The 144179-nt window shown below is 41.1% G+C and overlaps 1 protein-coding gene, 1 long non-coding RNA gene and 1 pseudogene across 2 annotated transcripts in view; 1 reads left to right on the forward strand and 2 right to left on the reverse strand.

The window, feature by feature from the left end:
• Window positions 1-22122: 22122 nt before the first annotated feature.
• LOC130020109 (complement factor H-like) lies at window positions 22123-114080 on the reverse strand. Its single transcript, XM_056110759.1, has 18 exons — window positions 113941-114080; window positions 105968-106162; window positions 103115-103291; window positions 95750-95944; window positions 95104-95280; window positions 85018-85194; window positions 47533-47709; window positions 44508-44684; window positions 43333-43515; window positions 43051-43230; window positions 40797-40973; window positions 34926-35108; window positions 34289-34483; window positions 29372-29548; window positions 28182-28358; window positions 26245-26421; window positions 23242-23424; window positions 22123-22801 (listed from the first exon to the last, which is right to left on the reverse strand). The coding sequence occupies exons 1-18, from the start codon at window positions 114065-114067 to the stop codon at window positions 22608-22610; spliced, it is 3228 nt and encodes a 1075-aa protein (XP_055966734.1). The 5' UTR covers window positions 114068-114080; the 3' UTR covers window positions 22123-22607.
• LOC130019907 (guanine nucleotide exchange factor VAV2-like) lies at window positions 96603-100802 on the forward strand (annotated as a pseudogene).
• A 24641-nt stretch (window positions 114081-138721) lies between the features above and the next one.
• Window positions 138722-144179, reverse strand: part of LOC130020000 (uncharacterized) — a 13018-nt gene continuing 7560 nt past the window's right edge. The window contains exon 4 of the long non-coding RNA XR_008791948.1: window positions 138722-138816. This is a non-coding gene — a long non-coding RNA (uncharacterized LOC130020000). The remainder of the gene's footprint in view (window positions 138817-144179) is intronic.

Here is a 144179-nt window from a genome sequence, read left to right on the forward strand (position 1 = left end):
GGCTGCTATCTTCCAGAGACCATTGGACAGTTATGTTTGGGCCCGCAGTGACGAGACACGTGGGGTCTTATGGGATGAGGGTAGAACTGGCCCTTTCCTCCCTGTCTCAAAGAGACCCTGGGTTACTGCCCATGAACGGCCTCTCTGGCTCCTGATCAAGCTGCTTAACAGCCATGAATCCAGAAACTCAGGAACAATTCTCAGAACCCAGCAGGTTTTGGTATAAATCCCTCCAGATTTAATTGTTAAAATTTCGAAATTCTAAAATCATGTGGCCACTACTGCGGCCACGCAACATCATATGTTGTGCATAACCGGCAACCGAAACAAATTTTCTATGATTACCTTCTCGGCTCAGCCTTCTTGGATCGGGGCTGAGCATCCTCCACCCAGATCCTCCAAATTCCAGTAGGCGGGGATCACACCCACCAACTGGCCCCTGGGCACCATGTAATCCCATCAACAGCCAAGACTCAGAGACTATAAAACCCAGATCCCAGAAGAGAACAGCATAGAGTCTCCTGCCCCCACGCCTGGCTGTCCTCGCCGAGGCCCCTTGGAGGAGAGCAGGTTGAGTTTTCCTCCCCACCCTGATAAGGGCTCCGGCAGCCAAAGGCCTCCAGAACCAGCCACCACCATGCTGAGACCACTCTCCACACACATGAAGGTACCAGCAGAGGAACAAAGGCAAGCAGGTCCCGGGGCTGAGATCTCCAAGCCTACTCAGATCGGGGCTGAGCATCCTCCACCCAAATCCTCCGAATTCCAGTAGGTAGGGGTCACACCCATCTACTGACTCCATGGCGCCGTGTAATTCCATCAACTGCCAAGACTCAGAGACTATAAAACCCAGTTCCCGGAAGCATCTTATCATCTCATTCCTACTTTGGACAAACTGGCAAGCTACCGAATGTAACCTGCCCACATGCCAAATACCAGTAACACTGAAGGTCTCATTCTCCTAACTCTGAAAGAGCCTTGAATATGGCACTGTCTTAAAAATCTCAGGGCTAGGATGAAGGAGACGTTATTGGGGCCTGCTCGAGGCAATCGACCTTCTCGGCAGATCTGAGTGTTGGGGTAAAATTCCAAATAATAATGGTGGGACTGGTGTCAAAATATTGAATGTAATCAAAGTAGAGAGAGAGTAATGTGGAAATTATCTGCCCCACAGGTAGGGGGAGGGTGTGGAATGGGGTATACTGGGGTTTTTGGTGGTGCAACATGGGCACTGGTGAAGGGATGGGTATTTCATCATTGTATGACCTAGACTTAAACCCGAAAGCTTTGTAACTGCTCTCACGGTGATTCAATAAATAAATTTTAAAAAAAATAAAAGTAAGGTGGAGTTCAAGCCCAATTCAATCAGCCTAATCAATGGCTCAATAGCAATTCTCCTACATTAAAATAATAAAAAAGCATGATATACCATATAAGGAAAAGGAAAGATAAAACCACATGATTATATCAATCGAGGCAGAGTAGTCATATAACAAGATACAACACACATTTATATAAAAAATAACTCTCAACAAAATAGGAATTGAAGGAGCTTTCCTTCAAAGCCATCTACCCCAAGTCCACAGCAAGCATTATTCTCAATGCATAGAAACTAAAAGCCATCCCTCTAAGATCGGGCACAAGACAAAGTTGTCCACTCTCGCCACTTCTATCAAAATACTACTGGAAGTACGTGAAAGTTCTAGTCATGGAGGCAAGGAAAAGTTATCAAGGGCATCCAGATAAGAACGGAAGAGATCAAACCATTGCCATCGCTATTTGCAGATGACATGACTAAGAAAATTCTATACACTCTGCCAAGAAGCTCCTAGAAATAATAGGTCTATTTAGTAAATTTCAGGCAACAAAATCAATGCCCAAAAGTTCATGGCTTTGCTATATACAAACAATGAAAGAGAAGAAGAGATATTTAAAATCAATTTCTCTCACAATAGTGCCTGAGAAAATCAAGTACCTCAGAATTAGTTTAACTAAAGTGTTGAAGGACCTATACAATGAGTATTACAAAACAATACTTCAAGAAATAAAAGAGGACCCTAGGAAATGGAGACACATACCCTGATCATGGATCAGGAGGATAAACATTGTTAAATATTAACATTCTCCAAAGCATTATACAGATTTAATGCAGTCCCTACAAGGATACCCGTGACTTTCTTCAAATAAATAGACTAAGCACTCCTGAAATTCATATAGAAAAATAAATACCCATGAATACCTAAAGAAATTCTTGGGAAAAAGAAGATGGGTGGCATTACCTTTCCCAACTTCAAACTGTACTACAAATCAGTAGTAATTAAAATAGCATGGTATTGGAATAGAAACAGACCCGCAGACCAGTGGACTAAAGTTGAATATTCTGATACAGACTCTCAAATATATCATCACTGAATCTTTGATAAAGAGCAAGAGATGTGAAGTGGAGCAAGAAAAGCCTCTTCACCAGGTGGTTCTGGGGAAACTGGACAGCTATATGCAGAAAAATCAACTCAGATCTCTGTCTAATGCCAGACGCAAAAGTCAGATCAAATTGGATTGAAGAGCTTAATATCACACCTGACTCTATAAGGTACATTGAAAAAATGTAGGCAGAACCCTCAATGATATTGAAGCTAAAGGCATCTTCAAGGATGAAAGACCACTGACCAAGAAAGTGCAAACAATTATAAACAAGTAGGACTACATGAAACTAAGAAGCATCTTCACCTCAAGAGAAACAGTCACCAAAATACAGAAAGAGCCTAAGGAATGGAAAAAATTATTTATCCAATATCCGTGAGATAGGGGCACAATACCCAGGATATATAGGATATACAAGAATCTAGTAGAACTTTGCAAGAAAAAAAATCCACCCCATCAAAAAATACAAAGAAAAAAATAAACAGAAACTTCCTCAAAAAAAAGAAATACAAATAGCCAAAAGCACATGAAAAAAATGTTCTACATTGCCAATCATCAGGGAGATGCAAATCATAACAACAATGAGATAGAATCTTAAACCACAGAAACTTGCACACATGAAACAAAAAAGAACAACCAGTGCAGACATGGATATGGAGAGAACAGGAGTCTCTTTCATTGTTGGTGTGAATTCCAACTAGTCCAGCCTTTTTGGAAAAAATATGTACATTCATCAAAAAGTAGAAATTGAGCTTCCATGTACCCCGCAATACAACTTCTGAACATATATCCGGGTACACAAAAAAGTGCAACAGAAATGGCATCTTGCTTGTTTATTGCACTTGTTTGTTTATTGCAGCACTGTTCACAATAGTCAGAATCTGGAAACAACCCTAGTGCCCGAGAACAAATGACTGATTAAAGAAACTGGTACATCTACACAGTGGAATACTATGAAGCTGTTAGAAAAGATGAAGTCAAGAAATTTGCTTATAAGTGGGCATAGAGAGTAACATGCTAACTGAAATGTGTCAGAAAGAGAGGAATAGATATAAATTGACTGTACCCATTTGTGGATTATAAAATAACATAATATGAGACTAACACCTAAGCACAGTAGAGTCAGGGCCAGGAGCATCGCTCTGGAGTTTAGAAGCCTGACTCATGTGCTGGTTGAGAAGGCAGTTTAGATGAAGAAGTACCATTAAGTAGGTCATGGTTGGAGGGATCGCTCAGGATCAGAGATGTGTGCTGTAAATAGATTGAGATCCCAACATGATGGCATCTCAGCATCTGTATTAGAAAGCATAATGCCCAATGTAGAGAAAAAGTAAGAAGGAAGGTGGCTGCCACAGATGCAGGAGGTAGGATGGGGTAGGGTGGTAGGAGGGATACTGGGAACATTGGGGATGGAAAACGTGCATTGGTGGAGGGGTAGGTGTTCGATCGTTGTATGACTGAAATTCAATCATGAAAAGTTTGTAACTTTATCTCATGGTGATCCAATAAAAAATTAATGTTAGTACTCTCTTATACAAGCAATTAATGACTCCAGGGTGAGATACAAAAATCTTCAAATAATTTTCTGTAAGGAAAGTTTTGAAATCATTTTCAGTTGATTAGTCATAACAACCAATACAAAATAAATCATTTAGGGCCTGCTTTTGGGTCAGGTTTGGGTGCCAGTGGGAAAATTTGATATGGTGATCACTTAACTACTTAATCACTTAACTTCCCGTTAGTCGTCGATTTCCTTGAGCGGGCGCCAGTAACGTCTCCATTTGTCCCTGTTGCGTGCTAGTGTAGCCGAATGGCGTCTGTTCACTCTAGGAACATGAAGAACCTCACACCGATCGTTCATGATCTTGGTGAAGAAGTCTGACCATCTGGTAGGTGGGCTGCCACATGGTCTTTTGACATCCCGTGGAATCCAGTCGGTAACAGCTCTAGTCCAGCGGTCGTCTTTAAATCTCATTACGTGACCAGCCCATCTGATTTTTGACACCATGGCAAACGAGACAGAGTCCCTGATTCTTGATCGTCGACGGATGTTGGAACTCCGGATTCTTCCTCTCATTTGAGTGAAACGTGATATTCCAAGCATAGCTCTTTCAATTTTTCTTTGGGAGACCTGAATAGCGTTCTCATCCTGTTTGCGTAGGGCCCAGGTTTCTGAGGCATATGTTAATGCAGGAAGAACAGTGGAATCAAAGAGATGTACCTGGAACCGGAGGTTCTTTGTCCTCTTAGCAATTTCTTTGACGCTTTTGAAGACGTTCCAAGCCACTCTTCCTCCTGCGCAGCTTGGGTGCCAGGTCATTCATCATGTTGACTTCTCTACCTAGGTACACATAGCTGTTGCATTCAGAGATGGTTGTTCCGTTGAGAGCGAATGGGGCGTCAGGAACAAGGCTGTTTCTCATAAACATTGTCTTCGTAAGATTCAGCTGTAGTCTGACCTTTCCACACTCACGGTCAAAGTCAGCCAGCATTTGTGCCACTTGGCTGATGTTTGGTGTTATTAAAACAAAGTCATCAGCAAAGTGGAGGTGGTGTAGTTGCCGACCATCTATCTTCACTCCCATTCCTTCCCATTCCAGTCGTCGCATGATGTTCTCAATGGTTACACTTGCTGGAGTACGAGGAGCTTAAGTTTATCGGGTCGCACCCATCACAGTGCTCCCGAGTCACTCCCATTACTTTGTCTGTCTGTAACCACTTCTATGCTCTCTTCCCCAACTACTTTGTAAGGTCTCATCCTTCTAGGACACTGAACTTGTACTGTAAGTTAATATTGCCTTTCTCTTCTCCTTATGTCTTTTGAGCAGTTTACTTTAACGCAATGTTCTTTTGTATAGATTCAGGAAGACAATTAATTAATATGCCTTTTAACTTAGGAATTGATTGGCTTTGAATATTATTCACTCCTGAGCATCTACTTTCTCAACTTAAGCCTCAGTTGCCCTCACTTCCTAGCACCCCAAAAGCAGGGTCCCGACGTGGGACTGGATTGAACCAGGGTAAGCCGGTAAGTTATGTGCTACCCTGGCATCGAGATGGGCCAGGCCAAGGTGCCACGATCCTTAACTCTAGGTTAAGAGTTTGATCATAGGCAAATACTGTCATGATCCAAAAGTATCGATGAGACTAGGACCCTGCTGCTAGGAAAGGAAAGCTACCTGGCCTGAGCACTACAGTCTGAGATTGAGATGGCACTGGGAGAGCATTCTATAAGCTCAAAGTATTTCTTACTGTGTCCATACAAAATGACTTATATCATGTATGCTTATATGTTGGTCGGACAAGGAGAGGAGAAACACATCCAGTGAAATCTGTTCTAGTGTGACTTGATCTGCTAAATGAGAATCTGCCCTAGAAGCAGTTTTCCTTTGTGTCCTGAGTAGCTTGGATGAGACTGAACTTTCTCCCCTTCAAACTGCCTTCAGTAAATGATTTCAGTATATTGAGGCAGTTTCTCTTATCAAACAGGAACCTAGCTGGCCTTAGGTATGCAGATCCCAGGTGCTAAGTCAGGCCTGATCTTTGGGATGTAGATGCCTGGCTCCAAGCTGGCTGATTTTGGAGATGTAGATTCCAAGCTCTATCAGACTGGTCTTTGTTGTGCTAATCCAAGTGCTTGTAGCTGGTAAATGGATTACTGGCCTGCGGATGTAAAGAAACAATGTATGTTTTGCCTCAATGTTCTTTCTGTATCTCCTTTTGATGACATCATTATATTGCACCCTTTAGAGGTACTATGATCTATATAAGGAAGATTTCAGGACTCTCTGGGGGAACACGTGCATCAGAGAACCTGGGAAGATGGGGATGAGGACAGAAGCTGAGAGAACAAAGGAGCACGTGCTTGAGAGATCCTGGGGCCTCCATGACATACATCTCTTGCATGTAATAAACTGCTGCTAAGACCAACCATCCTGGACCTCATTTCCTTCCGTCGCCTGACAATCGCCATCGACCTCCTTGGAGTGGGAAAATGGCCTTACCGCCAGCCTTTTTATTTTTTGTGTGTTTACACAATACTGAAGAGTTTCGGTGAAATGGTATCACCTTGCCGAACCCCTCTCTTGACATCAATGATTGCTTCTTTGTAGAATGGTGAGATCCTGGTAGTGAATCCGCAATACAGCTCACGGAGAATCTTGATGTATTGGGCTTGAATGTCCTGATTGGCTAGGGCTTCATTGACCACTTCCGTCTCAACAGAATCAAAGGCCTTCTTTAAATCAATGAACATTAGACAGAGCGGCATCTTGAACTCCCGAGAAACCTCAGTGAGCTTGGTTATTGTGTGGATATTGTCGACGGTGCTGAATCCTTTGCGGAACCCGGCTTGCGCGCATGGTTGTCCTAAATCTAGTGTTCTGCCAATCCTATTTAGGATGACTCAAGTGAACAACTTGTAGATGACAGACAATAGGCAGATCAGGCAATAGTTGCCAATGTCATGGATGTCTCCCTTTTTGAACAGCAGTACGGTCCTGCTGGTTTTCCATTGGGATGGAACCTTGCATTCAGACAGGTAGCATGTGAAGAGCCAAGCCAGTGTATTGATGAGTACTGATGGCAAGTTCTTCACGTGTTCAGGTCTGACTTTGTCTGGGCCGGGTGCTGTTCGTTTCTTTACAGACAAAATGGCGTGTCGGATTTCAGAAGGGAGACTATTGGGAACGACATATCCATCCTGTGGAATTTGGTATGTCAGCAAGTGGACATGGCTATCGAAGAGATTTGAGTAGAAGTCATGGATAATCTTCTCCATTGCCGTACTGGAGGATGTGATAGATCCATCAGGACGTCGGAGGGCTGTCATCTTGGTCTTGTAGTTGGCGAAGGACAGGAGCGCGCTACAAATAGTTTTCCTGGCTTCTGCCGCATCTACCAGAACTTTTGCTCTTCTCAATTTGAGGTCTTCCTTGAACGCATCTTTGCACTGCTTTGCGAACTCGGACATTAGCTTGCAATTGCCTGAGGCATGCGCCAAACCATGCTGGTGAATAAGGTCAAGAGTTTTTGAAGACAGGCTTTTTTTGTGGCTATCTCTCTCTTGGCGTACCTCCCACAATCATGGAGGAGCTGAACTAGTCCATTGTATTCCTCGTCAATGTTGTCAACAATGGCATCTTCCCATGTTGCTGCAATAGTGCCAAAGAGCTCCCAGTTGGTGGTCGTTCTGGGAGTTCTCGTTCTAAACTTTGCAGCTCTTTGTCCCCGCTCTGTGAAGTAGAATTTTGCACGAAGGTGACAGCGGTCCGATCCCATTTGGAATTTTGGGACAACAGCGACATCAGTCAGGCAAAACTGTCGATTGAATATGATGTGTTTTATTTTGTTGTGGAATCATTCACCGGGAGAGTCCCATGTCCAACGTTTAGATTTTGCCTTCTAGAACTGTGAGTTACCATGGATGGTCTTGGTCAACATGATGAACTCAGACAGTCTCTCACCCTGTTCGTTCCATTCTAGGCCATGGGTCCCGATGTGAAGTTCTTCAGCTGATCTTCTCGGTCCGATCTGGGCATTAAAATCACCCACAATGATCTTGTAGAAGGTGTGTTCTTCTTTATAGTACTTCTCCAGCTCCATGTAGAACTTCTCGATTTCTCTTTCATCATAATAAGATGTTGGTGCATAGACAACGGAGACAGAAACTGCCGGCAGTGAGGCACATCTATTCAAATGTAAGCGTCCGATTCGGGTTGTTAGGCGTTCGAATGAATCAATGCTCATGGCCAAGTTTGTGTTGACAAGGACACCGATGCCTCTGACAGCTCTTTTATCGCATGTTCCGAGGAACAATTCTTCTCCAGTGTCAAAAACGGCATGGTGAGATTCGTGCCTTCTTGTCTCCCTCAGACCAATGATGTCCTACTTGATCTTTTGTGCTTGTACCATCAGGTCCTCAATGGATGCATCTGATGCTAGCGTAAGTGCATTGAAAGTACAGACGATCATTTTTGTCTTCCTTCGTTGTGGCAGCCTTGTTCGGCCTTGAAATTTTATCGGTCTCTCCTCATCCTTCTCAGTGCTGCCATGTTGGTGAAGTCTTCAGGGTCATGTGAATGAGACCCATTGTAGTTACTGGTTTTGGCATAACGAATACACAACGGATAGCTTGCCAGGCTCTGCAAGCTATGGTGATGGGAAAGTGAAATGGTGGTGGAATTGGTGTTGGACTATTGAATGCAATAAATTATTGGAGAAAATGTAAAAAAATTAAATAGAGTAAACTGGACCTTGGTGACTATTTCCCCTTCACCTGAGTCCTGTCTTCCCCTTGACTCCGTGCCACCCATCCTCCCTGAGTGCCAGCCAATTCACCCCTGTGCCACTCTCCAGGGCCATGCCTGGTTTGCTCCTTCCTGCAGATAGGTCAGTGAACTGAACCTGGGTGGCCATTTCCCCCGCATCCATGTCCCCATCTTCCCCTAGAACCCCAAGCACCCACCCTCCCCAAGCACCTCCCCATTCACCCCTGCGACACCCTACAGCACCTGGCCCGGATTGTTCCTTCTGCCAGGTCAGTGAACCAGAGTAGCTGTCACTTTCCACCGCCCTCCCCGCCTGGCACTCCTCCCACACCGTGGTAGAGGGCAGGGCCTTTGCAGAAGTGGGAGTTGTTTGTTTGGGGGGCTCAGTTATTTTCCCCTTTCCTGGCTCTTTGAACTCACATCTTCATTTCCATCACCTGGTTCTGTAGAGAATATCCTGGCCATTTCAAACACATTAGGCCAATAGTCCAGTAGTCTATTTCTATTGCACCATAATACTGGCATCATAAGAAGCTGTAACAAGTCCAATATAAAAGAACACATCCTCCAAAGCTTCCCTAGAGACCTCACATAAAACACTGAGGAGCACCTGGGAAGAAGGTGAAACTCTAAAAGTGGGGAAAGGCGACAACTATTGACCAAGTTCATCCAGAATCCTTTCTTACAATTAGAAGGGAATACTGGTAGTGAACTGGAAGATCCCACCAACATACTACTATAAAAACATGAAGAAACAGTGAAAATCCACACCACTAGGAGAAGATAAGGAAAAGGGCCCATACGCTTCAACAAACAATAACCAAATATATGATCTCTCCGATAAAGAATTCAGAGATGGTACTTATCTCAGTTATTCTTGGGTGTTAGTCTCCTATTTCATTATTTTATAATCTCCAAATGGATGCAATCTTTCTATGCAGCTGCTAGAAAAGATGAAGTCATGAAAATTGCATATAAGTGGATCAACATGAAAAGTATCATGCTAAGCGAAATGAGTCAGAAAGAGAGGGACAGACATAGAAAGATTGCATTCATCTGGGGAACATAAAGTAACAAAATAGGAGACTAACACCTAAGAATAGCTGAGATAAGTACCAGGAGGTTCACTCCATGGCTTAGAGGCCAGCCGCACATGCTAGAGGAAAATGCAGCTCAGAGAAGGGAGCACCAAATAAAGGGTGTTGGGAGGTTCCTCCCAGGATGGGAGAAGCATGCTGAAAGTAGACTATAGACCGAACTTGACTGCCACTCAATGCCTCTTTTGCAAACCACAGCACCCAAAAGAAGAGAGAAAACAAAAGGGAATGCCTTGCAAAAGGGGTGGGGTGGGATGGGGGTGGGGTGGGGGAAAGGGATACTGGGAGCATTGGAGGTGGAGAATGGGCAGTGGTGGAGGGATGTGTATTCAATCATTGTATAACTGAAACCCAAGTACAAAAAATTACAATTTTAAGTACAGTCTACAACTGTACCTCATGGTGTTTCACTAATAAAACTTAGGAAAAAAAATTAAAAAATAAAAAATAAATAAACGTTTATGTCAAAAAAAAAGATTTCATACATGAAATGTTTAAAATGTTCAATGAACTCAAAGAAACTTTTCAACAGACATCCAGTAAATTAGAGGACATGAAAGAAACAATGAACCAGACAGCCGAGAAAATACAGGAAGAAATGTGAGCAGAAATAAAAAAAGCTACAAAAACAAATGTCACATATAAATGATTCTGTAGATGAAATTAAAAACTCAGTTGGTGTCTATTCGGATTTCTTCTTTGAGAAAGTTTCTGTTCATTTTGTTGCCGCATTTTTTGATGGGGTTGGATGTTTTATTTTTGTGTTTTATTGTGGAGTTTGGGCTGGAGCGATAGCACAACGGGTAGGGCGTTCGCCTTACAAGCGGCCAACATGGCCGACCCGAGTTCGATTCCTCCGCCCCTCTCGGAGAGCCTGGCAAGCTACCGAGAGTCTTCGATATGCCAGACACAGTATCAGCAAAGTCTCCAATGGAGACGTTACTGGGCCCGCTCGAGCAAATCGACGATCAACGGGAGGGCCTTTACCTTTACCTATTGTGGAGTTCAATCAATGCTTTGTATATTCCTGATATCAACCCCTTGTGGGATATGTATTCAGTGAATAACCTTTTCCATTCTGTAGACTGTCTTTGTATTTTGGTCACTGTTTTTTGGAAAGGCCCTCCCGTTGTTCATCGATTTGCTCGAGCGGGCCCAGTAACGTCTCCTTTGGAGACTTTGTTGTTACTGTGTTTGGCATATCGAATACATCACGGGTGGCTTGCCAGGCTCTGCTGTGCGGGCGAGATACTCTCGGTAGCTTGCCAGGCTCTCTGAGAGGGGCGGAGGAATCGAACTCGGGTTGGCCATGTTGGCTGCGTGCAAGGCAAACGCCCTACTACTGTGCTATAATTTAAGATAGTCTCATTTGTCTATCTCTGTTTTCACTTGCTTGGCCAGTGTTGTTTCATCTTTGAAGATACCATTCACTACAATGTCATGGAGGGTTTTGCCAGCTTTGTCTACAATGTACCTAATGGATTCCGGTTTGATGTTGAGGTCTTTAATCCATTTTGATCTTGTTTTTGTGTGGGAAACTGGCCCTTTAACTGACCAAGGGCCTACGTGCCTGTGCTAGGTATGGTCATTTTGACCTACGTGACACCACGGCAGGCAAAGCCAGTGCTTTGTATGGTTATCTTGATGTATGGTTATCCTGAGAGAACATTTGTCAAGGCTGTTATTAATAACAAGAAGTAACTATCTCGTGTCTGGTACGTGATACGTATAAGCTTGGTAAATCATATGGACATGGCCCTTTGTGTATCTACCTCATGTCTGGTAAATCATATGGACATGGCCCTTTGTGTAATCACCTCGTGTCTGGTACGAGATACACACAAACCTTGTAATGCATGATATGTGAAAACAAACCTTCCTAACCACATATGGGCACGACCTTTTGTGTAGCTGCCTTACTAATGGATATATACCCTGATTGCCCCCAATAAACTCTGTCCCTTTTTCTCTCTGTTTCTGAACTGCATTCTGTCTCTTGTGTCTTGTGTTCATTCGATTGGTCCCTCCTTGCGCCTACGGATCCTAGGGCCACCTCCGCAGGTCGGAGAGTGGTCTGGAGGGGCTCCCTGCAACTGGCGCCCACGCGGGGCTGAGTCTGGGAGAAGACCTCCAAACTCCCCTCCAGAAGTGGCGGCCATCAGGACGCACAGAAAGGTAAGTGCATGCGTAATTAAAATCCCCGTCTCGTTCAAGGCCAAGTGGGCAGATCCCCGTCTTTTTCGAGGCCCAGTGGGTACAAGCCCCTGCCTCCTTATAGAGGTCGATGGGGCGGCATCAGGGGAGAATTGAGTGTTCAGTCTCATATGATGTATATGAGACGGTCACTGGGTTGGATAAGGTCCCCCCTTTGTCATGTCCTTTGTGGAATGTGTGTGTGAGTGAATGAGCGGTCAGAGGCGTCCTCGCCTCTGATTCAAGTCTGTGGTTCCATGGCAGGGCACCCTTAAAGTCCCCGAAAAGGCTACAGAATCCGGTTGGGCTGTCTGTGGTTCCACAGGAAACATATGGTCTATGGTGGTGCTGACTTAGACGTCGGCTGCAAGTCACCTCTGGCTGATCCACTACAGCTGTTTCCCACTGGCCAGGCAAGCACCTGAGTGGGACCCTTTGTCAGGACCTCCCCCATGTCTGGTGTCTGTTTTTCTTAGGTATCCACGTGGGGCTTCAGCCTTCCAGTGACCCATCTCCTGTCTCGTCTCTCTTTATGTCTTGTCTGCCTTCTATTCCTTTCGTCTGTCATACTCCCTCTCTCCTTCCTATATTTCTCATTTTCTATATTCGTGTGTATCTGTATCTTTGAACTAAGCAAGAAGGAATTGTTTGTTCGTGGTTTAAAGACCTCCCTTAAGCACCGAGGAATCTAGTTAAAGAAAAAGACTGTCAATTTCTTTCTTCTTCTTGAAAATGTGTGTATAAGAAACATGGGGGCCATGTGGGGGACTGTCTTAAATCCCCATCCCTGCCGTTTCCTACTGGCAATGAAACTTAGAGACCTTATTAAAGGGCTATCGTCCTTCTGCTCCACAGTCCCCGGCCCTTTTCGGCCTCCCTCTATCCCCTCCCCCTCTATCAGCCCAAATTTGTTTTGGGTGGCCCGGTGAGTGGGCCCATCTCTTTTCCCCTCTCTTCTCCCTTCTCAACTCAATCTTGTTTCGGGTGGCCCGGTTAGTGGGCCGATCTCTTTCCCTCTCACTCTCTCAGTCACTTTCTCTGCTCCTTAACCCCATCTCCCTTTCCAAGCGTTTCCTCCCTGTGGGCACGGGTCCAGCACTTAAAGGCTGCTGGGTGCTCACTGCTAGAAGTCTCCCTTGACAGGATGAGGGGGTCACAGCTGCGATTCCCAGAATAAAATCGCATCCCCTGCAGGAGAAAAAACTGTGCATCTTTAGGTACTCATCAGTTAAGCACATCCACGTCCCCACATTTGAAAATGCTGCCTTTCTTTTTCCCTCTCCCTTCGCCCTCCTTTGACAATGGGAAATTCACTTAGCAACAGGGAACTCTCTGTTGTGGGTCTTAAGGACCCCCTCTGGGCTCCAGTTACTAGCACTGCAGAGTAGCTTTGTCATGTTAAATGAGATGATTGAGGGGGGGGGGGAACTTGGGGGAGTGCCTGAATGATTTCTATAGGACCCTCAGCCCAGGAGAGGTCCTCAGAGCCTTGTAAATGATGTCCTGCACATAAGGCATTTTAAATTGGATATAGAGGATATTGTGAAAGATTCAGAGGCCTTCTTACAAGAGAAAGGCCTCCTGGGCCTCCTCTCCCATGAAGGAGAAGCCCATGTCCCAGTGCCCCTCAGTTACTATCCCCGTGCAGGTTTCTGAGGCAAATATTCCTTAATGTTCCTCACTTATACCCAGTTCTTAAGGACAATCCCACAGATCCACCCTCTGCTCCCCACGACTCCCCTTCTGTCCTATCCCCAGAGGATGAGGCAGACCTCCAGCAGGAGTCTGCCTGATATCAAGAGCCCAAATGACCCCCACACTTCCCTACCTTTTCTTCCTGACCTCCCCCTTACAAACTTAAAATGTATTTATAAGAGACAATTGACCACTGTTTGGCTGCAAAATTCCAGAGCTATGCGCTGTGCTGTTAATTAGTAACTTGATCTGGAAAATCTGGCACCAGGAGAAGACTTGTAAGAACTGAACCCCCCCCCCTCCCCCTGCACCAGGTGAAAAGCATGTGCATGCCCTTTGGGCAAATTCAAAAATCTTAGTGTGACTGGTGAGTGTAGTGCGCACCCATGTGAATGGAGGACCAGTCCAAGCGAGTGTAGGAGTGTGATCTGTGCGTGTGTACTTAGTGTATGTATTGTCCTATTATCTTTCTCCCAGTTCTGTTTATTAAGATTGATTAATACGGGTCAAAATCAATACACCCCCAAAGCTTTAATTCTTGATCACTTCTCCGAGATCCACAGGAAAGCTCAGGATCTGGGCTTGAGGATCAAAAAAGGTAAGTTCATCAGAATGGCCTTCCTTTGGTGTGGATTGGCCCCCACAAGGTTCTTTCTCACCAAACCTTGTGGCTCCAGTAAAAGAGGCAATCTGTGGAAAATCTGCTGTGAAAGTATGCTCCCTTGGAAATCTCTAGGGGGCATGGGAAAGGAATTTGATAACCTCTGTGTGAATGGTCTCTGCAAAGAGGCTCCCCTCCTTTGTCTGTTTTGTGTCACCATCACCTGTCCACTGTGGGAGGGGTGGGAGGAAAATCCACTAGTGAGAGACTCTCAGAAACTAAGGCTGATCAATTTCCTGGAATAAGATCCTTTTCCCCACCCAGTCTCAGTCTAACCAGAAGATCAACCAGAGGTCAATTGAAATGCTAATGAAGGCAATTCAGATGTTAAAAAAATGGGGTAAAAGGCAGGTAAGAGGCCAACTTACAGGGGGTTAGAGTCCCATGGGAAAGGCCAACTTAAAGGCCAATTTATAGGGGGTTAGAATCCCCTTAGGAGAGGCCAAAGTGATAGACTTGGAGAAAAGTTTTGCCAAGGAACCATCCTTTTTTTTATAGATTATTGCTTGCAATTAGAAAAAAATCCTAGGAGCTTCCAACTAGATACTTTAGATAAAGAGTATCTTGTTGACCTCTGTAACACCTTGTGGCCTGAGTATAGTGGGGAAAGATAGCCAGTAAATGGCAGTTTACATTACCAGATTATTTTGGAGTCAGATCTTTGCAGGTAAACAAAAGAAATAGGAGTATCAAAGCAGAGGAGGCAGGAAAATGAAAGATCTTATGATTAACTGTTTGACATCAGAAACAAAGAAGTGTGTCACTAGGGATCCTGTCCCCATGTCTGATAAGAATCTTCCTGCCTCAGAATTAGCCTTGGCTAAAAAATGGTAACATCTTTGTCATAGTTTATTTTGCCAGTTTATACCAACAGAAGTGCTTTCCTGACCTATTTTTAACAGCTGGAGACTGGCTGCTCAGGCTGGGAAATGGGGAGCAGTGGTCCCAATCGGCAGAGAAGGTTTCTTCGCCCTGGGGACTGTCCCTTCTTTCTCAGTTCATCAGTTTCTCCCTGTCATTTTTTGAAGGGTCAGATTGATCGATCAACTGCAGTTGTGTGCACATGTACGTGTGGTATTTAGTCAGCTCATTATCTGTCTATCGGTCTGTCTGTCTGTCTGTCTGTTTGTCTATGTGGAACACTTGAGTGTTGGAACCAGGCTGAAATCAGAAATAGACATTCCAAAGTAGTCAGTGATATGCAACCCAGTGATTTAAGAAATGCAGTTGTTTTGGGAACCTGTTAGACAAGGGTTAATATCAGAAAGTTGAGCCTACAGAGAAAGCAGAATTCTCAATCTAAATTTCTTGTTAGAAGAACATTGATTATATTATTAACAGTTGAAATCCTTCTTGAACTTAAGAGTCTGTGCTATCTAGAAGAGCTATGAAACTAGAGCCTGAAACTAAAGTGAAATAAGAGTTCAGAGAAAGAAAGACCTTATTTTACAAACCTCAGCTAAATTTAATGAAAAATCAGACCGCTTTTACAAACTACAGAGGTACAGAAGCCATTAAAATAAAGTTTCCTTATTTTCCTAAACACTGGCAATTTATAGGATAACAATTGATTTGTCCATTCTCCCTTGACACAAGGAGCTAAGGTTTATCAGGTTACACCCATCACAGTGATCCTGAGTCACTTCCATTCCTTTATCTGTAACCAATTCTCTATGCTCTTCTCCCCACCCAGTTAATTAGCTTTCCCCCTAGTCAGAATCTGTTAATTTGTAAGATAAAATCCTTCTAGGACACTGAACTTGTATTGTAAATGGTGAGTCCATCTGCTGAGTGAGAATCTGTCCTAGAAGAATGTCCTGACTAGTTTGGATGAGGCTGAACATTTTTTCTTTTCAAACTGCCTTCAGTAAATAATTTCAGCATGCTTAAAGAGGCAGCTTCCCTTATCTTGCAGAGCAGATCTCAGGTGCCAGCCAGGCCTGATCTTTGGGATGGAGATTCCAAGCTCTAGCAGACTGGTCTTTGATGTGCTAATCCAAGTGCTTGTAGCTTGTAAAAGGTGAGGCCAAAATTACTGGCCTGCAGATGTCAAGAAGCAATGTATGTTTTGCTGCCTCAATGTTCTTTCTGTAATTCCTTTCCATGACATCACTGTATTGCCACTTTAGAGGTACCATGATTTATATGAGGAGATTTCAGGGCTCTCTACCAGGAGGTCTGAGAAAACAGGGGAAAACATGCTTAAGAGAACTTGAGTTTCTTTTATGGGATATAATGAGACTATAAGAATGGGCTGGGAGAGGCAGAGGAGAGACAAGAGTGAATGGAGAGAGGATTGGAATAAACTGCAACTAAGATCAAACAGCCTGGCCATAAGGTTTCCTTCCTTCTCCTTCCCATTGCCATCCACCTCCCTGGAGTGGGGGAAGCTACTGAATGTGGGCAGTGGGAAAGATAGATTGCTGCCATCCTTTTTGTGCTCACACAGCAATTCAAATATTTTCTTATGCTAATATCAAAGTTTGGTAAAAAATCCAAAGGGCTTTTTCTGTGTCTGAAAGCATGTTTGTATTTTCGTGGAATTGTTAAAAATATCTGGTATAGAAAGCTCATGATTTTAAATAACTAAGGTGCAAGAACTATTGAAATTAAGCCAAGGAAGATTTTATCATGTTTTATAAAAATTGGTGGTTCAAAGATTTTATGCTGTTATATCAATGAACATATTTGTATCTGCATTGGATTATTAGAATATTTGACCTAGAAAATCTTGTGAGTTAAAATAACTATGGCACATGAAAACAGGTTCAAAAATTAATGGTTTAGTTTAAATATGAGTTTCTAGAGTTATAAAATTGATTGCAAAATTTGTCCTACCAGTGCTCTATCTGATCTCTGAGACTCTTGGTAACTAAAATTTCTAGAACTACTAAGAGTTGGATAATCTCGGATATCAGCCTTCTATAATGGTTTCTGAGAATGGAGAATTTCATGGAAAATGTGAGAAATTTTACTAAGTATATTGTTAATCAACCTGTCCAGTGCTTGAAAGTACATGCTACTATTTTTCATGCAAAGCCTTGTCACCAGGTATTAACCTGACCCTGTTCTTCAGAAAGCTTTGTACACAAGTGTGAAATACTCAATGTTTCATAGTAATCTACGAGTGCTTTAATCTTTTGTATTTGTGTTTTCCTGGAAATCAGTATTTTAAGATGTCTTCTGCTTAATTTCTAATGTAAAGTGATCTTTTGCCCAGTGAATATAACTTGTAAGAGCTTTAATTGTGAGCATTTTTAAGGCTTTTTGAATATATGGAAGCACTGCAGAGTACAGTTTTTTTTTAAGTGAGATTAAGATAAGGTCTGCACTTCCCTCAACATCTCACCCTTCCTTCCCCTCCTCCCCACCTTTTCTGCCACCTCTCCCCTTCTCCCATTTGGTTCTGGGGACTCACACAGGGCCCTAGTGGCCTCCTCCTTTGCATCCTTGAATGTGACCTCCCCAACACTTATGGTATCCTGCTGGCTTTGCCTTCAGCCACCCGCCCCCCCATTTTTTGATGCTATTGGCCACAATGCTTCCTATGGTATCTCTCTTTCACCTCCCTCGTCTTGGGGACCCCTTTTGGGGCCTCGATATCCTCACCTTGCTCTATCCTCGACCACTGGCTCCGGCCATTGCATTGGCTCCATCCGTTTGGCCTACGTAAGCCGTTGCACCCGGATCACTCCTGACCCACATTTTCTCCCCCACCTCCTGCGTAACCCCAACCAAGGATGCCTGGTGGCTCTGTTCAGTGACGGGCCTGACTCCTCATCTCGCTGCCTGTTTTTGACTCCTCTTCAGAATTCTGTATGACTGTTCTGGTGGTCCCCCGTATTTTGTGCCACCCAACTTCCACCCTTTATGATTACTGGTCGCCGCGCGATGTTGCCTCACCCCACCGATTCCGCCATGAGCCTGTCTGCGCCATTACCATCGCCATCCTGTTCACCCTTGGCCTTGCGGGTGCCGGTACAGGCATTGCCACCCTGACTTCTCAGCAGTCCGGTCTAGCTACACTTCGTGCTGCCGTGGATGCCGATTTAGAGTGCTTGAACAATCCGTCTCTCACCTCAAGGATTCGCTGACGTCTATTTTGGAGGTTGCTCTTCAAACCTCTGAGGACTGGACTTGCTCTTTATGAAAGAGGGGGGTTGTGTGCTGCCTTGGGGGAGGAGTGTTGCTTCTATGTTGACCATAGTGGAGTGATTAAAAACTCCATGTGAGAACTAAGGGAAGGTTTGGAGCAGAGACCTCGGGAACGTGAGTCTTCTAGCTCTGGGTGGGCCCTGCACACTCTACTTCCTTACTTGTTGCCACTCTTGGGTCCCCTGACTGCCCTTTTATTGATTGCTACTGTGGGCCCCTGCATTTTTAACCGAATTACCGCTTTTGTTAGACAGCAGATAGCTTCTCTATCTGCCAACCTCATACAAGTACATTACCACCACCTGGCAATGGAAGATGATTCCCTGGACTGTGCGGCAGCAAAATCTGCTGCAGAGGACAATTCGTGGGTCATGGTTGATTGGACCCATCCTTGAGTTGTTCATGGCCAGCTCCCCCACGCCTCTCTGATCTGACACTCTGGGTATGAAAGAGTCGGACTTTACCCTATTCCATTTTTTTCAGCCTCTAGGTGTCTGGCAAAGCAGTGGAAGGAAGGCCTCCTGGCTGCTTCCGACTCCCTGTGGAGTACACTGGGCCTGCATGGAGGTTTCCTCTGCCTAGCGCTGGCCCTTTTCCGCAGCTCCTCTCCACTAGTAGGGTGAGCAGGGGAAAACGGGCTTTGTCTACTCTACTCCCCTCCGCAAAACAGAGGTATTCTGGATATTTTGGAGTGGTCCAGTCAATGCTCCCCCTAGCTGGCGTCTTTTATAATAAAGGAAGGGGGACATGTGGGAAGCTGGCCCTTTAACTGACCAAGGGCCTACGTGCCTGTGCTAGGTATGGTCATTTTGACCTACATGACACCACGGCAGGCAAAGCCAGTGCTTTGTATGGTTATCTTGATGTATGGTTATCCTGAGAGAACATTTGTCATGGCTGTTATTAATAACAAGAAGTAACTATCTAGTGTCTGGTACGTGACACGTATAAGCTTGGTAAATCATATGGACATGGCCCTTTGTGTATCTACCTCATGTCTGGTAAATCATATGGACATGGCCCTTTGTGTAATCACCTCGTGTCTGGTACGAGATACACACAAACCTTGTAATGCATGATATGTGAAAACAAACCTTCCTAACCACATATGGGCACGACCTTTTGTGTAGCTGCCTTACTAATGGATATATACCCTGATTGCCCCCAATAAACTCTGTCCCTTTTTCTCTCTGTTTCTGAACTGCATTCTGTCTCTTGTGTCTTGTGTTAATTCGGTTGGTCCCTCCTTGCGCCTACGGATCCTAGGGCCACCTCCGCGGGCCGGAGAGTGGTCTGGGGGACTCCCCGCACTTTTGTACATGGTGTTACGTAGGCTTCTGAGCCCAGTTTTTTGCATGTAGCAGTCCAGTTTTGCCAGGGCAATTTGTGAAAGAGGATTTCCTTTCTCCACTTCACATTTCTTGCTCCCTTATCAAAGATTAGATGATCATATTTTTCGGTGGACATGTCGTTATATTCAACCCTGTTCCATTAGTCTGCAGCTCTGCCTTTGTTCTAGTACCATGCTGTTTTAATTAATATTGCTTTGCTTGGGAAAAAGAAAATAGGAGGAATCAACCTCCCCCACCTCAAACTCTACTTCAAAGCAGTATTTTGTACTGTTCTTGATGCTGTTAGTCTATTTGTCTTTTTCTATGCTATGTTTCAAATTGTAGGGCAGGAGAGAATACAATAGGTAGAGTGCTTGACTTGCATGCAGCCAATCTAAATCGAATTCCTGAAATGAGATATTATCTGGCTCCAACAGGAATAATCCCTGAGCCAAAAAGAGTAAACCCTGAGCACTCCCAGTATGGCAAAAAAACTGAAAATGAATAAACAATTTCAAAGAAAATAAACACACACAAAAAAAACAGTTCTAAAAAAACTTTTAAACTGATGAATGCACAAAATAGATGTTTTCATTAAATTATTTAAATTTATTTTTTAACTGTGGCCGAAGTTGGACACATTGTAGGGTGTTTGCCTTGCATTCCTCTGAGCTTGATTTGATCCTAACCACTCCATACAGTCTTTGAAGCCTGGATCATGATGAGCACTGAGAATAGCACTGTAGCACTGTCCTCCCATTGTTCATCAATTTTTCTCGAGTGTACACCAGTAACATCTCCATTATGATACTTGTTGTTACTGGGATTTTTTTGCATATTGAATACGCTACGAGAGCTTGCCAGGCTCTGTCGTGTGGACGGGATACTCTAGGTAGCTTCCCAGTGTCTGTGAGAGGGATGGAGGAATGGAACCCAGGTTAGCCACGTGCAAGGTAAACACCACCAGGGATGGTCCAACATCTTCCCCAAATTACTGGGGCTAGAAAGGTATTTCAGAGCATTCTGTGCTTGCCTTTCATGCAGCCAACTCTCGTTTGATTCCCAGGACAGCATTTGCTCCCTAGGTTCCACCATGGTGATCCATGAATGGAGCCAGGAATAAGTACCTAAACACAGTCATTGGCATATAACTTGCCCCCCCATCCCCATACACACCCTGGGTTCCCAATTTTTCACAAATGGTAGTAGTACTGCATTAATTCTGTAGGAGTTTCAGATGTGTCATTATAACTCAATCTCTGTTTATACTACAGACGTTCACCATGGAGTGCATTTCTAGCTTTCTCTAAATAATTGACATACTAGTTATATTATTCTATACATACCCAATGTAACTCCCTCCTTTGCCTTCCACTTTCTTTTGGGGGCAGAAACATTGATGCTACCAAGAGTTGCTCAGTGTCTCCAAAGCCATTTCTGGACTTACTCTGCCAAGATTGGTAGCAGTTCACTTGAGCTGAAATTCACCTGAGCTTTCCTGGCAGTACGCCTGGGCCACAGAGTAAAATTCTGCAGTTATCCTGGTACCTGGGTCCAAATCTAAATGTGCTTAGTAGTCACACTGTGATGAAGATTGGACCAGATCAGGCAATGCCTTGAAACTCCTGAAATATCCCCACAGTCCCATTTCCCATTCTCTCATCCATAAACGCTGGAAGATTTTATACTTTCTGAGTTCTTTCTGTTTATATTACCTATAAGTTTTAGTCAATTAATAAGCTTATAGTCAATAAATCCTTTTGTACCTAATTTAGTTAATTCATTCCATTGATGAATCACATCTGAATGAAATCATGTATTATTTGTCCTTCTCCATCTGATTTGTCTCATAAGTCACAATCATCCATGTGCTGAAAAATGGCATGATCTCGTTTTGTTACCTATAACTCTCAGTATTTCGTTGTACACAAGCAGTATCTTCGTTATCCAATTGCATGTCAATAGAAACTGCTGTTTTCCCCAGTCCACCATTGTACATAATGCTGCTTTGAACATGGCGATGTTTTTATTCTTTGACTTAGTGTTTTGTACCCTTTTAGTAAGTACCCAAGTGAGAATACTACATGAGAGTTTTCATTTTAATGAATTTAAATATGACTTTTTATGACGACTACACCAATCCCATTCTATGAAAGTTCAAGTGTTACATATGATACCTAACTCCTGTATATCGACATGGTCTATTTCCCATTCTTCCAATTATCAGCATTATTTTAGAATTGTAATTTAGTCATATGTAAACAAAGGTGTGAGATTATTGCATGATTTTGGAATTGTAATCTAGTTATAAATAAACAAAAGTGAGCTATTTATATTTTATTCTTAACATAGACATTTAATTTAGCCTGAGTTTTAAGTGTTTGTTATTGATATCATTTTGAAAACATGAATATTCCTACAGTTTCTTTGAAATAGAGTTTCAGAAATCCCTGGAACTTAGAGACAGAGGTGGGATAATATTAGAAGAATGACAGATGAAAGCAGGCAGAAAAGATTCTACATCAAATTTAAAAAAAATAGACGTTTTAAAAATAGGATACATGCATTATTTTTTACAAACTTTTAATGTACTACATTTAAAATGTAATTTACTGGTCGCTCAGATTAAAATTGCATGATCCACATAATGTGTAACATAACTTGCGAATTTATGAATAAAATTTAAACTTTAAGAATGAGTTGATAAGAATGGATTACTGTTGAAATTTTATAATAAATGTAGATATTTTAAATTTCTAGATAATAATGCACTAGAAACATTATTTTACACACAAGTGGGATATATTATCTTTCCATTGTAACAGGTTTTTCTAAATGATTCATATGACTTTCTACGATATCCCCTTTTACAATCAAATTCAACAGTGTCCCCTGACTCGGAATACAGTTTCCTTTCTTCTGCCCATCGGAATATTATATTATGTTCATTCAAAAGGTCTTCTGATATTACACAGGGAGCTGAAATGAAAATAATATACACTTTAAATAGTATACAAATGCCTACTCACAAAATGTCAGACTTTCAAGCAGAGTCTCCTACACTCAGCCAAGAATTTAATACCCAAACTTTTTACAAAACAGAATATGGAAACCCAATCATGTGAATTTAAATCATATTTAAAAATTACTGTTTAAAGTATGAAAATGTTTGAAGTGTGAAAATTAACAGTTACAATGAAAGATTGCTAATGTCATTTATCATATTAAGATCCTATATTAAAGGATGTTTTATTGTTGTGCTTCAAACAAGGAATTTTCGAACTTTATTGTCTCTTATATTCATGTTTTGTAGTCAAGTTCAGTAAGGTTTGTGAATCAATGAACATTTTTTTCTAAACATCAGTCATTTTCCTTGACTCCTTTGGAATATTAAAATATGCCAAAGATAAAATACTTACTTAGGCATCTAGGTGGTTCTGACCACTGCCCATTGCGGCATACTATAGTCCTGTCTCCCTGGAGTACATAATGGGCTTGGCATTGGTAGTCAACTTTTGATTCCGGAGCATATTCACCGACTTGGTATGAAGTAGTATCTCCATTTTCTATAGATGGGGGGGGACCACATTTTCCTACAGAGTCTGAGAAAAAATATTTGGTTTCTTGAAGCTTTATTGATTTCATGGTAATATTCATTATATTTACTAGGATAGAGAGAGCAAATGTTTAGGATAAAAATTAAATGGGTGAAACTATAATGTATGTAATATGAAGAGTCATAATTTTACATGATGGAAGAGATTCAATGAAGAATTTTTGATTTTATAAATGGTCATGCTTATAAGAATTTCCTTTCAGCCTGCATAAGAGCAGATAGAGCATTAGTGAATAGGTTTGCTTTAGTCTCTCTCACAGCAGTAGGGTGTTTGCCTTACAAACGGCCAACATGGCCGACCCGAGTTAGATTCCTCCGCCCCTCTCGGAGAGCCCGGCAAGCTACCGAGAGTATTCGATATGCCAAACACAGTAACAACAAAGTCTCCAATGGAGACGTTACTGGACCCGCTCGAACAAATATTAAAAATATATTTTCACAGGACTGGAGTCATAGTATAGAGGGCAAGGTGTTTGTTTTACACACAGCTGACCCAGGTTCCATCCCCAGCACGCTATATGATCCCCCCAAGTCTGCCACGTATGGCCTAAAAACAAGGGGAAAAATGGTTTTCATAATCAGATTGTGCTGGACAAAAGACATCTGTTACAGTGGAAGTGGAGGAAAGATGAAGGACAACACATAATCTAGTGATTTAATTGGTCTTTTAAGTTTTACCTACTAAAGAGGGAGCCAGTGAAAGAGATAATGGAAATGGTCGAGGGAGTGGAAAACAATGCGACATCAGAGGGGTTATGGCTGGTACCAGCTTCTTTGACCCCTCATCTGTGCCTGGGTGGATGGCAGGAAATTAGAACATGGCCAAGAACAAAGAAAACTCATGGGTCAAAAAGCTGAGGAGATTCAAGACGCCAGTAAACAAAACCAGAGCTGCTGGCACCAGCAAGACACAGGTGCCAGGCTCCAGTCACCCCTCAAATCCAGAAGCCAGGCCATAGATCAAGTATGGTGCAGGACCGAACCTGATCTTTGGACACTGGGAGGCATGGGATGAACAGGTTGAGTCATGCCACAGGTAGGTAAAAGAGTGAGACCAACACATGGGGGAAGGACCTAAACCATCCTACTTAAACTGTCACATAAACTGGGATCATCAATATCTAAGCTTTTGAAGGCACATATTTCATACTCTACTCAAGGATTGACATATTTAAGAGATAATCCAGTTTCACAGAATAAAATGAAGTATTTTGATTTCATAAAAAATACACTGCAGTTTGCATGGGATCTCTAAGATTTAACTGCTATTGATTTTTTCCAATTTATTTTTATTCGAGACACACTGATTTACAAAGTAATTCAGAGTATACTATCAGAAATACAGTGTTCTAACATCAGTGCCACCGCCAGGGACACCTTCCTTCTCCAGTTTTCCCACACTCCCTCCCACCCACCAGCTTTTAGACAGAAACATTTTAAAATTTGGTTATTGCAGCCCGGATCCCCTGCTGACAATGTGGCTGGCTCTGTGTTTTAGATATGTGCCTTTAACATACTTCTGTACCACAGATGTGCCTGAGGCCCCTGCCTTGACCAAGTAGCCAGAAAGAAGTGTTTCAGGAACCCAGAGGTAAGATAATAAGAAGAAAAGAGAAACAAAAGAAATAACAAGAAACTAACCTGATAATGAGGAACCCAGCCTCTAATAGCCATAATTACTGATAAAAAAAAAAGTCTAATGTGATAGGAAATAGGCTAACACTGGGAAGGAGGACACAAAGACAAGATCTATTTATGTTCTATCTGCAAGAAATTCTTCACACATAAAAACATAAGTGTTGGGGCTGGAGAAATAGCACAGTGGGTAGGGCATCAGCCTTGCACGCAGCAGACCTAGGTTCAATTGCCAGCATCCCATATGGTTCCCCGAGCACCGCCAGGAGCAATTCCTGAGTGCATGAATCAGGAGTAACTCCTGTGCATCGCCGGGTGTGACCCAAAAAGGCAAAAAGAATAAAATTTAAAAAATAAAATAAAAACATAAAAAACATAAGTGGATTCAAGGAAAAGACTTGGGAACATACATGTACCAGGAAAAGTTATCTTGAAAAGCTAGAAGTAGCCCATGTCCTAATTTCTTTGTTGGCTCTCCTGATTTCCTGGACTCTCAATTCAGAAAAGCCCCAATATCTAGACCTCAGACTTTTTATATGTATCTAATCATTTCCTTCATGAGCTCAGCAAGACATCATGTCTTTAAATGTAATCCATGTGCTGAAGAAGTCCAACTTAATTATACTTTCTAGAATAACTCTCTGCCTAGTCTATGCCTCCAGGTGAAGTGTTTAGACTCCAAGTATACCTAAACCCTTTCACCTTACTTATTTGTTTATTTTTGTTGGGGAGCCACACCCATTGTGCTCAGGACTTACTGCTGGCTCTGTGCTCAGGGATCACCTGAGCAGGCAAGCTCTGGTGACCATAGAGGGTTCCAGGGTTCAAATCGGAGTCAGCCATGTGCAAGACAAGTGCCCTACCACTATCTGTCTCCCTTAAACCCAAACTTAAGCATTTTTTATACCTTTTTTTTTTGGTATGTCAGGAAATAAGAGCCTGAGAGCTTAAGTCCGGGACTTATTTTCCATTACTCAGATCAAATATTTCATAAAAATAAACTATATTAAGTACACAAAACATTTATTTTCAGCATAGTCATTTAGTGAAAATATGTCATAGGATTTCCCATATATGCATGTATGTATATGTCTTAATATATTGCCTGAGCATATTTTATTTGGGACAAAATATGTTGGGATAACAGCTAAGGGCAATTCAGATACACTACCTTTACACTGAGGAGGTTTTGTCCAGAAACCATTTAAACACTGCACTTCTCCTGATTCTCCATAGAGTTTAAAAGGTTTTTCACATTCATAATATACTCGTGTACCAGGTGGGTAGCTCCCCATATCATTTCGTGTGACAGCATGTTCAACCATGGGCGGACGACCACAAGAAACATCTATAGGGAAAGCAAAAAGAGCCGTCAGTACAATAACTAAGTAGAAAATCAACAAATGGAATTTGAATAATAGTTTAGGGAGATTTAACATCCATACTTCAGGGGGCTTGAGTAACATAGCCAATCAAATAAATTCTGTGGTTCAAATCTCTTTCTTTTTCTTATTATATTGCATTTGGTGTCACACCCAGGGACTACTCCTAGTTTGGTGTCCAAGTCGCAGTCCTGGCGACAGATGTGTGCCTCCTGCATGCAAGCTTCTGTGTGTTCAAGCCTAAGAGCTGTCTCCCTGGCCACAGTCCCTATTTTAAACTTTTCTTCTATCCTTCACAGAGTTAATAGACACTTTAAGAGGGGTTGGAGCAATAGCACAGTTGGTGGGGCATTTGACTTGCACGCAGCCAACCTGGGTTCGATTCTCAGCATCCCATATGGTCCCCTGAGCTCCACCAGGTGTGATTCCTGAGTGCAGAGCCAGAATTAACCTCTGTGCATCACCGGGTGTGACCCAAAATTTTTTTTAAAAAGTGAATAATAAGAATTTCTACTTTTTCCTCTCTGGTCTAAACAAATTCATGTTATTAACTATATAAATTTTAAATGAATAGATTGTAGGAAATATTACAATGAATTCATTGACTTCAGAATTTGGTTCTCAATCAGTCTCTTAATGAGTAGCAATTTTTTTTGTTTCTAATCTTTTTTTTCTTTTTTTTTATTAGTGAAGCACCATGAGGTACAGTTGTAGATTTACAAATTTTTGTGCTTGGGTTTCGTTTATACAATGATCCAATACCCTTCCCTCCACCACTGCCCATTTTACACCTCCATGGATCCCAGTATCCCTCCCACACCCATCCCCCCATCCCACCCTGCCTCTGTTACAGGGCATTTCCTTTTGTTCTTTCTTTCCTTTTGGGTGTTGTGGTCTGCAAAGAGGCATTGAGTGGCAATCATGTTCAGTCCATAGTCTACTTTTAACATGCATCTCCCCTCCTGGGAAGATCCTCCAAACACCCTTTATTTGGTGCTCCCTTCTCTATCTGAGCTGCCCTTTCTCCTAGAATGGTCGGCTGGCCTCTAAGCTATGGAGTAATCCTCCTGGTACTGATCTCGGCTATTCTTGGGTATTAATCTCCTGTTTTGTTACTTCATATCCCCCTGATGAATGCAATCTTTCTATGTCTACCCCTCTCTTTCTGACAATGAGCAGCAATTTTAAGTACATTCCTTAGGGACTACAGCAATGAACACACTTTAAAAGATGAACTCGAAGAAAAAGAATGATTAGAAGATCCAAACAGTGTACTTGTAGAAGTAACAGAATGGATGCATTTCCTATGAAAACACCCTTTAACAACTTTTTCATTACAAATGGTTCAGACTACTCCCATGAGTAATGAGTAATTCCTCAGGAAGTACTAGTGGCTATATAAAATAGAAGAAACTACAGCTAAAGTGCACAAGATTTCTTTGGAACTTAATTTGTTCTGAGGGTCACATTTCCAGAGCTTTTGATTGAATGGGTCTTAGTGAACTTTAAATTAACCTTTGCTTGTAACTTGCCTGAGAGACTTATATTACTATTTCAAAGACTACAGTGAGTACTACCGAACTATCTATTAACCGTTGAGGACACAATTCCATCCACAATTATATCAAGGCATAATCTGGATCTGCTAAAAAAGGAGTCTTTAAATAGTATATTATGATAATATCAAATAAGTGTAATAAATTAATTAAAATTATCACTGAATTACCTCGGCATGTTGGTCCTCCTATCCATTTGCTGTTAACACATTGTGCAAAATTGGGTCCATCTAGTTGGTAATTATATGAACATTTATAAGTCACCTTTTCTCCTGACTTATAGGAGCTTTTCTTTGAACCTATGAGCATGGTGTTAGGGAATTCGGGTAAGTTTGAGCAATCTGTTTCTGAAAAAAAAAAAAAAACAAAGAATACATGCTTATTCAGGAAATCTGTCAAGAAAATACCCATAATATCCTTTAGTTAAGTTCTAGAATAATAGGAACATATCAAAGTATGTATGTCTAATATAATTTTTATTATAATTTGAAAAATACCAACATACTGACTTAACTGCATCAAATGACTGGTTTTATATTTATCCAAAGTAGAATATGGATATGATGATATTGAAAACCTAAATATGTATGAAAACATGTGTTGCTTGAGGTCATACTTCTTATATTCAAATTCTTTTCTGCCCACAAAGATCAGCAACAGTGTGTGTGTATGTGTGTGTATGTGTGTATTGTCTGTGAAAATCTGCTAGCTTTAATGTTAAATATCTTGTAAAATATTTCTTGATAAATAAATCATTGGAAGCTGGAAATTAAATCATAGAAAGTTGCATACTAATGAAATTGATGAGCCACTTAAGAAATAGGAAACACGGAGTGTCAAATGTATATTAGAAGTACAAATATATTAGACAGAGAAATGGAGAGAGTGAGAAAGAAAGAAAGAAAGAAAGAAAGAAAGAAAGAAAGAAAGAAAGAGAGTGAGTGAGAATGAGAGAGAAGAAAATTGCTTGCGATAGACGCCATGGGGGTGGAGGAATGGGAGAGGAAAACTGGGAACATTGGTGGTGGGAAATGTACACTGATAGAGGGATGAGTGTTGGACCAGTGTATGACTGAAAACCAATTGTGAACAACTTTGTAACAACTTTGTACCTCACTGTAAAATAAAGTGAATGTTGGAGAGGGAGGATATTGAAACAGTAGCCAAGGTGGTGGGAAAATGTTATTATTTAGCTCATGTTGTCAATTTTTATTACTGGGGAAACTACTTCTACCAATTTCAAGACCTTCCCAGAGATAGCTTTATAAATTTTGGAATTACTACTTAGATTAATATTTATAGTATCTATATTCTGAATTAGAGATATTTGTCAGCCTTAGAAGAATATAATACACTGTACTTATGCATTCTGGTGGACTGGACCATTTTTCGCCTAAACATTTTGCTGTTGCAGGTCCATCAATTCCATAACCTTCAGAACAGCTGTATGTAAATTCTTCTCCGTATTGGTAACCATCTCCCTTGTGGAATGGAAGTAGAGCATGAGAAATAGGAGGTGGAGGTCCACAAGGAAGTCCTAAAAAACATAAAAGAATGACTCAATGTTTCACTAACTTTGAAATCTGATTTTATTAACTGCTTAGGAAATTTAATATGTAGTGTTAACATAACAATTTTATTTTATTTTTATTTAATTAATTTTTGGTTTGGGGACCATAAGTGGTCCCCAAAAGAAAGTTCAGGCTTTCTTTAGGCTCTGCACTCAGGCATCACCCCCAGTGAACTGGGGGCACTAGATGTGGTACTGAGGATTGAATCTGGCTGGGCAGCCTGCAAAGCAAATGCCTTACCCTCTGTGCTATTGCTCCTTCGTAGAATTTTATTTGACACTAAATCAAAACTCAGAAGCTAAGATGACATCACAGAGAAGATTTGCAAATAGGTCCTAAAATCAGTCTTCTAGCATAATCCCAGCTGTTAATATGAGCAAGAATATGTAGCCAAGAGTATAAATACATATATCTATATCTACATAGATATATATGAGAATGTATATATAAAAATGTATATATGAGAAGCCATAATTTATTTACTAATCAATAAATAACAGTAAAAGGAAATACAACAGGAATTAACCATCTTAAGAAATGTACCTTTTACATTTACACAATGGAGTACTATGTAGCTGTTAGAAAAGATGAAGTTATGAAATTTACATACAAGTGGTACTACATGGAAAGTATCATGTTAAGCGAAATGAGTCAGAAAGAGCGGGATAGACACAGAAAGATTGCATTCATCTGGGGAACATAAAGCAACAAAACGGGAGACTAACACCCAGGAAGGGCTCAGATTAGTACCAGGAATTTTGCTCCATGACTTGAAGGCCAGCCACATGTGCTAGGTGAGAAGGAAGCTCAGATAGAGAAGAGAGCACCAAATAAAGGGTGTTGTGAAGACCCTCCCAGGGTGGGAGAGACATGCTAAAAGTGGTCTATAGACCAAATATGACTGCCACTCAATGCCTCTCTGGCAAAACACAGTACCCAAAAGAAGAGAGAGAGAACAGGGAGGAATGCCCTGCCACAGCGGCAGGGTGGGACGGGGGGGGGGGGGGGAGGATGGGGGGTCGGAGGGATGCTAGGACCCGTGGTGGGGGAGGATGGGCACTGGTGGAGGGATGGGTACTTGATCATTGTATAACTGAAACCTAAGCACAAAAATTTGTGAGTCTATAAGTGTACTTCATGGTGTTTCACTAATAAAACAAATTAAAAAAAAAAACATATATTTTGTACTGGGTACTAGCCTGAGTACTGAAGCAGAGTGAACAGGACAGAAATACCACCCTCAAGCATGTTACGGCGCTAGAGTCTTTTGAACCAAATGAAAAATTATCATTTACCTATTCCGCAATTTTGCAATAACATGTAACAAAAGAGTTCTCCCTTCAATACAGCTGTGTCTCCTAACATCAAGAAGACATGGCATATACCAACACATTTTACAGTAGACTCAGCAACCAACTGAGGGGCCACTCTGAGCCCACCCAACCAAATATTGAAAATTGAATGATCAAAACCTTATTAAAATCAATGAATTCAATTAAAATGAAATTCAATTAAAACAAAGGTAATATTGACTTAGCACATATCACTTCTTAACTACACCTTATTCTGATTTTGATGGCTACTTATAGTTATTGATACAACTGTATGTTATTGCTTCAGTATGATGGAAACATTAAAAATGTGCTAATTTAAAAAAAAAAAAAAGAAATGTACCTTTGCCCCATTGGCTCCAACAGTCAAGCTCAAACACCAAATGTCTGAAACTGAGTTCCTCTCATACAATGCACCACGGCAACAACACATCATCAGTAGGGTAAAACTGAACTATCTCACGATGGTCTATCTAGCTCACGTTCAATCTCTGACGACCCAGGGATCTCACCCAGAAGACCCACCCTGCCAGAGCCACATAAATACCTCATGGGCTGACCTCCAATACTTCCACTACCCATCCAACGTCAAGCTCCAGGCCACTTTCCAGACCGCAAGACACATGAGAAGACACTTAATACCCATCTTCCATTATTACTGCACCATATTTGATGGGGTTCAAATATGGTTTGAACCATGGGAACACCTGCAAGGGTGATTAGAGGCCACGATAAAAGCCTCTATCCTTCTCAGAGAGTCCGGCAAGCTACCAAGAGTATCCCACCCGCAAGGCAGAGCCTGGCAAGTGATCCGTGCTGTATTCGATATGGAAAAACCAGTAAATAAAATCAGTCTCATTCCCCTGACTCGAAATATAATTTCTTTTTTAATTGAGAAGTTCTACATGGAGCTGGAGAAGTTCTATAAAGAAGACCACACCTCCTACAGGATCATTGTCCATGATTTTAATGCCAAGATAGGACCGAGAAGATAGGCCAAAGAACTCCACATTGGGACCCATGACCTAGAATGGAATGAACAGGGTGAGAGAATCTCTGAGTTCTCATGTCACTCAAGACCATCCATGGTACCTCACAGTTCCAGAGGCTGAATCTAAACACTGGATATGGGAGTCTCCCGATGGACAGTTCCAAAATGAAATTGACCACATCATATTCAATTGATGGTTTTGTCTGACTGATGTCGCTGTTGTCCCAAAATTCCAAATGGGATCGGACCATAGTCTCCTTCTTGCAAAATTCTTTTTCACGGAGCGGGGAAAAGGGGCTGCAAAGTTTAAGAATCGAATCCCAGAACAACCACCAACTGGGAGCTCTTTGACACTATTGAGGCAACATGGGAAGATGTGTGGTTGATAATATTGACGAAGAATATAATCAACTGTGCGAAGAACAGGTAAAGAGAGTAAGCCACAAAAAGATGCCTATCTTCAGAAACTCTTGAGCTCTTTCGTCAACATGCCTTTGTGTGAGCTAACATCAGAGATCGTAAAGCAGTGCAGAGAAGGGATAAAAGACTTCAAAAAGAAAAGCAGTAGTGCTGGCCAATGCAGCAGAAGCTGGGAAAAGCATTTGCAATGCACACCTGTCCTTCACCAACTACAAGACCAAGATGACTGACCTCCGACATCCTTATGGATCTATCTCATCTTTCAGAAGGACAATGGAAAAGATTATCCATGATTTCTACTCAAATCTCTTTGATAGCCATGTCTACCTGTCCAAATACCAAATTCCACAGGATTGATATGTCATTCCCAACATTCTCCCTTCCAAAATCTGACAAACCATTTCATTGGTAAAGAAAGTGAACAGCACCTGGCCCAGACAAGGTCAGAACTGAACATCTGAAGAATCTGTTGTCAGTGCTCATCAATGCACTGGCTCAGCTCTTCACAGGCTACCTGTCTGAATGCAAGTTTCCATCCCAGTGGAAAACCAGCAGGACTGTACTCCTGTACAAGAAGGGATACATCCATGACATTGGCAACTATCTCCTGATCTGCCTGTTGTCTGTCATCTACAAGCTGTTCATTCAAGTCATCCTGAATAGGATTGGCAGAGCACTAGATGACGGATAACTATGCAAGCAAGCTGGTCCACAACTACACCACCTCTGCTTTGCTGATGACATCGTTCTAATAACACCAAACATTAGCCAAGCAGAACAAGTGCTGGCCAACTTTGACCATGAGTATTGGAAAGGTCGGACTGCAGCTGAATCTCACGAAGACAATGTTCATGAGAAACAGACTCGTTTCCGACATTCCATTCACTCTCAATGGAACGAATATCTCTGAATGCAGCAGTTATGTGTACCTAGGTCGAGAACTCAACATGACAAACAACCTGGCACCTGAGTTGTGCAGGAGGAAGAGAGTGGCATGGAACACTTTCAAGAGCGTCGAAGAAATAGCTAAGAGGATGAAGAACCTCCAGCTCTGGGCACATCTCTTCAACTCCACCATTCTTTCTGCATTAACATATGCCCAAGAGACCTGGGCCTTATGAAAACAGGATGAGAATGCTATTCGGGTATCCCAAAGAGGAATCTAAAGAGCTATGCTTGGAGTATCACGCTTCACTCAAGTGAGAGAAGGAATCCAGAGTTCCGACCTCCGTCGGCGATCCAGAATCAGGGATGCTGTCTCACTTGCCAAGGAGTCGAAAATCAGATGGGCTGGACACATAATATGATTTGGAGAGGACGGCTGGTCTATAGCCATTACTGACTGGATTCTACGTGGCCTCTAATCACCCTTGCGTCAAAAGATCGCGTAGCCGCCCATCTATGAGATTGTTCGACTTCTTTGTCAAGAATGTGAGTGAAAGTTTTGAGGCTCTTGGGTTCCTGGAGCAAGCAGATGCCATTGGGCTACACTAGTACGAGTGAAGACGTTGCTGGCACCCGCTCGATCAAATTCATGAGTAATTGGATATCAAGTGATCAAGTGAAGAAATGTACCTTATATTGTAAAAAATTTGGGCAACGTAAGGACAAAAAACCTGGCTGAAAAGTAAACACCGCATTATAGTAAACACTGCATAGTTCCCATTCAGCACTTATATGGATGCAGAATCACAGTATATGAATAGGTAAACTTAATTTCACTCTACACTGAATTTCAGCACAAAAATGGCCAAATTATAAGTGATATCTATAATGAGCCTATATTATTTCCAATAGTAGATTGATTTGATCATACCAAAAATTGTTTGCTAGAGTGCATAAATCATGTCTAACATACCAAAAACTATTAGTTTATAAATCTGAATAGTTCTCCCAGTTGAAGGTAACTGGTTCTTTTTACAAATTTTACTGAAAAAATATTGTAATTCTTGTATTATGCTCACCTACACACTGAGGTGGAGAACTCCATTGTCCCATGGAGCACGTTATCTTGTTGTCTTCTTCATATATCCTAAAGCCAGCTTGACAAGTGTAATTCAGTATGGTGCCATGTGGGTAAACTTTAGGCCCTAGTGAAGATCTAGCTGATGTAATGTTCCCATGTGCAATCTGAGGTGGTTCAGAACATGGACGTTTTTCTAGAGGAACAACAGAGATAAAAAAATATTTTGTATTAAATTTATTATCAATTAAAATGTTACAATGAAAAAAATCAATCCAACACTGGCATTTAATCTGAGGGAAATGAGAATAAATTAAATTTTAAGGTAAAAAATGAAGCTTGCATGGTTAGATATCTTTAGTTGATCTCACATATATATGTTCAATATACCTCAAAACACTTGTTCAATTTTTGTGAGCAGGAAAATGGGCATAAATAGAACTTGTAGCTTGTTTAACATAGCAACTTCCATTTTTTCCCCACTTGTTTCTCAGGACAACCTAAAAGAATTTAATTGATTTGTTTGTACTGGTAATTTGCTATTTTAAGAGAAAGTAAATGAACATATAGGTTTCACTGCTTTAATTTAAACAGAACAATGGTTTTGGAATAATTGTTACAAACTATACAATACTGACCTACACAGCGTGGTACTGACACCCAGGTTCCATTTTTGCACTCCATTTCTTCTGATTCCTGGATTAGATAATTTTCTTGGCAGAGAATTGATATTTTTTCTCCATCCTGGTAATTGACTGTGGTGGTCATAATTTGACTATTGGGAATCTGAGGTGGAGGTGGGCATACTTGTATTGGTTTATCTAAAAATATTAAAATTAAATTTTTGATAAAAAACATGTTGAAAGATTACAAAGATAATACAAGAAATGCAAAACTCAATAAGGAAGTATCACAATGATTACACAATATATGCTTTATGTATAATATGTCATGATTTTGGAATTTTTTACTTTTATACCCTCTGTGATCATATTTAGTAATCTTGAAACTTTTTAAATTTTATACCTATTGCAGATTTATTTATACACAGTATATATTGATCTACGATTTTTAAACAAATCTATATACATAGGTAAGTACAACAATGCTTAAGGATTGGATTAAAACCATCTTAAAGGTGTGGAAGGATAAGTCAAAGGGCTGAAGTTCATGCTGGGAATGCCCAGGTCAGGGATAAGGACCAGGTTCACTTTGTGGCACCACATCGTGCCCTGAGCACATTCAGGAACAACTGCTAGTGCACAGGACCTGGGAATCTTCCTGGAGACCCTCTGGTCGTGGTCTAAAAATAACTTTTAAAAGAACAAAACCTTTTCAATATAGTCGATTAATGGATGCTGATTTATCAGAGGAAGATATCAACTTAGAAGATAACAAAAAGACAGAAACAGGTCTTTGGCCCCTATAAGAATGAAATATGTTCTCTAGTTACAAGATTAAGAATTTAAAACTCCCTAGAGGTACAATAACTATTCTGTTTGCAGTGCCTAGAAAGAAATATATAAATTGATAAAATGCAACTGGTTAACAGATCATCAACCTGATATTATTTTGAAGAATAGTAGAATTTAAATGATTCCTCTATAATCACGTGTCTGAGCTCCTGTAAACCATATCTCAGCTATATCTTAGGAGCTCATATTCTGAAGACCTCTTCAAATGAGAAGATCTTTGACTCCACTATTGCTCTTTGATTTTTGCTTTCTTCTCTCATAGCAAATCTTTATTTCATTCAAAGCTATATTGAAATATATGGAGTGAAAATTGAAAACCTAAATTTTCCAAAATTGTATATTCAATTCAGAAAAATATTTGACTTAAAATACTTTATTCATAGTTATTAACATCATCAAATTTTCCAAGTTAAGAAGACAACTTTGAAGTTAATCAAAATATTTTTCTTGGGGCTGGAGAAAGTATAACAGACGGGCACTTGTCTTGTATGTGCTGACCCAGATTCAATCCTCATGACACCAAATGAACCCCCGATCCTTCCAGGAGTGATCTCTAGTTCAGAAACAGGACTATATCTGCGAGTGGCCCAATCCCCCAAAAATATTTTGTTATTTCTGTTTTCAATATCTTGGAGGAGTTTATTTTCAACGTGTTCACAAGGAATACCTTCCCCTTTACTCTTAATCAGCACTGTGACTTGGTAGCTTTGCCATTTGTTGGACTAACCAAGAAACTTCTCTCATCGTTTCAACTTAAACTTAGTAACTGTTTAAGTTTTTTAAATATTTTTGTCAATTTACACTCCAGCTACTCTTTCATTCAATGTTCTTTTGATTTTCTAGGCACTAGATTGCAATATTGATTTAACTTTGTTCCTTGTTATTTAATGCCTGTTTTAAAGCTATAAATATCTTTCCTTGGCACTATACTCATGACGCTATACTCATAGATTGCAGTGTGTTCTCCCATTATGACAATTTTATTTATTTAAAGTATTTTCCACTAGTAAATTCTTAAGAATTTGCTTAAGAACTTGCTATCCTTCCAGATTTGTGAGATGACAAAATAATAAATGTCCTTATATTTTTCTTGTTTCTTAATTTAGAGAGTGGTATGAAGATATATATAGTTATTTCCACAAATACTAAATACTAAGCACTTAGTATTTTTGGAAATCTATGTATAACAGGAAATAATATTTAAAAAAATAATTAACTATATTAAATTAGAACAGAATAGATTTGAAGAAAAATAGTATTAAATTATTTAAATATGGGCCCACATTCTCTGGGCCAAAGGAGCTGAAGACGCTCCAGCTCAGTGTGGTCTGCCCCATTTCATAAAGAAACTGTGCGGCTGCTTATGCATCCAAGCAACATCTATTGTCCCCATTCTCACACCCGATACACCTGCTGGAAAAAAACAGGGACACATGGTAGAATCAGTTTACCCTGAGACTGCTTCCATTTACATTGTGGGACCCACCTCCCCTTGCCTCTTTTTTTGCACCACCTCATTTTTTTGCACCACCACATTTTCTTACCTCACATTTTCCAGTCTCATTCCTAACTTGCACCCACCCTTTAAGTCTTGGTGGTCATCACCAAAGACTTGTATCTTTGACAGCAGCTCCATAGTTGCCAACCACAAAACAGAACAAGAAAATTAGTTTAAAAATCACATGGGGACAGATGTCCAGAGGTTGCCTCAAGCCCATTACAATTTCTGACATACACACACAAATTTTGACACTATTTGAGGATGAACAATCTTCATGACTATAGAGTAAATGAAAGAAGCTCTGAAAAAATAAACTCAATAATCTCAAAGAAAAACTAATGCAAAATATTGGAGAATACCTTGAAATGGAATTGAAAAGAGATCAAGGAGACAGTAACCACTAATAGCAGCAGAATTCAGATAGCAGAGTGTCAGTGAAGACATAGCACAAGCTAGCATCATAGAAGAAGAGCCAAAAGAAAAGCAACATAAACATGGAATCAAATGTGAAATACTTTATGGATAACAGCAGAGGAAGAATCTTTGAGTCCTAGGAATTTTGGAAAGAGAAGCTAAGTTAGTGAGAGAGATAGAAGCTAAATACTTCCCCAATCAGGAGGCGATCTATGCATAGATTCAAGAGGCCCAAAGAAAATCAAACGGAACATCTCTAAGTAGAAGAACACCAACACATATTGTAATAAAATTGACAAGATCAAAAACATATTACTTTAAGTGTCAAGAGAGAAGAAAAATCTAAAATACAAAAGAAAGAGCTTTCATATGAAACCATACAAGCAAGGAGAAAATAGGATGATCTATTCAAAACACTGTAGGCAAAAAAACTTCAACCTCAGGCTCTCTACCCTGCAAAATTGTCACAAAAACCAGATGATAAAAACATTCTCAGACAAACAAGAGTGCAAGACATTTGCTACATCTAATCCAGCTCTGTAACAAATATTAAAGGGTCTCCTGCCAAAAACACCAATACCTAAAGACAAATATAGCCAAAATCATAAAAGAAGAATGATTCTTAAAAATCCATAATTTGTATCAATAATTTCTTTGAATGATAATGTATGAAACTCTCCCTTGAACATCACAGAGTGAGTCTCGCCAACGAACCATCTCTGACCCTTGTAAGCTCATCATTATTCAGAGTCACAAAAAAACCTTGAAAGAAATCAACTAGTTGTGCAAACTTCTCTATACCTGTGTCTGGCTGAGACAGTGGGGCGTTCTGTGAGTGGGGACACTCTTGACGTAGGGTGCCCATCCAAACAAAGTCACAGCTGCTGCTAGTTTCCATCCCCAAAGCTGCCCAGCATGCCCTGGACATGCCCATCACCTTAGGACTACTGAACACCAGAGTGAATTTATCTGGGCTGAAACCACAGGTATGTGGGGGCCCTGTGGATGAAGTCTCCTTGCCTGAACAGAATCAGAATGGGCAACCTCCATCCACCTCCCTGTACTTTCAGAAGCCCCAGCATTCAAGCCCATGAACCACCTCCACTGCCATGCAAACTCATCAGTAAAAAGTTTAACTGCAGTTGGACTGACCAGTTCAACACTGTGAATTTTGAGATGTGGACATCACCAGACTCTATAACACTGGCAATCCAGTAGTAGCACATCATATTGGATAAGATGTAATGTAGAAGCCAAACAATCTCAATTTACAAAACCATTCACACAGAGGATTAAATTGTAACAGCATTTTAGTAATCTCTCTGACAAGGACTTAATATCCACATGGTGAGATACAACAATTTTCATCTAAAGAAATACTTTTTGATCATTCTGTCAGCCATTTATGTGTAACAAGCAGTATAAAATAAGTTTCTGTGGGCCTGCCACAGGGGCAGACTTAAGGGATGGTTGAAAAAAATAGAGACAATGGTGGAGGGAAGGTGACACTGGTGGAGGGATTGGTGTTGGAGTGTTGGAATACTACATGCCTGTAAGAAATCATCGTGAACAACTTTGTATAAAACAGTATTTAAATAAAGTGTGAGGGGAAGGAAGTAAATAGGCTGAATGGGTAGATCAGGAACTACTCAGACAGAAACAAAGCAGGAGTGATAGCTTTCAACACTCCATTTTTGCCATTAGACACATCAACTAGACAGAATGTCAGTAAAGATAGATGAGCATTAAATGAGAATTTGAAAGTATTTGAATTAATGGACATACATAGGGTCCAATGCCCTCAAAATGTTGAATTCCCATTTTTTCTTTATCACACATGGAACTGGAGATAGTAAATATCTAACTCCAGGATATATCATGTAACATAACATACACATATTTAGGAACATAAAAATCAAGCACTTGTTCTGACTATAAGTCAAAGGTAGAAATTAATCATATGAAGATGGTGAAACCCTGGCATATTTCTAGTGAAAATGTAAATTAATGCAGTAATTTTGAAAACAAGTACCAAGCAACCTCCAAATACCAAAATAGAATTACTAAATGATCAAACAATCTTACACCTTTCCAAAGAAGATGAAATTATTAACTTGAAGAGTCCTAGGTATTGAAATGTTTACTGCACCATTATTATTATTATTATTATTATTATTATTATTTGCATTTTGGGTCACACATGGTGATGCTCTGGAGTTACGGCTGGTTCATGTACTCAGAATTATTCCTGGTGGTGTGCAGGGTACCATATGGCATGCTGGGAATCAAACCCAGTGGGCCATGTGCAAGGCAAACACCCTACCTGTTGTGCTATCTTCCCAGCCCTTGCACCATTATTTTTAAATACGTGAACAACTAATTTCCAATCAAAGGAGTTAGAAGTTTGTCACCTTCAGGAAAATGGAAGATACTTGAAAGAATTTTTCAATGCAAAAAAGTCTAAATTAGAAAGGAAAATATTCTATGATTTCATATACATGTGTATATGCAATAAGAAAGCAAGCATAAAAGGGAAAGTAAAGTAAAGGGCCCTCCCATTGATCATCGATTTGCTCGAGCGGGCCCAGTAACGTCTCCATTGGAGATTTTGTTGTTACTGTGTTTGGCATATCGAATACGTCACGGGGAGCTTGCCAGGCTCTGCCGTGCGGGCGAGATACTCTCGGTAGCTTGCCAGGCTCTCCGATAGGGGTGGAGGAATCAAACTCGGGTCTGCCATGTTGGCTGCGTGCAAGGCAAACACCCTGCAAAAACAAGCAATATAATAGAACTGAAATACCTGGAGGGATGAAAGGGGAAGGATTTGAGCAAGATTTGAAGATAACTAGTGGATGGTTGTGTGTGTTTCTTATAAAATACAATAGCAATAAAAGAACAATAATAAATCTGCTGACTTTCTGGTTTTGTTATGAAATTTACATGCTTTATGCATATTAAACATATAAATATAGGTATAACTATAAACTGCTTTTGCTTAAATTTATATTCAAATTGAAATTATCTTTAATAATTAGCAGGTATTTTTAGAAGAAACAAAAATTATTTTTATAATTTAGGGAGAAAAGAATAAATATTAAAACTGGACAAGAAGAGCTCACCTTTGCAGCTTATTTCAGGATCCCATTCTCCATTTATGCACGTTGAGAATTTCATTTCTGATTTATTATCACACGTGTAATTTACATTGTCATTATGATCAAAGAAATTCTTAGAACGTAAACTTGAATTAGATGAAATTAGTCTTGTTTTTTTACACTTCTTAAGTTTATTTGTTGCTATAAAATGAAAATATAATATTCAAAAGACTATAAGTACTAATGAAATGATTAAAATGATTAGAATATGGTGTCAATAGTACAATGAAATGATAACTTATGCCCATAAATCCCACCAATCAAATCACTCCTGAACATATTGCATGAGATGAACTATTATATGTGAACGAATCTTGTGTCCAATCTCAGATATTTCAGAGAAAGTAGCATCCCAGATATACTTTGCACTTTGGGATTAGGAGAAGAGAAGAGGCCTTGAGGGGTGTTCTTTATAGTCAGCAATCTAACAGTCATCATATGGTTCAATTTGTTCACATATCTGGAATCTGTGTAAATGTTCATATTCATTTCATTCTTGATTTCAAGCATTTCAAAATCACATCATTTTAAATCCCTAACCTTTAAGCATTTAATTGAAAACAATCATCCCTGGAAAACAATGAGCTCTGCAAGTAGGAAAAGGGAAGTTTTCCTTGCCTAAACATATATTTTTTTTCCAGATAAGCAGAAGAAATTTTAGGTTCAATATGTGATGCACTTCTAGCCTAAATATTTATTTTTCAAAACAGTAAGGTGACATAATAAAAGAATTATATGCTAAAGGTAGTGTGTAGAATGTAAATATTCAAGGAGATCTTTTGCACAGTAACCAAAATTCAAAGAAAAATGCCTCTAGCTTTAAAAAAAATGGGAGCAGAGTATCTGATGTCAAAACCTGCTTGACATATATAGTTTATAGTCATTAACAAGCTATTTTATAATCAAATAACTTCATTATCCAATAATATCAGGACATAATAATACATTTTTTCTAGGTTCAACATGAGTTAAAAATGGGTCTTTTAGGCCACCGGAAGTTACAATCTTCAAAGCTTCAATGCAAGTGAGAATTCTTTTTGAATTTGTTAAAACAGCAATACAGATTCTTGGATATTTGCTTGACTAGTAGTTAATAAATTTCAATAAGGAAAAATGAAATGTTTGAGACAGATTACCTGTTAAAAAGAAATAATAATTTTGCAATGTAACCTTGAAAATAAATTGGAAATATGAGGCTAATTCGAACTACACAAGCAGTCTGAGAATATAGTCCTATATTAAGGACTGATTCAGAGTATTGATCAACAGGGAATTTTTCAAGAATATTAACCAAAGGAGTATATATGTTAATATTATATATAATATAAAATATGGTTAATATTGACTATATATAGTCAAAATAAGTGATGCTGTCCCTATGTACTTTATTGTCTGAAAGGATTACTTTGTGAACAAACTTCTATTGAATGTCTCCTATAGGTCATCAGTGGTAATATTTGCTGGTAAAACATTAGCAAACAATAAATTGCAAATCCTTACTCTAATGGTCAAAATTACACACATTTCTTGGAATAATAAATGGGCTGGAAAACTGGTAAGTAAACAAGATTGGAGATCCAACTCTTTCTTTGATAGGACCCCATCGAAGTCTTGGGGACAAGGTATTTAAGGGAAGTGAAAGAGGGTCCTCAAGCTTCTTCTAGTTGATCACCCAAGATTTGGACATCCAATGGTTAGAAACATTCACTTACAGAGTGGAAGGCATAGCCATATTGGTTTCCTGGCACAATTGGCCTGTCTCCTATGGTTAAGTTGTCTCACTAGCTGAAAAGGTCTTCTGCCCACCCACCCTCCGGCATATTAACTTCTGTTCTGTTGTAGCTGAAAGAGAATTGATCACTATCATTTTGAGATAGGTTAGACTCCTAGGAGAAGTAGAATGAGTAAGTGTTTTCTCTTGTTTCATGGCCTAAAAGAAAAGATACCATATAAGAAGCCATAATATTTTCCTGTTTATTACAACTAATAGTTTAATTCATTAGTAAGATATAGCTCAACACTTGTAAATAATTTTATATCAGGGATGGAAGGATTCATGAGATAGTATCCTCGATTTCTATTTTTCCTCCATGAAAGATGTTGTGCAATTACTGTTGTAATTTAAGATTGTACATACTAGAGAATAAATATTTAAATTTAAAAACTGGGTTTTCATGTGAAAACAATACATTTTATTAGTGAAATTTGAGAGATATACCAATGCATTTAGGAAGTTGGGTCCATCTTCCACGGAAACATGTAGTTGATTTCTCTCCAATCATTGTAAATCCAACTGTGCAACTGAACTCGACTGAATCTCCATGATAATAAAGAGGAGCAGAAGGTTCAGCAAAGCCATTCTCAAGTTCAGGTTTATCTTTGCATGTACGCTTCTCCGCTGCAAAAATTGTCATAAAATTATGTTTCTCCTTAGGAAGCAAGTTATAGTAATACATATAACAACAAAAAAATATTCATTTCAATAGTGCTTAGACAGTACCAATGCACATAGGCAGAGGTGTCCAATCTCCATCAACACACTGAATCTTCTTGGAACCCTTCATCAGAAACTGAGGATCACAAACATATTCCAACACGGCATTGTGTTTATAGACGTCTCTCTCCATTTCTGTCAATTTTCCATTCAAAAGTGAAGGCGGGGAACCACAATTTTTGGCATAATCTGTAGTAGAAATGTGTGACAAATGATAATTTATATAATTTCCAACATAGATATTAAGTTCATGGCAATTTTTCTTTAATATATTTAATAATTTTTATAGCATTCTTAAGCTGTGCAAAAAATATGACATTATACAAGATTGATGTTTCTCAGACCTCTTACACCGAACTTAATTATTATAACTATGTTTAAGTTTAGAAAAAGCATTCATGAATCTAAATATTATTATAAACTTGATTTAAATTCCACTTATATATTTTTCAAAGTAAATTATAAAATCCAATGCTCATATTCAATTTAGACATTTGCTCGAGGCCCTCCCGTTGTTCATCAATTTGCTCAAGCGGGCCCAGTAACGTCTCCATCATGAGACTTGTTGTTACTGTGTTTGGCATATTGAGTACGTCACGGGGAACTTGCCAGGCTCTGCTGTGCGGGCGAGATATTCTCAGTAGCTTGCCGGGCTCTCCGAGAGGGGCAGAGGAATTGAATTCAGGTAGGCCATGTTGGCTGCGTGCAAGGCAAATGCCTACCTCTGTGCTATGGCTCCAAATATTTAAAATGCCATCATTAATGCTTCCGTATTATTACTATATTTGAATATATTTTAAGCCATACAGGTTAATGAATTGAATATGACCTAGAATATTATTTAGATATACTCAAATGCTCAATGAAATTTGGAATGAAGCCAATGACATTAATTAGAGTCAATGTTGTTGGTGCAGTGGTTGGCAAAAATGAAATGTTAGCAATCACATAGTATATAAATATACTCACACTACATATTTCATGAAACAATTGTAAATCACATTCTTTGATAAAGAAATATGAGATGTTTGCTATCAAACATATATCCTTCATGAAAATGAATCTGTCTAATTGCATTAGATCACAGGAACACTAGAAGCCAACATAAAACTGAGAGGAAAAATTGTTGATACAAAAAAAATCTGAATTCTTCGTTCAGCAATTGCAAGACAAATATTTACCTCTACATGTTGTATTATTAGGAGACCATCCAAAGTGATAACATTGAACTGAGTCTGGTCCAACTCTCACAGGTTTAATTCTACAAAAGAATTTCAACACCTCTCCGATTTTATATTTTTGTTTTGAAGGCATAGCAAATATGTGTTCATCTAACATCGGGACAGTGCATTCTTTTTCTATACAATGATAAAACAGTTGAATGAAAATATGGAATCAATCATTGGCAAAGTAAACTTTATATGTCATGTGAATATGAAGTCTACAATGTCAAATAAGTTATCTTCCTGGAAATAATAAGTAGTCATTATTTTAAATATTGTGTACTTTGATTTTGGCATCTGAGCTATGCTAATTTACTGAGCAGCAATAACTCCCAGCAATATTTTGGAAATCAACTTGCTTGACTGAATATATATTTATCAACATATAAATATTTTAATGTAAACTTTTGTATTATTAAACCATAAAAGTAACTTATCATATCAATAAAATTCTACAATCTTTAAACTGCAAAGAAACAAAAACACTATGTCTATTTAAAGTAATTATAAAACTTGAAGCATAAAGGCATTTCAACATACTCTAGATTACAAATAAAATCATTAGGAAAAGAGAAATTAGATTTAAAAATCATCTCATTAAAATATGAAATGAAAAGCATTGTGCTCAGGGCTGATGATTGGATGTAGATTAGGAGTTCTGAATATATACATAATATACTATTGTGTTCTTGCTGTCTTGTTTGTATTTTTGTCATATTGGGGATGTTCTAAAAAGTGGGTCTCAAGAGTACAAAGATGCATCTGCTATTGTTGGTCCACCAGGGGTTGCTTCAGCATAAGGACTCAAGGACCTGATGCTGCTCTTGCTTTCTTGTTCCAACATCCCTGGGTCATTGTTGGGAAAACACGCCCTCAATAACAACTAAAGGAGCTTTATTAGAGGGGCCAGAGAGGTAGTACAGAAGGTAAATCTCTCGCCTTAATGTTTCTGACTCAGGTTTAGTCCTAAGGGCATCTGGTTCCCTGAGAACCCCCAGGAGTGATCCCCGAATGCTGCAGAGCCAGGAATAAATAAGTCCTGAGCACAGCCAGCCAAATGTCTAAAGGCATGAGCCAAAAAAGTAAAGAGAACCTGGGTATTGGGCTACTCATAAAATATGAAATTGACTCTACTCCCCCTATCATCTGTCACTGTGCTCCCGTTGTTCATCGATTTGCTCGAGTGGGCCCAGTAACATCTCCATTGGAGATTTTTTTGTTTTGTTTTGTTTTGTCTTTTTTTGTTACTGTGTTTGGCATATCGGATACACCATGGGTAGCTTGCCAGGCTCTGCCGTGCGGGTGAGATACTCTCAGCAGCTTGCCGGGCTCTCCGAGAGGGGCGGAGGAATTGAACTCCGGTCGGCCACATTGGCAGCGTGCAAGGCAAACGCCCTACCACTGTGCTATCGCTAACCTCACCATTTAGTGAGAGTATAATTTAGCTATTTATGATACAGTTCTTTCCATGTTATCTCTAGCTTCACTGTCAATCCACACTCAGGCTTTATAATGCCTGAGATTTTTGTTTTGTTTTTTTAGGTCGCAATTAGAGAAGTGCAGCACTTACTCCTGGCTCTGGGATCAGGGATCACCCCAAGAGGGGAACAAGCAAACATAGGGGGTTTGGGGGTGGGGGAGGCAGGAATGCAATAGGGGGTTGGGGGGTGGGGGGGTAGGGAGGCAGGGTTGGCAGCATGCAATGCAAATGCCCTACCTGCTATGCTCCAGTCTAAATGAATATTTTAAAACTAGGTTCACTCTTTGCTCCTTCACCTGTTGCACATAACTGCATTTCTACCCAGAAAACTTTTATTTAGGAGTGCTTCTTTGCAAAGCTGCATTGCTAAATTGAGTAAAATACCCACATCTCTATTTTCTAAATTCTTGAATTCTTTTGCTTCGTTAAATAAAAGATAGTTGGATATAATCGCTCTGGATAAGCACTGCGTCCTAAAATAGGTAAAGGAACAAAAATGATAACCTCTCAGCATCTGTAGTGCAAACCATAATGCCCAAAAGGATACAGAGAGAGACAGAGAGAGAGAGAGAGAGAGAGAGAGAGAGAAAGAGAGAGAGAAAGAGAGAAAATTCATGCAATAATGTCAGCTGTGTGTGTGGGGAGGTTGTTGTTGGCAGAAAGGAAAATAGTGATATTGCTACTGAAAAGTGTTCACTAGTGGAGGGATGGATATTGGAGCATTGTATGACTGAAACTTAGCCATGAACAGCTCTGTAACTGTTTCTCATGGTGACTCAATTAAACAAAATTTATAGAAAAAGATCATTGTAAATACCTTCAAACTTTGAGTTTTCTGCACCTACAAATAATATTAGGCTCATCTCTTATTTGTTTCCTGTCCAGGCTTTTATCACAAATTCCTCCCAATCTTGACAAGAATCTAATTGCCACAATACTTCTTAAAAGTTTTTAGTTTTTAGATTCACAAAAATATGGTTCGTGGATGTGGATCACTTGGCTATAATTTCTTCCACAGAATCAAGTCCTATTTTTAACCCTTTTAAATATTTACTAATTAGCTAACGCAAAAGACATTTGTGTAATAGTCCACGGATATTATCTAGGTCTGTGCATAAGGGACTTCTTTCAAAAGATTTTAGATATTAATACACAAGCATAGAAGAATAAAGACAAAAGTCAAGTGCAGAATTGCCTAAGAAGTTATGAGAAACAATAGTTTTGCACATGCATGCTATGTTTTATATAGCACAAGAAAATAATCCTTCACTCACAAAGCCTAACATATAGGATCCAAAGGCAATGCTCTATACCTTGCACAATTATCTATATGTTCAACATAGACCACCCTCTTTGTGCTTCTAAACACCCATTCTTCCTAGTTTACATTAAGTAGCAAGATAACACCTGAATTTATATTATAATTCCTTAAAAATAGCTGTAGATAACCATTCATCTGATGATTCTGAAAAAGAATACTTGAAAAACAAAAATAGAACTTACCAAGGCATACAGGTTGTTCAGACCAACCATTGTGCTGACAGATTATGGAACCACTGCTCCGTCCTGCTCTGTTTTCATAGCCAGGTTTGCATTCATACTCCAGCTGGTCATGGAGCATAAACCATGTGCCATTTCTTTTACTTAATGCATTCTCAAATCTCGGCCTCTCACAAGATTCTAAAGCATATCAGAATTTGATGTTGTCATTCTTATATTAGGAAGCAATCTAATTGTGTAACTCCCATCCCAAAGGGCTTTAAAAAGTATTATTTCGTGTGTTTTTTAAGGTATCATAAAATAATCCAGAAACATCAATGACAGACCACTCATTGGAATTACTCAAGAGGAAACAAAAGTTTCTGTATTTACCTTCTTGAAAAATGTAAACACATTATTTTCATTTATATTTAGAGATTCATAGCATACTGATAATAAATTGTGTCAAAACAGATTTGTGAATTTTAAACTGTATTTGTTGTGGTTTTTGCCCACACTCAGTGAAGGTCAGGGGTCACTCTGAGTTTAGGAATCACTCCTGGTGGTGCTAAAGGGACCATAACGAATGTTGGGGATTGAACTCAGGTTGGCCACTTGTAAGAAAAACACACTACGACCCCAGCGCGCGTCCAGCTCCGGGACTAGCGCGCCCAGCAGTCCACCGGCCCCCCATCCAGGTGGGTTGGAGGAGCCCAGCGGAGGTCCGCCCCTGACCCCAGACGCGCCGCCCACCCACCGATCCCCGCCGAAGGACAGCGCCGACACCAGCGTGCGTCCAGCTCCTGGACCGGCCCGTCCAGCAGTCCATCGCCCCCCCCCCCCCCATTCCAGGATCCTGGGAGGGAGTGGCCTGGGACTGGCTAGGGGCGTAGCCTCTAAGAAGAGGGTGTGGCCTCCTAAAAGTGGGCGTGGCCTGCTTCCTGGCGGGTATATCACTCACTCCAAGCAATTTGGACCTTCATCCTTTCATCCTTTTCATCAACTTGTTACCTAATACCAACCAAAAATTTCTCACCTCTTCTACTACAATTCAACAAAATCCCACTCGCCTAGTCCATTTCCAACAAAAGTCCTGTTTGAAAATAGCTGTACAAGCTCAGTAGTAAATAGCACCTCCTCCAAAAGTTTCACTCAATGTCAGTTATAAAACAAAGAATAACGCCAGATTGAGAAGGTCAGACTCAGAAAGGTAGAAGAGGCCCATCTAGCAACAACAAAGCTGAACGGCTCCTGGCAGTGTCTCCTCACTCAACCATAACAGTAACAGTGAGTGTGAAGGACCAAACCACACTGGTCACAATGGTAAAGTAACGCAAAAGCCCACCAAACTTTCTTATTCATGAGGCTAGCCCAGAAGACACCAACAATACTATAGAGTTAGACAACCTCTCTGACAAGGAATTCAGAATGGAGCTACTTAGGATGCTTAGGGAACTAAAAGATACAATGGAAACCAATGCCAATTAAAGACAAGAGGATTTGAAGGCAGAAATGAGGAAAATGCAATCAGAAATGTCAGACCTGAAAAACCTGGTAGCCGAATTGAAAACCTCAGTGGAAGGCCTCAGCAGCAGAGTAACAGCGGCTGAGAACAGAATCAGTGAGCTCGAAGATCAAGTTCAGAGATTTGTCAGAAAAGAGCAGAAAATGGAAAAGAGACTCCCAGTTCGAGAACAGATGGCAAGAGAAGATTGTGATGAAGCCAAGAGGGGTAACATAAGAATTATTGGAGTCCCAGAGGTACAGGAAGAAAACCTAGATGAAGAAAAAACTGTCAAAGAAATCATTGCTACAACGTTTACAGAGCTGAAGAAAACTTGTGACCACATTCAGGAGGCCCGAAGGGTACCGGCTAGAAGAAATCCGAATAAAAATACCCCAAGACACATCCTGATCAAAATGACCAAAACCTTAGACAGAGACAAAATTCTGAAAGCAGCAAGATCGAAGAAAGAAATCTCTTACAAAGGAGCATCCTTAAAATTCACAGCTGATTTTTCTGATGAAACCCTCAAGGCCCGAAAACAGTGGTGGGACATAGTGAAAAAACTCAATGAAATAAATGCTTCTCCAAAAATACTTTACCCAGCGAGACTCTCATTCATAATAGAAGGAACAACACACAGTTTCACAGACAAACAACAGCTCAGGAACTTCATAGACTCAAAACCATGGTTCCAAGTACAACTAAATGGGCTACTTTAAGGCAAGACAGGCCTCTCAAATACACCAAATTTCAACAGAACAATGGGTCAAAATCCCATAGCAATAATCTCTCTCAATGTCAATGGGCTAAACGCACCAATTAAAAGACATAGAGTGGCAGGATGGATTAGGAAATTGAACCCAACATTCTGCTGCCTGCAAGAAACACATCTCAATAGTCAAAGCAAACACAGACTCAGAGTCAAAGGCTGGAAAACAATCCTACAGGCAAACAGCTCCCAGAAAAAAGCTGGGGTAGCCATCCTAATATCAGACCACATCGATTTCAGAGTGAAGAAGGTAATAAGAGAGAGTGAAGGCCATTTCCTATTGATCAAAGGATCTGTACAACAGGAAGAACTTTCAATAATAAATGTATATGCACCTAATGAGAGACCAGCAAAGTACTTAAAACAACTACTCATAGATTTGGAAAAAGACATCGATAGCAACACAATACTAGTGTGAGACTTCAACACCGCTTTGTCACCTCTTGATAGATCAACCAGATTCAAGCTTAGCAAGGACATACTTCATCTGAGGGAAACAATGGAAGGAAGGGATTTAGTAGATATATACAGGACATTTCATCCACAAAAAGCTGAATACACATTCTTCTCAAGTGTACATGGAACGTTCTCCAAGATAGAGCACATGCTGAGCCACAAAACATGCCTCCATAAAATTAAGAAGGTAGAGATTATATCAACAATCCTCTCAGACCATAATGCGCTGAAATTAGAAGTAAATCACACACAAAAACAGAAAACTAAATCAAACACCTGGAAATTAAACAGTGCGCTATTAAACAACGAGTGGCTTAGACAGGAAATTAAAGAGGAAATCAAAAGATTCCTAGAAACGAATGAAAATGAGGACATGAGTTACCAAAACTTATGGGGCACAGCAAAAGCTGTGTTAAGAGGAAAGTTTATAGCTCTACAAGCATTCCTCAGGAAGGAGGATGGAGCCCCTTTAAGTAACCTAACCTCACAGCTTAAGAGCTTGGAGAAGGACCAACAAAATGACCACAATCCAAACAGGAGGAAGGAAATAATAAAACTCAGAGCAGATATTAATGAGATGGAAACCCAAAAAGCAATCTGAAAGATCTATGAAACCAAGAGCTGGTTCTTTGAGAACATAAACAAGATCAATAAGCCTCTGGCAAAACTCAAAAAGGGAAGGAGAAAACCCTAATAAACCAAATCAGAAATGAAAAGGGCGACATTACAACAGAAACTACAGATATTCAAAGGATCCTCAGTGAATACTTTGAGAAGCTTTATGCCACGGAACATCAAACCTCGAGGAAATGGATAAATTCCTAGACTCCTACAGACTCCCAAGGCTGAACCAAGAAGACCTGGAATACCTGAACAGACCTATCACCATCAAGGAAATTGAAATGGTAATAAAAAGTCTCCCCAAGCACAGAAGCCCTGGCCCGGATGGATTCACCAGTGAATTCTTCCAAATCTTTAAAGAAGACTTACTCCCAATCCTCTTTAAGCTTTTCCATGAAATTGAAATATCAAATACACTTCCGAATAGTTTCTATGAAGCAAATATAACACTGATACCAAAAGCAGACAGAGATAACACAAAGAAAGAGAACTACAGGCCGATATCCCTGATGAACACAGATGCAAAGATCCTCAGCAAACTACTAGCAAATAGAATCCAACGACTCATCAAAAAGATCATACACCATGACCAAGTAGGATTCATCCCAGTGATGCAAGGATGGTTTAACATTCGGAAATCAATCAACATAATCCACCATATCAACAAAAGAAAAGATAAAAAGCATATGATCATATCAATAGATGCAGAGAAAGCATTTGACAAGATCCAGCACCCCTTTATGATGAAAACCCTAGCCAAAATGGGTATAGAGGGGACCTTCCTCAACCTAATTAAAGCCATCTACCACAAGCCTACAGCAAGCATCATCTTCAATGGGGAAAAACTGAGAGCCTTCCCTCTAAGATCAGGGACGAGACAGGGATGCCCACTCTCTCCACTGCTGTTCAATATAGTACTGGAAGTACTTGCAATAGCGATTAGGTAGGAAAAAGGTATTAAGGGCATTTAGGTAGGAAAGGAAGAAATCAAGCTCTCACTATTCACAGATGATATGATACTCTACTTAGAGAACCCAATAACTTCCACCAAAAAACTCCTAGAAACAATAGACTTGTATAGTAAAGTTGCAGGCTATAAAATCAATACCCAAAAGTCCATAGCTTTCCTATACGCAAACAGTGAGAGAGAGGAAAGCTATATGAAAAAATCATTCCCGTTCACAATTGTGCCCCAGAAAATCAAGTACCTAGGAATCAGCTTAACTAAGGAAGTAAAGGACCTGTACAAAGAAAACTACAAAACGCTACTTCAGGAAATAAAAGAGGAAATGAGGAAATGGAAAGACATCCCCTACTCATGGGTCGGGAGACTTAACATTGTAAAAATGGCAATACTACCGAAAGCACTGTATTAATTCAATGCAATTCCTATAAGGATACCCATGACATTCTTCAAAGAAATGGAGGAAACACTCCTGAAATTTATATGGAACAATAAGCCCCCACGAATAGCTAAAGCAACTCTTGGGAAAAAGAAAATGGGAGGAATCAACCTCCCTAACTTCAAGCTGTACTACAAAGCGGTAATAATCAAAACAGCATGGTACTGGAACAAAGGCAGAACTGCAGACCAATGAACAGGGTTAAATTCACTGACATCTCCCCTCAAACATATGATCATCTAATCTTTGATAAAGTGCAAGAAATGTGAAGTGGAGTAAGGAACGCCTCTTTAACAAATTGTGCTAGCATCACTGGACGGCTACATGCAAAAAAAATGGGCTCAGAACTCTGCCTAACACCATGTACAAAGGTAAGATCAAAATGGATTAAAGACCTCAACATCAGACCAGAAACCATAAGGTACATTGAAGACAAAGTTGGCAAAACCCTCCATGACATTGAGGCTAATGGTATTTTCAAAGATAACACGCCACTGGCTGAGCAAGTGAAAACAGAGATAGACAAATGGGACTATCTTAAACTAAGAAGCTTCTGTACCTCCAAAGAAACAGTGACCAAAATATAAAGACAGTCTACAGAATGGGAAAGAATATTCGCCGAATACACATCTGACAAGGGGTTGATATCAAGGATATACAAAATACTGGTTGAACTCCACAAGAAGAAAACATCCAACCCCATCCAAAAATGGGGCAATGAAATGAACAGAAACTTTCTCAAAGAAGAAATCCGAATGGCAAAAAAGCACATGAGAAAATGCTCTACATCATAAATCATCAGGGAGATGCAGATCAAAACCACAATGAGATACCATCTCACACCTCAGAGACTGGCCCACATTCAAAAGAACAAAAGCAACCCTTGCTGGCGTGGATGTGGCGAGAAAGGGACACTCCTTCACTGTTAGTGGGAATGCCGACTGGTTCAACCCTTTTGGAAAACAGTATGGACGTTCCACAAAAAATTAGAAATTGAGCTCCCATTTGACCCAGCGATACCACTCCTGGGAATATATCCCAGCGAGGCAAAAATGTGTAGCCGAAGTGACATCTGCACTTGTTTGTTCATTGCAGCACTCTTTACAGTAGCCAGAAACTGGAAGAGACCTGAGTGCCCAAGAACAGATGACTGGTTAAAGAAACTTTGGTACATCTACACAATGGAGTACTATGTAGCTGTTAGAAAAGATGAAGTCATGAACTTTACATACAAGTGGTACAATATGGAAAGTATCATGCTAAGCGAAATGAGTCAGAAAGATAGGGATAGACATAGAAATATTGCATTCATCTGGAGGATATAAAATAAGTCAGAAAGAGAGGGATAGACATAGAAAGATTGCATTCATCTGGAGGATATAAAATAACAAAATATGGGATTAATACCCAAGAATAGCTGAGATCAACACCAGGAGGATTACTCCATAGCTTAGAGGCCAGCCGGGTATTCTAGGGGAAAGGACAGTTCAGATAGATAAGGGAACACCAAATGGAGGGTGTTTGGAGATCCTCCCAGGAGGGGAGATGCAGGTTGAAAGTAGACTGGACTGAATATGTTTGCCACTCAATGCCTCTTTTGCTGATCACAACACCCAAAAGGAGAGAGAGAACAAAAGGGAATGCCCTGCCACAGTGGCAGCGGGGGATGGGAGGGATGGGGGAGATATGGGGGGAGGGATATTATCCTGGTGGTGGAAAATGGGCACTGGTGGAGGGATGGGTATTTGATCATGGTATGACCGAAATCCAAGCACAAAAATTTGTAAATCTACAACTGTACCTCATGGTGCTTCACTAATAAAAAAAAAAGAAAAACACACTACTCATTACACTATCTCTCTAGCTGAGATTTGTGCATTTATTCTCTAATTAAAATTCATTTTTGTAGTACTATAACAACAATATTAGAAGTTCTATTATATAACAGTTGAAAACTATTTATCAAGTAACAGGATTAATTTTAATGATGCAATTAAATTTTAAAATATTTCACAAATCTCTCATTTTTTAATATATGCCATTTTAAAAGCACATACGATTTTGTTTAGTTAACTATTTTACTAGTGGTTTTCTCCTATTAATTTGAATGCATACATAGTTCTATTGTCTAGAATTAGTGTGAAAAAAGTAAAATGACAAGAAAATTTTATTTTCAAGAAAGTTATACTACAGTGATGTTGATAAAGTTTATAAAGATTTAACAATTTATGTCAAATATGATAATTTGTTAAGTACCTAGGTAGGTAGAAATTTACAAAAGTAGAGTCACGGTTAAAAAATAATTATTAGAGATATTTGTCCTCCATAACAAGTGTGTTATAATATTTAATCAATATAATTTAGTGTAAAATGTCCTTGCCTTAGGGCAATTTTTCCCTTTTTTTTCCTTTGGCTAATGTACATAGATTAAAAATGAAAAATAAGAAACAAATCATACTGGTTAAATAACTGAAAAGTTATTCACTATGTAATCATATATTGCTTTTGGGTCAGACCCAGCGATGCACAGGAGTTACTCCTGACTCTGAACTTAGGAATTATTCTTGGCAGTGCTCAGGGGAACATATGGGATACTGGGGATTGAACTGTGGGCGCGTGCAAGCCCTACCTGCTGTAGTACAGCTTCAGCCCCTTTATTTTCATTTCAAAAATAATTTCCTATTTAGGAGTAGAGATTCTGACACTGAGTAAGGCACATGGAACTCAAATAAAAATACACAGAAGAGGTGGGACTGGCACAGAGGCCCAGCTCTGGGCAACAAAGCTGAGCGGCTCCAATTCCAACAGGAACAGCCCGCCCCAAAGGGCCTGGGTCCCCCTTTGGGCATGTGCAGCTAGAACCAGCCCCTAGAAAGCCGGTTTTCAACCCCTGATCTGCGTGGGACGGGCACAGAGGCCCAGCTCTGGGCAACAAAGCTGAGCGGCTCCAATTCCAACAGGTACAGCCCACCCGCAAGGGACTGGGTCCCTCTCTGGGCATGTGCAGCTAGAACCAGCCCCTAGAAAGCCGGTTTTCAACCCCTGATCTGCGTGGGATGGGCACAGAGGCCCAGCTCTGGGCAACAAAGCTGAGCGGCTTCAATTCCAACAGGTACAGCCCGCCCCCAAAGGCCTGGGTCCCTCTCTGGGCATGTGCAGCTAGAACCAGCCCCTAGAAAGCCGGTTTTCAACCCCTGATCTGCGTGGGATGGGCAAAGAGGCCCAGCTCTGGGCAACAAAGCTGAGTGGCTCCAATTCCAACAGGTACAGCCCGCCCCCAAGGGCCTGGGTCCCTCTCTGCGCATGCGCAGCTAGAACCAGCCCCTAGAAAGCCAGTTTTCAACCCCTGATCTGAGTGGGATGGGCACAGAGGCCCAGCTCTGGGCAACAAAGCTGAGCGGCTCCAATTCCAACAGGTACAGCCCGCCCCCAAGGGCCTGGGTCCCTCTCTGGGCATGCGCAGCTAGAACGAGCCCCTAGAAAGCCGCTTTTCAAACCCTGATCTGCGTGGGACGGGCACAGAGGCCCAGCTCTGGGCAACAAAGCTGAGCGGCTCCAATTCCAACAGGTACAGCCCACCCGCAAGGGCCTGGTTCCCTCTCTGGGCATGCTCAGCTAGAACCAGCCCCTAGAAAGCCGGTTTTCAACCCCTGATCTGCGTGGGATGGGCACAGAGGCCCAGCTCTGGGCAACAAAGCTGAGCGGCTCCAATTCCAACAGGTACAGCCCGCCCCCAAAGGCCTGGGTCCCTCTCTGGGAATGTGCAGCTAGAACCAGCCCCTAGAAAGCTGATTTTCAACCCCTGATCTGCGTGGGATGGGCAAAGAGGCCCAGCTCTGGGCAACAAAGCTGAGTGGCTCCAATTCCAACAGGTACAGCCCGCCACCAAGGGCCTGGGTCCCTCTCTGGGCATGCGCAGCTAGAACCAGCCCTTGGAAAGCCGGTTTTCAACCCCTGATCTGCGTGGGATGGGCACAGAGGCCCAGCTCTGGGCAACAAAGCTGAGCGGCTCCAATTCCAACAGGAACAGCCCGCCCCCAAGGGCCTGGGTCCCTCTTTGGGCATGTGCAGCTAGAACCAGCCCCTAGAAAGCCGGTTTTCAACCCCTGATCTGCGTGGGATGGGCACAGAGGCCCAGCTCTGGGCAACAAAGCTGAGCGGCTCCAATTCCAACAGGTACAGCCCGCCCCCAAGGGCCTGGGTCCCTCTCTGCGCAAGCACAGCTAGAACCAGCCCCTAGAAAGCCAGTTTTCAACCCCTGATCTTCGTGGGACGGGCACAGAGGCCCAGCTCTGGGCAACAAGGCTGAGTGGCTCCAATTCCAACAGGAACAGCCCACCCCCAAGGGCCTGGGTCCCTCTCTGGGCATGTGCCGCTAGAACCAGCCCCTTGAAAGCCGGTTTTCAACCCCTGATCTGCGTGGGACGGGCACAGAGGCCCCGCTCTGGGCAACAAAGCTGAGCGGCTCCAATTCCAACAGGTACAGCCCGCCCCCAAAGGCCTGGGTCCCTCTCTGGGCATGTGCAGCTAGAACCAGCCCCTCGAAAGCCGGTTTTCAACCCCTGATCTGCGTGGGATGGGCAAAGAGGCCCAGCTCTGGGCAACAAAGCTGAGTGGCTCCAATTCCAACAGGTACAGCCCACCCCCAAGGGCCTGGGTCCCTCTCTGCGCATGCGCAGCTAGAACCAGCCCCTAGAAAGCCGATTTTCAACCCCTGATCTGCGTGGGATGGGCACAGAGGCCCAGCTCTGGGCAACAAAGCTGAGCGGCTCCAATTCCAACAGGAACAGCCCGCCCCCAAGGGCCTGGGTCCCTCTCTGGGCATGCGCAGCTAGAACCAGCCCCTAGAAAGCCTGTTTTCAACCCCTGATCTGCGTGGGACGGGCACAGAGGCCCAGCTCTGGGCAACAAAGCTGAACTGCTCCAATTCCAAACAGGAAACGTTCCCAACTCCTCGCCCAGTGCCAGGGACTCTTTCCGGAGCCGGGGCCGCTAATGCGGCTGCGAAATATTTTGCCACTACGTATGACATAGGAACCATAAGCTACCTTCTTAGACGGAAACTTCTCTATTTTAGCTCAGCCACTAGAAACACAGTAGCCAATAACTCATAAGCCTATCTTAACTCACACTGCATATCAAGCAGAATAGTAACAGTGAACGTGAAGGACTAAACCATACCTCTCACAATGGTAAAGCAACACAAAAGCCCACCAAACTTTCATATTGAATAGTCTAGCCCAGATGACACCAATAGTACTGTAGTGTTAGACAACCTCTCTGACAAGGAATTCAGAAGGAGCTACTTAGGATGCTTAGGGAATTAAAAGAAACAATGGAAACCAATGCCAATAGAAGACAAGAGGATCTGAAGGCAGAAATGAGGAAAATGCAATCAGAAATGTCAGACCTGAAAAATTTCGTAGGCGAATTGAAAAGCTCAGTGGAAGGCCTCAGCAGCAGAGTAAGAGCGGCTGAGAACAGAATCAGTGAGCTCGAAGATGAAGTTCAGAGACTCTCCAGAAAAGAGCAGAAAATGGAAAAGAGACTCACAATTCGGGAACATATGGCAAGAGAAGATCGTGATGAAGCCAAGAGGGGTAACATAAGAATTATTGGAGTCCCAGAGGTACAGGAAGAAAACCTCGATGAAGAAGAAACTGTCAAAGAAATCATTGCTACAACATTTCCAGAGCTGAAGAAAACTTGTGACCACATTCAGGAGGCCCGAAGGGTACCAGCTAGAAGAAATCCGAATAAAAATACCCCAAGACACATCCTGATCAAAATGACCAAAACCTTAGACAGAGACAAAATTCTGAAAGCAGCAAGATCGAAGAAAGAAATCTCTTACAAAGGAGCATCCTTAAAATTCACAGCTGATTTTTCTGATGAAACCCTCATGGCCCGAAAACAGTGGTGGGACATAGTAAAAAAACTCAATGAAATAAATGTCTCCCCCAAAATACTTTTCCCAGCAAGACTCTCATTCATAATAGAAGGAACAACACACAGTTCCACAGACAAACAACAGCTCAGGAACTTCATAGACTCAAAACCATGGTTCCAAGAACAACTAAATGGGATACTTTAAGGCAAGAAAGGCCCCTCAAATACACCAAATTTTAACAGAACAATGGGACAAAATCCCATAACAATAATCTCTCTCAATGTCAATCGGCTAAACGCACCAATTAAAAGACATAGAGTGGCAGGATGGATTAGAAAATTGAACCCAACATTCTGCTGCCTGCAAGAAACGCATCTCAATAGTCAAAGCAAACACAGACTCAGAGTCAAAGGCTGGAAAATAATCCTACAGGCAAACAGCTCCCATAATAAAGCTGGGGTAGCCTTCCTTATATCAGACCACATCGATTTCAGAGTGAGGAAGGTCATAAGGACAGTGAAGGCCATTTCTTATTGATTAAAGGATCTGTACAACAGGAAGAACTTACAATAATAAATGTATATGCACCTAATGAGAGACCAGCAAAGTACTTAAATCAACTACTCATAGATTTGGAAAAAGACATCAATAGCAACACAATACTAGTGGGAGACTTCAACACTGCTTTGTCACCTCTTGATAGATCAACCAGACTCAAGTTTAGCAAGGACATACTTCATTTGAGGGAAACAATGGAAGAAAGGGACTTAGTAGATATATATAGGACACTTCATCCACAAAAAGCTGAATACACATTCTTCTCAAGCGTACATGGAACATTCTCCAAGATAGAGCACATGCTGAGCCACAAAACATGCCTCCATAAAATTAAGAAGGTATAGATTGTATCAACAATCTTCTCAGACCATAATGCGCTGAAATTAGAAGTAAATCACACACAAAAACAGAAAACTAAATCAAACACCTGGAAATTAAACAGTGCACTATTGAACAACGAGTGGATTAGACAGGAAATCAAAGAGGAAATCAAAAGATTCCTAGAAACGAATGAAAATGAGAACACGAGTTACCAAAACTTATGGGACACAGCAAAGGCTGTGTTAAGAGGAAAGTTTATAGCTCTACAAGCATTCCTCAGGAAGGAGGAGCGAGCACACATAAGTAACCTAACCTCACAGCTTAAGAGCTTGGAGAAGGAACAAAAAAAGGAGCACAACCCGAACAGAAGAAAGGAAATAATAAAACTCAGAGCAGAGATTAACGAGATGGAAACCCAAAAAACAATCTGAAAGATCAATGAAACCAAAAGCTGGTTCTTTGAGAAAATTAACAAGATCGATAACCCTCTAGCAAAACTCACAAAGAAAGGGAGAGAGAAAGGGAGAGGGAAAAACTGAGAGCCTTCCCTCTAAGATCAGGGACGAGACAGGGATGCCCACTCTCTCCACTGCTGTTTAATACAGTACTGGAAGTACTTGCAATAGCGATTAGGTAGGAAAAAGATATTAAGGGCATTCAGGTAGGAAAGGAAGAAATCAAGCTCTCACTATTCGCAGATGATATGATACTCTACTTAGAGAACCCAATAACCTCCACCAAAAAACTCCTAGAAACAATAGACTCGTATAGTAAAGTTGCAGGTTATAAAATCATTACCCAAAAGTCCATGGCTTTCCTATACGCAAACAGTGAGAGAGAAGAAAGCAACATGAAAAAAACAATCCCGTTCACAATTGTGCCCCAGAAAATCAAGTACCTAGGAATCAGCTTAACTAAGGAAGTAAAGGACCTGTACAAAGAAAACTACAAAACGCTACTTCAGGAAATAAAAGAGGACATGTGGAAATGGAAAGATATCCCCTGCTCATGGGTCGGGAGACTTAACATTGTCAAAATGGCAATACTACCGAAAGCATTGTATAAATTCAATGCAATGCCTATAAGGATACCCATGACATTCTTCAAAGAAATGGAGAAAACACTCCTGAAATTTATATGGAACAATAAGCCCCCACGAATAGCTAAAGCAACTCTTGGGAAAAAGAAAATGGGAGGAATCAACCTACCTTACTTCAAACTGTACTACAAAGCAATAATAATTAAAACAGCATGGTACTGGAACAAAGGCAGAACTGCAGACCAATGGAACAGGGTTGAATACACTGACATCTCTCCTCAATCATATGCTCATCTAATCTTTGATAAAGGTGCAAGTAATGTGAAGTGTAGTAAGGAAAGCCTCTTTAATAAATTCTGTTCGCATCACTGGACGGCTACATGCAAAAAAATGGGCTCAGAACTCTGCCTAACACCATGTACAAAAGTAAGATCAAAATTGATTAAAGACCTCAAAATCAGACCAGAAACCATAAGGTACATTGAAGATAAAGTTGGCAAAACCCTCCATGATATTGAAGCTAATGGTATCTTCAAAGATGCCATGCCATTGGCCGAGCAAGTGAAAACAGAGATAGATAAATGGGACTATCTTAAACTAAGAAGCTTCTGCACCTCCAAAGAAACAATGACCAAAATACAAAGACAGTCTACAGAATGGGAAAGGATATTCACCGAATACACATCTGACAAGGGGTTGATATCAAGGATATACAAAATACTGGTTGAACTCCACAAGAAGAAAACATCCAACCCCATCCAAAAATGGGGCAATGAAATGAACAGAAACTTTCTCAAAGAAGAAATCCGAATGGCAAAAAAGCACATGAGAAAATGCTCTACATCATAAATCATCAGGGAGATGCAGATCAAAACCACAATGAGATACCATCTCACACCTCAGAGACTGGCCCACATTCAAAAGAACAAAAGCAACCCTTGCTGGCGTGGATGTGGCGAGAAAGGGACACTCCTTCACTGTTAGTGGGAATGCCGACTGGTTCAACCCTTTTGGAAAACAGTATGGACGTTCCACAAAAAATTAGAAATTGAGCTCCCATTTGACCCAGCGATACCACTCCTGGGAATATATCCCAGCGAGGCAAAAATGTGTAGCCGAAGTGACATCTGCACTTGTTTGTTCATTGCAGCACTCTTTACAGTAGCCAGAAACTGGAAGAGACCTGAGTGCCCAAGAACAGATGACTGGTTAAAGAAACTTTGGTACATCTACACAATGGAGTACTATGTAGCTGTTAGAAAAGATGAAGTCATGAACTTTACATACAAGTGGTACAATATGGAAAGTATCATGCTAAGCGAAATGAGTCAGAAAGATAGGGATAGACATAGAAATATTGCATTCATCTGGAGGATATAAAATAAGTCAGAAAGAGAGGGATAGACATAGAAAGATTGCATTCATCTGGAGGATATAAAATAACAAAATATGGGATTAATACCCAAGAATAGCTGAGATCAACACCAGGAGGATTACTCCATAGCTTAGAGGCCAGCCGGGTATTCTAGGGGAAAGGACAGTTCAGATAGATAAGGGAACACCAAATGGAGGGTGTTTGGAGATCCTCCCAGGAGGGGAGATGCAGGTTGAAAGTAGACTGGACTGAATATGTTTGCCACTCAATGCCTCTTTTGCTGATCACAACACCCAAAAGGAGAGAGAGAACAAAAGGGAATGCCCTGCCACAGTGGCAGCGGGGGATGGGAGGGATGGGGGAGATATGGGGGGAGGGATATTATCCTGGTGGTGGAAAATGGGCACTGGTGGAGGGATGGGTATTTGATCATGGTATGACCGAAATCCAAGCACAAAAATTTGTAAATCTACAACTGTACCTCATGGTGCTTCACTAATAAAAAAAAAAAAGAAAAACACACTACTCATTACACTATCTCTCTAGCTGAGATTTGTGCATTTATTCTCTAATTAAAAATCATTTTTGTAGTACTATAACAACAATATTAGAAGTTCTATTATATAACAGTTGAAAACTATTTATCAAGTAACAGGATTAATTTTAATGATGCAATTAAATTTTAAAATATTTCACAAATCTCTCATTTTTTAATATATGCCATTTTAAAAGCACATACGATTTTGTTTAGTTAACTATTTTACTAGTGGTTTTCTCCTATTAATTTGAATGCATACATAGTTCTATTGTCTAGAATTAGTGTGAAAAAAGTAAAATGACAAGAAAATTTTATTTTCAAGAAAGTTATACTACAGTGATGTTGATAAAGTTTATAAAGATTTAACAATTTATGTCAAATATGATAATTTGTTAAGTACCTAGGTAGGTAGAAATTTACAAAAGTAGAGTCACGGTTAAAAAATAATTATTAGAGATATTTGTCCTCCATAACAAATGTGTTATAATATTTAATCAATATAATTTAGTGTAAAATGTCCTTGCCTTAGGGCAATTTTTCCCTTTTTTTTCCTTTGGCTAATGTACATAGATTAAAAATGAAAAATAAGAAACAAATCATACTGGTTAAATGACTGAAAAGTTATTCACTATGTAATCATATATTGCATTTGGGTCAGACCCAGCGATGCACAGGAGTTACTCCTGACTCTGAACTTAGGAATTATTTTTGGCAGTGCTCAGGGGAACATATGGGATACTGGGGATTGAACTGTGGGCGCGTGCAAGCCCTACCTGCTGTAGTACAGCTTCAGCCCCTTTATTTTCATTTCAAAAATAATTTCCTATTTAGGAGTAGAGATTCTGAATCTGAGTAAGGCACATGGAACTCAAATAAAAATACACAGAAGCGGTGGGACTGGCACAGAGGCCCAGCTCTGGGCAACAAATCTGAGCGGCTCCAATTCCAACAGGTACAGCCCACCCGCAAGGGCCTGGGTCCCTCTCTGGGCATGCGCAGCTAGAACCAGCCCCTAGAAAGCCGGTTTTCAACCCCTGATCTGCGTGGGACGGGCACAGAGGCCCAGCTCTGGGCAACAAAGCTGAGCGGCTCCAATTCCAACAGGTACAGCCTGCCCCCAAGGGCCTGGGTCCCTCTCTGCGCATGCGCAGCTAGAACCAGCCCCTAGAAAGCCGGTTTTCAACCCCTGATCTGAGTGGGATGGGCACAGAGGCCCAGCTCTGGGCAACAAAGCTGAGCGGCTCCAATTCCAACAGGTACAGCCCGCCCCCAAGGGCCTGGGTCCCTCTCTGCGCATGCGCAGCTAGAACCAGCCCCTAGAAAGCCGGTTTTCAACCCCTGATCTGAGTGGGATGGGCACAGAGGCCCAGCTCTGGGCAACAAAGCTGAGCGGCTCCAATTCCAACAGGTACAGCCCGCCCCCAAGGGCCTGGGTCCCTCTCTGGGCATGCGCAGCTAGAACGAGCCCCTAGAAAGCCGCTTTTCAACCCCTGATCTGCGTGGGATGGGCACAGAGGCCCAGCTCTGGGCAACAAGGCTGAGTGGCTCCAATTCCAACAGGAACAGCCCACCCCCAAGGGCCTGGGTCCCTCTCTGGGCATGTGCCGCTAGAACCAGCCCCTTGAAAGCCGGTTTTCAACCCCTGATCTGCGTGGGACGGGCACAGAGGCCCAGCTCTGGGCAACAAAGCTGAGCGGCTCCAATTCCAACAGGTACAGCCCGCCCCCAAAGGCCTGGGTCCCTCTTTGGGAATGTGCAGCTAGACCCAGCCCCTAGAAAGCTGGTTTTCAACCCCTGATCTGCGTGGGATGGGCAAAGAGGCCCAGCTCTGGGCAACAAAGCTGAGTGGCTCCAATTGCAACAGGTACAGCCCGCCCCCAAGGGCCTGGGTCCCTCTCTGGGCATGCGCAGCTAGAACCAGCCCTTGGAAAGCCGGTTTTCAACCCCTGATCTGCGTGGGATGGGCACAGAGGCCCAGCTCTGGGCAACAAAGCTGAGCGGCTCCAATTCCAACAGGAACAGCCAACCCCCAAGGGCCTGGGTCCCTCTCTGGGCATGTGCCGCTAGAACCAGCCCCTTGAAAGCCGGTTTTCAACCCCTGATCTGCGTGGGACGGGCACAGAGGCCCAGCTCTGGGCAACAAAGCTGAGCGGCTCCAATTCCAACAGGTACAGCCCGCCCCCAAAGGCCTGGGTCCCTCTTTGGGAATGTGCAGCTAGACCCAGCCCCTAGAAAGCTGGTTTTCAACCCCTGATCTGCGTGGGATGGGCAAAGAGGCCCAGCTCTGGGCAACAAAGCTGAGTGGCTCCAATTGCAACAGGTACAGCCCGCCCCCAAGGGCCTGGGTCCCTCTCTGGGCATGCGCAGCTAGAACCAGCCCTTGGAAAGCCGGTTTTCAACCCCTGATCTGCGTGGGATGGGCACAGAGGCCCAGCTCTGGGCAACAAAGCTGAGCGGCTCCAATTCCAACAGGTACAGCCCGGCCCCAAGGGCCTGGGTCCCTTTCTGGGCATGCGCAGCTAGAACCAGCCCCTAGAAAACCGGTTTTCAACCCCTGATCTGCGTGGGATGGGCACAGAGGCCCAGCTCTGGGCAACAAAGCTGAGCGGCTCCAATTCCAACAGGAATAGCCCGCCCCCAAGGGCCTGGGTCCCTCTCTGGGCATGCGCAGCTAGAACTAGCCCCTAGAAAGCCAGTTTTCAACCCCTGATCTGCGTGGGACGGGCACAGAGGCCCAGCTCTGGGCAACAAAGCTGAGCGGCTCCAATTCCAACAGGTACAGCCCGCCCCCAAGGGCCTGGGTCCCTCTCTGGGCATGCGCAGCTAGAACCAGCCCCTAGAAAGCCGGTTTTCAACCCCTGATCTGCGTGGGACGGGCACAGAGGCCCAGCTCTGGGCAACAAAGCTGAACTGCTCCAATTCCAAACAGGAAACGTTCCCAACTCCTCGCCCAGTGCCAGGGACTCTTTCCGGAGCCGGGGCCGCTAATGCGGCTGCGAAATATTTTGCCACTACGTATGACATAGGAACCATAAGCTACCTTCTTAGACGGAAACTTCTCTATTTTAGCTCAGCCACTAGAAACACAGTAGCCAATAACTCATAAGCCTATCTTAACTCACACTGCATATCAAGCAGAATAGTAACAGTGAACGTGAAGGACTAAACCATACCTCTCACAATGGTAAAGCAACACAAAAGCCCACCAAACTTTCATATTGAATAGTCTAGCCCAGATGACACCAATAGTACTGTAGTGTTAGACAACCTCTCTGACAAGGAATTCAGAAGGAGCTACTTAGGATGCTTAGGGAATTAAAAGAAACAATGGAAACCAATGCCAATAGAAGACAAGAGGATCTGAAGGCAGAAATGAGGAAAATGCAATCAGAAATGTCAGACCTGAAAAATTTCGTAGGCGAATTGAAAAGCTCAGTGGAAGGCCTCAGCAGCAGAGTAAGAGCGGCTGAGAACAGAATCAGTGAGCTCGAAGATGAAGTTCAGAGACTCTCCAGAAAAGAGCAGAAAATGGAAAAGAGACTCACAATTCGGGAACATATGGCAAGAGAAGATCGTGATGAAGCCAAGAGGGGTAACATAAGAATTATTGGAGTCCCAGAGGTACAGGAAGAAAACCTCGATGAAGAAGAAACTGTCAAAGAAATCATTGCTACAACATTTCCAGAGCTGAAGAAAACTTGTGACCACATTCAGGAGGCCCGAAGGGTACCAGCTAGAAGAAATCCGAATAAAAATACCCCAAGACACATCCTGATCAAAATGACCAAAACCTTAGACAGAGACAAAATTCTGAAAGCAGCAAGATCGAAGAAAGAAATCTCTTACAAAGGAGCATCCTTAAAATTCACAGCTGATTTTTCTGATGAAACCCTCATGGCCCGAAAACAGTGGTGGGACATAGTAAAAAAACTCAATGAAATAAATGTCTCCCCCAAAATACTTTTCCCAGCAAGACTCTCATTCATAATAGAAGGAACAACACACAGTTCCACAGACAAACAACAGCTCAGGAACTTCATAGACTCAAAACCATGGTTCCAAGAACAACTAAATGGGATACTTTAAGGCAAGAAAGGCCCCTCAAATACACCAAATTTTAACAGAACAATGGGACAAAATCCCATAACAATAATCTCTCTCAATGTCAATCGGCTAAACGCACCAATTAAAAGACATAGAGTGGCAGGATGGATTAGAAAATTGAACCCAACATTCTGCTGCCTGCAAGAAACGCATCTCAATAGTCAAAGCAAACACAGACTCAGAGTCAAAGGCTGGAAAATAATCCTACAGGCAAACAGCTCCCATAATAAAGCTGGGGTAGCCTTCCTTATATCAGACCACATCGATTTCAGAGTGAGGAAGGTCATAAGAGACAGTGAAGGCCATTTCTTATTGATCAAAGGATCTGTACAACAGGAAGAACTTACAATAATAAATGTATATGCACCTAATGAGAGACCAGCAAAGTACTTAAATCAACTACTCATAGATTTGGAAAAAGACATCAATAGCAACACAATACTAGTGGGAGACTTCAACACTGCTTTGTCACCTCTTGATAGATCAACCAGACTCAAGTTTAGCAAGGACATACTTCATTTGAGGGAAACAATGGAAGAAAGGGACTTAGTAGATATATATAGGACACTTCATCCACAAAAAGCTGAATACACATTCTTCTCAAGCGTACATGGAACATTCTCCAAGATAGAGCACATGCTGAGCCACAAAACATGCCTCCATAAAATTAAGAAGGTATAGATTGTATCAACAATCTTCTCAGACCATAATGCGCTGAAATTAGAAGTAAATCACACACAAAAACAGAAAACTAAATCAAACACCTGGAAATTAAACAGTGCACTATTGAACAACGAGTGGATTAGACAGGAAATCAAAGAGGAAATCAAAAGATTCCTAGAAACGAATGAAAATGAGAACACGAGTTACCAAAACTTATGGGACACAGCAAAGGCTGTGTTAAGAGGAAAGTTTATAGCTCTACAAGCATTCCTCAGGAAGGAGGAGCGAGCACACATAAGTAACCTAACCTCACAGCTTAAGAGCTTGGAGAAGGAACAAAAAAAGGAGCACAACCCGAACAGAAGAAAGGAAATAATAAAACTCAGAGCAGAGATTAACGAGATGGAAACCCAAAAAACAATCTGAAAGATCAATGAAACCAAAAGCTGGTTCTTTGAGAAAATTAACAAGATCGATAACCCTCTAGCAAAACTCACAAAGAAAGGGAGAGAGAAAGGGAGAGGGAAAAACTGAGAGCCTTCCCTCTAAGATCAGGGACGAGACAGGGATGCCCACTCTCTCCACTGCTGTTTAATACAGTACTGGAAGTACTTGCAATAGCGATTAGGTAGGAAAAAGATATTAAGGGCATTCAGGTAGGAAAGGAAGAAATCAAGCTCTCACTATTCGCAGATGATATGATACTCTACTTAGAGAACCCAATAACCTCCACCAAAAAACTCCTAGAAACAATAGACTCGTATAGTAAAGTTGCAGGTTATAAAATCATTACCCAAAAGTCCATGGCTTTCCTATACGCAAACAGTGAGAGAGAAGAAAGCAACATGAAAAAAACAATCCCGTTCACAATTGTGCCCCAGAAAATCAAGTACCTAGGAATCAGCTTAACTAAGGAAGTAAAGGACCTGTACAAAGAAAACTACAAAACGCTACTTCAGGAAATAAAAGAGGACATGTGGAAATGGAAAGATATCCCCTGCTCATGGGTCGGGAGACTTAACATTGTCAAAATGGCAATACTACCGAAAGCATTGTATAAATTCAATGCAATGCCTATAAGGATACCCATGACATTCTTCAAAGAAATGGAGAAAACACTCCTGAAATTTATATGGAACAATAAGCCCCCACGAATAGCTAAAGCAACTCTTGGGAAAAAGAAAATGGGAGGAATCAACCTACCTTACTTCAAACTGTACTACAAAGCAATAATAATTAAAACAGCATGGTACTGGAACAAAGGCAGAACTGCAGACCAATGGAACAGGGTTGAATACACTGACATCTCTCCTCAATCATATGCTCATCTAATCTTTGATAAAGGTGCAAGTAATGTGAAGTGTAGTAAGGAAAGCCTCTTTAATAAATTCTGTTCGCATCACTGGACGGCTACATGCAAAAAAATGGGCTCAGAACTCTGCCTAACACCATGTACAAAAGTAAGATCAAAATTGATTAAAGACCTCAAAATCAGACCAGAAACCATAAGGTACATTGAAGATAAAGTTGGCAAAACCCTCCATGATATTGAAGCTAATGGTATCTTCAAAGATGCCATGCCATTGGCCGAGCAAGTGAAAACAGAGATAGATAAATGGGACTATCTTAAACTAAGAAGCTTCTGCACCTCCAAAGAAACAATGACCAAAATACAAAGACAGTCTACAGAATGGGAAAGGATATTCACCGAATACACATCTGACAAGGGGTTGATATCAAGGATATACAAAATACTGGTTGAACTCCACAAGAAGAAAACATCCAACCCCATCCAAAAATGGGGCAATGAAATGAACAGAAACTTTCTCAAAGAAGAAATCCGAATGGCAAAAAAGCACATGAGAAAATGCTCTACATCATAAATCATCAGGGAGATGCAGATCAAAACCACAATGAGATACCATCTCACACCTCAGAGACTGGCCCACATTCAAAAGAACAAAAGCAACCCTTGCTGGCGTGGATGTGGCGAGAAAGGGACACTCCTTCACTGTTAGTGGGAATGCCGACTGGTTCAACCCTTTTGGAAAACAGTATGGACGTTCCACAAAAAATTAGAAATTGAGCTCCCATTTGACCCAGCGATACCACTCCTGGGAATATATCCCAGCGAGGCAAAAATGTGTAGCCGAAGTGACATCTGCACTTGTTTGTTCATTGCAGCACTCTTTACAGTAGCCAGAAACTGGAAGAGACCTGAGTGCCCAAGAACAGATGACTGGTTAAAGAAACTTTGGTACATCTACACAATGGAGTACTATGTAGCTGTTAGAAAAGATGAAGTCATGAACTTTACATACAAGTGGTACAATATGGAAAGTATCATGCTAAGCGAAATGAGTCAGAAAGATAGGGATAGACATAGAAATATTGCATTCATCTGGAGGATATAAAATAAGTCAGAAAGAGAGGGATAGACATAGAAAGATTGCATTCATCTGGAGGATATAAAATAACAAAATATGGGATTAATACCCAAGAATAGCTGAGATCAACACCAGGAGGATTACTCCATAGCTTAGAGGCCAGCCGGGTATTCTAGGGGAAAGGACAGTTCAGATAGATAAGGGAACACCAAATGGAGGGTGTTTGGAGATCCTCCCAGGAGGGGAGATGCAGGTTGAAAGTAGACTGGACTGAATATGTTTGCCACTCAATGCCTCTTTTGCTGATCACAACACCCAAAAGGAGAGAGAGAACAAAAGGGAATGCCCTGCCACAGTGGCAGCGGGGGATGGGAGGGATGGGGGAGATATGGGGGGAGGGATATTATCCTGGTGGTGGAAAATGGGCACTGGTGGAGGGATGGGTATTTGATCATGGTATGACCGAAATCCAAGCACAAAAATTTGTAAATCTACAACTGTACCTCATGGTGCTTCACTAATAAAAAAAAAAAAGAAAAACACACTACTCATTACACTATCTCTCTAGCTGAGATTTGTGCATTTATTCTCTAATTAAAAATCATTTTTGTAGTACTATAACAACAATATTAGAAGTTCTATTATATAACAGTTGAAAACTATTTATCAAGTAACAGGATTAATTTTAATGATGCAATTAAATTTTAAAATATTTCACAAATCTCTCATTTTTTAATATATGCCATTTTAAAAGCACATACGATTTTGTTTAGTTAACTATTTTACTAGTGGTTTTCTCCTATTAATTTGAATGCATACATAGTTCTATTGTCTAGAATTAGTGTGAAAAAAGTAAAATGACAAGAAAATTTTATTTTCAAGAAAGTTATACTACAGTGATGTTGATAAAGTTTATAAAGATTTAACAATTTATGTCAAATATGATAATTTGTTAAGTACCTAGGTAGGTAGAAATTTACAAAAGTAGAGTCACGGTTAAAAAATAATTATTAGAGATATTTGTCCTCCATAACAAATGTGTTATAATATTTAATCAATATAATTTAGTGTAAAATGTCCTTGCCTTAGGGCAATTTTTCCCTTTTTTTTCCTTTGGCTAATGTACATAGATTAAAAATGAAAAATAAGAAACAAATCATACTGGTTAAATGACTGAAAAGTTATTCACTATGTAATCATATATTGCATTTGGGTCAGACCCAGCGATGCACAGGAGTTACTCCTGACTCTGAACTTAGGAATTATTTTTGGCAGTGCTCAGGGGAACATATGGGATACTGGGGATTGAACTGTGGGCGCGTGCAAGCCCTACCTGCTGTAGTACAGCTTCAGCCCCTTTATTTTCATTTCAAAAATAATTTCCTATTTAGGAGTAGAGATTCTGAATCTGAGTAAGGCACATGGAACTCAAATAAAAATACACAGAAGCGGTGGGACTGGCACAGAGGCCCAGCTCTGGGCAACAAATCTGAGCGGCTCCAATTCCAACAGGTACAGCCCACCCGCAAGGGCCTGGGTCCCTCTCTGGGCATGCGCAGCTAGAACCAGCCCCTAGAAAGCCGGTTTTCAACCCCTGATCTGCGTGGGACGGGCACAGAGGCCCAGCTCTGGGCAACAAAGCTGAGCGGCTCCAATTCCAACAGGTACAGCCTGCCCCCAAGGGCCTGGGTCCCTCTCTGCGCATGCGCAGCTAGAACCAGCCCCTAGAAAGCCGGTTTTCAACCCCTGATCTGAGTGGGATGGGCACAGAGGCCCAGCTCTGGGCAACAAAGCTGAGCGGCTCCAATTCCAACAGGTACAGCCCGCCCCCAAGGGCCTGGGTCCCTCTCTGCGCATGCGCAGCTAGAACCAGCCCCTAGAAAGCCGGTTTTCAACCCCTGATCTGAGTGGGATGGGCACAGAGGCCCAGCTCTGGGCAACAAAGCTGAGCGGCTCCAATTCCAACAGGTACAGCCCGCCCCCAAGGGCCTGGGTCCCTCTCTGGGCATGCGCAGCTAGAACGAGCCCCTAGAAAGCCGCTTTTCAACCCCTGATCTGCGTGGGATGGGCACAGAGGCCCAGCTCTGGGCAACAAGGCTGAGTGGCTCCAATTCCAACAGGAACAGCCCACCCCCAAGGGCCTGGGTCCCTCTCTGGGCATGTGCCGCTAGAACCAGCCCCTTGAAAGCCGGTTTTCAACCCCTGATCTGCGTGGGACGGGCACAGAGGCCCAGCTCTGGGCAACAAAGCTGAGCGGCTCCAATTCCAACAGGTACAGCCCGCCCCCAAAGGCCTGGGTCCCTCTTTGGGAATGTGCAGCTAGACCCAGCCCCTAGAAAGCTGGTTTTCAACCCCTGATCTGCGTGGGATGGGCAAAGAGGCCCAGCTCTGGGCAACAAAGCTGAGTGGCTCCAATTGCAACAGGTACAGCCCGCCCCCAAGGGCCTGGGTCCCTCTCTGGGCATGCGCAGCTAGAACCAGCCCTTGGAAAGCCGGTTTTCAACCCCTGATCTGCGTGGGATGGGCACAGAGGCCCAGCTCTGGGCAACAAAGCTGAGCGGCTCCAATTCCAACAGGAACAGCCCACCCCCAAGGGCCTGGGTCCCTCTCTGGGCATGTGCCGCTAGAACCAGCCCCTTGAAAGCCGGTTTTCAACCCCTGATCTGCGTGGGACGGGCACAGAGGCCCAGCTCTGGGCAACAAAGCTGAGCGGCTCCAATTCCAACAGGTACAGCCCGCCCCCAAAGGCCTGGGTCCCTCTTTGGGAATGTGCAGCTAGACCCAGCCCCTAGAAAGCTGGTTTTCAACCCCTGATCTGCGTGGGATGGGCAAAGAGGCCCAGCTCTGGGCAACAAAGCTGAGTGGCTCCAATTGCAACAGGTACAGCCCGCCCCCAAGGGCCTGGGTCCCTCTCTGGGCATGCGCAGCTAGAACCAGCCCTTGGAAAGCCGGTTTTCAACCCCTGATCTGCGTGGGATGGGCACAGAGGCCCAGCTCTGGGCAACAAAGCTGAGCGGCTCCAATTCCAACAGGTACAGCCCGGCCCCAAGGGCCTGGGTCCCTTTCTGGGCATGCGCAGCTAGAACCAGCCCCTAGAAAACCGGTTTTCAACCCCTGATCTGCGTGGGATGGGCACAGAGGCCCAGCTCTGGGCAACAAAGCTGAGCGGCTCCAATTCCAACAGGAATAGCCCGCCCCCAAGGGCCTGGGTCCCTCTCTGGGCATGCGCAGCTAGAACTAGCCCCTAGAAAGCCAGTTTTCAACCCCTGATCTGCGTGGGACGGGCACAGAGGCCCAGCTCTGGGCAACAAAGCTGAGCGGCTCCAATTCCAACAGGTACAGCCCGCCCCCAAGGGCCTGGGTCCCTCTCTGGGCATGCGCAGCTAGAACCAGCCCCTAGAAAGCCGGTTTTCAACCCCTGATCTGCGTGGGACGGGCACAGAGGCCCAGCTCTGGGCAACAAAGCTGAACTGCTCCAATTCCAAACAGGAAACGTTCCCAACTCCTCGCCCAGTGCCAGGGACTCTTTCCGGAGCCGGGGCCGCTAATGCGGCTGCGAAATATTTTGCCACTACGTATGACATAGGAACCATAAGCTACCTTCTTAGACGGAAACTTCTCTATTTTAGCTCAGCCACTAGAAACACAGTAGCCAATAACTCATAAGCCTATCTTAACTCACACTGCATATCAAGCAGAATAGTAACAGTGAACGTGAAGGACTAAACCATACCTCTCACAATGGTAAAGCAACACAAAAGCCCACCAAACTTTCATATTGAATAGTCTAGCCCAGATGACACCAATAGTACTGTAGTGTTAGACAACCTCTCTGACAAGGAATTCAGAAGGAGCTACTTAGGATGCTTAGGGAATTAAAAGAAACAATGGAAACCAATGCCAATAGAAGACAAGAGGATCTGAAGGCAGAAATGAGGAAAATGCAATCAGAAATGTCAGACCTGAAAAATTTCGTAGGCGAATTGAAAAGCTCAGTGGAAGGCCTCAGCAGCAGAGTAAGAGCGGCTGAGAACAGAATCAGTGAGCTCGAAGATGAAGTTCAGAGACTCTCCAGAAAAGAGCAGAAAATGGAAAAGAGACTCACAATTCGGGAACATATGGCAAGAGAAGATCGTGATGAAGCCAAGAGGGGTAACATAAGAATTATTGGAGTCCCAGAGGTACAGGAAGAAAACCTCGATGAAGAAGAAACTGTCAAAGAAATCATTGCTACAACATTTCCAGAGCTGAAGAAAACTTGTGACCACATTCAGGAGGCCCGAAGGGTACCAGCTAGAAGAAATCCGAATAAAAATACCCCAAGACACATCCTGATCAAAATGACCAAAACCTTAGACAGAGACAAAATTCTGAAAGCAGCAAGATCGAAGAAAGAAATCTCTTACAAAGGAGCATCCTTAAAATTCACAGCTGATTTTTCTGATGAAACCCTCATGGCCCGAAAACAGTGGTGGGACATAGTAAAAAAACTCAATGAAATAAATGTCTCCCCCAAAATACTTTTCCCAGCAAGACTCTCATTCATAATAGAAGGAACAACACACAGTTCCACAGACAAACAACAGCTCAGGAACTTCATAGACTCAAAACCATGGTTCCAAGAACAACTAAATGGGATACTTTAAGGCAAGAAAGGCCCCTCAAATACACCAAATTTTAACAGAACAATGGGACAAAATCCCATAACAATAATCTCTCTCAATGTCAATCGGCTAAACGCACCAATTAAAAGACATAGAGTGGCAGGATGGATTAGAAAATTGAACCCAACATTCTGCTGCCTGCAAGAAACGCATCTCAATAGTCAAAGCAAACACAGACTCAGAGTCAAAGGCTGGAAAATAATCCTACAGGCAAACAGCTCCCATAATAAAGCTGGGGTAGCCTTCCTTATATCAGACCACATCGATTTCAGAGTGAGGAAGGTCATAAGAGACAGTGAAGGCCATTTCTTATTGATCAAAGGATCTGTACAACAGGAAGAACTTACAATAATAAATGTATATGCACCTAATGAGAGACCAGCAAAGTACTTAAATCAACTACTCATAGATTTGGAAAAAGACATCAATAGCAACACAATACTAGTGGGAGACTTCAACACTGCTTTGTCACCTCTTGATAGATCAACCAGACTCAAGTTTAGCAAGGACATACTTCATTTGAGGGAAACAATGGAAGAAAGGGACTTAGTAGATATATATAGGACACTTCATCCACAAAAAGCTGAATACACATTCTTCTCAAGCGTACATGGAACATTCTCCAAGATAGAGCACATGCTGAGCCACAAAACATGCCTCCATAAAATTAAGAAGGTATAGATTGTATCAACAATCTTCTCAGACCATAATGCGCTGAAATTAGAAGTAAATCACACACAAAAACAGAAAACTAAATCAAACACCTGGAAATTAAACAGTGCACTATTGAACAACGAGTGGATTAGACAGGAAATCAAAGAGGAAATCAAAAGATTCCTAGAAACGAATGAAAATGAGAACACGAGTTACCAAAACTTATGGGACACAGCAAAGGCTGTGTTAAGAGGAAAGTTTATAGCTCTACAAGCATTCCTCAGGAAGGAGGAGCGAGCACACATAAGTAACCTAACCTCACAGCTTAAGAGCTTGGAGAAGGAACAAAAAAAGGAGCACAACCCGAACAGAAGAAAGGAAATAATAAAACTCAGAGCAGAGATTAACGAGATGGAAACCCAAAAAACAATCTGAAAGATCAATGAAACCAAAAGCTGGTTCTTTGAGAAAATTAACAAGATCGATAACCCTCTAGCAAAACTCACAAAGAAAGGGAGAGAGAAAGGGAGAGGGAAAAACTGAGAGCCTTCCCTCTAAGATCAGGGACGAGACAGGGATGCCCACTCTCTCCACTGCTGTTTAATACAGTACTGGAAGTACTTGCAATAGCGATTAGGTAGGAAAAAGATATTAAGGGCATTCAGGTAGGAAAGGAAGAAATCAAGCTCTCACTATTCGCAGATGATATGATACTCTACTTAGAGAACCCAATAACCTCCACCAAAAAACTCCTAGAAACAATAGACTCGTATAGTAAAGTTGCAGGTTATAAAATCATTACCCAAAAGTCCATGGCTTTCCTATACGCAAACAGTGAGAGAGAAGAAAGCAACATGAAAAAAACAATCCCGTTCACAATTGTGCCCCAGAAAATCAAGTACCTAGGAATCAGCTTAACTAAGGAAGTAAAGGACCTGTACAAAGAAAACTACAAAACGCTACTTCAGGAAATAAAAGAGGACATGTGGAAATGGAAAGATATCCCCTGCTCATGGGTCGGGAGACTTAACATTGTCAAAATGGCAATACTACCGAAAGCATTGTATAAATTCAATGCAATGCCTATAAGGATACCCATGACATTCTTCAAAGAAATGGAGAAAACACTCCTGAAATTTATATGGAACAATAAGCCCCCACGAATAGCTAAAGCAACTCTTGGGAAAAAGAAAATGGGAGGAATCAACCTACCTTACTTCAAACTGTACTACAAAGCAATAATAATTAAAACAGCATGGTACTGGAACAAAGGCAGAACTGCAGACCAATGGAACAGGGTTGAATACACTGACATCTCTCCTCAATCATATGCTCATCTAATCTTTGATAAAGGTGCAAGTAATGTGAAGTGTAGTAAGGAAAGCCTCTTTAATAAATTCTGTTCGCATCACTGGACGGCTACATGCAAAAAAATGGGCTCAGAACTCTGCCTAACACCATGTACAAAAGTAAGATCAAAATTGATTAAAGACCTCAAAATCAGACCAGAAACCATAAGGTACATTGAAGATAAAGTTGGCAAAACCCTCCATGATATTGAAGCTAATGGTATCTTCAAAGATGCCATGCCATTGGCCGAGCAAGTGAAAACAGAGATAGATAAATGGGACTATCTTAAACTAAGAAGCTTCTGCACCTCCAAAGAAACAATGACCAAAATACAAAGACAGTCTACAGAATGGGAAAGGATATTCACCGAATACACATCTGACAAGGGGTTGATATCAAGGATATACAAAATACTGGTTGAACTCCACAAGAAGAAAACATCCAACCCCATCCAAAAATGGGGCAATGAAATGAACAGAAACTTTCTCAAAGAAGAAATCCGAATGGCAAAAAAGCACATGAGAAAATGCTCTACATCATAAATCATCAGGGAGATGCAGATCAAAACCACAATGAGATACCATCTCACACCTCAGAGACTGGCCCACATTCAAAAGAACAAAAGCAACCCTTGCTGGCGTGGATGTGGCGAGAAAGGGACACTCCTTCACTGTTAGTGGGAATGCCGACTGGTTCAACCCTTTTGGAAAACAGTATGGACGTTCCACAAAAAATTAGAAATTGAGCTCCCATTTGACCCAGCGATACCACTCCTGGGAATATATCCCAGCGAGGCAAAAATGTGTAGCCGAAGTGACATCTGCACTTGTTTGTTCATTGCAGCACTCTTTACAGTAGCCAGAAACTGGAAGAGACCTGAGTGCCCAAGAACAGATGACTGGTTAAAGAAACTTTGGTACATCTACACAATGGAGTACTATGTAGCTGTTAGAAAAGATGAAGTCATGAACTTTACATACAAGTGGTACAATATGGAAAGTATCATGCTAAGCGAAATGAGTCAGAAAGATAGGGATAGACATAGAAATATTGCATTCATCTGGAGGATATAAAATAAGTCAGAAAGAGAGGGATAGACATAGAAAGATTGCATTCATCTGGAGGATATAAAATAACAAAATATGGGATTAATACCCAAGAATAGCTGAGATCAACACCAGGAGGATTACTCCATAGCTTAGAGGCCAGCCGGGTATTCTAGGGGAAAGGACAGTTCAGATAGATAAGGGAACACCAAATGGAGGGTGTTTGGAGATCCTCCCAGGAGGGGAGATGCAGGTTGAAAGTAGACTGGACTGAATATGTTTGCCACTCAATGCCTCTTTTGCTGATCACAACACCCAAAAGGAGAGAGAGAACAAAAGGGAATGCCCTGCCACAGTGGCAGCGGGGGATGGGAGGGATGGGGGAGATATGGGGGGAGGGATATTATCCTGGTGGTGGAAAATGGGCACTGGTGGAGGGATGGGTATTTGATCATGGTATGACCGAAATCCAAGCACAAAAATTTGTAAATCTACAACTGTACCTCATGGTGCTTCACTAATAAAAAAAAAAAAGAAAAACACACTACTCATTACACTATCTCTCTAGCTGAGATTTGTGCATTTATTCTCTAATTAAAAATCATTTTTGTAGTACTATAACAACAATATTAGAAGTTCTATTATATAACAGTTGAAAACTATTTATCAAGTAACAGGATTAATTTTAATGATGCAATTAAATTTTAAAATATTTCACAAATCTCTCATTTTTTAATATATGCCATTTTAAAAGCACATACGATTTTGTTTAGTTAACTATTTTACTAGTGGTTTTCTCCTATTAATTTGAATGCATACATAGTTCTATTGTCTAGAATTAGTGTGAAAAAAGTAAAATGACAAGAAAATTTTATTTTCAAGAAAGTTATACTACAGTGATGTTGATAAAGTTTATAAAGATTTAACAATTTATGTCAAATATGATAATTTGTTAAGTACCTAGGTAGGTAGAAATTTACAAAAGTAGAGTCACGGTTAAAAAATAATTATTAGAGATATTTGTCCTCCATAACAAATGTGTTATAATATTTAATCAATATAATTTAGTGTAAAATGTCCTTGCCTTAGGGCAATTTTTCCCTTTTTTTTCCTTTGGCTAATGTACATAGATTAAAAATGAAAAATAAGAAACAAATCATACTGGTTAAATGACTGAAAAGTTATTCACTATGTAATCATATATTGCATTTGGGTCAGACCCAGCGATGCACAGGAGTTACTCCTGACTCTGAACTTAGGAATTATTTTTGGCAGTGCTCAGGGGAACATATGGGATACTGGGGATTGAACTGTGGGCGCGTGCAAGCCCTACCTGCTGTAGTACAGCTTCAGCCCCTTTATTTTCATTTCAAAAATAATTTCCTATTTAGGAGTAGAGATTCTGAATCTGAGTAAGGCACATGGAACTCAAATAAAAATACACAGAAGCGGTGGGACTGGCACAGAGGCCCAGCTCTGGGCAACAAATCTGAGCGGCTCCAATTCCAACAGGTACAGCCCACCCGCAAGGGCCTGGGTCCCTCTCTGGGCATGCGCAGCTAGAACCAGCCCCTAGAAAGCCGGTTTTCAACCCCTGATCTGCGTGGGACGGGCACAGAGGCCCAGCTCTGGGCAACAAAGCTGAGCGGCTCCAATTCCAACAGGTACAGCCTGCCCCCAAGGGCCTGGGTCCCTCTCTGCGCATGCGCAGCTAGAACCAGCCCCTAGAAAGCCGGTTTTCAACCCCTGATCTGAGTGGGATGGGCACAGAGGCCCAGCTCTGGGCAACAAAGCTGAGCGGCTCCAATTCCAACAGGTACAGCCCGCCCCCAAGGGCCTGGGTCCCTCTCTGCGCATGCGCAGCTAGAACCAGCCCCTAGAAAGCCGGTTTTCAACCCCTGATCTGAGTGGGATGGGCACAGAGGCCCAGCTCTGGGCAACAAAGCTGAGCGGCTCCAATTCCAACAGGTACAGCCCGCCCCCAAGGGCCTGGGTCCCTCTCTGGGCATGCGCAGCTAGAACGAGCCCCTAGAAAGCCGCTTTTCAACCCCTGATCTGCGTGGGATGGGCACAGAGGCCCAGCTCTGGGCAACAAGGCTGAGTGGCTCCAATTCCAACAGGAACAGCCCACCCCCAAGGGCCTGGGTCCCTCTCTGGGCATGTGCCGCTAGAACCAGCCCCTTGAAAGCCGGTTTTCAACCCCTGATCTGCGTGGGACGGGCACAGAGGCCCAGCTCTGGGCAACAAAGCTGAGCGGCTCCAATTCCAACAGGTACAGCCCGCCCCCAAAGGCCTGGGTCCCTCTTTGGGAATGTGCAGCTAGACCCAGCCCCTAGAAAGCTGGTTTTCAACCCCTGATCTGCGTGGGATGGGCAAAGAGGCCCAGCTCTGGGCAACAAAGCTGAGTGGCTCCAATTGCAACAGGTACAGCCCGCCCCCAAGGGCCTGGGTCCCTCTCTGGGCATGCGCAGCTAGAACCAGCCCTTGGAAAGCCGGTTTTCAACCCCTGATCTGCGTGGGATGGGCACAGAGGCCCAGCTCTGGGCAACAAAGCTGAGCGGCTCCAATTCCAACAGGTACAGCCCGGCCCCAAGGGCCTGGGTCCCTTTCTGGGCATGCGCAGCTAGAACCAGCCCCTAGAAAACCGGTTTTCAACCCCTGATCTGCGTGGGATGGGCACAGAGGCCCAGCTCTGGGCAACAAAGCTGAGCGGCTCCAATTCCAACAGGAATAGCCCGCCCCCAAGGGCCTGGGTCCCTCTCTGGGCATGCGCAGCTAGAACTAGCCCCTAGAAAGCCAGTTTTCAACCCCTGATCTGCGTGGGACGGGCACAGAGGCCCAGCTCTGGGCAACAAAGCTGAGCGGCTCCAATTCCAACAGGTACAGCCCGCCCCCAAGGGCCTGGGTCCCTCTCTGGGCATGCGCAGCTAGAACCAGCCCCTAGAAAGCCGGTTTTCAACCCCTGATCTGCGTGGGACGGGCACAGAGGCCCAGCTCTGGGCAACAAAGCTGAACTGCTCCAATTCCAAACAGGAAACGTTCCCAACTCCTCGCCCAGTGCCAGGGACTCTTTCCGGAGCCGGGGCCGCTAATGCGGCTGCGAAATATTTTGCCACTACGTATGACATAGGAACCATAAGCTACCTTCTTAGACGGAAACTTCTCTATTTTAGCTCAGCCACTAGAAACACAGTAGCCAATAACTCATAAGCCTATCTTAACTCACACTGCATATCAAGCAGAATAGTAACAGTGAACGTGAAGGACTAAACCATACCTCTCACAATGGTAAAGCAACACAAAAGCCCACCAAACTTTCATATTGAATAGTCTAGCCCAGATGACACCAATAGTACTGTAGTGTTAGACAACCTCTCTGACAAGGAATTCAGAAGGAGCTACTTAGGATGCTTAGGGAATTAAAAGAAACAATGGAAACCAATGCCAATAGAAGACAAGAGGATCTGAAGGCAGAAATGAGGAAAATGCAATCAGAAGTGTCAGACCTGAAAAATTTCGTAGGCGAATTGAAAAGCTCAGTGGAAGGCCTCAGCAGCAGAGTAAGAGCGGCTGAGAACAGAATCAGTGAGCTCGAAGATGAAGTTCAGAGACTCTCCAGAAAAGAGCAGAAAATGGAAAAGAGACTCACAATTCGGGAACATATGGCAAGAGAAGATCGTGATGAAGCCAAGAGGGGTAACATAAGAATTATTGGAGTCCCAGAGGTACAGGAAGAAAACCTCGATGAAGAAGAAACTGTCAAAGAAATCATTGCTACAACATTTCCAGAGCTGAAGAAAACTTGTGACCACATTCAGGAGGCCCGAAGGGTACCAGCTAGAAGAAATCCGAATAAAAATACCCCAAGACACATCCTGATCAAAATGACCAAAACCTTAGACAGAGACAAAATTCTGAAAGCAGCAAGATCGAAGAAAGAAATCTCTTACAAAGGAGCATCCTTAAAATTCACAGCTGATTTTTCTGATGAAACCCTCATGGCCCGAAAACAGTGGTGGGACATAGTAAAAAAACTCAATGAAATAAATGTCTCCCCCAAAATACTTTTCCCAGCAAGACTCTCATTCATAATAGAAGGAACAACACACAGTTCCACAGACAAACAACAGCTCAGGAACTTCATAGACTCAAAACCATGGTTCCAAGAACAACTAAATGGGATACTTTAAGGCAAGAAAGGCCCCTCAAATACACCAAATTTTAACAGAACAATGGGACAAAATCCCATAACAATAATCTCTCTCAATGTCAATCGGCTAAACGCACCAATTAAAAGACATAGAGTGGCAGGATGGATTAGAAAATTGAACCCAACATTCTGCTGCCTGCAAGAAACGCATCTCAATAGTCAAAGCAAACACAGACTCAGAGTCAAAGGCTGGAAAATAATCCTACAGGCAAACAGCTCCCATAATAAAGCTGGGGTAGCCTTCCTTATATCAGACCACATCGATTTCAGAGTGAGGAAGGTCATAAGAGACAGTGAAGGCCATTTCTTATTGATCAAAGGATCTGTACAACAGGAAGAACTTACAATAATAAATGTATATGCACCTAATGAGAGACCAGCAAAGTACTTAAATCAACTACTCATAGATTTGGAAAAAGACATCAATAGCAACACAATACTAGTGGGAGACTTCAACACTGCTTTGTCACCTCTTGATAGATCAACCAGACTCAAGTTTAGCAAGGACATACTTCATTTGAGGGAAACAATGGAAGAAAGGGACTTAGTAGATATATATAGGACACTTCATCCACAAAAAGCTGAATACACATTCTTCTCAAGCGTACATGGAACATTCTCCAAGATAGAGCACATGCTGAGCCACAAAACATGCCTCCATAAAATTAAGAAGGTATAGATTGTATCAACAATCTTCTCAGACCATAATGCGCTGAAATTAGAAGTAAATCACACACAAAAACAGAAAACTAAATCAAACACCTGGAAATTAAACAGTGCACTATTGAACAACGAGTGGATTAGACAGGAAATCAAAGAGGAAATCAAAAGATTCCTAGAAACGAATGAAAATGAGAACACGAGTTACCAAAACTTATGGGACACAGCAAAGGCTGTGTTAAGAGGAAAGTTTATAGCTCTACAAGCATTCCTCAGGAAGGAGGAGCGAGCACACATAAGTAACCTAACCTCACAGCTTAAGAGCTTGGAGAAGGAACAAAAAAAGGAGCACAACCCGAACAGAAGAAAGGAAATAATAAAACTCAGAGCAGAGATTAACGAGATGGAAACCCAAAAAACAATCTGAAAGATCAATGAAACCAAAAGCTGGTTCTTTGAGAAAATTAACAAGATCGATAACCCTCTAGCAAAACTCACAAAGAAAGGGAGAGAGAAAGGGAGAGGGAAAAACTGAGAGCCTTCCCTCTAAGATCAGGGACGAGACAGGGATGCCCACTCTCTCCACTGCTGTTTAATACAGTACTGGAAGTACTTGCAATAGCGATTAGGTAGGAAAAAGATATTAAGGGCATTCAGGTAGGAAAGGAAGAAATCAAGCTCTCACTATTCGCAGATGATATGATACTCTACTTAGAGAACCCAATAACCTCCACCAAAAAACTCCTAGAAACAATAGACTCGTATAGTAAAGTTGCAGGTTATAAAATCATTACCCAAAAGTCCATGGCTTTCCTATACGCAAACAGTGAGAGAGAAGAAAGCAACATGAAAAAAACAATCCCGTTCACAATTGTGCCCCAGAAAATCAAGTACCTAGGAATCAGCTTAACTAAGGAAGTAAAGGACCTGTACAAAGAAAACTACAAAACGCTACTTCAGGAAATAAAAGAGGACATGTGGAAATGGAAAGATATCCCCTGCTCATGGGTCGGGAGACTTAACATTGTCAAAATGGCAATACTACCGAAAGCATTGTATAAATTCAATGCAATGCCTATAAGGATACCCATGACATTCTTCAAAGAAATGGAGAAAACACTCCTGAAATTTATATGGAACAATAAGCCCCCACGAATAGCTAAAGCAACTCTTGGGAAAAAGAAAATGGGAGGAATCAACCTACCTTACTTCAAACTGTACTACAAAGCAATAATAATTAAAACAGCATGGTACTGGAACAAAGGCAGAACTGCAGACCAATGGAACAGGGTTGAATACACTGACATCTCTCCTCAATCATATGCTCATCTAATCTTTGATAAAGGTGCAAGTAATGTGAAGTGTAGTAAGGAAAGCCTCTTTAATAAATTCTGTTCGCATCACTGGACGGCTACATGCAAAAAAATGGGCTCAGAACTCTGCCTAACACCATGTACAAAAGTAAGATCAAAATTGATTAAAGACCTCAAAATCAGACCAGAAACCATAAGGTACATTGAAGATAAAGTTGGCAAAACCCTCCATGATATTGAAGCTAATGGTATCTTCAAAGATGCCATGCCATTGGCCGAGCAAGTGAAAACAGAGATAGATAAATGGGACTATCTTAAACTAAGAAGCTTCTGCACCTCCAAAGAAACAATGACCAAAATACAAAGACAGTCTACAGAATGGGAAAGGATATTCACCGAATACACATCTGACAAGGGGTTGATATCAAGGATATACAAAATACTGGTTGAACTCCACAAGAAGAAAACATCCAACCCCATCCAAAAATGGGGCAATGAAATGAACAGAAACTTTCTCAAAGAAAAAATCTGAATGGCAAAAAAGCACATGAGAAAATGCTCTACATCATTAATCATCAGGGAGATGCAGATCAAAACCACAATGAGATACCATCTCACACCTCAGAGACTGGCCCACATTCAAAAGAACAAAAGCAACCGATGCTGGCGTGGATGTGGCGAGAAAGGGACACTCCTTCACTGTTGGTGGGAATGTCAACTGGTTCAGCCCTTCTGGAAAACAGTACGGACGATTCTCAAAAAATTAGAAATTGAGCTCCCATTTGACCCAGCAATACCACTCCTGGGAATATATCCCAGAGAGGCAAAAATGTATAGTCGAAGTGACATCTGCACTTGTTTGTTCATTGCAGCACTCTTTACAATAGCCTGAAACTGGAAGAAACCTGAATGCCCAAGAACAGATGACTAGTTAAAGAAACTTTGGTACATCTACACAATGGAGTACTATGTAGCTGTTAGAAAAGATGAAGTCATGAAATTTACATACAAGTGGTACAATATGGAAAGTATCATGCTAAGCGAAATGAGTCAGAAAGAGAGGGATAGACATAGAAAGATTGCATTCATCTGGGGGATATAAATTAACAAAGTATGAGATTAATACCCAAGAATAGCTGAGATCAGCACCAGGAGGATTACTCCATAACTTAGAGGCCAGCCGGGTATCCTAGAGGAAAGGGCAGTTCAGATAGAGAAGGGAGCACCAAATAAAGGATGTTTAGAGGATCCTCCCAGGAGGGGAGATGCATGTCGAAAGTAGACTATGGACTAAACATGTTTGCCACTCAATGCCTCTTTTGCAGACCACAACACCCAAAAGGAGAGAGAGAACACAGGGGATTGCCCTGCCACAGAGACAGGGGGGATGGGGGTGGGGGTGGGAGGGATATTATCCATGGTGGTGGAAAATGGGCACTGGTGGAGGGATGGGTATCTGATCGTTGTATAATTGAAACCAAAGCATAAAAAATTGTAAATCTACAACTGTAAAAAAAATAAAATAAAATAAAATAAAGGGAAAAAATACACAGAAGCCTTTTTTAATTATAGCTCAATTTCATTGGACTTTATTCTACTGGTCTTTGGCTCACACATGGAGATGCTCAGGGGTTACTTGAAAATTACTTGAACTGAAAGGTGTGCTGATATTTTCCCTTAGAGAATGTTTATCTCACATGCCCCAAATCAATGTATGTTTAAAAAGAAATTTATTTATTTTCAATGCTTTAATTTCTTTATTTTCTTTGGTTTTTGGATGACCCCCAATATAGCTCAGAGATCAATATTGGCTCTATGTTCAAATTACTCTGGAGGGCTCAGAGAACCAGTATTTATTTTTATATTTATATTTTATGAAATATGAAAGTACATAAGCACTTCACCCCAACTTTTGAAACATTATTTAAAGTAATCCTTTGTGTAAAAATTATTAAGATCATGAATGGTAACAATTACTTACTAATACATTCAGGTTGAGCTGACCATCCTTTTTCCTGACATATAATTGTTCCTGAAGTTTTACCATTTGCTGTTGCATATCCTGGTTTGCACTTGTATTGTGCTTCCTTATTTAAGGAATATTCAGTAGTAGTTTCAGAAAAAAAACCATTCTGAATTTCTATTTCTGAACATGTTTCTAAAAAGGAGAAAGCATAAAGAAAAGACAAGTATTCATTTAATAATCATTTTCATAGGAAGTTAAATAATACATAATCTTATCAAACAGAACATTTAAAAGAAAAGATTTTAATATGTCAGTTCTTTTGTCAGAGAAAATAGATTTAGTTTCTCAAGAGACTTTATCAACAAATATTATAAAAAATTTATTGAGACCTGGAAGGACAGTACAGATGCTAGTGTACATGTTTTGTCTATGTTTGGTCCCAGCTCCATGCCACATGATCCTCAGGGCATTTTGGGTGCAGAGTTGAAGGTCTCTGAACCCTGTTGTGGTGGTCAGATATCCTGTGCACTTCAGGGCCATAGAACTAATGAACACTCTAATCTTTGTGTTGAACTGCTGCTGCTTGGGAGTCCCTGTTTGGGAAGCCTAAACAAACAACGTTGAAGCAAAGCAATATCAAACACTCCAATTTCTTCTCTGGAATCATGAGAGATTTGTCTAAGAAGCATGGAGCCTACTGTATCCCAGAGCTTTTCCTATGTTGAGTTCTGTACTGTCTTTTTTTAAATATTGCCTAGTTTGGTTCTCTCTCTCTCTTTCTTTCTCTCTTTTTTTAAAGTAGGAGTACTGCTATTTATTCAATTGTTGATTAAGCTGACTGAATTGGATATGAACTCTACATTAGTTTTCAGAAAAAAAATTATTGGATATCTGTGAGATAGATGATTACAAAGCTGCTCATAATTGGGTTTTAGTCATACAATGATCCAGCACCCATTCCTCCATCAGTGTACCTTTCCCACCAGCAACTTCGCCCATTTCTCCACCACCATTTTCCAAACCCTCACCCCTACCCCCAAGCCTCCCTCTATGTGAGGCACTTTCCTTCTTGTTCTCTCTTTTCTTTTCTTTTAATGCATTATGGTTTTCAATACAGGTACAAAGATGTTTTGGTGTTTGTTCAGGGCGTTTGGTACATTTTTCAGATTGGTAAGGCTGGAGTAGTTTTTCAATTGGGTGGAAGCTTGGTGTATGCATTTGGTTGTCGAGGCTTCTGAAAGTGTAGAGAGGTGGGGGAGGTAGCCCATCCCAACCCTGAGAAAGTTTGGAGATTTCAATGTCAAAACCCACATACCAAAATTTTCAGCAGATTATACCTTGGTGAGGTGCGTCCTGAGATGGTAGAGCCAGGCCGGAGCTATGGAGGTGATTTTGGATTGTGGAAACAGGCGGCTGCCGGTACCTCTGTTTGGGTAGCACTGATCAAAACACATCCTTCCAATTTACCCTGGTCTGTTCAGACATACATGAGTCTGAGCTTAACTGAGACTTTTGATCTCTTTCAAGATTTATTTATGGGTCTCTGAAGCAAGGTCAGTGGTAGAGCTTACAGGGTGTTGCTGGCGTTGGTTTGGAAGGTGACTGCCAGTGCTTCCATAAGTATAGGGAGGTGGGGGTGGTAGCCTATTCCAGCTTCAAGAGAGCCTGGAGATTTCAGTCACAAGACCTGCATACCAGGATTTCCAGCAGATTACATCTTGATGAGATCTGTCCTGAGACGGTGGAGTTAGGCCAGGGATATGGTGGCAATTTTGGATTGTGGAAGCAAGTAGCTGCTGGGGGCTCTTCTAGGGCTGGCCACCAGGCCAACCTTCCCCCTTATAATTTACCCCAGTCTGTTCAGCCATGTGCAGGTCTGAGATTAACTGTGGCTTTTGATCTCTTTCGAGATTTATCTATGAGTCTCCAAAATAAGGCCAATAAATGAGCTGCTATAGTAGAGCTGGAGGTGGTTTGGGGTGTGGCTCCCACATACCTAACTTTTGGCCCTTTAATTTCTTAGTAAAGTTGGTCCCAAGTTTCTGGGGGTCTGGCCAAAGATACAATGATAATTTTGGAGTATTAGGAAGTCCAAAGACACCGTCAGACTGCTGATCCAATCGCCCCACAGGTACAGGTTGACCTGTTCTTGGCACCATATCCCCCTAGTTTGATTCTCTTAATAAACCCAATTGCAACTTCTCAACTTAGACCCTGATAATCTCAGTTTAGGCCCTTCTACAACAGCTATTACAGTTTTTGACGTTGAGAATGTGAAATGTTTGTCTTGGAAATTGTTGCTTAATGCCATATGAATTTATGCTGTTCAAACAATTTGGTGAATTTCAGCACATTCATTCAACTATCTTCTAAAGTCAAATTTACAGAATGCTATTTGACAAGACAGTAAGAGCAGATTCATGTCAGTTACTATTTGTCTTTCCAGAACTCAACATCATTTATTCAAAATTTTGGATCAAAATATTTTGAAATGATTAAAAGAAAGACATCATAAATAAAATTTCATAAGATGGGATAATGTAGTTATGACAGAGAAATTTGATCATTATATTTATATAAATGAAAATAACAAAGATTACTGATTGACCAAATTCACTGCAAGAAAGTAAAAAAAGAAATTTGGAAAGAATCACATTATACAGCCAGTTATTGAAAGCTTTCCAAATCAACATGTAGTTGACAGTATAACTTGTTCATAAAATACAAGCGTCCATCAAGAAAAAAACCCAAATTATAACCTCACTGCACCTCTTAAATTACTAGAAAAAGACCAACAAGGAAAACCCAATAAAGCAGAAGGGGAGAAATATTAAAACTTAAGAAAATTCAATGAAATAGAAACAATTTTACAGAATATCAACAAAGCCAGCAATGTCTTTTAAGTAGAATAAACAAGATTGTGAAACTAGCAATTGTAATTCAATTTAGAAAGAAACAAGATAGACAACTCTAAATCGCCATATCAGAAATAAAGGAAGTTCTAAAAAATACCACAAAAAATTTCACAGTATCATCCAAGATACTATAAAAAAGATTTGTCATGAAATTGGAAAACCTAAAAGATACAAATATTTCTCTTGGAATTCTTTAATCTCTCAAGACTAAGTCAGGAGGAAACAGCACACCTCATTAGTTAAAGGTAAAAGGTAAAGGCCCTCCCGTTGATCATCGGTTTGCTCAAGCGTGCCCAGTAACGTCTCCATTGGAGACTTTGTTGTTGTTACTGTGTCTGGCATATCGCATACTCTCGGTAGCTTGCCGGGCTCTCCGAGAGGGGCGGAGGAATCGAACTCGGGTCGGCCATGTTGGCTGCTTGTAAGGCGAACGCCCTACCGCTGTGCTATCGCTCCAGCCCCTGGAGCGTAGCACAGCAGTAGGGCATTTGCCCTGCACACAGCCAACATGGTCGACCCGAGTTCGATTCCTCCGCCCCTCTCGGAGAGCCTGGCAAGCTACTGAGAGTATCTCGCCTACACTGCAGAGCCTGGCAAGCTCCCTGTGATGTATTCGATATGCCAGACACAGTAACAACAAAGTCTCCAATGGAGACGTTACTGGACCTCATTAGTTATTAATGAGGAAATGAAAATAATAACTGTAAGTCTCCCTCAAGGGATTGGGAAATAATACAGTGATTAGGACACATGATTAGGTTGGTCCAGATGCAAGTTCAACAACCAGCACAGCATGGTCTCTCAAAGATTGCAACTTCCCACACACTCCTCTGGAGTGTCCAAGTATCTCTAGCATCACAGGATCTGACTAACATCACATCATCAGTATTTTTACACTAAACTGCCACCATAGCTGATGATGAAATGCCTGTGTGACCCCTGAGTCCCTGAGCTTCACTTTTGATGCCCAGTTCCCACCCAACAAAATAATAATCAAATCCAAAAACCACCAAAAATGTCATACTGAAAATAAAAGCCCCATTAAGCCCTGCCATAGATGCAGGGTGGGATGGGGGGGTGGGGGGTGGGAGGGATACTGGGACCCATGGTGGTAGAAAATGGGCACTGGTGGAGGGATGGGTATTTGATCATTGTATAATTGAAATCCAAAAATTTGTAAGTCTATGACTGTAACTCATGGTGTTTCACTAATAAAAATTTAAACAAAATCTTAGAAGGTAAAATAAATAAACAAATAAAAGCCCCATTCAATAGGGCTTACTAGTAAATTTTTCCAAACCGTCAAAGAACTTTTTCTTTTCTTTATTCTTAAATGACTTTCAGAAGGTCAATGAAACTGGAATTATCCTGACACTTTTTGTCTTGTTTTGTGCCTGGATACCACATCCCACATGCTCAGAATTTACTCCTGGATCTGCCCTCAGGAATTTCTCCTGGCAGTAGTCAGGGAACCATATGGGATTTCTGGGATTGAATCTGGTTGGCCAAATTCAGAGTGCCTTTACCTATTGTACCGTCACTCCAGCTCAGACTCCTGACACTTTCTATGTGGCCATTGTTATCCTGATATCAAAAACAGAGAGAAACAGTATATAAAAGAAACTTAAAGAACAACACCCATGATGAACATAGATGGTAAGATCCTCAACAAAACCAAGAGGAACCAAACCCCAGCCCACAAAGCATTAAAGGAATCATAAACTATGATCAAGTTGGACTCACATCACATTTGCATATTGATTTGTATGCAAATCAATAAAATATATCACACCAATACAAGTAAGGAAACGTGGATTTCATCCAATGTTTCTCTGCATCAATGACTTTAATCTTTCCTTCCTTCTAGGATAAAATACCCATCTATGATAAAAAAAAAACCTGAATAAAATAGAGAGAGAAATTTTCCTCAAATAACTTGAAGGTATTTACAAATTCAAGCTAAGATAATACTCGATGGTATGAAACTGACAGATTTTCTTCAAAGATAAGGCCCAGGAAATGGATTCCCACTCTCAGTACAATTCAACTTAGCTTGTAAGTCTTTTCACAGCAATAGGACAAGAAATGATATTAAAGGGAATCCAGTCAGAAAAGTAAATCACACTTCTTGCATGTAACATAATATCACACTTATCAAAATCCCTAAAAAAAACTACTAAAACTCCTAGAAACAATATATCTATACAGGAAAGTGGCAGAAATCGAATGCATTTTATATGCTAACAGTGGAAAAGGGAAAAGCAAAAATAAAGCAATCTCATTCACACTGTGCCCTAAAGAAACTGATACCTGGAAATCCACTAAACCAAAGAGATTCTATGTTTTCTAAACATAAAGAGAAGCATCAATAATTAAAACAGAACAAAATGCAAAGAATTGGAAACACTTCCACTGTTAAAGGTTTGAAGAATTATCATTGTTAAAATAATCATATTACATATACAGTGCTGTACCTGTCAATATGCATGTGATGTTTTATTATTATTAAAAATAATATTATTTCAATATTATTATTGATTATCATCAATAATATAAATGTAAAAGGTAAAGGCCCTCCAGTTGATCGTCGATTTGCTCGAGCGGGCCCAGTAACGTCTCCATTGGAGACTTTGTTGTTACTGTGTCTGGCATATCGAATATTCTCGGTAGCTTGCCGGGCTCTCCAAATCAATAATATAATTATATTATTTATATAAAATAAATAAATATATAACATGTAAATTTATATAATATATTGAGAGAGTCTCCTGCCCGGCACCTGGCTGTGCTCACCAGGGCTCCTTGGAGGGTGGCAGGTTGAGTTTCCCTCTCCACCCCTAGCAGAGCCTCGGCAGCTGAAGACCTCTGAGAACCAGCCACAGCCATGCTAAGACCACTCTCCACACAGTGGGACAAGCCTCACACAAGGCATCGGCAGAAGAACCCAGGTGTGAAGACCCAGGGCTGGGATCTCCAAGCCTGCTTGGTTCTGGACTGTGCCTCCTCCACCTAAATACCCCATCTTCCAGTAGCTAGGCAGTTACACTCACCAACTGCCGTGTAACCCCATCAATGGCCACGGTCCAGAGAATGTAAAACCAAACTTCCGGAAGTACTTATTGTCTAGTTCTCACTCTCAGAGAACCTGGCAGGCTACTGAGAGTATCCTGCCCGCATATATGCCTGACTGCGGACATCTGTAAAGGTGATTAGAGGCTCCCCTAATAGCCTCCATCCCTCTTGGAGAACTCAGCAAGCTACCAAGAGTATCCTGCCCACACGGCAGAGCCTGGCAAGCTACCCGTGGCATACTCAATATGACAAAAACAGTAACAGTGATGGTTCTCATTCCCCTAAACCTGAAAGAGCCCCCAATATGCCATCGGGCTACACTAGCATGTGACAGGGACGAATGGAGACATTACTCACCTGCTTGAGCAAATCGATGAACAAAGAGGTGATAATGATAGAGTGATATAGTGATATCAATTGACTGATTGTCACACCCAGAAATGCTCAGAGGACATTCCCCAGCTCTGCACTCAGGTATAAACTGCTGGCAGTGTTCAGAGGACCTTATGGGAAGTCAGTGATTGAACCCATGGCAACTACAAGTAAGATAAACATCTTATCCACTGCAGTATCTCTCTGGCCCATTGTAGGGCATTTTTAATTATATAGAATAGGTTAGATGTAGTAATAAATTTCCCATAATAGTCAATGCAGTCTCAAGAAAAGGAAGATGAGAAAGTTTTCTTTACCCAAAGTTCTCTTTATCAGGGAAAAGCAAGTCAAGTTATGACTTCCCACCAGTGAGACTACGACATGTCAAAAAGATGGGAATAAATCAGAGCTAACAAGAATGTATAGAAAAGGAACCTTCCTCCGCTGTTTGTGAGAATGATCCTTGGTTCAGCCTCTTTGGAAAATAATCAGAAGTGGCAATTCCACTTCTTGCATATATCCCAAGCTACCAAAAACACTATTGAGAGAAAAGACATTTGCACTTTGGCATTTATTATAGGGTGATCCAGAATGACCAAGTTCCAGGAATAACCCAAATGCTTAAGAACAGAGGAGTGGATAAAGAAATGAAAGTCCATATGCACAACAGAAGACTACTCAGCTATATGAACTGGTGAAATCCTGACATTTTCTGCAATGTAGATGGAAGTAGATGATACTATGGTCTAAGTCTAATAATAAAACATTTTATTTTGATTTTTGATTGCTAAGTCCTATTGATAATATTAAATTAAAACATTTTGTATTCCTTTTTTGTTTCAGACATATACTGCTTTATCCTTTTTTCAGTCCACTATCCTCCAGGAGCGTCCCCAGTTTTTCATCCAACCCTCGCCTGCCTCTGTGGCTGGCACTTTCCCCCTATCTATTGTCCTAGTATTCCCTTCCTACTCCTACTTTATCCCACTCATCCCTATCCCAGTGCCAATCTTCCTATGAAGACCAACTCTCCTGCTCCTCATCTCTCTTGACTTTGGTCATTTGGTATTCCTCTTCAAGTTTTCTTTATATCCCACATATGAGACAGAGCATTCTGAGATGAGACTGTGTTGATTGAAATGAGTCAGCAGGAGGATGTACACAGTGGGAATTCTTTTATTTTAAAAGAAGAATTAAGGCATGAGTTAAAAACTAATGTATAGCTGAATTTCAGGTATATAGTGTTCATGAATAAATTCTTTCACATGTGGAATATTTTTTAAAAGCTTAGAGAATGCATGTGTTGCTTCCCTGCACTATTTGTTTATATCCTGCAGATGAGAGAGATCATTCTTTCTTCCCTTTCCCCCTTAGTAAGTTCAAATAGCACAATACTCGAGATTTATACACATAAAAACAAACTGTATGATTTCCTGATTTTTACATTTTTAATTGAATAACCGTGAGATACAATTACAAAGCTTTCATGTTTGAGTTTCAGTCATACAATGATCAAACACACATTCTTCCACCAGTACACATTCTCCACCACCAATGTCCCCATTATATCCTCCCCCCTTTTCCAAACTCTCCCTGCCTCGGTGGCAGAAAATTTCCCCCATACTCTGTCTACATTGGGGCTTTATGGTTTGCAATGTAGATACGGAGAGGCTATCATATTTTGTCCTTTATCTACTTTCAGCACACATCTCCTATCCCGAATGATCCCTCCAACCATCACTGACTTAGTGCTCCCTTCTGTATTTCAGCTGCCTTCTCCCCAAGCTCATGAGTCAGGCTTCCAACTATGGAGCAATCTTCCTGGTCCTTGTGTCTTCTGAAGTTGGATGTCAGTCTCATGTTATGTTATTTTATATTCCACAAATGTGTGCAATAATTCTATGTCTGTCCTTCTCTCTATGATTCATTTTACTTAGTATAATACTCTTCATGACCATCCACTTATAAGCAAATTTCATGACTTTATCTTTCCTAACAGCTACATAGCATTTCACTAGGCAGATGTACCAAAGTTTCTTTCATCAGTCGTCTGTTCTCAGGCACTGAGGTTGTTTCCAGGTTCAGGCTATTGTGAACAGTGCTGCAATGAGTATACAGGTGCAACTACAGGCTAATATCCCTCATGAACACGGATGCAAAAGATACTCAACAAAAGCATAGCAAAAAGAAACCAACGACCCATCAAAATGATCATACACCATGACCAAGTAGGATTCATCCCAGGGATGCAAGAATGGTTTAACATTTGCAAGTCAATCAGCATAATTCATCATATCAATAAAAAACATGAAAACCGTATGATCAGATCAATAGATGCAGAGAAAGCATTTGACAAGATCAAGCACCTGTTTATGATGAAAACTCTCAGCAAAATGGGCACTAAAGGAACTTTCGTCGATATAGTCAAAGCAATCTACCACAAGCCATGGAAAGCATTATTCTAAAAGGAGAGAAACTAAAAACCTTCCCTCTAAGATCTGGAACAAGACAAGGTTGCCCACTCTCCCCACTCCTATTCAATATAGTACTGGAAGTTTTGGCCATAGCAGTTAGGCAAGAAAAAGATATCAAGGGTATACAGATAGGAAGCCTATCACTATTTGTGGACAATATGATCCTAAAGACATTACCGAAAAGCTTCTGGAAACCATAGGTTTGTATAGTAAAGTGGTAGGCTACAAAATCAACACTCAAAAGTCAATGACTTTCCTATATACAAATTATGAAAGAGAAGAAATATATTTTAAAAAACCATGTTCATACTAGTGTCTAAGAAAATCAAGTACCTTGGAATCGATTTTGTGTTTTCTTACACAGAATTTACTTACTGTCTTTGAGAGAGAAATACATTCTATAAGCAATGCTAGGGTTTCTAAGACTTCCTATGAGCCTCTGTTTATGAATCCTACATGGTTTTTTCCTGTTTGGAGACATTGCATGGTAGTACGTTTTCTCTCACACTTGCAGAATTAATCCAGCTATAGATAGCATCCTCTTTGCTTTCTTAAGATCAAAGCTGAATGCTGTATTTTCCTTTTCAGAAGACTTAGAGTTGGCTATTTGTGTGCAATTATTCAACATCTACAAATGCTTGGCTTTTACAGTGAAAAATGGGACAGGTCATGGCATGAGGATTGGGTGTGAGTTAAATGTGCAGGGAATTAATTGGGTCCATGAGCGAAAAGAGTCAACAAGCAAGGGTTTCCTTGGGTCTTGGAAGTGGGGTTTCTAGATCAGAAAACTGACTAGTAGGATCCATTAATAATTTTTGAGCCTCTTTAATGTCAGAATCAATTTTTACCAACTATGTGAAAATATTTATGCAACAGTCTCTGAATCCCACAGTGATAGTCATAGGGGTGCTTGTCAGCATGCAGGTCATTTGGAGAAGTCATTCCTATCCTGCCATCTTGCTTACCTGAGTCTTTCCTACAGATTTCAACATTTTTTTCTATTTTACTACATTTGTGACACATAGTTATCAAGAAATCTGTATGGTATCCATTCATACACAGAAAACATAAGTTTAAAATTAAGAAAGTTATGTAAGCAGAAAATAAAACATAAGTTTAAAAATAAAACATAACTTTAAATTAATGAAAGTTATATAAGCAGAAAAATAAGAAAGAATCTATTGCACATATGAACTATTTGCAATTGATACAAATGAATTTAAAAACAAAAACAAGCATAAACTGGGAGCTCAGACCCCTTTACTTACTGATACGCACGCATCTGGCAGGAGGGGACCAGCCATCCTCTGTACATTTCATTACTTTCTCCCCATTTGGAAGACCAAAGCCATTATTGCACTGAGGTATCACAGATTCACCCTGGTAATATGCTTTTGTTATCCATATCCACTTTCCATTTTCCAAATAACTAAAGAGGCATTTTCCTAATGAATATTAAAATGAAAAATAAAAGTTTAATAATTTCCCATTGGTCTTAGCTGAGGATGCATAAGCATAGTGAATATCTATGCTATTTACTATACAATAATTTTTTAAAAGACAAATTAATTTTATTTATTTATTTATATTTCTTTTCTTTTTGTAGTTAAAATATGTACATGATACAGTTAAAAATTTACTATTGATATTTCTAGATAATTTTCCAGGAAGAAACTCTCCTGGTACAAAGACTTACTTTGCTTCTAAAATTCAGCGCAGTGATGTGGGAAAAAGGTTCAAAGAGCTGGAATGCAGGCCTGGTATGTCCTAGGTTCTGAGTTGCAACCCCCATACTGCATAACCTTCTATAGTCCTTGTAGCCCCCTGTTGAGGAGATATTCTCCACTCCCATTCACATCAAATCTATCTCTTTGTCTTATTGCCACATACGTGGTAAAAACAACATTTACTCACTGCGGCAAGGCACTTCTGGCTTCCATCCTGTTATTGTGCACCTGATGTATTCCCAGGTTCTGTCGGAAGGCGTCGCAAAATTTTCATGACAGTGATAGTAGAACTGTTTTCCTACAGGTACTGGAAAGTATGGTCTGTGTCTGCTTTCCTCATGTAGGGCTCCATGTGGTATGTTTGGAAAATCACAAGGTTTGACTTGTAATGAAAAAAGAAGTGTAACTATAGTCAGAGCTTTAAAGGAATTAATTAGAAATCTTATTAAACATAAAGTATATCCTGTATGTTTACACTTATTTCATGAGTTTCAAGGACAAGAAAAGTTATAAAATTTAATTGATAGAGGTATGGGAACATGAGGCCCTTGCGAATGAAGTTATTATATCTTTGGCATTGAAATGAGCTTCAGTGATAAATCTTGTGCCTTGCCTGTTAAAGGTTTCTATTTGATCCTGAAGGTTATACACACACACATACTGCTCAAACATATGTGTATGGGTGTATCTTATGAGTCATGTAACACATAAATTTGTTTTTAGCCTCTCCAAGATGAAAACTGCTCACATATATTTAATGAATTCTCTCTAAGCCTAGTCCCATTCTGTTTGTGTGATGACAGTACTGATTTTATCATTCATAATTTTCTTTTTATGTTTTTCGTCATCATTAGAAATCATAGGCCTGTCTTTTACTCTAATACAAAGCAATGTAGGCAGATAGCAGGGTTTATTTGTTGTGCATACTAATATCTAGTTAATTTTTTAATTTTCAGAAACACCCTAAAATATAGAAAACAGAATGTTTGGTTGAACATATACCCCTGAGTAATATTTCTGGGGCTGGAAGAGAGTATGTCATGTTAGGTGCTTGAGTTGCAAATGGCAGACCCAGATTTGATCTCAACATTCCATATGATTCCCACAATCCACCAGGATTGATTCTTCAGTTAGAAGTAACAGAGAGTATCACCAGGTGTAGTTCAAAAAAGAAAAGAAAAGAAAAGAAAAAGAAAAGCAAAGGAAAGGAGAGAAAAGATAGAAAAGAAAAGAATAGTTTTATTAATAACTCAAATCAATCATTGAGACTATTTATTTATAAAGACATTATTCTTGCTTTATTCATTGGAAGATATTTTTGAGAGGGTAATGCAGAGAGAATTATAGGTCTCACCTATCAATGCTCAGAACTTAGTCCTGGCTCAGTGCTCAGAGATCATTCCTGGTAGTGCCCTGCGGACCATATTCAGTGCTGGGAAATAATCAAAGTTGGCTCCATGCATGCAACTTCTGTACCATCACTGGCCCTTAATAATAAATTTTAATTTTCAAGTATCTAAGATAATGGGAAACATCTTTTTATTATTGAAATTGGAAAACAGGGAATTTTTAATTTCTTATTTTCAAAGGAGGAATATTACTATATTTATTGAGCTATTCTTATATACTGAATTGTGAATTTTTATTGTATTTCCTCTATCCTATTAAATTACTGGAGAAAAAAATAATAGAGTATGCCTGAAAATTTATCAAATAACAACTTACCAAATATCTTTTAAGTATCCTATATATATATTTAATGAGTTGAGAGCTGTCTGCTAAACTAACAACCCTGGCAGTCTCCCTACGCTGTCCACAAAATTTCACAATTCTCTTGTGGAAGAATCCTGTTGATGTTGAGATACAGTTGTGGTGCTGTACCATTTCATAAACCAATCATAATGAATGAAATAATTATGAATGCTAGGAACTGGCCCTGCATCAATTTTCTCAACCTTGGGGCCCTGGAAAGGTCCCCTATGCCCAGTGATGCCTGGATTGGATAGGCGAGGACAAAGGGCGGTTCTCACGCACCTTCTGCGTTCCTGTTTCCCATCCCTCTCAGCTCTATGTTAGGAACCAGCACTGCAAGGGTCTTCTCAGTCCCCAGATGTTTTAGTCTTAAAATAATGAGACTAAGGGCTGGAGTGATAGCACAGCGGTAGGGCGTTTGCCTTGCACACAGCCAACATGGCCGACCCGAGTTCGATTCCTCCGCCCCTCTCAGAGAGCCTGGCAAGCTACCGAGCGCGGCAGAGCCTGGCAAGCCACCCGTATTCGATATGCCAAACACAGAAACAACATATGCCAAATTCGATGTATTCGATATGCCAAACACAGTAACAACAAAGTCTCCAATGGAGACGTTACTGGGCCCGCTCGAGCAAATTGATGATCAACGGGAGGGCCTTTACCTTTACCTTTACCTTAAGGACATGACACACTATTTAAAAATCGCTGTAGAATTGGTCAACTTTAATTTTTCTATTTTTTAGAAATTGATGAAAAAGAATTAGTTTTGGGCAAAAGAAAAGAATTTGACGCCTGAAGAATTCTTAAATCATTGCTAAAGGAAGTCCTTAAACAAAAGACTGTAAAGGAAGAGAGAATCAGTGATCTCAATAGGTCAAAGAATGTTACATCTGAGGAAGATAAAATAATGAAGTAATAGCACCGGAGCCACCGGAGCGAGTCTGGCGCGGGGGGGAAGAGGCGCGAAGCCTGCGCGGGAACAAAGTGGGCAGGCCCGGCTTTGTCTCGGCATGCGGGGCACCGCGAGCTGCTGGAATGCCCAGTGGCCACTGCACTCGCGCCAGCGCAGCGCCCTGAGCAGTGGTGGCAGAGTGCGGCCACTGGCTCGTGGACTGCCGCATCCTGCAGCAAGATCACCTAGCCAAGGGCCACAGTCTTTGACCTGGCGCAGGCGCTGCACGACCACGTGCTACTGTGCCAGCGGCTGCACCAGCTCTGACCCGACTCCGTGGTTCCCAAGGACAGCAACTTCTGGCCGCAGATGTCGCAAGTCCTGTGTCGGAAGAAACATCCGCACCTTCCTCCGGGTGGGCCATGACGTGTTTGGACTCCACAGCTCTGACCTCTTCCACCCCTTTGACCTCTTCCATGTCCGGGACTTCGGGAAGGCCTTTTCCCTCGGAGGACACGGTGGAGAATGAAGGTGACATCTGCTGCAGCCTGGAGGAGTTCGCCAACGAACATGACCTGGACGAGGACATCTACGGCTGTGTCCTGTGGAGGATGACGGCACGACGTGGAAGAGGACGTCATCAGGATGGAGGCGCAGCCGCCCATGAAAATGGGCATGAGCCGGGATGACAAGCGCAGCCGCTGCCTGCTGGAGATCCAGAAGAACGAGGCCAAGTACTGCGACACACTGGAGGGCGTGCAGAAGAGTTATGTGGGCCCCCTCATGCCGTTGCTGAGTCCCGCGGACATGGCCACCATCTTCATCAACCTGGAGGACCTGATGAAGGTGCACCAGAGCTTCCTGAGGGCCATCAATGTGACCATGCTGGCGGGCGGCGGCTCCCCGGCCACCGTCTCGCTGGACTTCAAGGAGTGGCTCCTGATCTACGGGGACTACTGCAGCCGCATGGAGCATGCCCAGAACATGCTCAACCAGCTGCTGGCCACCCGCGACGACGTGAGGCAGAAGGTCGAGGAATGCACGCTGTAGGTCTAGGACGTGAAGTTCAAGCTCCAGGTGGTGCCCATGCAGAGGGTGCTCAAGTACCACCTGCTGCTCAAGGAACTCCTGAGTTAGTCCACGGATCGGCTGGACAGGCAGCAGCTCAAGGAAGTTTTGGAAGCTATGCAGGACCTCGCCATGTACATAAACGAGGTGAAGAGGGACAAGGAGACTCTGAAGAAAGTGGCCAAGTTCCAGAGCTGCATTGAGAACCTGCAGCTGAAGCTGGAGGAGTTTGGGCGGCCAAGATGGGGAGCTGAAGGTGCGTTTAATGGTCAACCACACCAAGCAGGATGGGTACTTGTTCCTGTTTGACAAGGTGGTGATTGTGTGCCAGTGGCAGGGCTACAGCTATGAGCTGAAGGAGATCATTGAACTGCTGGCCCACAAGGTGTTGGAAGACCCCATGAACAACAAGGACATCAAGAAATGGTCCTATGGCTTCTACCTCATCCACCTGCAAGGCAAGAATGGCTTCCAGTTCTTCTGCAAGACCAAGGACATGAAGTGCAAGTGGATGGAGCAGTTTCACGTGGTTATGTCCAATGTGAAGCCCGACAAGGCCGGTGCCAACCAGCACGCCTTCCAGATGTTCACATTCGCCAGGACCACCAGGTGCCGCACCTGCCGCATGCTGCTCAGGGGCACTTTTTACCAGGGATATCTGTGCACCTGGTGCAGTGTCGGCACACACAAGGAGTGTCTGGCGGTGACACTGCCCTGAAAGACAGGTTCCCCTGCAGATGCGGACACACCCAGAGCGGGACCAGATCCCAAGACGGTGGCTGTGCAGAGTTACCACGGCAGCCCCGTGCCCCCCGGAAGCCGGTGCTCACATTCCAGATGGGCGACATCATCGGGCTGCTCAAGGGCGACCCCGAGTTCCTGTGGTGGGAGGGCCAGCTGGTGCTGACCCGAGAGTCTGACTGCTTCCCCAGCACGTCTGTGAAGCCATGCCCCGCAGACCGGCGGCTGCCTGTTTCCCGACCACCCTCCTGCGAGCTTGACTACACCATGTATCCCTGGTTCGTGGGCAGCATGGGGAGTGGAGAGGCAGCAGACGGACACCCTGCTGAAGTCCCATGCCAGCGGCACCTACCTCATCTGGGAGTGTCCGGCTGAGCCCGAGCACTTTGCCATCAGCATCAAGTTCAATGACGAGGTGAAGCACATCAAGGTGGTGTAGAAGGACGACTGGATCCACATCACTGAGGCCAAGAAGTTCGAGAGCCTCCTTGGAGCTAGTGGAGTACTACCAGTGCCACTCGTTCAAGGAGAGCTTCAAGCAGCTGGACACAACCTTCAAGCACCCCTACAAGTCCCGGGAGCACTTGACCACTAGGGCCTCCAGCTGGTCCCCAGTCTTCGCAGGGCCATGTCCAGGTACAGCTTCACTGCCAGGGACATGCGGGAACTCTCGCTGCGGGAGGGGGATGTGGTGAAGATCTACAACCGGGGCTGGTGGAAGGGCGAGACCCACGGCCGGATCGGCTGGTTCCCTTCGACATACGTGGAGGAGTAGGGCGTCCAGTGACGCGGGAGCCTGGACGGGACATTCTTGGGAAGCTGCAGCTCTGGTCTCGCTCTGGCTCCAGGACTCCGGGGGCCATGCCCGCCCGCCGGCATCTGTCTCCCCTAGGCTGCAGGCTGGGGTGGGCTTCCACAGAGGAGTGGTGGGCTGGCCCTGTGGGACTGTTGTCACTGGAGCCCTGAGCCGGGAAGGTTGGGGGTCTTGCCTGCCCCTCGGAGCCCTACTTCTTGCTGCTCCAGGGTGCCCGAGCCCGCCTGTTGGATGTGCTCGGCTTCTCATGACTCCGGCAGCCAGCGTGTATAGAGACCCCCGGGGTGCGCACCCTGCCATGATACTGTTCTTTGTCCTGAGTTCCAGGATGTCCCTGTGCCTGTCCTTGTCCTGCTGCCAGAAGCGTAATGGGAGAGTCTGCCTGGGCCCTCTGCGCACCACTCAGGCAGCCCTGTCCCCATACCGTGAGCTGCCTGGGCTCGCCCCACACAAGTGCTCTTGGGGGCGCCTCTTTCCGCATGCTCCCCACGGACTCCCCCTGGGCCCGGGCTCAGTCAGTTTCTATTTACTCTGCATGTGTCACAGGATCTGGTGACACTGGCCTAGCTTCCGTCCATTCTGGTGGTACCCGGGTAGGGAGCAGCCTCATCCTGCTGCCGGCAAGTGCTGGTCCACGGGCTCTGGGCTTGGCCCCACCCAGGGTGGGAGGAGGCGCCAGTCTGACGTGGTGTGTGAATGCCATCTTTGCGGGTGCGGCCCACACACAGCCCCGACCAGGCTCTTCATGCCGCAGTGTCTGCAGAGCTGTTTTGTGTTTTTTCGTTGGGGCTTCGTTTGATCATATTTGTTTGGGGGGTGGCTTGTTTATTTTGTAAGGTCAGGAACTTCGTTATGCTTTCCTCCAAAGCTCCTATTCTGTCTGTGGATATGAAGGAAGAGATATCCAAGAGCAGCTGGGTGTCTGCGCCTGTCACCCATTTCCTGGCCTGGGGCACACTGCCACCCGCGCCTGCTGTCTGGAAGCCTGTGTCAGGGAGGGAGGGGGTCGGTGGGCTCTGCACCATAGGGGGCAGGAGGGAGGTGGAGGGGTGGCCCTGGGCCGGACATTAGCTGTGAACACATAGGAGCCTCATGCATGCGGGTTGAGGCCTGGGAATCCCACCAGTGGTGGGAATCTTGAAGAGCAGAACTGTACATTTGCCAGTGGGTCTTTTAAGACCATCACCAATAGACCTGCATTCTTTGCCATGGGCGTGGCCGCTGCCTTCGGGGAGGGGGAGGGATAAAGAAGTTAAAAGGCAACATATTAAGAGAAATGAATTTTTATCAAGTGATTGTTTAAATCTTCTTAATTGATAAAAAAAAACTTTCTATATTCAAGGATCTCAGCAAACTCCAAGTAGATTGAATTTGACATAGAGATACATAATGAATTTCATTCTAATGAAAGTGTCACTCCCAACGACAAAGAGGCAATGGTGAAGTACGTGGAAAAAACTCATTAATCATAAGTGGTCCTAATTAAGATTGTAACTCATTTGGGAAGAAAAGAAGAAATGGAGATTGGGAAATGAGTAGATATAAATAGGAATTTTTATTCCGCAAAAGCTCAATACACATCTCAGTGCACACGGGACATTCTCCAAGATATACCACACTGGGCCAGAAAACATAACTGCACAAAATTAAGAGGATAGAAATGATTTCGACTATCTTTTTGGACCATGAGTCACTGAAAATAGAATTGAATCAGACTCAGAAACTGAGAATCAAACAAAGCATACAAATGAAACAAAGTACTAGTGAACAACCAGTGACTTAGAGAGAAAGTCAAGTGGAAATCCAAAGATTCTTGGAAACAAAGGAGAATAAACACACAAATGACCAGAACTTGTGGGATAGAACAAAGGCAGTGTTAAGAGGAAAGTTTAGGCTCTACTAGCATTCATCAGGAAGGAAGAAAGAGCCCATCTAAGTAATTTAACCAAACAACTTAAGATCTTGGAAACTGACCAACAAAAGGAGCTCAAACTTGGTAGGAAGAAGGAAATAAAGCTTGGAACAGTTATTAACTAGAAGGAAGCCCAAAACACAATGACAGATCAATGACACCAAGAGTTCTTTGAGAAAATAAACAAGATTGATAAACCACTACAAGACTCACAAATAAAGAGAAAGAGATTTCTTATGTCTACTGAGGTATTGTTAATAGTTTATAATTAAAAAGATGAAAATAACAACAAAATTTATAATGTACATATTTTCTAGCAACTGCTTTATAAATAGAAAGAAATGATGGATTGCAGAGGTCAGATTCTACTTACAGTACGGAATGCATATAGGCTCAGTGGACCAGCCACTTTCTGTACATGTAATACTCCTCTGATTATTTGGGAGATTGTAGCCTATATCACAGGTAATTTTCACAGTTTCGCCTTCCAAATGTATTACTTGTGAGTAATCAGAGTGGCCATGTTCCACAGAAGGCAAAACACAGTGTCCTAAAAACCCAAATGAAGAATATTACATGACTTGAAATAAAAAACACATCACAGTGTGCCAACATTAAGATAAAGTTTACAAAGCACATAATAAATTAAATTAAATTATGTTTTCAAACTTAATATATAAATTCAGAACGATATACCATAGAGATGGCTCCTGATCCCTTGCCAGGCAGTTTTATTCGGGCAACCCAGAGGAGGAGTGGGTGAGGTTCACTCCCCCACCATGAAGCCAGCCCAGCAGCTCAAAACTTCCAGAACTTTATCACTGCCAGAATAAAGCTTTTCCTGGACCTGGCAGCTCTGAATGCGCAGCATCTCATACTTTACACCAATGATATACCAAGAGTAGCATGCCACATTTGATGAGGTTTAAAGCAGAAGGCAACCAATCTTAAGGGGATAATATATTTATACATAAACATACACACAAGTATATATATGTGTGTATATGCTTATATGTATATAGACATATAAGCACACAAGACTAAAACTTTAGCAACATGTGATTAATCTCTTTGGAAGGATTTATTGGATCCTGGGTGAAATACGGCAATCTTCAATCTTCACACACTTTCCTTTAAGAAAAATTTTTTGATCATTTTCAGTCAACTAGTCATAACAAGCAGTACAAAACAAACTTATATGTAATTTAATTAATCCTCATTTGCATTTAGGAACCATTTTAATTCCTCAACTTTTTTATACATTAAAAATTTTCTGCTTTATCTCACTTAATGATCTAAATACTTTCTAGAGTAGGCGATAACTTTAATCTCCTTTTACTTCCTCATTTAATTTGTCTCCTCATTTAATTTATCTCCTTTTTTCTTCCTCTGCATTTAGTGATAGGGATAAAGTGCTCTCAGATAACTCCTGCTCAATCTCCTTTACCAAAGATAGTCCCTTGAGCATCATCAGGAATGATGGCGGAGCACAGATATTTGTGGCCCAGATCCCCCAAACCAAGCAGTATAAGATGATAAATGTACTATTAATATCATCTAAATATAAAGGTAAAAATAAAAGATCAGCTTATTAAAAATAAAAATATGAAAAATATTAGAGCAAATAATAAAGCTCCTTCAGCTAACTAAGAAGAAAAAATCTTTTGAGGACTGCATATGTAGTTCAAAGGGATGTAGCACATAGAGTGCCGCATACATGGATGTACATGGGCAAAGACTGTGGAGTCGTGGCACAAAATAACCCCAAAATATAGCTGAGAGTGTTCCTGTGGCCTCTGAGAAGAGAGAAGTCAATGAAGAATCACTTCTGAAAAATTCTCAGCATCAGTTCTCATCAAAGAAAGCCAAATCAAGATGGCAATGAGATATCATTATAGACCAGTAAGAATAGCACATATCAAAAACAGTGGGGACAATCTGTGTTGTTGGAGATGTGATGAAAAAGAAACTTGATCCACTGCTGGTTGGAATGTTGCCTGGTACAATCCTTGTGGAAAACAGTATGGATAGATCTCAGTAAACTTAGAATTGACCTGCGTTAGGACCCAGCAAAACCACTCTTAGGCATCTACTCCCAGGACACAGAAACACTCTCTCAAGAGGACATATGCACACCGTTATTCATTGCTGCAATCAGTACAGTAGCTAAAGTATGGAATTAATATAGGGGTCCAATAACATCGAAAGGATTATGAAAATGTAGTATATAAACATTTGGAATACCAACCAGCTGTAAGGAATGATTAAATCATGCAATTTGCTGCAAATTGATTGGAACTGGAAGATTTCATGTTGGAAGAAGTGAGCCAAAGGAAAGACAAATACAGAATGTTCTGTGGTTGATGACATTGTATTGTAGTAAAAGGGAGATGCCTAAATCACCGGAGGCCCCAGTGTTTAGAGACAAAGACAGAAATCAAGAAGGGAAGAAGAGAAAGCAAAGTATTGGGTGAACAGGCATCAGGGCTTGAGTCATACCGATGATATGGGTGAGTGTTATAGTCATCCAGAGATCCCAAACACAGACTCAGCAACACTGAAATCAGGACATCTAAGTAGCAATCACTGAAACTGTGTAACGTGCCTGTGACACTTTTGACAAGTGAGGATGAGGTGGTGATTGGGGTGGGTCAGGAATATGGGAACACTGGTAGAGGGAGGTTGACACTGGTGGTGGGATTGGTATTGGAAATTATTATATGCCTGAAACTCAACTTTGTATATCACAGGTCTTTAATAAAAATATCAAAAAAGAAAAACAAAGAAAAACCACGTATTAGGTAAAATTTTAATATAATTTTCAAAAAAGTCTGTCTAAGTTTTTGGCACTTGAAATTATTCTCATTAGCATTTCAAATGAAATAATTCATTAAATTTTTTGCAAAAATTTAAGAAAAGTAGGGGAGAGTGAAAGATAAAGAGAGAAAGAGAGAGAATGAGAGAGAGAGAGATGTTCAAAAGAGAACACTGGCTTCTCCAGATTGGAAAAAAACTAAATTAAAGAACTTATAGTCTATAGCATCTGTAAATTACTGGTTTCTTTTACTTATTATATGCTACAAGAACTTATATAAAAGGAAATATCTTTGTGAGCTCCTCAAGCCCTTCTCCTATATTTCTGTAAATTCTGTCACCCCATAAGGCATTGCTCTCTGCTCACAGAACATCCCTGGTTCCATCGGACAATGAGGAGCGGGTTACTCACTGAGGCACAGTGGAGCTGGGGACCATCCTTCTGCTGTACACTCGATTCGTGTCCAGACTGACTGTTTTGGAGATGCAAAGCTCTGTTCACAGGAGTAGTAGACATTTTTTCCAATAGCAACTGGGAACTGTTGCTCATGTCTGTTTTCATTATATATGCTTCCATGTCTTATTTTGGGAAAGTCACAAGTTCCTCCTAAAAGAATAAATAGCATTTTATGGCAACAGATGATTCTATTTAATATTAATATTTATTTAATGAACTTACTATTTATGTAGCTTCATTATTCTACTGCACTAGGATCTGAAAACTGGAATAATCCGGATCTCTTTTTGCTTGTCTTGTGTGCAGTTGACCTAGGTTGGTTGACTGGAATACCTTATTTTCTTGCTAGCCTCACCAGGAGTGACCCCTGAGCACATAAGCCAGGAACAAGGTCTAATCACAATTACGGGAACCCATCCCACCAAAGCAAAAGGACCTCATGATGTTTCAGTTCTTTTGAAGCCAGTCTATACGACTATGTGCATATGACTATATATGCTAAGAAGATGCAAAAACAATTTTTTATTAATACTTTTCACACTGTAAAAAGTCAAAGTATTTTTAAGTCACTTACTGGAGTCCCACTTATCCCCTACCCAATTCAGTTATGTAGATAACTTCTCCCATTCTGTTAACTTTGGACCATTGCTACCGCCTCACTATGTGTCTTGAAATCAGTTTTATCTTAATTACCACCTTGAAGACCTAATTCTGTACCCACACATGTTGTAAATCCCTAGGAGTAAGAATATCCAAATAGTATTGGGCGGGAAGATGATGGCTTCCTAATTAGAACTCAGGACCTGGTGTCATGCTTGGCATCATTCATCCCACGTATGTAGGCTTAGTGGTTCAATGCTTGGTCTAGCAGGACTGGCTGGTGAAAGGGGCCACCAGACATTCCTTAGGAAGCCATGTGGTGGCAGGGACTGAATCCATGGCATGTGGTCCAGCCCCTTGAGCAAGACCTTACTTTATGTTTGCCAGTGACATTTAGACTATAATTTATTGTTATTTATTGGAACCTTTCATTTTACTTGGCAACATTTTTGATGTTTTATTTTTACATTTTATTTTAAAATATTGTATTGAATCACTAGGAAATGGACAATTGCAAAGTTATTCATGATTGGGTTTCAGTCTTCCAACACCCATTTCTCCACCAGTGTACATTTCCTAGCACTAATATCCAACATCCCCAGTATCCCTTTCACCCTCTTCCTCAAACTTCTTCCCTCACCACCAATTAGCCTGACATACTAATGTACCATTTTAGGCTTTGGTACAGTAGTATGATAAACTCTCTCTTTCTCCTCTCTCTGTCTCTTTCTCCCCCATCTCTTTTTATTAAGCTATAATTAAAAAACATATAAGCTTTATATTTGTTGACTTCATGAATTTGACTTATGAATCTGAACTAATATTTGTGTATAAAAGTTTATAAAATTATATCACTCCCAAAGGTTAAGTATTAATTAATTAAATACCAACGGTTGGTGCCCAAGGAGAACAGATAGGATGATTCCTTGGGGACTGACCTACAAGCAGTCAGGAACACAGGCCCCATGAAAATGATCAAGCCATGACTCCAGTGTCCAGACTGGTTTGGAAAGGGTTAACACCTCTTCCTTTGGCTGCCTTTTAGATCTTTGTATTACACAGATGCAATCTTCCCTTTCTCACAGATCCCTAACCCAGCTCAGCTTGGGGATGCAGGCATTCTCTCACATCCCCTTATCACTCCAGTTTCAAGGGGCTATAGTTCATGGTGCCAGACTTCTTGGCCTTGCATTCCTCTCTGGAGATTATGACCACTGGACTTACACACATGACAGAACAAGTAAGCTTTGATGTCCTTATGACCCTCCTGTAACCCCTTCCCTCCCCACCCGCCGCCAATGATTTCTTTGTACTGAGTGCACTAGATGTGAGTGCATAGGATAGTTAATTAAAGAGGCCATGGTCGTCCTCTCGGAAGCTGGGAGAAAAGCAGCCCTGAGCATCTGCCTTTTCCTCTTTGCCCCGCAAGCTGTGCTGATCTTCTCCCAAACCCAGGTCAGTTCATCCACCGGTACTCGAAACCAGGACTTGGATTTCTCCCTGAAAGCCCCCCAGGTGTCCTCTCAGACAAGCTGTGCTATTCTTCTCCCCTACTTCTCTGACAAGCTGTGCTGGTCTTCTCCTCTACCCAGTCATTACTCCCCCCACACATACCAGGTTCATGTGGGGTTGTGGCCTCTTCAGAAGTAGGCGTGGCTTCTGTAGAAGTGGGTGTGACCTATTTTTCATCAGGCTGCCGCTCATGCGGCCACAGGTAGTTTAGCCATACCAAGCAACCAAGTCCCCAAACCTGCATACCAACATGAAGAAACAACGCAAATCCCCACCACATGGGGATGACAACAAAAAGAATCCAGAAGTCTCTGTCTATACTGCTCACCCAAGGGACCACTTTGACAAAGAATTCAGATATGAAGTCATGAAGATGTTCAATCAACTCAATGAAACAGTCAGACAGATATCCAGTAGCATGACAGAAAATATCGATAAATTACAGGAAGAAATGAGAGCAGAAATATCACGAATAAAATATTCCATAGATGAAATGAAAAACTCAGTCTCTGCCCTCAATAGTAGAATGACCGCAGCTGAAGAGAGAATCAGTGAGCTGGAAGACCAGCTGAACCAAGCCAATAGGAAACAACAAGCAGTGGCAAGTGACCTCAAAATAGCTCTACAGAGAATCAGAGTTCTAGGAGATGATTCTAAGAGTAACAACATTAGAATCATTGGAGTACCAGAAGCTCAGGGAAACAATCCCAATGAAAGAAACACCGTTAAACAAATCATTGCTGAAAAATTTCCAGAACTCAACAATGCAGCCATTCAGATTCAAGGAGCCTGAAGGGTGCAAGCTAAAAGAGACCCTTACAAAAGCACTCCAAGACATATCATAGAATGGCGATAGAGATTCAATACTGCAAGCAACAAGGTCAAAGAAGGAAATCACATACAAAGGAGCATCCATTAGAGTCACAGCAGACCTATCGGAGGAAACCCTCCAAGCTCAAAGGCAATGGCAGGATATAGTGAAAAAAACTCACTGAAATGAATGCTTCATCAAGAATACTCTATCCAGCTAAACTCAAAATCAAAGGAACGGTACACTATTTTCTAGATAAACAGCAGCTCAGGAACTTCATAGACTCAGACCAAACCTAAAACAAGGCCTAAAGGGGCTACTAAAAGACAAGACACACCCTACAAGCACAACACACACTTACAGAAAGATGACACAAAACCCCATAACAATAATCTCTCTCAAAATCAACAGTCTAAGTTCACCAAATAAGAGACACACAGTGGCAAAATAGATTCAGAGACAGAACCCAACACTCTGCTGCCTGCAAGAAACTCATCTCAACAGTCAGAACAAATACAGACTCAAAGTGAAAGGATGGAAAACAATCCTGCAAACAAACAGCTCCCGCAAAAAAGCTGGTTGGCCAAACTTGTATCCGACAACATTAACTTCAGGTTGAAAAAGATTAGAAGGGACAGCAAAAGCTATTTTCTCTTCCTCAAGGGATACGTACAACAGGAAGAAATCACACTCTAATGAGGGAACAGCTAAATATTTAAAACAACTGCTACAGATTTTAAGGAGAACATTGCTAGCAACACACTAGTAGCTGGAGACTTCAACATCGCCTTATCATCTCTGGATAGATGAACAAGAAGAAAACTCAGCAAGGAAACAATGGATTTGAAAGAAGAAATATAAGAGAAAGGGCTTATATACCTATACAGGGCTTTACACCCCCAAAAGAAAGAATTCACATTCTTCTCCAGTGTTCACAGAACATTTTCCAAAATAGACCATGTCTTAGGCCACAAAACATACCTCAATAGAATCAGGAAGATAGAAATAGTGTCAACAACAATAGTATCAGACCATGATGCATTGAGAATAGATGTGAATCACACACAGTCACGGAGAACCAAATCAAACACCTGGAAATTAAACAACTCAATGCTGAACAATGAGTGGATCAGGAATGAAATCAAGGACAAAATCAAAAGATACTTGGAAACAAATGAGAATGAAGACACAAACTACCAGAACTTATGCGATTAAGCTAAAGCCATATTAAGAGGAAAATGTATAGCTATGCAAGCCTATCTCAGGAGGGAAGAAAGGATGCACATAAACAACTTGACTTCACAGCTCAAGATCCTAGAAAAAGATCAACAGAAGGAGCGCAAATCAGGTAGAAGGAAAGAGATCATAAAACTTAGAGCAGAAATCAACGACATGGAAACCAAATAAACAATCCGAAAAATCAATGAAACCAAGAGCTGGTTCTTCGAGAAAATAAATAAGATAGATAAACCATTATCAGCACTCACAAAGAAACAGATATATAGAACCCTAATAAATCGAATCAGAAATAAGAATGGGGATATCACAACAGAAACCAAAGAAATTCAAAAGATGATCATAGACTACTTCGAAATTCTGTATGCCAAAAAACAAGAGAACCTAGAAGAATTGGATAACTTCCTGGATTCTATCATCTCCCAAAGCTGAATCAAGAAAATATAGAGTACCTGAATAGACCTATTCACATCAAGGAAATTGAAACTGTAATCAAAATTCTTCCCCAAAACAAAAGCCCAGGACAAGATGGATTCACTAGCAAATTTTTCTAAACATTTAAAGAGGACCTATTGCCAGTTCTTCTCAAGCTTTTCCAGGAAATTGAACAAACAGAAACTCTCCCAAACAGTTTCTATGAAGCTCTTATCTCTCTAATACCAAAAGAAAACAAAGACACCACAATAAAAGAAAACTACAGGCCAATATCCCTGATGAATACGGATGTGAATATTCTCAACAAAATACTAGCAAATAGAATTCAACAACTCATCAAAAAGATCATACACCATGACCAGTGGGATTCATCCCGAGGGATGCAAGGATGGTTTAACATTCGGAAATCAATCAACATAATCCATCATATCAACAAAAAATGTTAAAAATTATAAGACCATATCAGTAGATGCAGAGAAAGCATTTGACAAGACCCAGCACCTGTTCATGATGAAAACCCTCACCAAAACGGGGATAGAGCACACTTTCATGAATATAGTTAAAGCCATCTACAACAAGCTTACAGCAAGCATCATCCTCAATGGGGAAAAATTGGGAGCCTTCCCCTTGAGAAGAGAGACGAGACAAGGATGCCCACACTCTCCACTACTGTTCAATATATTACTGGAAGTACTTGCAATAGCGATTAGGAAAGAAAAAGATATTTAGGGCATCCAGGTAGGAAAGGAAGAAATTAAGCTCTCACTATTTGCAGAATATATGAAACTATACTTGGAGAACCCTAAAACCTCTACCAAGAAACTCCTAGAAACAATGGATTTGTATACTAAAGTTGCAGGCTATAAACTCAATACCCCAAAGTCCATGGCTTTCCTATAAGCAAATATTGAAAGAGAGAAAGTGACATGAAGATAACAATCCCGTTCACAATTGTGCCCCAGAAAATCAAGTACCTAGGAATCAGCTTAACTAATTAGGGAAATAAAGGAATTATACAAAGAAAACTACAAAACACTACTTCAGGACCTAAAAGAGGACATGAGGAAATGGAAAGATATACCCTGTTCGTGGATGGGGAGAATTAACATTGTCAAAATGGCAATATTTCCCAAAGCATTGTACAAATTCAATGCGACCCCTATTTGGATACCCATGACATTCTTCAAAGAAATGGAGCAAACACTCCTGAAACTTATAAGGAACAATAAGCCCCCACAAATAGCTAAAAAAATTCTTGGGAAAAAGAAAATGGGAGGAATCAACCTCCCTAAATTCAAACTCTACTACAAAGCAGTAATAATTAAAACAGAATGGTACTGGAACCAAGGCAGAGCTGTAGAGCAATAGAACAGAGTTGAATATACTGATAACTCCCCCCAATCATATGATCATCCAATCTTTGATAAGGGGGCAAGAAAAGTGACGTGGAGCAGGGAAAGCCGCTTTAACAAACTGTGCTGGCAAAACTGGATGGCTACATTCAAAAAAGGCGGCTCAGGTTGCATAACGCCATGTACAAAAGAAAGATGAAAATGGATTAAAGACCTCAACATCAGACCGAAATCCATAAAGTTCATTGAAGACAAGTTGGCAAATCCCTCCATCATATTGAAGCTAATGGTATCTTCAAAGATGTCACGCCACTCCCTGGCCAAGCAAGTGAAAACAGAGATAGACAAATGGGACTATCTTAAACTAAGAAGCTTTTGCACCTCAAAAGAAACAGTGACCAAAATACAAAGACAGTCTACAGAATGGGAAAGGATATTTGCCACATACACATCTGACAAGTGGTTGATATCAAGGATATACAAGGTACTGGTTGAACTCCACAAGAAGAAAACACCCAACCCCATCAAAAAATGGGGCGAGGAAATGAACAGAAACTTTCTCAAAGAAGAAATCCGAATGACTAAAAGTCACATGAGAAAATGTTCTACATCGTTAATCACCAGAGAGATGCAGATGAAAACAACAATGAGATATCATTTCACACCACAAAGACTGGCCCACATCCAAAAGAACAAAAGCAACCGGTGCTGGTGTGGATGTGGCGAGAAAAAGACCCTCCTTCACTGCTGGTGGGAATGCCGACTGGTCCAACCCTTTTGTAAATCAGTATGGATTATTCTCAAAAAATTAGAATTTGAGCTCGCATTTGACCCAGCAATACCAGTCCTGGGAATATATCCCAGAGAGGCAAAAAAGTATAGTCGAAGTGACATCTGCACTTGTTTGTTCATTGCAGCACTCATTAAAATAGCCAGCATCTGGAAAAAACCTGAGTGCCCGAGAACAGATGACTGGTTAAAGAAACTTTGGTACATCTACACAATGGAGTACTATGTAGCTGTTAGAAAAGATGAAGTCATGAAATTTACATACACATGGTACTACATGGAAAGTATCACGTTAAGCGAAATGAGTCAGAAAGGGAGGGATAGACATAGAAAGATTGCTTTCATCTGGGGAACAAAAAGTTACAAAATAGGAGACTAACACCCAAGAGTGGCTGAGATTAGTACCAGGAATTTTGCTCCATGACTTGGAGTTCAGCCACATGTGCTAGGGGAAAAGGGAGCTCAGATAGAGAAGTTAGCACCAAATATAGGGTGTTTGGAGGATCCTTCCAGGATTGGAGAAGCATGCTAAAAGCAGATTATAGACCAAACATGATTGTCACCCACTGCCTCTTTTGCAAACCACAGGACCCAAAAGAAGAGAGAGAGAACAAAAAGGAGAGCCCTGCCACAGAGGCAGGGCCGAATGGGGAGGATGGGGGGGGGGGGGGTGGGATACTGGACTCGTGGTGGTGGAAAATGGGCACTGGTGGAGGAATGGGTACTTGATCATTGTATAATTGAAACCCAAGCACAAAATTCTTAAGTCTACAACTGTACCTCATGGTGTTTCACTAATAAAAAATTTAAAAAAAATAAAGAGACCATTGGACACTTCTTCGCTCTGCCCTGCTAGAGCGAGTTTGCAGTTCTCCAGGCATTTTTCGAATTCTTCTCGTTGTTCTTTCCTCTTGCCCAAGACAGAAAGAGTATTCATACAAGAACCAACCTTAATACAGTTTGAATGAAGTACATATTTTGAGACATATATCTAAAGAATTTGTAAGCGTATTTTTATATTGCCAAAATGTTTTGTAGTTGTGGGGGTCAGAGTGATAGTACAGTGGTTATTGTATGTGACAGTTTAAAAAGAGGTTTCTGCTCCCTCAAATCCTTCAAGTTTTAGATACATGCAAATAAATAATACAGTATTATAGTATTCTTATCTATTTTTATATCTGTTTTCAACTTACCTTGTCCTTGGACACAGGAAGCCCACACAGTGAGAAGGACGATAGTCAGCAAGTGCATGTTAACAATTCCCAGGGGATAGTCACAGGAACACTTCAGTTGTGCTCTCCAGACTTGTATTTGTTTCATTAGAATTTACCAGCTGTGACTCTAACTGGGACTTGGCCGGAACTTAGTAAATTTTACAGGTCCCTCAGTAAACATCAAAGTTCATAGGGTTTTGCAAGTTCCCTTATTTCTTATATTCCTTTCATAATATTTCATAGAATCAAAACTCTATTATTGTTTATGTATATTTCTTTAACGGCATTAGTAGACTGGTTCCAAAAGTCACACAAAGCTAATTTTTAAATAAAATGTTTCTTGAAAGTAGGTGACATTCTTTAATAACCAGGTGACTCGGGCATGAATAATTCACATTCTAGTTACTATAACTTTCTCGTTTTTTTAATTAGTCTATAATTACTTCCTAAGGATCCTATAAAAATTAACTGTATATTGGATTGTAATCCACTAGTACTATTTTTTGTAATTTTGTTTTGTTTGAAAATAAAATTGCATTGCTGCAAGAAAATCCCACCAATTTACTTGTTTTAGTATCTCTTCTTTTTCCTATTGCCACCTCGAAATCCTTAAGTAAACTTTTTGCTATCAAAGTTTACTGGTTTTGTTTCTATTGCCTCTTCATTAATTATATGCTTATAATTGCATGTGGGTTGAAATTAGCATTTTTTATTATTTTTATATTACATTTTTATAATATCTTGGCCACACATACAGATACTATAAAATAATTCTCCCAGAAGAGAGTGATGCAGAGTCTCCTGACCCCTCTCCAGGTTGTCTTACTGGGGCACCTCGTGGGAAGGGTTGAGTTTCCCTACCCACCCCAAACAGAGCCCTGGCAGACGAAAACCTCCAGAACCCAACCAAAGCCATACTCAAGGCCACTCTCCCCACCCTCAAATGAGCCTCACCCATAAAGGAACTGGCAGAGGAACCCAGGTACGCAGGACCCTGGCTGAGGTCTTCAAGCCTGCTCGGATTGGGACTAACCCTTCTCCCCCCAGGTCCCCAGTTTTCCAGTAGCTTGACAGCCACACCCGGAAACTGCTCCCAGCACTGTGTAGTCTCATCAAAGGCCTAGAACCAGAGACTATAAAATAAAGATCCCTGAAGAGATCGACACAGTATTTCTGGAGCATGGGGCCGCATTCACGGCCATGAGACCTTTATACTCTAAGCCCATTGATGTGCCTAAAGTAGCACAGATTTGTTTGGTTTTAACATACTTGCTTGTATTCTTCTATATGTGGACTTATACTGTTTCAGAATGAAATACAGCAAACTTCAAACCTTCCCTCATAATGTGGTGGGCAGTTGCTCGCTGTAGGGTTGGGTGTTTGAATGTTATCTTTAATGATCTATTGTGAACTACTTTATGAAAATAAAATGTATAAAATTTGCAAATAAAATAAAATATCTTAGCCACTTATGGGAGACACCATTCTGTGTTCAGAATGTACTCCTGGCTTTGTGGTCAGGGATCACTTCTGTGGACTTGGGAGACCATATGAGATTCTGGGGATCAAATCTTATACGGGGGACCATTTGGGATGCTGCCTGACTGCATGCAAAGTGCCCTCTATGCTACATTATCTCTCTGTCCCCTAACCTTATATTAAATTGCTCTACAATATATAAATTTCAAGATGCTCTGGCATTTAATGTGATTTGACTTTCTTCATAAAATTAGGAGTACTATATTTAGATGAATTAATAATTTACCTAGCCATAATAGTCTAGCAACTTTAGCATTATCAGTAGTCCTTTCACTGCTTACAAACTGAAGTTCTTCCAAGATATAGGTAGTTAGAACTTTACAGAGACACGCGATAGAAATCAGTTCTTCCAAGTAGGTAATATAGAAATCTGTCACGGATGTTATTGATAATCCATTGAATAACTGGTTTGTTTATTTTTCTATAATTTCACAATACTGAATAACCTAGTAATGTTTATATAATCATGATTTCCACAATTACATAATACCTTACATCAGACAAATCCGAGCAGGAGCGATACCACAGCAGGTAGGGCATTTGTCTTGCACGTGGTCCACAGAGGTTTGATTCCTCCACTCCTCTCGGAGAGCCCTACAAGCTACGGAGAGTATCCCATCCACATGGCAGAGCCTGGAAAGCTCCCCATGCCATATTCTTTATGCCAAAAACAGCAACAAGTCTCACAATGGAGACGTTACTGGTGTCCGCTGGAGCAAATAGATGAACAATGGGAGGACAGTGCCACAGTGCCGGACAAATCTATTTCTAAATCACAACGTGTAGCAAAGTGTTTCTTGAGAAAACAAGCAAACTTCCACAAATGCTCAAACCTTTGAAAGAACAAGATAAAAGTGTAGAATCTACTCTCCATGTTTTGGGAATTAGGAATACCCTTACCTTTCATACCATAAAGTTGGTAAAGCTAAAGTAGGAAGCAAGGATCTTATTGGGGGACAATTTAGACATCAGAGTAGAGCCTGGATCCACATCAGTCACTGGGAAGAGAAATCAGTGGGGAAATCACGTGTCTATTTCACTGTGGGGAAATCCCCAATTGTCTGTTTACACTTGTACATATGCTGAGTTTGCACCAGTTCAAACTCCCTGGAGTCCTGTTGAAAGCAACTGTTGCAAGAACAAAAACTCTGAAACATTCAGATAAGACCCAGTGGAGAGGAGGACTGTAAGGGTCAAGTACGATGAAATCCTTCCAATTAAACTTAGGATAATTTTTTTTTAGGTGTACTATATCCCAATATATGGCTATGGGCTGTATACTTGCATTAGGTGTTCTCCTGCTAAATATATTTAGACACAAAACAGTGGCAAAATGTTTCAATAAGTTTAACAACTGAAAGCTGCCCAGGTGCAGCCAATGAGTCCTCAGAACTGTGCTGGGTGTGACCAAGCCTCCTCAAGCCCTCACACTGGCTACTACTAATAATATAAGTAACATCACCAAAAAGAGCATTATGCCCAACCATAAATTGAATGTTGACTTAAGACTTCCAGAGCCTTGTCACTGATTTCAAGTTTAATGACAAGTGAAAGCAAGTTAATGTCATCATACTGGTTGTCTTCAAATATCATTCACCTTTCTATGATTCCAGCTAATTCAAGATATTATGAAACATTAAAGACCAGTGCATTTAAAAGGCACATAGGCCATAACGAGAGTCCACAGATTAAGGACTTTACCTTGCACACAGTAAACCCTAGTTCTATCTCTGCACCACAGTTGGTCACCAGAGTATTGCCATGAGTGCTCCCTGAGCACAGACTCAAGAGTAAGTCTTGTTTACAGCCGGGTGTGCCCCCCAATCAAAATAAGATCAATTTTTAAAAAACCCAAATAAAATGTCATGGCTGTTTTAGAGAAATTTATATCAATAGACCCTAAGTCTAAGTGCTTTCATCACTAATGAACCATTTTAGACCAGTTATACAATTTTTGCATTTAAAACATAATTTCCAGTATAGGTATCAAATGTTCATAGAAAAAAATGATTTATGTAGTGGTCAGGGTTGGAATACAGAGAAACTGGATCAAAGTTTTGTCCCCAAATAAAGAGAAGTATTCAAAGATTAATGAGCATATAAGAAACATTCTGACCTCAGTTAGAAGAGAGAAACACTGGTCAAATTTTGCATAATTTCATCTTCAATGTAAGTTCATCTCTGTCATTAGCTGCAACTGATTGAATAAATAAAAATTCATAATTTTCTGATGATGAACTAACCTTTTTAAAAAAAGTTTAAGTTCACATGGAAGGCCACAATAACAATGTTTTATTCCAGAAGCTGGAAAAAAAGGCAAAAATAAACATTCATAATTTTTTTTCTGAACATCTTGAGATTTGAAAAGTTAATCACCTTTATACACTAGTGCAGACTATACACTAGTGAAGACTAATAAATGAAAAACAATGATAAAATCGATCATGATTACTGTTTTGCAGCTAATAATGAGTTAATGGTTTTTAGGATATTGTCATAATTCCACAATAATTGGACAAAAGGTTGTAGAAAATTTTACATTTACAAACATTAATTTTAACAGAAAACAAATTTGCAAATTTGAACTGTTCCTATTTTTGTTTATTGTCTTTTTAAAAAAGTTTTATTAGTGATATACCATGAGGTACAGTTGTAGACTTACAAATTTTTGTGCTTGGGGTTCCTATTTTTATGTATGAGAAAATCCTTGAAAAAACTTTAGATAAATTGACTCCACTGGTGACTGTTAGATTTCTCGTTGCACAAGTATCACAGGTTTTGATGCAGTGAGAGCAGCATATTGCCTTAAAATGCTTTACCTTGTTCATTGACCTTTCTGATTTTATCTTAGAGATTTTATAGAAATTTCAATGGTATGTAGTCAACTAATTTTGAGTAATGAGACTGATATAGGATAAGAAATAGCTCAATGGGTTGAAACTTGAACTTTGCATGTTGCAAAACCAGGTTTGGGCCATTTCGCTCCGTGGTCTACAGGAATGACCCTCATGAACAGAAATCACAAGGAACCCCTTAGCATTTCCATGTCCCACACTCCCATACAAACAAAACTCTAATAACTAGGCTACTTTAAATATAAAAATTCCGAAAACGGATTTTCTTTTTTTTCTTTTTGTTGAATCATAGTGATATAGATCATTACAAAATTACTTATAAATTGCACTTCAGTCATATAACGTTCTAACACTCATCCCTCCACCAGTGTAATTTAACAGTACCAGTGTTCCCAGTTTACCTCTCACCCCTTCAAACCACCGCCTGGCCCAGGCTGCTTTTATGGCAGCCACCTCATCTCTCTCTCTCTCTCTCTCTCTCTCTCTCTCTCCTCTCTCCTTCACTCTCATTTTAGGCATTATGGTTTCCACGCAGATGCTGAAAGGTTATCATGTATAACCTTTTTCCTGCTTTCAACACTCAGTTCTTGTCCAGTTAGGAAAACACACTTCCTATATCTGTTCCTATATCAGTCTCATTATTTAAAATTAGTTGACCACACCATTGAAATTTCTATGAAATCTCTAAGATAAAAACAGAAAGGTCAATGAACAAGGCAAATCATTTTAAGGCAATATGTTGTGTGTGTGTGTGTGTGTGTGTGTGTGTGTGATCATTTCCAACTAGTATTGCCACAGTGAAACTTCCTCTATCTTAATTCCTCTCCATTTCCCGCAGCACTGACAAACCATTGATAATTCCTCCTGCTTAGTTTTCCCTGGCCTGGAGTATTAGTTTCATACCTTTTTTATATGCACAGAAGAGTGCTGTCATTCTTTATCTGTCCCTCTCCTCTGACACACTTCACTCAACAATATACTCTCCATGTCTATCTATTTAGACAAATATTATGAACTCAGTTTTACTAACAGCTGTGTAGTATCCATTATGTAGCTGTATCACAGTTTCTTTATCTAGTCCTCTGTTCTCAGGCACTCATGTTGTTTCCAGATTCTGGCTATCGTGAATAATGTGGCAATAAACATAGAAATGCAGATTGTGTTTCTGCTGTGTGTTTCTGAACCCCCAGGGTACATTTCCAGAAGTGGTATTGCTAGGTCAAACGAGAGCTCAATTTCTAGTTTTTTGAGGATTGTCCATATTGTTTTGCAAAATGGCAGGATCAGTGGTCATTCTGAACAGCAATGAATGAGGCTCCCTTCCTTCCCACATCCATGCCAACACTGGTTGTTCTAGTTCAGTTGAATGTGTGTCTGTCTCTGTGGCATGAAATGATATATCATGTTGTTTTCATTTGCATCTCCCTGATTTGCTTGGGCGGGCCCAGTAACGTCTCCATTGGAGACTTTGTTGTTACTGTGTTTGGCATATCGAATACGTCACGGGGAGCTTGCCAGGCTCTGCGGTGCGGGCGAGATACTCTCGGTAGCTCGCCGGGATAATTAGTTATGTGGAATATTGTTTCATGCACCTTTTGGCCTTTTGAATTTTTCCTTGAGGAAGTTTCTGTTCATTTCTTCTTCCCATTTTTTGATAGTATTGGGAGTTTTTTCTTATAAAGTTCTACCAGTCATCTGTATAGCTTTGATATAAACCCTTTATCAGCTATGTAGTAATTAATACACATGTATGGAAATAAATAAAAACCTGCAGACTAATGAGTACTGTAGCACTGTCCTCCCATTATTCATTGATTTGTTCAAGCAGGCACCATTAACGTCTCCATTGTGAGACTTGTTACTGTTTTTGGCATATCAAATACAGCATGGGGAGCTTGTTAGTCTCTGCCGTGTTGGCAGGATAATCTCGGTAGCTTGCTGGGCTCTCTGAGAGATAGAGTTGAATATCCTGGCCCAGACCCTAAAACATGTGATCACCTAATATTTGATAAAGGAGCAAGAAATAGGAAGTGTAGCAAGGAAAGGCTCTTTAGTAAGTGGTGCTTGGAAAACTGGACAGCTACATCTAAAAATATCAACTGTGACCTCTGCATACAAGTTAGATCTAAATGGATTAAGGACTGAAACATCAGATCTGAATTCTTACGGTAAATTGAAGAAAATATAGACAAAAATCTTCCATGACATTGAAACTTAAAGCATCTTGAAAGATGAAACACTGCTGACCCATTAAATGGAAACAAAGAATAAAAAATGGAAGTACATTAAACTAAGAAATTTCTGCACCTCAAAAAATCTGTGAAGAAGATACAAAGGCAGTCTGGAATGGTCGCCTCAGTCCAGGCCACTTTTCAAACCGTGAGGCCACAAAGCAGCTGCAAGACACTTTATAAAACACTTCCTATCCATTTCCAAAAATTAACACACCATACTTGATGCCTTTCAAATATGTGTGAACCATATGGTTCACCACCTCATCATGGCGGAGGGTGTCAATGGTGCCTCCAGTGAGTGAAACAACAGGAGCTGCAGATTGTTACAACATGCCAGTCAAACAAATGCTTGCATTCAGTAGACTAGGAGCACTTGTAAGGGTGACTGGAGGCTGCCCTAAAAGCCCCCATCCCTGTCAAAGAGACTAGCATACTACTGAGAGTATCCCACTCACAAGGCAGAATCTGGCAAGCTATCTGTGACATATTTGGCCTGTCAAAATATGTAACAATAATGGGCCTTGTTTGCCTGAACCTGAAAGATCCCGCAATACGGCAGCATTAAGAAGGACGAGCAAGTAGAGGCTGATAAAATCTCAGTTCTGAACTAGGCTGTCAAAAATAAGAAGGAGAAAGATGACTGTCTGTACTTTCAATGCACGTTCACTGGCATCAGAAGCATCCATTGAGGACCTGATGGTGCAAGCACAGAAGATCAAGTACAACATCATTGGTCTGACTGAGAAAAGAAAGCATCGACAATATCACACCGCTTTTAACTGGAGAAGAACTGTTCCTCAGAACAAGTGGCAACAGAGGCATTGGTGGTGTTGGTGTCCTCATCAACACAAGCTTGGCTGTGAGCACTGATTCATTTGAATGCCTATAGAACCTGAATCGGACACTTATTGTTGAATAGATAGGTCTCATTGCCCGTGGTTTCTATCTTCATTGTCTATGCCCCACATCCAACTATGATGTAGAAGAAATTGAGAAGTTCTCCATGGAGCGGGAAAAGTTCTATAAAGCAGACCACACCTTCTACAAGTGCATTGTCGATGATTTTAGTGCCAAGATAGGACCAAGAAGGTCGCCCAAAGAACCCCACATGGGGACCCATGGCCTAGAATGGAATGAACAGGATGAGAGATAATCTTTAGTTCTTCATGTTGACCAAGACCATCCATGGTAACTCACATGTCCAGAAGGCAAAATCTAAATGTTGGACATGGGAGTCAACCAGTGGACAGTTCCGCTACGAAATTGAGCATATCATATTCAATTGATGGTTTTGTCTGACCAATGTCAATGTTGTCCCTAAATTCCAAATGGGAGTGGACCACCATCTCTTTCATGAAAATTCTACTTCATACAGTGGGGAGAAAGGGTTGCAAAGTTTAAGAAGAGAACTCTCAGAACGACCACAAACTGGAAGCTCTTTGGCACTGTTGTGGCTACATGGGAAGATATCATCATTGATGACATTGATGAGGAATACAATCGACTGGTTCAGCACCTCCATGACTGTTTGGGGGACACTGAGAGAGAGAAATCCACAAAAAGACACCTGTCTTTGGAAACTCTAGAGCTCATTCGCCAACGTGGTTTGGCTAGAGCCTCAGGTAACCACAAGCTTTCCAAGCTCGCAAAGTAGTGCAGAGAAGCAATAAGGAAGACCTAAAAGAGAGAAGACTAGCAGTGCTGGCCAATGTGGCAGAACCCGAGAAAAGTATTTGCAATGCCTGCCTGTCCTTCGTGAATTACAAGACGAAGGTGACTGCCCTCTGATATCCTGATGGGTCTATCACATCTTCCGAAAGGACAATGGAGAAGATTATCCATGACTTCTACTCGGATCTCTTCAATAGCCATGTCCACATTCCCACACACCAAATTCCGCAGGTTAGATATGTTGTTCTCAATGATCTCATTTCCGAAATCTGATAAGTCATTTTGTCAGTATAGAAGAGAACAGCAACCTGCCCAGAGAAGATCAAACCCAAACACCTCAAGAATCTGCCGTCAGTACTCATCAATACACTGGTTCAGCTCTTCACATGCTACCTGTCTGAATGCAAGGTTCCGTCCCAGTGGAAACCCAGCAGGACCGTTCTGTTCTACAAAAAGTGAGATATCCACAACATTCGCAACTATTGCCTGATCTGCCTGTTTTCCATTGTTTACAAGCTGTTCACTAGAGTCATCCTGAATAGGACTGGTAGAACACTAGACAAAGGACAAACGTGAGCAAGCCAGGTTCCAAAAAGAATTCAGCACAATCAACCATTTACACATGGTGACCAAGCTCATTGAGGTTGCTTGGGAGTTCAAGATACCACTCAGTCTAATGTTCATTAATTTAAAGACGGCCTTTGATTCAGTTGAGACTAAAGCAGTCATCGAAGCACTAGCCAAAAAGTGCGTTCAAACTCAGTATATCAGGATCTTCTGTGAGCTGTATTATGGATTCACCAACAGGAGCTCACCATTCTACAAGGAAGTGATCATTGCATTAGGAGAGGGGTTTGGCAGTGCAATACCATTTCACTGAAACTCCTCTGTGCCATCCTCGAGAATGTTTTGCGATGACTGGAATGAGAAGGAATGGGAGTGAAGATAGATGGTTGGCAACTGCACCACCTCTGCCTTTCTGATGACATCGTTCTAAAATGGGAATAACTAAAATTGGTTTTCCCAAATCTCAACAATTCTTTCTTGAAAACATTTCTAATTTTTTTTAAAGAAGGAGAAAAGGAAAGGGAAAAAAACACAAAACAGCACGAATCTAACATGACCAAAAAAAGGTAGCTAGTGATTTTCCATACCTATATTCCCTTCGCTAATACCATTATTTCTCCGCAAACATTAAAATACCACGTCAGTTTTATGGACTGTGGGACATGCACCCCAATGAATGGAAACTTCATATCAATGGGACACCATGGCCCAGATTCCTCATATTTTGGGTTGTAGCAACAGTGGCTGAACTTGCAGAAAATAATTAGAAAAAAAATGGGGCCCAATGAACTGAGTTTTAGGTTCTTTCTGCAGTAGCTTAAGAGAGTTAGGGGTCCTGCCCTTACTCCAAAACAGTGGTTCAATATTGGCCCTAAAGTCAATATGCATCCTGCTGCCCTTTCCTAATATATTTCCAAAATTTGTATTAGCATGACTCTCTATGTTCATTATCATACCAAATATCAAGTGATGGAACTCAGGAGAGAGAAGACATTTAATTTTACTTTCCACTTAGATGATTATGAGATATGTTTCCTATAAAGTTTTCACCATTCTAAATTCAAAAGGGAAAATTTTTTCCCTGTCCAAATCTTGAATTAGGTAGACACATGAAAGTAGACAAGACGCTGAGTTACATCTAAGTGGGAGCTAAAGGTTCAGCTTTATTTAATTTTTGTTGCTGTTCATGTTTTTGAGGGCACAGTGCATCCAGGGGTGCTTAAGGGTTGCTCCTGAATCTGTACTCAGGGATCACTTTGGGCAGGCTCAGGGAACCGACGATATAGCTGCTGCATTATCTTTCCAGTCTCTCTGATCTATCTTCAGCTTACCTCGTCCATGAACACAGGAAATCCACAGGGTGAGCAAACTGATCAGTAACCACATGTTAGCTCTTCCCAAGATTAGAATTATATGAATATTCCTGGTGTGTTCTCTGCTATTTGAATTGGCTTCACTAGATGTTACCAGTTGTGATTCTGACTATGTTTTAAAATCTATTTATTGAATCACTGTGGGAAAAGTTACAAAGCTTTCAGGTTTAAGTCTAAGTCATACAATGATCAAACACCTTTCCCCTCACTTATTTTTCACCACCAAGAACCCTAATATAGCCCCCTCCCACCCCTCCCAATGCCTGTGAGGCAGATGATTTCTACTTAACTCTCTATATACTTTGATTACATTCATTGAATTACTTGACATCCCGCTACTCATTGATTTGTTCAAGCGGGCATCAGTAACATCTCCATTCATCCCTGTCACATGCTAATGTAGCCCAATGGCATTTGCTCATTCTAGGAACACAAAGAGCCTCAAACCGATTGTTCAGGGTCTTGACGAATAAATCTGACCACATCATAGGTGGGTGGCCACGTCATATTTTGACGTTCAGTGGAATACAGTCAGTTATGGCTCTAGTCCAGTGTTCGTCTCCAAATCTCATTACTACTCAGATCTCTTTGATAGCTACATCCACCTTCCCACATGCCACATTTTGTAGGATGGATATGTCGTTCCCAACGTTTTCCCGTCTGAAATCCGACATGCCATTTCATCGGTAAAGAAGCAAACAGCACCCGGCCCAGATAAAGTCGGACGCGAACACCTGAAGAACCTGCTGTCAGTACTTATCAATACACTGGCTCGGCTCTTCATACACTACCTGTCTGAATGAAAGGTCCCGTTCCAATGGAAAACCAGCAGGACTGTACTACTGTACAAGAAGGGAGATATCCACGACATTGGCAACTATTGCCCGATCTGCCTATTGTCTGTCATCTGTAGCTGTTCACTCAAGTCATCCATAACAGGATTGGCAGAACACTAGATGAGGGACAATCATGTGAGCAAGCCGGGTTCCACAAAGGATTCAGCATGATTGACCATATCCACAGGATAACCAAGCTCATTGAGGTTCCTTGGGAATTCAAGATGCCGCCCTGTTTAATGTTCATTGATTTAAAGATGACCTTTGTTTCTGTTGAGATTGAAGCAGTCATTGAAGCCCTAGCCAAACAGGGCGTTCAAAGTCAATACATTAGGATCCTCCGTGAGCTGTATTGCGGATTCACTATCAGGATCTCACCATTCTACAGGGAGGTGATCATTGATGTCAAGAGAGGGGTTTGGCAAGTTGATACCATTTCACCGAAACTCTTCAGTGCCACTCTCAAGAACATCATGCTATGACTGGAATGGGAAGAAATGGGAGTAAAGATAGATGGTTGGCAACTACACCACCTCCGCTTCGCTGATGACATCATTCTAATAACACCAAACATCAGCCAAGCAGCACAAATGCTGGCCAAAATTGACCATAAGTGTGGAAAGGTTGGACTACAGCTGAATCTAACAAAGACAATGTTTATGAGAAATGGTCTCGTTTCTGATGTAGCATTCACTCTCAATGGGATGAACATCTCCGAATGCAACAGTTATGTGTACCTAGGTAGAGAAGTCAACATGACGAAAGACCTGGCACCTGAGTTGCACAGGAGGAAGAGAGCAATTTGGAAAGTGTACAAGAACATTGAAGAAATAGCTAAGAGGATGAAGAACCTACGGTTCCGGGCACATCTCTTCGATTCCACTGTTCTTCCTGCATTAACATATGCCTCAGAGACCTGGGCCCTATGAAAACAGGATGAGAATTCTATTCGGGTCTCCCAAAGAGGAATCGAAAGAGCTATGCTTGGAGTATCACACTTCACTCAAATGAGAAAGAATCCGGAGTTCTGATCTTTATCGACGGTCAAGAATCAGGGACACTGTCTTGGTGGCCAAGGTGTCGAAAATCAGATGGGATGGATACATTCATTATTTCGACAAAAAACAGTAACAAAAAATTATTGTTTAGAGTTTCCACCCAACAATCAGAACTCCTGAAAAGGCATTGTGAAATAATTTGTTTTTATAGCTGGTTATGAAAACCATATGAATTTGGATTTCTGATATTTTACTTATTAAGTCTGGAGGGATTTCTGCCAAAAGCCAGATAATTATGAGATTGGTATCTGTGGCTCTGGAGCCATGGCCATGCCAGAGACCCGCTAGTGGGGGGCAACTCGTGACCTCGGTAGGGCGTGAAGGACAAGCTGGTAACGCCCCACTTCCCATGAGGTTACAGTGCCCTGTCACCACCGGCTCATACCTTGCTTTCCAATAGGCTCTAAGGTGGTGGCCACCTTGCTGCCATGGGGGAAAAAGGTGTGTGATTGTGACTTTAAGTGAGCTATCACAAACCTAGTAAGTTCAGGTGTCTTAGTAAATATCAAGGTTCAGAGAGGTTTGCAAATTCCCTTAATTTCTGTGAGTGCTTTCACAATATTTTATTTAGTTAATTATAGCTTTTACACAAATTTATTTCGGAATAGTAATACACTGTCTCCAAAAGTGACATCAAACTAATTTTGAAATTAAATGTTTTTGAAATATTGAAGCTCTTTCTCGACCAGGTGAATAATATGTGCATAACTCTGAGTCAAGTCACTATAACTTTCTTAGGTCCAATATTTGCCTTTACCCACTTCATTTCTTAGGAGCCTATGAAAACCAACTAGTATATTTTAACTCTGTTCTACCAAGATGATTTTCCAGTGCTGAAGGAAGCATTGCTTTTCTTTGTGGTTTGTATTACCTTTATTCATTGATTGATTTTAGCTTATTAGGTTACATTCAGTTATACGTGGGCTGATACATGGTTAGTTGCTCAGGGATCATCCTGGCAGAAGATCATATGGTGTGATGAGGATCAAATGCAGGTTAGCCACGTGTAAGGTAAGTGCCAAGCTTCTGTACTATATCTTTCCAAATCCTTATTTATATAGCTTTAATTAATTTTTTTTTTTTGTAAAAAGTCTCCAGTACCGGAACAAAGGCAGAACTGCAGACCAATGGAACAGGGTTGAATACACTGACATCTCTCCTCAATCATATGCTCATCTAATCTTTGATAAAGGTGCAAGTAATGTGAAGTGGAGTAAGGAAAGCCTCTTTAATAAATTGTGTTGGCATCACTGGACGGCTACATGCAAAAAAATAGGCTCAGAACTCTGCCTAACACCATGTACAAAAGTAAGATCAAAATGGATTAAAGACCTCAACATCAGACCAGATACCATAAGGTACATTGAAGATAAAGTTGGCAAAACCCTCCATGACATTGAAGCTAATGGTATCTTCAAAGATGCCATGCCACTGGCTGAGCAAGTGAAAACAGAGATATATAAATGGGACTATCTTAAACTAAGAAGCTTCTGCACCTCCAAAGAAACAGTGACCAAAATACAAAGACAGTCTACAGAATGGGAAAGAATATTCACCGAATACACATCTGACAAGGGGTTGATATCCAGGATATACAAAATACTGGTTAAACTCCACAAGAAGAAAACATCCAACCCCATCCAAAAATGGGGCAATGAAATGAACAGAAACTTTCTCAAAGAAGAAATCCGAATGGCAAAAAAGCACATGAGAAAATGCTCTACATCATTAATCATCAGGGAGATGCAGATCAAAACCACAATGAGATACCATCTCACACCTCAGAGACTGGCCCACATTCAAAAGAACAAAAGCAACCGATGCTGGCGTGGATGTGGCGAGAAAGGGACACTCCTTCACTGTTGGTGGGAATGTCCACTGGTTCAGCCCTTCTGGAAAACAGTATGGACGATTCTCAAAAAATTAGAAATTGAGCTTCCATTTGACCCAGCAATACCACTCCTGGGAATATATCCCAGAGAGGCAAAAATGTATAGTCGAAGTGACATCTGCACTTGTTTGTTCATTGCAGTACTCTTTACAATAGCCAGAAACTGGAAGAAACCTGAATGCCCAAGAACAGATGACTGGTTAAAGAAACTTTGGTACATCTACACAATGGAGTACTATGTAGCTCTTAGAAAAGATGAAGTCATGAAATTTACATACAAGTGGTACAATATGGAAAGTATCATGCTAAGCGAAATGAGTCAGAAAGAGAGGGATAGACATAGAAAGATTGCATTCATCTGGGGGATAAAAAGTAACAAAGTATGAGATTAATACCCAAGAATAGCTGAGATCAGCACCAGGAGGATTACTCCATAACATAGAGGCCAGCCGGGTATCCTAGAGGAAAGGGCAGTTCAGATAGAGAAGGGAGCACCAAATAAAGGATGTTTGGAGGATCCTCCCAGGAGGGGAGATGCATGTCGAAAGTAGACTATGGACTGAACATGTTTGCCACTCAATGCCTCTTTTGCAGACCACAACACCCAAAAGGAGAGAGAGAACACAGGGGATTGCCCTGCCACAGAGACAGGGGGGATGGGGGGATGGGGGTGGGAGGGATATTATCCATGGTTTTGGAAAATGGGCACTGGTGGAGGGATGGGTATCTGATCATTGTATAATTGAAACCAAAGCACAAAAAATTGTAAATCTACAACTTTAAAATAAAATAAAGGGAAAAAAAAAAGTCTCCAGTACCTTTCCTTAAAAAAACTATTTTGGAGCACCTTCCTGTTTGTCCCTGACACCACAGCCGGTTTTCTCCCTCTTCCAGGTCTGTGAACAATTGAACCCATGAAGCCACCTCCCACGCGCCCATGCCCCAGGCGTCCTCTCAGACCTGGGCCGCCATCCTCCCCAAGCACCTTCCTGTTGGTCCCCAACACCCTACCCGGTTTTCTCCCTCTCCCGGGTACCCATATGGGGCGTGGCCTCTGCAGAAATGGGCCTGTTTAATTTCAGGGGCCAAATTATTTTATGCTTATCCAGCAATCTGGTGTCACATATCAGTGTCCATAACACCACAATAACATGAAGAAACAATGCAAATACCCACCACGAGGGAGAACGAGGAAAAGAGTCCAGAAGCCTCAACAGGCATTACTCACAAATGTGAGCTCTCAGCTAAAGAATTCAGAGATAAACTATTGAAGATGTTCATGAACTCAAAGAAACGGTGGGACAGATATCCAGTAAATTAAAGAAGGACAAAAAAAACAACAATGGATCAGAGAATCGAGAAACTACAGGAGGAAATGAGAGCAGAAACTTTAAAGCTACGCACCAAGGTGTCACGAATAAAGGATTAGGTGGATGAAATTAAAAGCTCAGTGTGTGCACGCAACAATAGAAAGGCCACAGCCAAAGGCAGAATCAGTGAGCTTGAAGATGAGCTGCAGGAAGCCTACTGGAAACAACAAACAATGGAAAGCGACCTCAAAATAGCTCTAGAGCGAATCGAACTCTTATGGGATGATTTCAAGAGGAACAACATTAGAATCATTGGAGTACCAGAAGGACAGGGAATCAAACGCAATGAAAAAACCACAGTTAAAGAAATCATTGCTGAAAAATTCCCAGAGCCTGAGAAAGCAGGCATCCAGATTTAAGGAGTCTGATGGGAGACAGCTAAAAGGGACCCTAACAAAAACACTCCAAGACATATCATAGTTAAAATGATGAATGTTAGAAAGCAGCAAGGTCAAAGAAGGAAATCACATACAAAGGAGCACCTCTTAGATTCACAGCAGACCTATCAGAGGAAACCCACCAAACTCAAAGGCAATGGTGAGATAAAGTGAAAAACTCACTGAAATGAATGCTTCACCAATAATACTTTATCCAGCTAAACTCTCACTCAAACTTGAAGGAACGGTACACTATTTTGTGGATAAACAACAGTTTAGGAACTTCATAAATTCAAAACCAAACCTAAAAGAAGGTCTAAAGGGGCTACTCTAAGACAAGACAAAACCCTACAAGCACAGCAAAGTCTTACAGAAAGATGACACAAAACCCCATGACAAAAATATCTGTCAACTTTAATGGTCTAAATTCACCAATTAAGAAACACAGAGTGGCAAAATGGATTCAGAGACTGAACACAACATTATGCTGCCTACAAGAAACACATCTAAACAGTCAGAACAAACAGACTCAAAGTCAAAGGTTGGAAAACAATCCTGCAAGCAAATAACCCCCTCAAAAAAGCTGGAGTGGCCTCACTCGTATAGGACAACATAGATTTCTGTTTGTAAAAGATTAGAGGAGACAGTGAAGGCCCTTTTTTATTAATCGAGGGATGTGTACAGCAGGAAGAAATTTCACTCCAAAACGTATACACACCCAGTGAAGGACCAGCCAATTACCTACAACAACTGCTAACAGACCTTAAGAAGGACATTGCGAGGAACACAATAGTAGTTGGAGACTTCGACACTGCCTTTTCACTCCTGTATAGATCAAGAAGATTAAAACTCAATAAGAAAATAATGGTTCTGACGGAATAAATAGAGAGAGAGGGCTAATAGATCTATACAGGACTTTATATCCTCCCCCCCCCAAAAAAATTACGCATTGTTTTCCAATACACGTGGAATATGTTCTAGAATAGACCATGTGCTGGGCCACAAGACATACCTCATCAGAATCAGGAAGATAGACATTGTATCTTTTCAGATCACGAAGGACTGAAGATAGAAGTTAATCACACACAGACACAGAGAACTAAATCAAACACCTGGAAATTAAACAATTCAATGTTGAACAACGAATGGGTCAGGAAGGATATCAAGGAAAATCAAAATCTACTTGGAAACAAATGAGAATGAAGACACAAACTACCAGAACCTGTGGGGTGCAGCTAAAGCCATGTTAAAGGGAAAATATATAGCTCTGAATGCATTTCTCAGGAAGCAAGAAAGGGCCCACATAAACAACTTGACTTCACAGCTCAAGATCTTAGAAAAGGATCAACAAAGGGAGCACAAGACACACGGAAACCCAAAAAACATTACGAAAGATCAATGAACCCAAGAGCTGTTTGTTCGTGAAAATAAACAAGACTGATAAACCAGTACTGAAACTCACAAAGAAAGAGAGGGAGAGAACTCTAATAAACCGAATCAGAAACAAAAAGGGAGACATCACAACGAAAACCAAAGAAATTCAGAAGATCTTCAAAGACCAATTGAAAGTCTGTATGCCACAAAATAAGAGAACCTAGAAGAAATGGAAAAAATTTCTAGATTCCTATAATCTCCCAAATTTGAACCAAAAAGATTTGGAATACCTGAATAGACCTATTAACATCAAGAAAATTGAAACTATAATCAAAATTCTTCCCAAAAACAAAAACCGAGGACCAGATGAATTCACTAGCAAATTTTTAAAAGCATTTAAAGAGGATCTATTTCAAGTTCTTCTCAAGATTTTCAAGGAAATTGAAGAAACAGAAACTCTCCCAGTTTCTATGACGCTCATTTCTCTCTAATAAAAAAGGAAACAAAGACACCACAGAAAAGAAAACTACAAGCCGATATCCCTAATGAACAGCAAATACAATTCAACAACTCATCAAAAAGATCATACACCATGACTGAGTGGGATTCATCCCGGGGATGCAAGGATGATTTAACATTCAGAAAACAATCAACATAAATCCATAATATCAACAAAAGAAAAGATAAAAACCATATGATCATATCTATAGAGGCAGAGAAAGCATGTGACAAGATCCAGTCCACGTTTTTGATGAAAACTCTCACCAAAATGGGTATAGAAGGGACTTTCCTCAATATAGTTAAAGCCATCTACCACAAGCATATTGCAAGCATCATCCTCAATGGGGAAAAACTAAGAGCCTTGGCTCTATGATCAGGTATGAGACAAGGATGTCCTTTCCATCCACTGCTGTTCAATATAGTACTGGAATTACTTGCAATAGCAGTTACGCAAGAAAAGGATACTAAGGGCATTCAGGTAGGAAAGGAAGAAATCAAGCTCTCACTATTCGCAGATAATGTGATACTATACTTAAAGAACCCTAAAACCTCTACCAAGAGACTCCTAGAAACAATAGACTTGAAGAGTAAAGTTGCAGACTAAAATTAATACCAAAAAGTCCATGGTTTTCTTATACACAAATAATGAGAGAGAAGATAGTGACATGAAAATAACAATCCCGTTCACCATCATGCTTCAGAAAATCAAGTATCTAGGAATCAGCTTAACTAAGGAAGTAAAGGACCTGTACAAAGAAAACTACAAAACTCTACTTCAGGAACTAAAAGAGGACACGAGGAAATGGAAAGATATCCCCTGCTCATGGATTGGGAGAATTTGCTCTAGCGGGCCCAGTAACGTCTCCATTGGAGACTTTGTTGTTACTGTGTTTGGCATATAGAATATGCCACGGGGAGCTTGCCAGGCTTTGCCGTGCGGGCGAGATACTCTCGGTAGCTTGCCGGGCTCTCCGAGAGGGGCGGAGAAATCGAACTCGGGTCGGCCATGTTGGCTGCGTGCAAAGCAAACGCCCTACCGCTGTGCTATCGCTCTAGCCCTCCTATTGGTCATTGTCAAAATGGCAGTACTCCCCAAAGTGTTGTACAAATTCAATGTGATTCCTATAAGGATTCCCATGACATTCTTCAAAGAAATGGAACAAACACTCCTGAAATTCAGATCCATTAATAAGCAACCACGAATAGCTGAAGCAAATCTTGGGGAAAAGAATATTGTAGGAATCAACCTCCCCAACCCCAAACAATACTACAAAGCAGTAATAATTAAAACAGCATGCTACTGGAACAAAGGCAGAGCCGCAGACAAGGTTAAATATACTGACACCCCTTCCCCCAAATATATGATCAGCTAATCTTTGATAAGGGAGCAAGAAATGTGAAGTGCAACAAGGAAAGCCCCTTTACAAATTGTGCTGGTTAAACTGGACAGCTACATGTAAAAAATTGGCTCAGATCTCTACCTAACACCATGTACATAAGTCATATAAAAATTGATTAAAGACCTCAACATCAGACTGGAATCCATAAGGTACATTGAATACAATGTTGACAAAACACTCCACAACATTGAAGCTAATGGTATCTTCAAAGATGATGCCACCGATCAAGCAAGTGAAAACAGAGATAGACAAATGGGAGTATTTTAAACTAAGAAGCTTCAAAGAAACAGTGACCAGAATACAAAGACAGTATACAGAATGGGAAAGGATAATCGCCCAGTACCCATCTGATAAGGGGTTGATATCAAGGATACACAAAGCACTGGTTGAACTCCACAAGAAGAAAACATCCAACCCCATCAAAAAAATGGTCTGACAAAATGAACAGAAACTTTCTCAAAGAAGAAATCCCAATGGTTAAAAGGCACAGGAGAAAATGCCCCAGATCACTAATCATCAGGGAGATTCAGATCAAAACAACAATGAGATATCACCTCAATCACAGAGACCGGCACACATCCAAAAGAACAAAAGCAACCGGTGTGGTGCGGATGTAGTGAGAAAGGTACCCTCCATTACTGCTGGTTGGAATGGCAACTGGTTCAGCCCTTTTGGAAAACATATGGACAATTCTCCAAAAATTAGAAATTGATCTCCCTTTTGACCCAGCAATACCACTCCTGGAAATATATCCCGGAGAGGCAAAAAAGTACAGTCAAAATGACAACTGCATTTGTATTTTCATTGCTGCATTGTTCACAATAGCCAAAATTTGGAAAAAAATCCCGAGTGCCCAAGAACAGATGACTGGTTAAAGAAACTTTGGTACATCTGTGCAATGGAATACTTTGCAGCTGTTAGAAAAGATGAATTCAGGTTGGAGCAATAGCACAGCGGGTAGAGCATATGCCTTGCATGCGGCTGACCTGGGTTCGATCCCCGGCATCCCATATGGTCCCCGAAGCACCGCCCGGAGTGATTTCTGAGCATCGCTGGGTGTGACCCAAAAAGCAAAAATAAAAAAAAGATGAATTCATGAAATTTGCATACAAGTGGTTTACATGGAAAGTATCATGCTAAGTGAAATGAGCCAGAAAGAGAGGGATAGACAGAAAAACTGTACTCATCTGGGGAATAGAAATAACAGAAGGGTAGATGAACACCCAAGTATAGTTGAGATAAGTACCAGGATGTCTGCTCCACGGCTTGGAAACCGACAACACATGCTGTGGGAAAAGTAAGCTTAGATAGAGAAGGGAACACCAAGGAAAGGATGTTTGGAGGATCTGCCTGGGATGTAAGATGAGAGCTTGAAAGTTTACAGACCAAACATGATGGCCACTCAATACCTCCATTGCAAACCGCAACACCCTAAAGAAAAGAGAGCAAAAGGGAATGCCTTACCACAAAGGCAGAGCGGGGTGGGGGGATAGGGTGGAGGGGGTGGGAGGGTTACTGGGATCATTGGTGGTGGAGAATGGGCACTGGTGAAGGGATAGGTACTCGATCATTGTATAACTGAAATCCAAGCATGAAAATTTGTAATTCTACAATTGTACCTCATATTGTTTCACTTATAAAAAAATTATTTTTTTAATCGAATCACTGTGATATACACACCTAAAACCTTGCTCATCATTGGGTTACAGTCATACAATATTCCTAAAGCCATCCTTTTACCATTGTATTTTTCCTGTCACCAATATCCCAAGCTACCCTCCAGCCACCCTCCCCACCTGCTCTGTCTTCCCCCTACCCCTATCCCAGCCCACCTCTACTCTATAACAAGCAATTTCCTCCTCCTCTCTCTCCCTCTCTTTCTCTCCCTTTCTTTCTTTCCCTCTCCTTCTGCACACTGGGATTTGCAATATAGGTACTGAGAAGTTATCATATATATTTCTTTCCCTATTTTTACCACTCAATTCTTGCCCACAATGATCATTTCAAGCTATTTCTGTCTTATTGGTCCCTTCTTTATCCAAGAAAGGATCCTTCCCAACCCTTATACTTGTGGCAAATGTCTGTCCATGGACCTGTCCTACCGGCCCTTGTTCTTACTGTCTGTTATTAGCCCCATATTACAATATTTTATATCCTACAATCTTTCTATATCTGTCTGTCTCCTTTTACTAATTTTACTCAGCATGATATTTTCCATGTCCATCTATTTATAAGCGATTTCATGACTTTATTTTTCCTGGTGGCTGTGTAGTATTCCATTGTGTTACATATACCATGGTTTCTTTAGTCAGACTACTCTTGATGACTTGACTATTTCTAGCCCATCCCACCTGTATCCCTTATTCATTCAGATTATCATAGTTCTGTTTACCGGACATATAAAACATTTTTTCTGTCCTCATTAATTTTCTTACACTTTAAATTTTGGTGAAATTAGCACATTTACTTTTTCTTTAAACTTACATTAGAACACAATGTCAAATATTAAAATTTCAATATTTTCTTGAAATTAAATTTTATTTAATATTATTTGATGCTCTATTTAAATTAGGGTAAATATAGTCAGTTGATAAAATGATTTCCTACTCTTTTTATGAATGTAGGAGCTCATTTCTATAATTTTAAAAATGCAGTTAATAATAGAGAAATTTCAAGTAGGTGATTCATACAAAATCCACAAGCAAAGTGAACCACTTTATTAATTTTACTATAATTATTTCATAATACTAGTAATTTTGTAACGCAAGACAATTAAGTCTTCAATAGTAAACTGAATAATTTATATCAGATTAATTTATGTACTTATCATGGTGATCAGCAACACAAATTTCTTACTTGGAAATTTCCTATCCACTATTTCCTCATATGTCTACACAGCGTCCATGGGAGGTGAATCTCAATGGAACCCCATGGAAAGAAATTTTAAGTTTAAAATCTGATTCTGTAAACAATGTATTTAATTATAACACTATTTAATACAAAAACAGTACACGTGTTTGGTTAAGAATAAGTCATTGAGGTCTATTACTCAATAGTTGAAGGAATATAAAAAATGGTTGATAACTACAAATGCTTAAAATTTAAAATTTCTTCCAAATACTTCAACATGAACTTCAAGTCAAATAATGGACACATGTTTAATTTGTATTCTAGAACTTTGAAATAAAATTGATAATACTATTTTAAAGAAAGAAAAAAATAAGGGATTGGACAGATAGGAAAATGGGTAAGGTGCTTACTTTGCATATACCTTACATGCAAGTTTTATTGCTGGCACTGCATAAGGTCTCCTGCACCTGGTTAAAAGTGATCCCTGAGTCCAGATCCAGAAATACATGAGATCTACTTACTTCTTATTGCTAACATTGATATGATTTAGCTTCCTATTTATCCACACCAGGCTATGGGCTCAGGTATAATGTTCGGCAAGCACAGAAAACCTTATAGGATGCTGCGGATCAAACCAAGAGTTATGGTTTAAGTTGGGCTTTATATGTTCATGCATTGATATATCAAAGACAAAGACAGACATAGATCTATAATTCTACTTAATTAGAGAGTCTCAAATTCTTAGAGTTTATAGAAAAATGGCTTTATAACGCTAGGAAAATCATGAATTAAAAACAGGTAGTAAAGGTTATACATCAATTTTTTAAACATTGGTATTACATGACTGCAAACTGCACATTTCGTTTCACTTTTATTGATTTATTTTTGTGTCCTACCTAGAAGTACTCAGGTTTTACACATGCTTTGCATTCAGGGATCACTCTTAGCAAGTTCAAGGACCATATGTGGTGCATGCAAGTCAAGCACCCTAACCTCTATCACCTCAGGCCCACGTTTCACAAAATTTTAATGTGGCACATTTGTAATGTGATTTATGGATCTTTGAGACTATAATGAGTCTCCTGCCTCCACGCCTGGCTGTCCTCGCCAGGGTCCCTTGGAAGGGAGTGGGTTGAGTTTCCCTCCCTGCCTTGACAAGGGTTCCGGCAGCCGAAGACCTCCAGAACCAGCCACCACCATGCTGAGACCACTCTCCCCACTCATGAAGGTACCAGCAGAGGAACAAAAGGCATGAGGGTCCCGGGGCTGAGATCTCGAAGCCTACTCAGATCAGGGCTGAGCATCTTCCACCCAGATCCTCCAAATTCCAGTATGCGGGGGTCACACCCACCAACTGGCACCCTGGGGCCGTGTAATACCATCAGCGGCCAAGACTCAGAGACTATATCACCCAGTTCCCAGAACCGCGCAACTGCATTTGCAGCCGCGCAACATCTTATTATGACATCTTATTATCCCATTCCTACTATGGACAAACTGGCAGGCTACTGAATGTAACCTGCCCACATGGCAGAGTCTGGCAAACTCCCCATGGTGTAACCAATATGCCAAATACCAGTAACAATGGTGGGTCTCATTCTCCTAACTCTGAAAGACCATGAATATGGCACTTTTTGAAAAATCTCAGGGCTAGGACAAAGGAGACTTTACTGGGACCTGCTCGAGGCAATGCACGAATAACAGGATGGTTGTGATCATTATCGTGAGACTATAATTGCATCAACATAGTAGGTTACATAAATTCTGACTTCTGAGTAAATTGTGTTAGGTTACACTTGAAAGTAAAGTTAAGAAGAATGGATTAATGAAGAAAAGTCTAAATAATTGTACATATTTTAAGTTTATGAGTGCTTAGATAAGATTTCAAATATTTTTTATTCACACTTTGGATATGTCAGATTTCCATTCATACAGGTTGCTCAAAATGATTTCTGTTCAGTCTGTTTTTGATACCCACTTTTACAATTTTACAAATTTAACAGTTTCTCCCCATTGAAAATAAATCTCTTTTCCTCTTCTCTCTTGTATTTGTATATTATGTTTATCCATGATGTCTTCTGATATTACACAAGGATCTGAAGGCAAAAATATAAGACATTAAGAGTATACAAGAAATTTCCACTTAACTTCAGACTATCAAATACAGTCTTCACTGACTCAAGAATTAAATATCAAACATTTTACACTTTTACACAATGCAAAATACATTGTATGTATTGAAATTATTTAAATTGTGAATCAAGTAAAATGGTACTAGTTTAATTTGTTAAAATAAAATGAATTAAAGATATATGTCAAATATCTTAATAAGAACTGTCCTGTAGCACTGTCCTCCCATTGTTCATCAATTTGCTCGAGCAGGCACCAGTAATGTTTCCATTGTGAGACTAGTTTTTCCTGTTTGGGGCATATCGACTACGTCAGGGTAGTTTGCCAGGCTTTGCCATGTTGACGGAATACTCTCTATAGCCTGCCAGGCTCTCTGAAAGAGATGGAGGAATTGAACCCTGGGTGGTTGCATGCAAGGCAAACCCCCTACCCGCTATGCTATCAAGCTGGCCCATCTTAATAAGAGTTTTCATTAAAGAAACTTTCTTTGCCTTTATTACTTAACTAAGAACATTTTATATTCTTCTATAATAATAATCACCAAACATTCAACAGAGCACTAGTTTTTTAATTCATGAAAATTTAATTGAAACAAGAACTTCATATTAATTTTTTTCAGGACGCAAGAGAAAATGTAAATACTTACCTAAACATTCTGTTGGTATTGTCGACTTTCCTTTATTACATATTATGGTACTATTGCCCCATCGTTTGTAGTAGGACTGACATTAGTACTTAACTAATGATCCTGGAGCATATTCTTTTAAAGGCATTGTGGTTATGTCTCCATTGTCAATGGCTGGAGGAAGTCCACATTTTTCTTTAGGATCTAAAAGTATATATTTGATATCATTAATCACGGCAGAGCCTGGCAAGCTCCCCGTGAAGTATTCGATATGCCAAACACAGTAACAACAAAGTCTCCAATGGAGACGTTACTGAGCCCGCTCGAGCAAATCGATGATCAACGGGAGGCCCTTTTTTTAATTAAAGATTAAAAAATTATTTATTGCATAAAAATTTAGTATCTATATCAAAGAGCATAGCAACTTGAAATATAGCAAATAAAAATAGCACAATATGGTTATTCTGATGTGGTTAGTTTTGCCAGTGATTGAAAAAAGGTTGGCAACATGCAAGTCCTGGGCTTTTAATTCCTATCTTTCTAGATGTCCATGTACATAACCTTTTGTCCTGAGTTAAAATACTTTCTTCTTTGGAACTATGTGCATGGCATAATTTAAAATTTTAGCACTGTAACACTATAGCACTGTCCTCCTTCCTGTTGTTTATCGATTTGCTGAAGCAGGCACCAGTAATGTCTCCATTGTGAGACTTGTTACTGTAGTCAGCATATCAAATACTCCACGGGGAGCTTGCCAGCTCTGCCGTGTGGATGCGATACTCTCTGTAGTTTGCTACACTCTCGAGAGGGAGGAAGGAATCGAAACCAGGTCAGCCACATGCAAGGCATGCTACCCACTGTGCTATCACTCCAGCCTCAAAATTGGTAAGTTTAAATACTTATTTCTGAAAGAAAAAAGGATACAGACTTATGAAGTGAATTTTTAAAGCAAAACATAATGGTGCACATTTATATTTGAGATCATAGATACAGGTCAAATCAATATTTCTTAATAAACTTTTATTATAATATAATAAATTGGCATCAGTCTTGACTTAATTACATCAAATGATTGGAATCACATTTATAACTAGAACATGGGAAGGTGTTATTGAAAGCCTAAATATATGTCGATACATGAATTTTATCCATTGACAAGATCCAGCACCTGTTCATGATAAAAACTCTCAACAAAATGGCAGTTGAAGGAACTTCAATATAGTCAAATACACTATATGTATTCAATGGAGTCAAAGCCATCTACCAAAAGGCCACAGCAAGTATTATTCTTAAGGGGGAGAAACCACAGGCTTTCCCACTAAGATCAGGTACCAGACAAGGTTGCCCACTCTTGTCACTACTATTCAATAGAGTACTAGAAGTACTTGCCACAGCATTTAGGCAAGAGAAAAGATATTGAGGACATCCGGGTAGGAAAGGAAGAAGTCAAACTCTCACTATTTGCAGATGACATAATACTGTACTTAGAAAACCCTAAAGTCTCTGCCAAAAGCTCCTAGAAACAATAGGTAAGTATAATAGAGTGGCAGGTTACAAAATCAATACCCAAAAGTTCATGTTTTTCCTATATACAAATAATGAAAGAGAAGAAAGTGATAATAAAAAACAATCCTGTTCACAATTGTGCCGCAGAAAATGAAGTACCTTAGAATCAGCTCAACTCTGGAGGTAAATGACCTATACAAAGAAAACTACAGAATTCTACTTCAAGAAATATGAGAACAGGAGGAAATGGAAACACACCCGCTGTTCATGGATTGGGAGAACTAACATTGTCAAAAAGGCAATACTCCCCAAAGCTTTTTACAGATTCCATGTGGTCCTTATGGGATACACATGACATTTTTCAAAGAAATACACAAAATACTCCTGAAATTCATAAGGAACAATAAGTCTCCACAAATACCTAAAACAATCCTTGGGAAAAAGAATATGGGAGACAACACCTTCCTCAACTTCAAACTGTTCTATGCCTTGCATGCGGCCGACCTAAGTTCGATTCCTCAGTCCCTTTCTGAGAGGCCGGCAAGCTACCGAGAATATACCACCCACACGGAAGAGCCTGGCAAGCTCCCCGTGGTGTATTTGATATGCCAAAAACAGTAACAACAAGTCTCACAATGGAGACGTTACTGGTCCCTGCTCAAGCAAATCGATTGACAATCAGATGACAGTGCAGTGCTACATGAATTGATTTAGAAAATGCTTCTTGCATCTGAATACTTTTTTAAGAATGTATGTCAGCAATATCATATGTGTATATACATACGTTGTCTGTCAAAATCACTTATCACTTAATCACTTAACTTCCCGTTAGTTGTTGATTTGCTCGAGCGGGCGCCAGTAACGTCATGTGCTAGTGTAGCCCAATGGCATCTGTTCGCTCTGGGAACATGAAGAGCCTCAAACCGATTGTTCATGATCTTGATGAAGAAGTCTGACCATCTGGTAGGTGGGCGGCCACGCAGTCTTTTGACATCCCGTGGAATCCAGTCGGTAACAGCTCTAGTCCAGCGGTCGTCTTTAAATCTCATTGCCTGACCAGCCCGTCTGATCTTTGACACCTTGGCAAATGAGACAGCGTCCCTGATTCTTGATCCTCGACGGATGTCGGAACTCCGGATTTTTTCTCTCATTTGAGTGAAACGTGATATTCCAAGCATAGCTCTTTCTATTCTTCTTTGGAAGACCTGAATAGCGTTCTCATCTTGTTTGCGTAGGGCCCAGGTCTCTGAGGCATATGTTAATGCAGGAAGAACAGTGGAATCAAAGAGATGTGCCCGGAGCCGGAGATTCTTCGTCCTCTTAGCTATTTCTTCGACGTTCTTGAAGGCGTTCCAAGCCACTCTCTTCCTCCTGCGCAGCTCAGGTGCCAGGTCATTTGTCATGTTGACTTCTCGACCTAGGTACACATAGCTGTTGCATTCGGAGATGGTCGTTCCATTGACAGCGAATGGGGCATAAGGAACAAGGCTGTTTCTCATAAACATTGTCTTCGTAAGATTCAGCTGTAGTCCTACCTTTCCACACTCACGTCTGTCAAAATACATTACCTTTATTTAGGTCAAATATCTTAGAAACTCATCTGATTTTATCTTTATTTTTGGATTTATTACATTAATTGATTTCCATGTACTGAACCATCCTTGCATTCTTAGAATGAATTCCACTAGATCATGATGATATATTGTTAAACTTAGCTCACTAAGATTTTTGTGGAGGATTTTGCGTGAAAGTTGGTCAGAGATTTCAATCTGGAATTTTTTTCAGTAATATCTCTGTTTGCTTTGGTATTGGGTAATATTAAGTTCATAAGATTTTAGGATGGATTGCTGTTTCTTTAATAGTTTGGACATGCTTGACTAGTACAGATAGTGAGACCTATCTGAACTTTTGGTAGAACATATTAGTGTTCATCAGGACCTGGGCATTTGTTCTTGGGGAAATTTTAAATTATTTTTCAGTGTCCTTACTCCTGATTGGCCCATTTTATTTTCTGTGTGGCTGGCTTTTTTGGAAAGGCATTTCATGGCAGTTAAGTGTGGAGGGCACACTTTTAACTCTCCCGAGAATAAACCCAGTACTTCATTCACAATACTTAGCTGATTCCTATAATTCTAGTGATTTCTGACAGCCATGGATTACCTTGAGATAATTTGTTAAATGTTTGCAGTATCTAATTAGTGTCTACTTCTTTGAATTGTGTGCACCTAAATGACAACAGGGAATTTATGGTCACCAATGTCTTATAGTTGTTATAGCACCAAAATCTACTTGGTCAGGGATCACAGTTGCTAGATCTGACGTCCAATGTAGTAATATTGGGTAGTGACAGAATATTGGTCACATATTCCAAGCTAATCTTAGTAGATAGTAGGGCATTTTTACATTTTATCCTGGGGATAGCTTCTTCAAGCACATATGACCTCATCTCGGTTTCTTTGGGTACAATTCCCAAGACTCTTTGACTTAGCAAGTACAGATACAAAGCTTCATTCACTTTAAAAATCTTTGTACTGAGTCCTCACTGTAAACCTGTCCATTGTGTCAAGTCTATATGAGCAAACCTACATCAGGGAACTCATATACTGAGAGTTGAGGTTGAAACCGTGCTTGTGGGTTGGATATCAGGGGAAGTGTCCTACCTCACCAGTGTTAGGATTAACCAGATCTGGGTCTGTGTTCAACTCAGAGACTGTTAAATTATAGCCAAAATTTTGCAAAACCTTGAATTTAGCACCTTTGCCTAAGATCGTAGCTTTCATTACAGGAAAGGATGGCAGGTTCACTTTCCTTTCCAGTCTCTGCACCCTTTCCTCTATATAGGGAATCTATTCTGCATTCCTCAGAGTCATATCTCCCCAAATTGATAGCTGTGCTAGCTGGTGAACGTATTTCCTCTCAAAAACTCTGTGTGATGCTGTTTGGTTTAGTTTCATGCATTCTTTTTTGATGCTACAGCGGTGCTTTTAAAACTCTTTTAGACTCTCTTGGCTTCCATCTCTTACTGATTATTTTTCTTCACGGGATTCTATGAACATTCTGTCCTTCCTGTTTCACCAAAATTACTTCAGTTGTTTACTTTTGGTCAAATGCACTACATATTTGCTATATTCTAACTGGTTTTATTGACTGAATTAGAAAAAGCACCAGTCCAACTACTATAATAATTAATTAGATAAATTTCTTTTGCCTACCTTCCGAATCATACTGTCTCAAAAATATTATAGCAATACCTAATAGCCAAAATAATCTTTTGAAGTATGAGAACGTTAATAAATTTTAAAAATTTTACAGAAACGGAACAATGAACGATCTTCAACTAGACTTCATTGCTGCTCTAGAAAACCTGCTTAGTTAGTAATGAAATTGGATTTAGAACCCCATTGCATTGGTTTCACTAATAATTACTCTATTAGAATTCCCTATTCGCCAACATTTTATTGTAAGAACTTTGAATACTACAGTTACTTCACTCAATTCTGAGGTCCAATTTTTGGGGTGTTTTGCCTTCTGTTCTTAGTCTATCAGACGTAAAACATTGAAATGCTTCATAGAGTTCAGTCTCAAGAGATTCTCTCCTTAAATCGTGTATAAATTTCCAGTGTGATGTCATGATTTACACGTAGATGATAAATGTATGTTTCTAATTAGCTCCATATACTCAGCTCTGTATCTTACATATCTAATTTATATTTTTCACATTTAACTCAGTCAAAATGTGCCCCAGTGAAAACATTTTACATTCCTCCCCAGTGAGACCATTTCACATTCCTCTCTCTCAAGCCAGAACCACCTAAAAATTGTATTTCTATTTACCTGATTGTTTAAAATCAGTCATATGATTCCTTAACTTTGACTTTAATACTTGATAGTAAAAAAATGCCAGAACAGAACTCGAATATGTCTTCTGCTGTGTCTCCTCAGCCCTCAACCTATTTTATCCCAGCCATTTATACCTTCCAAGGACTACTAAACATTCCTTTGCCCACTACAAGTGTCGCCTTAGGGACATTTTCTCTTTGTTTTCTGTTTAGCCTTTGTTC

Source organism: Sorex fumeus, unplaced genomic scaffold, assembly GCF_029834395.1.
Source record: "Sorex fumeus unplaced genomic scaffold, SorFum_2.1 ptg000010l, whole genome shotgun sequence".
Classification (NCBI taxonomy): Eukaryota; Metazoa; Chordata; class Mammalia; order Eulipotyphla; family Soricidae; genus Sorex; species Sorex fumeus.

Bases quoted from the DNA above. Each gene is read 5' to 3' on its own strand.
- LOC130020109 (XM_056110759.1), bottom strand. From the start codon at position 114,067: ATGAAACAAATACAAGTCTGGAGAGCACAACTGAAGTGTTCCTGTGAC. The intron at 106,163-113,940 runs GTAAGTTGAAAA...TTATTCTTTTAG, and splicing joins TTCCTGTGTCCAAGGACAAG to GAGGAACTTGTGACTTTCCC. The intron at 103,292-105,967 runs GTGAGTAACCCG...TTGGGTTTTTAG, and splicing joins CCCAGCTCCACTGTGCCTCA to GACACTGTGTTTTGCCTTCT.